Source organism: Magallana gigas, chromosome 1, assembly GCF_963853765.1.
Source record: "Magallana gigas chromosome 1, xbMagGiga1.1, whole genome shotgun sequence".
NCBI lineage: Eukaryota > Metazoa > Mollusca > Bivalvia > Ostreida > Ostreidae > Magallana > Magallana gigas.
This window is the reverse complement of record NC_088853.1, coordinates 19,703,339-19,830,433: the sequence shown is the minus strand read 5'-3', so window position 1 is coordinate 19,830,433 and position 127,095 is coordinate 19,703,339. Positions and strand designations below refer to the sequence as shown.

Here is a 127,095-nt window from a genome sequence, read left to right as displayed (position 1 = left end):
TTTCTATATAGTAGACATAATCAACGGTGTATTGGGGTCCATTTTGCAGACTTTCAGAGCACTAGCGCAATTATTTCTTTGGCATTTTCATCGTTTGAAGGAATGTTGGCATATCAAAAAGGTACAAGTGTCTTTTTATTGTTTTTTAAAACTACCTTTAGTGTGTGGCTAAATGGAACTTTCTTTGTTTCTTCATCAAAGGTAAATAGAAAAACAAATTCATTTTTATATGAGATTAAGTGTAAGAACCTGAATTTTATTTTATATACCTCATAAAGTTTTATGTTGCATTCTTTGTGGTTGAATGCAATTCTGTGATATAATAAATATTTGGGTTTTTATTTGATTTACGATTTTAATGCGAAATGTTTTAAAATAATTGTTGCATTGATTTTACTTACTGATTATATACTTTTAATTAAATACCCGCTATAAGACAAGAAAATTCAAAAAATTCTTTGAAATAGATGTTGTAAATGACAGAACAATAGTACAAACATTGTTGACTGCTGTGAAGATAGCTGAACGTTTTTTTTTTAAATGTATAAATACTACACTTTAACCCATGCGTGCACGGGTTGACATTGCATATGATACCGGATGTTTACAAAAAAGATACATCGACACACCGTATTGTTGACATTTACAGAACCAAGCTTTCAGCCTACAATAATGCAATTAATTTCACTACACTCTGCTTAGTTAGAATAATCTAACTGTGTCTCAGAGCAGGCCTTCACAACAGTTAAAATGCCTCCCTGGTCTCATATACCCGTAATGTAGCGAAAATTGCTGAATCGCTCCGAAACGATTTTTGAAAAAATAATGAAGCTGCATTGAAAATAGCAGTTAAATTATTCATAACAAACCATTTTGAGGCTGTAAATACCTTTCATTTAAAACTTTAATTCATATTAATGAAGAATTAACTTTTTTTTACCAACGTTTTTTACTTGCTTCGAATTTACACACCATGCTGCCTTTCGGAACTCTCGGGATTTTTGATATCAAACTCATCGAGTTAGAGTTCTCTCCCGTATTTCCTTTGATGAACAGAATATATGACAAATTTTAACTAGATTTACACGTATTTGTATTATCGTTTCTGAGTTTATCCATGCAAATGTGATATTGTGGAAACATAAACTAAAGAGTCTCCCGTGATTTAGGGTAAATGAAATGTACATGCGCAAGATTGTAAAATCCAAAAAATTCAGATTATTTCGGAGTTTTTAAAAGGAATTTTCGTTGATTATTAATTAGCGAAGCTTGATTGAGAAAAAAAAACCACAAAACAAAACAAATTGGTAATCTTCAAGTACCATTTATGTTTAAAATATATTAAACAAAAGACAGTACTCTTCCCATTTCTCTCTATGCAAGCCAAAAATTTCGAGTCTATTATTCTAATATAGCAATTTAGATTTAGGTACGTGTCGATCGATGAATTAAGGAATGAGTTTGCATAATCGTTACCTAAATCATGTCTCAAATTTCTGAAATTCTGATTAAATAGCTAAAACTGATAATTTTGGGGAAAATTAATTGAAAAGTTGGTCGCAGTTAGTTATTTTTCTTTTATTTCCTGTATTTTTCAAAAAAAAAAAAAATTGGTAAAGTATCTCATATAAGTATTATAAAAAGAATTTTTTAAATCAACAAACAAAAAATGGATGTAGAGGGTTGTGTGATGGCAATAATTTTGAAAGTATTAATCTAGTGTAATTACAAAGTGTCATATTGAAATTTTTACACCAACCAAGTCAGGATTTACGGTAATACAAATTTATATAGAGCTTTGTTTGTATTCGACGATAAGAGAGATTATTAATATAAATAATTAAACATTCATCATTAACTACGAATGTATCGTTAACAGTGAACCAATATAGTTCTTAAGTTTAAAATGCACGTAATTGTTCAGAATGAATATCGATTATGTTGACGGGCGATCATGCCGCTGATCCGAATTGATGGAATTATTTGAAAATGAATTAAACATTAGGTAATGATTGCTCAATTATCTTTAGGTGCATATCTCAGGTTAAAAAAAAAAACCCTGAACAGTTCTTTCTTTGGAGATAGTACAAGAGGGTTTATAAGAAGGACTTGCATATATCTAATTGTAAATAAATTCAAATATGTAATTGGTACTGAAACAATTACAAGTATAAGCAAAAGCATGTTCAACATTCATAATGACAACACAGCTAGACTGTTTATAAACAACGAATGAATTAGCATAGTTTAAAAAGCATAATTTAACATTATTACATCATTTTTCTTGTATTGATATAGCCACTTAAAAATTGCTGCTGGAACATTTTATATCATTTTCAACTGATAATAAAAATAATAAGATGATAATAATGATGATGATGATATAATCAAAAAATAGATATTAAAAAGGAAAGAAAACTTCAAAACGCGAATGACCAATTTAGTGTTTAATATATGCAAATATAAAATCCTTCTTTTTCCAGGATGTGAAAATGGTTGGTTAAAGTTTAATGGTCATTGCTACAAGAAAAGCTCATCAAAGGCCACGTGGGCTAATGCAAAGGTACATGTGTATATTACGCTTTTAAAATTGATTTTTTTTTCGTTTCACAATAACACTATTTTTTGATCGTGAATCCTCGATAATACGATTTAATAATTGAACGCATATAGTTTTTTTTTTTTAAATCCAATTGATTGTAATGTTACCCTGTAGCCCCCCCCCCCAAATAAAAAAAGTCAGAAATAAGCAATATACAAGATAAAAACTAATTCGTTCTATATCCTAAAGCTTCACTTTAACTCACGATTGAATATTAAATCTGATGTACTTTTTTTCTTTTTGAAAACCAATTCAGTTGGAATGTCACAAAATGTGTTCATACTTGGTGGAAATTGAAAGTAAAGAGGAATCTGATTGGCTGGCTACAACATTTCTGAATAATGGTGTAACTATATGTTAAAGAAATACTGCACTTGAGAAGCAATGCACTATTTCTTTTTTATTTTAAATTTGGTTTTAGGTCAACAGATTAAAAAAACATTGTTGAAATATTGAATATAATTCCATTTTAAAAATACCCTTGGAATTGTTAACTCTTTTCAAATTCTTAATAAGATTGACAGAAGTTTTATTAAGGAATATTTACCAATCATGACATAAAACAAATGGAATGTATAATCCGTTGTTTTTGCCTCTTTTTAACAAATTTGAATCACTAATTGAAAAGTAAATAGTGATACTAAAATCAAAATTTAATTACTCGTACGATTCTTATTAATTCTGTTTTTTTAAAGCAAACTGTAAGTCTGACCCATTTTTTGATTGCACGGCATGGACGGGCGGAAATGACCTAGATGTTGAAGGCCAGTATAAATGGGACCATTCGAGCACACTTGTGAATTTTACTAATTGGCATTACCACGAGCCAAGCCTTGGTGACCCAAACCAAGCACTTAGCAAGGATTGCATCGATATGCTGAGAGATGGAGTATGGAATGATCGACCATGTTCTTATTTGAACTCTGTGATATGTGAGAAATCTTTCAATGATTAATTTAATGAACTTGTGTTTTGCAGTGATTTGAGAAGTTTCGAAAGCGGGTTTTTAGATGATAATTAACTAAAATAAAATCGATTGCTGTATTAGAATTAAATGTTGCCATTTCTATGTATCAGCGATAGTAAGTATGTTTTGTTTTTAGTAATGTTTAAAAAAGTCCATAATTGGAAATCGATTATTAGATACGGAAGGTGAATATAACAAATGTTTTATTTTTTTATATAGATATTATCATTAAGTAAAGATCAGTGGTCTCAATCTTTGCACACTTTTTAAATGATCAGAGATTTCACACTGCTATAAACATACTTTTCCTTTAAATCACTTTTTGCATTGACATTATCAGCTATCTCATTTTTTATTTCATTTTCAGTAGCTAACAATGAAAATAGAAAAGGCAAAAACAACCCCCAAAAAGGGTAAAACAACCCCACAAAATATCATGAGATGTCCCTGATCCTAGTCATATATATAATCGAAAATCGCAACACACGCAGCTAGGTTAAGGCCTCCCATAGATTTCAGCTCATGACTATCACGTGACCTTTCATGACGTTAGCTCCGACCATTATTCATCGATTTTCTTATTTCGATTTAGTTAAGCAATCGCTGTTGAAATTTATCGATTGATTGATTGATTGCTCTAAATAATTATTTTGAGTTTTATTTTAAACAATATTGAATCGAAAATCTGTGATTAAAGGCGTTTATTTCTTAAAATTGTCACACATTGCTGTCACTCGCCTTGTTTTGGTCGCGAAAAGCTGACAGCGGTGTCTCAACATTTTCATAAGATGCATGGCCTGCAAGACGTCGAGAGTAAAAAATGCAGCTCAACTATCGTTTGAAAGATTATAAAGGTATGTTTCAATACAGGATATGTCTTGTTGACCTTTTCTTTTCAAAGCATTTACTCTTTTTAGTCAAGTGTTATGAGCGTATCTACACGTGTTTATTTTGCACATCACCGCTGTTTTTAATTTTTACTTCTTATTAGGCTTTACATGTATTTCTTTTTGTGTATTGAACTACACGCCATACACTTTAAAAAGTGCATTTGGAAGAGGTTGGGTTTTCAGGGCACACAATTGTAGAATGCTGTAATCAAAGTGCATGCATGTTTGCATGATGATTACATGTGAAAGATATGTTTTGCACATCAGTAACATCAGAACTTAGATGATATAATTCTTTTTGCTGGCTCTGTGCTTACACTAGATATCTAGAACACTGTTTGGAATTCCTATTTCTTGTTTTGCTGTACGTATATATACATGCATGTCTTATTGTGTATTGAACTATTCTATACACACCATTGTGGCATACACTGGAAACATTGCATTTGAAAGGTGTGGGGTCCAATGGTACAAAGGTGTAGAATGATGTATGTTACCGCCGATACTGCAATTAGTCATATCTATGCTGGTTCTGCAATTAGTCATATCTATGCTGTGATGTCATCAGTTTTTGAGCTCAATCATTTTTCATTGGAGATTTCAAGGTAATTATTAATGATATATTGATAAAGCTAAATGGAGGTAGTTATATGTACTTATGAAGCTTGTGTGCAACTTTGTTGGCAACTTCGCTGGATTATGTTAGGTTTATAATTGATATATTACGGGAGGTAACTCCATTTGCAACCTGCATAATATCATTTGTGCCTCTTTGTTTCCATTTGTCGGTCGCCAAACTTTACTAGAGCATTTCAGATTTATATAATAGATGCCTACATGTATCTTATTACTATTAATTGAATTAGGTTACACTCATATATCTGATAGTCATACATTTCATCATTGGTAACATATATTTGCTAGGATGAATTAGTGCGTGTTTTTGAATTAGTTTATTTACAATATTTTTTCTCCATTTTTTGTAGTAAATCGTCTATCGCCTTACGTCTATCGTCTTATACCTTACATCTATCAACCATATATTAATTGGTCATCAATCATGTTTTGTTTCCCACCAAAATAAAGACGCTTTACAAGAGTACACTACAGTTTCATTTTTCACTGTCCAGTACAATGTAATTAAGGTGCATGTTTGCATCAGGGATTTTTTGCCTTTTTGCAATAAAAAAATTGTGTACCATATTGCCTTTCACAGCTTTATCTATATATTCAAAAAATTCAGAAAGATGTGTACTTGTTTGTATGTTCATTAAAATTCGATGATTAATATATTTGATGTGTCAAATATTGTGCAGCTTGGCTTTAAAATAATTAACACCAACCAGTAAAATAAAACATATGTAGTTGTTAGACTCGGTCGCTTGATACTAGATAGCATAGTGGCTAGATAATATTCAGGGGCACAGGCTTGAAACTGACCTGGTTTGTTACTATTATTCACTACTTGATCAATATGTACATGCATACAATAACATATACATTTTCTCAGTAGCAGATTACTTTTTTAATTAACCAATGTAAAACTGATATGCTATTGTACAATTTATTTAAGTATGTCTTAAAAGAAGATTTTAAGCTAAAAAATGATAATAACTTCATATTACATCAAGGTAAGAATTTTAGTGTAATGTTCCCTCCCTGATATTCATAAAACAGTCTTCTCAGGATTTAACTGTTTTTTAAATTTTTTTTTTACAGAATCATTGTTATTTGTTTGAGATATAGCTTATATTTGACATAAGATTATGGACATCTGCTTGATAAAAATATTATGAAACTCACTGAATTATTTAAGGAATGAATTCAATATTTATTTGTTTTATACGATATAAAATGGTTTGAGGCAGTTTACGCTTTATAAACCGCGAATTTTGGTAGAGGTCTTCATGTACATCATAACCATGCAACCAGTTTTTTCCTCACATGTGTTGGAGTAGAGAAGAAGATTTTTGAAAATTTAGCTTTTTTGCATATTTGGCCCCACTTGTGGCGTCCCGGGGGTTGGTAGAGCCACGTATTTCACAATTTAGATTCCTCTTACCATAGAGCAAAGAGATGCCTCAAACCAAAAATGGTAACAATCAGCCTTGTTACAGATGTAAATTGTTAACGCACGACGCACGTCGCACGACGACGGACGAAAACGGATAACAATAGGTCATTGTGAATTGTGAAGTTCATGACCCCTGGGTTAGGGGTTCAGGCTCTAGGGTGGGGTCAATATAGCCATATAGTTAAAATGAATTAAATCTTAGAAAATCTTCTTTTCTACTCCCATATATATTTATAAAACTAAATGCCTGGTTATGATGTCCATGAGGCCCTCTACCAAAATTGTGAAATTCATGACCTCTGGATCAGGGGTTCAGGCTCTAAGGTGGGGCCAATATGGCCATATAGTAAAAATGTATTAAATCTTAGAAAATCTTCTTCTCTATTCCCATATATATTTTTTAAGAACTAAATGCATGATATTGATGTTCATGAGGCCCTCTACTAAAATTGTGAAATTCATGAGACCTTTATTAGGTGTTCAGGCTCTAGGGTGGGACAAGTATGGCCATATAGTAAAAATGTTTTAAATCTTTAAAAATCTTCTTCTCTACTTCCACACATGTGGGCAAAAAACTGAATACATGGTTATGATGTTCACTAACTCCTCTACCTAAATTGTGAAATTCATGGCCCCTGGGTCAGGGATTCAGGACATGGGGGGGGGGGCAAATTTGGTAATATAGTGTTAATGTATATAATGTTTAAAAATTTGAAATCTCACACATCTGTATAAAAACTGACATATAATTATGTTTACCAGGAAGTCATCTACTTAACTTTTAATTTCTATGTCCCCTCAACGATGGGTTTTGACTCTAGGGCAGGGCCAAAATGGATGTATAGGTGTCAATGCATATAATGTTAAAAAAGTATCTTCTTTACTCCCACACACCTGAAAAGAAATCTGAATTCATGATTTTGTAGACCAGATTTTTCAGTTTTTCGCAAAAATTATAGGTTTTATAGATCTTTTTGAACGATTTCAGGGAGGTGGTCGTCTTTACAAATTTTTAGTTTTTCTACTCCAGTATGAAACCTCATTAACTAGATGCATATATGAGACTCCACGACAAGTTTGTGAATGGGTTATATGCTACTCAGGTGACCGTTAAGGATAATGGGCCTCTTGTATACTTTGAGATATGTTACTCGATAGAACATTTAAAGCACATACATTTATAATATACCTATTTCTTGTCCTGCCAGTGTCTCCGGTACAATGTGACTTTAAGATTGCCCAGGTTCTTGGAAGGCCTGGTTATTATCTGGAGAAAGGGACCTGGCTGTCACGCACAGCCAGGGATCGTCCGTACTCCGTTCTTTTCCTTATAGATAGTGTGATTCATGTTGGCCCGCTTGTTTTCTTTCTTAGCTTACATATCTGGCTCATAAAGAGATTTTTAAATATTTGATAATTTTCGAAAACTTTCTTATTTTGTTAAACTGTTTTTAAAAAAATACTGTCATATGCTGGAATGAATTATAAAATAAATGTGTATAATTTGAACCAGCCATCATTGTCCACAAGTTATTTTACATACGCAGCACAGTTAAGGCTGTCAATAAATTCCTTCAGACAAAAAGTACGGGAATGTGCATTATGACATCACAGTATATTACAAACTTCAAAAGTACTTATTAATTTATTTATTAGCAAATTAATTTATGCTAATCTTTTAATTGAAAGCAACAAATGCTATTACTTACAATTTTGATGTCCGTTATATCGTACACACTGAAAAAATCTCGCTGTACTACAAAATATGGCGTCATATGCTTCAAAAAGACACATTAAGTTAAGTCAATGAAGGCTATTGTGCAGTTTTAGCGAAGAAAAAAAATGTCATAGATTAACGTAGCTGCAGATCTGTAGCTCTCTGGTTGAAAAAATTCGGATAGACAAACCAGAGAGCTACAGTTCCAAGCGTTGTAAAAACCTCCGATTTACGCCGCCGTTTTTTTGTCGCTCGCTTCGGGAATTATATCCGACTTTAAAAGCATTCCACCGCCTAAATAATTGGATTTATTAATTAAACATATATTTTACCCCAACTCTGGTCACTTTGTTTTCCTTTCAATGGTTCCGAACGGCCATCCTTCGCCTTGGAATGTCATCGTTTTAAAAAACTCGCCTTATGACAGCCATGTTTACCTAGTAGCGAGATCTCGTTATTTGGTCACGTGATAAAGGGGCATAACTCTAACTCGCGTTTCACGTGTTTACCTTCACAACAACCGGCATTTGATTTGATTTCGGCCTGTATCTTAACAAATAAACACTGACAACTATTTTTATGAGTTTACCTATTTAGTTAGACATTTATCGATGATGCAGGCGTTTAATCACGCATACTTTCTCTCAACTTTATGGTTCTTTGCTCGTCTGAAAATATACACCCTTAAACTGTCTCACGTGAAAGCAGAATTTATGACGTAATGCACAAATTTCACACAGTAAATAATTATGGCTGCATTGAATGTTAAGAAGATATTCGAAGAGGTTAGACCACTTTATAATTTTGAATTCGATCTTAAAGACGAACAGATATCTGTGATAGAGAGTATTTTGGAAAAAAAGCATACTGTGGGTGTTTTCCCTACCGGGTTTGGCAAAAGTGTATGTTTTTTATTGCCCCCTTTGATTCTTGATCAACAGAAGTCAGACGTTAGACATGTTTGCATTGTCATATCTCCCTTAAAGAGTCTTATGATAGATCAGTGCAAGCAGAATTTTGATCATGGCATTCCTGCTGCCGTCATGAAAGGCATGGATGAGATGAGTCATGAGGTTATTGAAGGTATGATATAATTTTGTGTTTATCTTTGAATAAATTGTACAGCTTGCTTGCAAAAAAAAAAAATTAACACTGGTTAGTTGAACTAAAAGGGTATATATTAATATTTATATAGGCATAAAGACAGGTGAATATTCAATTCTATATATGTCACCAGAGACACTTCTAAATTTCGAGTCATGGGGAAACATAATACTCAATTCCAGTTTGTATCGTGACAGAGTTGCACTGATTGCCATAGATGAGGCACACATTTTGGAGTCCTGGTAAGAGTTTTAATTTAATTTTGAGGTAATTTAAAGGTGTTCTGATTCTTGTTAATTATATATGTACATTGTATGTTCATATGAAGTGACATACATAGTGACTTCTTTATATTTGTTAATCCTTCTCTATATTTTCCCATTACATATCTAATGTCAACAATATAACAAACTCTTATGGTTCTAGAATATACATATATCTGATGAGAGCACATTTGATTAAATGTTAAAGGGGTGATACTTTTCGTCCAACCTTTGCAAGACTCGGAGAACTTCGCTCCCATTTTCCAAGAACTCCATTCCTTATGCTTACTGCAACCTGCACACAGCAGATTCTGAAGCACATCACAAGCGGAATTCACCTACCTGGTCTAAAAATGTTCACTGCATCTCCTGACAGGTAACTTTTGTGTAATGAAGGATCAGTACACATGTGTAATGAATGACCACAACTGAAAATTCATAGCCAAAATATTCTTGTACTCTCAATGTGTTTTTAAATCTTTTGTTATGATATGTTTTAATTTTTAAACTCAACAGACCTAACATTTACCTGGAATACAAGAGGTCAAAAGATATTTTTGAAGAACTTGGGTGGCTGTTTAATGATATTAAAGAAAATAGTATCAAAACCAGGAAGACTTTAGTATATGTTAGGTAAATTGTTAATGAATCTATAAAAAGCTATTGTTTGCAGGATAAAAAAAAAATTGGGGTTCATACTTCAATTTATATTTTAAAGTATTTACCGGGTATACTCTTCAAAATTGTAGGAGCTTGAGTCAAGGTGGCCGCCTTTACCGGGATATATTGGGCCATTTAAAAGAAGGTGCCTATTTTGAACAAAAAAAGGTTCAGCGCAACAGCCACATTGCTTTGTATCATGCTGGAATGGCTACCAAAGATCTTGAGTACATACTGCATGCGATTTCAAAGCCAGACAGTGTGATACGACTTGCAGTCTGCACAATAGCCTTTGGTATGGGGATCAACATTCCAGACATTGACCTTGTCATTCACTGGGGTGCATGTAGCTCTGTAATGGACTATTGGCAGGAGGTTGGTAGGGCAGGGCGAGATGGACGCAAGGCAAAGGCCATGTACTTTGTAACCCCTGGATCAATACTTCATGCTTCAGATGAAATGAAGGAGTTATGTAGTTCATTGGACAAGTGCAGGACAAAGTGTTTTAGGGACTCTATTCTCTCTTATTTCATTGGATACTCCTCTATATCACAATCTCTTTGTAAACTAAACTGTATTGAATGTGAGTGTTCTCAGTGCAGTTGTTGTTATCTATGTCAAGAAGCTTGTCCGTGCAGGATGAAGGCCAAAAACAAGAATTAAGAAACATTAGGAAAGACAGGTATACATTCATATTTTTAATATTTTATTAATTATAAAGGAATTCTTCATTTTCCAACACTTTAACATATTTATTTAACCTGGCATTTAATTTCTCTGGATTTTTTACTGAAATGTTATGTCTGAAATCATTAAATCCACTGTGATGTCTTTCATCTCCTTTGTCAACAAACAAATCTTCCATTCCATACTCCTCAATAAATTTCTTTAACTTTGCTTTTGAAGAGCCATCTGATGATGGCGAGCGTGGAATATAATCTTGGATGACATTAACCTGGAGGATCTCCTCAATGGCTTTCCCTACACTCCCAACAATTTTACTACATCTTGAGACCTGTGTTTCTGTGTATTGCCCATGAGAGTTTTTCAGGTTAGCTGTAAGTATGAAATATATACCGGTAAAAGGTGCACTGTAAAAGATCTTTCAAAGATTTAATTCATATAATGAACAGAATTACTTCTTTATTAAAGGACGCCTACCCTTAAACTCATTATTCAGGAACTCATTAACCAGATCCAAAGCAATATTATGGCCTGGTTTTCCCAATAGATTCGCTGTGCTGTTCCACACAACTTCACTCCGAATTCTCGCAGGCAACAATCCATTGATACCTGACAGATATTTTGCAAGTATGAGACACATATTTTAACTTTCTTCCTAAAAATGCTTTCTTTCATGGTAACTTACAGATTTATTTCATTAATTCAGTACCTGCTAAGAGTCTGTGTCCAAGAATAAGATACTTATTGTGGTTGTTATTCCAGAAATCCACCATGTCTAGCCTCCAGTCTGATATGAGCTGCTCCCCATTGTTGTAACGTTCTGCATTTGTTTGTACCATGTGCAGAAGACCACGCCACAGCATGCAACAACTATACTGAAACACAGAATCACCACTGTTTTGGTCTACTACTTCAGGTAAATCTAAAATCAGAAGTAAAGACATTTTCAGACACAGCTAATATATGCACAAATTTTAAATTTTTAATTATCAAAAACATAAATATGCAAATACAGTTGAACTTCAATATCTCGAAAACCCATATCTCGAATACAATGGATATGTCGAAGTGATTTGTACCTAAGTCCCAACCACTTTTACTTTAAGTAATTTACATTTGATATCTCAAATACTTGGGTATCTAGACTTTTTAACCATGCAGTTTCATCTATTTCGAGATCTTGAGGTTTGACTGTAAATCAATAGTTTTCATGTCATGTTTAATTCATACCAAACTCATCATCAGAATCTTCATAGTAGGGCCAAGTCTCCTCCAACTCATCTTGTGTCTGATCATTCCAGTAGAGGATGGTGTCATCAAGGTATTGAGGGTCATCATCAGAGTCTGAGTCTTGTACTACATCACCCTCTGCAGCCTGCTGTATAGACTTCATATCTATCTTGGGCCAAACGAGTTGAACCACTCTTTTACAGATGTCTTCGAACATTTCCTGTCTTTCAGTGCCATCCTCAGGTATGACATCAGAGTTCACATCAATGTTATCAATGTTCAAAATATTACAGACAATCATGCAAACACTTCCTTCTGTAACAAAATTGAAGAAATCCACAGCAGAGTTAACACAGTCAGAGATTTTTTTCTTCACTGTACGGAAGCCAAATCTGTTCTTGATATGAAACAGAGAACCCTTATCTCCCACTGTGCTCCCACTAAACAACATGTTCATTGAATCTTGAAGTATTATGCATCTTTTATGAAATCCTTGTGGTCTTGGAATAAGTCCAGTAAGCTGATCTGTTTCATCCTCACTAAAGGCCATTGACAGCTTTGCTTCTACCATTCTTTCAACACTTAGCTGGTCTCCATGACAAAGGATTGGATATGGATGTCCATTCTGTCCAATTGGTACATACTTATGGAGATACTTTAATATTTCAAGTGTTCCACGAGCGGAGGATGGATTCTCTTGAATAACTCCAAGATTTACCTATCCAAATAGTTACTTATTGTAATCAAGAAAGCCTGCAATTATATATATATATATATATATATATATATATATATATATATATATATATATATATATATAAATATATATATATATATATATATATATATATAAATTTTCAATAATAATAATTTTTTGTTTTTATTTCCTATAGCATAATCTGTGTCAAATTAAAACCATGCAGATACATAAGTAAACTCACAATTTCTGACTTTGTTTCAGAAATATCAGAGTACTGATGCTGGATAGTTGCCACATGAGCTTCACTGAACTGAGGGAAGTTTTTCTGAACTATATTCTGGACAACACATTCCATTCGTTTCTGAAGATTTCTCCAATCCTGGATGGATGGTAGGTAATTCAAAAAAAAAACATGTACATGCAGTAATAATTAAATTTATGTACAGCATAAATTTGTACAACAGCTAATTAGTTAATTTACACACGTAATAATTATACATTGTATGTTCATCACTTACCTTCAGTTGTATGTCACTTATAGAACACTTGTCGTCAACATCATCCAGATGACGGAAGGATATCCTGTTCTTGGCTGCAAAGCACAGGGCCCACAACATCATTTTGTTGTCTTGTCGAAGATGATGCCGTGTCACGCTCAACTTCTGGACATTATCCCAGCACACATATAACCTGGATCTGTTAAAGGCAAGTCAATAAACTCAAGTTATGATTAGATATTTAAAGAGACACAAATGTAAACAAAATCACATTTATACCTTTTGTTAAAAGTTGTGGCAATGGACATTTATCACTATGACACTAAAGAAAAAATGTTTGTAAAATTGAATTACAAATTTTTATCACATACTCTGATTTCCATTCTCAATTTGATCATTTAGGAAAGAATTGTCTTGTGGAAGAGGAATGGCATCTACTTCATCTTCACTACTAACTTCCACATCAGATGAGTCTTGGTTCTCTGAACTCTCTGAAATGATGGAGTTGACTGAGTCATCAGAGCTGTACGAGTCCGAGTCCGAGTCCTCTACTGATGACTGATGCTCATCAGGTTGGGGTCCTTGCAGTTCTACCTGGACATATGAAATGTGATGATTTATCAAAATGTGTAAATTTAATAAATAACACATTATTATTCAATATGAAAACTAATTTTGATTCTGGTTGGTCCATTATAAAACAGATTAACTCATGTCAATATTCAGAAAAAAATATTCACCTGAATAGCATTCTTCCAGGAGTTAATGCTGTCATCAAACTCTGTGCACAATTTATCGACTGCTGTTCTTGTTCCCTTAACACCCTTACACCATCCCAGCTTTTGGAACCACCTAAAAATCTGTAATTGGAATGTTGATATGATGTAAAAACAGTTGCTATGTATATTTAATTTTTTTAGGGGGGGGAGGGAGGTTAATTTCATTAATTTTTTTCTTCAAAATTTCATAATGGTACAACAATGATTATATTGTAATACCTTTTGGTTGCATCCTGATCTGTACATTTCAACAGATATAATAGTCTGGAGAAGATTGTACTTCTTGGGATTGTGGAAATGCAAAATGGTACCCATAAGAAATCCTAGGGCTGGCACAAGTGAACCAACATTACCTTTGTCATCTCTGTAATATTTTAAGTATAGAGGTAAAGAACACACATGAATTGTATTATAATGCTCCACAAGTATAATCAGAGAGGAATAGAAATATGCAAATGCCATTTTTCCTATATTATAAAAATATACTATATACTTTTCATCTTTAATTTATGCACAATTGTCAAATTATATTCACATAGTTGTAAAATAAATCCCTAGTTTTAACTTTCAAACCTGCAAGTACCGGTACTAGTGCAACAGGTACTAACTTTTTCTTCAATGTTCCAATTAAATTTATTACAAGGGTCCAGTATTTAACAAAAAACCCTGTGTTTATCAATTTTTATATAAACTTTTCTTTCACAGGTGTTTTTTAAAGTGCAATTTAGGTATTAGCAAAATAACAGCAGTCATGCTGTACTCCTTTATTTTGGTTTATGCATCATGTACAGATTAATTTTTTAACTTACATGTCAGCATTTTTGTTCCAACGACATGACAATGATCCCTGCAAAAGTCCTGTCAAGAGAGGAATACTATGACTTGCCTCTTGGATTACTCGTTGCCATTGAAAATCCTGTAAAGACTTTACAGTTGATGGAATTTTGAGGGATGGAATGTTAGCATTTTTCACCTCCTTCTTAATCATGCGCCTTAGAACATTCATCACAGCATCTCTTGCGCACTTGCTTTTCTTCATCATAATTCTCAAGGCATAGTCATAGTATGAATCTTTGATGTACCTGCACACTTTGTCTTTGAACCCTTCTTTCTTAAATGTTTTTAATTTAATAGATTTTACTGGGGTTGAAGTCAGATGTTTAGGGGTAGATGTCAGGCATTTTCTTTTGACAAGTTTCACAGGAGTAAAGCTGAATTTTCTTTTTACATTCAATTTTTCTGGTTTAATGAAACTAGAGTTCTTTTTTGTGTCATGTTTATAAATTTTAAGAGTCAACTAGACACGATCTCGTTGCAAGCAACGAGGAGGTCTTCCGTCCGATTTTTAGAACAGGAAATGACCTTGCCTTTTATCTTCATCAACGAAACATATCAGGAAATGCAGATGTGATCTAAAAGAGCGATGGATGAAGGATTATCCACCCTGTAGGATCCTTAATTTTAAGGACCAGTCCCATTTTATTTCATATTAAATAAGAGGTCTTTTGACTTAATAACAGGTCTAATAACCTGTAATAAAAAGAAACCGAAGAAAAAAAGAGAGCCTTCCTTTGTAAACGGAAGACCCTAATAACAATAAGAATAGAAGGGTCTTCCGCTGAAGACGGAAGACCCTAATAATAAAAGACTGTTTTTGTCTAAATCTTAATTGAAGAGAGTTTTTCAACTTGTACTACAGTCCAACAACCCTTTTATGTTGATTATTTTAGTTAGAAAATTAAATAAAAAGGAGAGAAAGAAATAAAGAACAAATCTTGGCTCCGGCGAGATCAGAACACACAGCCTTTACAGGTGTCTCAAAACATGGCTGACGCGAAATAATTCCCGAATTTGTGTTTGAATTTGGGGCGTTTCCGCCCGGGAGAAGAGCTGAGTTTTTGTATGAGATGAAAAACAAAGTGTAAGATGTCTGACTATTTAGGTTTGGTAACAGTGCGAGGTCATTTGAAATATTGACGCGTGTTTTTGTCTGGAGGGGGGGTGAAAAGACCCGAGCTTGATTTTCGTCGTAAATAAATCGAAAATAGAATTTTGAGGTGTGGATCTCGGATTCGAAACGATACCCAAGTGTTATGTCTAAATGACCAATGTTAAGCATTCAGTTGATAATAAAAATCGTTTTTTTTAAATCCCAGACAGTCAATAGATTTGTTATTAAATCATTGAACAGTGAATTTCAAAAAACAACATCCGTAGACAAAATCCCGTAACTAGAAAAAAATACGTATTTACTTTTTTGACGTCAAATGTACATTAGCCTCTAGCCTCATTACTCCATGTTACCTGTAGTAGATCTTTTAGAGAGAGAGAGAGAGAGAGAGAGAGAGAGAGAGAGAGAGAGAGAGATTGATTTTAGTGTTCAGGAATTCAATATAAACGCAACATTTGTCAATAAACGCATGTATACATGCATACATGTACATATCTAAATGTTTGAATAAATACAAAACAACCTTTCTTTTTAAGCCATGTGAAATACTAAAACGTTGGTGCATTGCTAAATGTTGTGTGTATACAATCATTGACATGGCGGCATTTCTTTGATACCGGCAAAGCGATCCAGTGAACTCTAATGCGGTCGAACTGCAGGGGTGCTTCGGCGGCATGTCTTTGATGCCGGCAATGCGACAATCGTCCGAATTTAGCGAGCAGTTGACAGAAAAGAGCTCTATATTTGTACTGAAAAAAGCCGCTATTATTTTTATTTATGACAAAAAGAAAACGTAAACATTCAAATCCATCATTATAAAGATAAAATCGTTAAACAAAACACAGTTAAGCAAGAAAAAATAATCGGCACTCGGGGACTGAACCCGGGTCGCCTGGACACAAGTCCACCACTCTAACGACTGAGCTACGCGGACTCTCGCTTCAGAACTTTGGAGCCCAAAATCTCGAAAATGCATGGATCGATTTTAAAACAGATTTCATATTCAGAGGTTTCTAGAGTGTCTCTATCGAATAGTAGCATAAAAAAAATTCAAGTTCAAAAAATTGAAAAATTAAGGTTTTTCATTTCCTTCCGCTGACGACCGGAAGTGACGGCGGACGTTCGGATATGCGTAGTACACTGCGGCCGTTCACACTCTACGATCTCTGAACATTTGAAAGTTCTATCTTAAATACTTTTGGAGAAAACTCGTGAACAAGCAAAAACATAAAATCTTTAATATCTCGGGACCGGAAGTGACGACCAAAAAAATCCCACGTACTTTTCTTACAAATGTTGTCATTAACCAGATCTGAAAGTTTTATTAAAATCGGCTGAAGCGTTTTCGAGAAAACGTGGGAGAAAAAAAAAATAATAATAATAATAGAGGAAAAGAAACAAAGCAAAAACAATAAGGTCTTCCGTTTCCAACGGAAGACCTTAATGATGCACAGTCATTACACAAAAACTTCTGGGTTGGTGTTAAAGGAAGAGTTATTTTTTTGTCTAAAATGTCATTGAGCCTGATTAAGGGAATGGCCAGTTTTGAAATTGATTTTCTTTTAAAACCCTTCTTCTTAATTTGAAATGGTTGCTCACAATTTAGGCACTTATTTAGATCCATGGCGACATGCTCATTCAATTATTGTGCATTACGTCATGGTAGTATGTTTATCACATGGACAGCATCCTTGTGCAAAAAGATGGTGTGTATATTTTCAGACGAGCAAAGAACCATAAAGTTGAGAGAAAGTATGCGTGATTAAACGCCTGCATCATCGATAAATGTCTAAACTAAATAGGTAAACTCATAAAAATAGTTGTCAGTGTTTATTTGTTAAGATACAGGCCGAAATCAAATCAAATGCCGGTTGTTGTGAAGGTAAACACGTGAAACGCGAGTTAGAGTTATGCCCCTTTATCACGTGACCAAATAACGAGATCTCGCTACTAGGTAAACATGGCTGTCATAAGGCGAGTTTTTTAAAACGATGACATTCCAAGGCGAAGGATGGCCGTTCGGAACCATTGAAAGGAAAACAAAGTGACCAGAGTTGGGGTAAAATATATGTTTAATTAATAAATCCAATTATTTAGGCGGTGGAATGCTTTTAAAGTCGGATATAATTCCCGAAGCGAGCGACAAAAAAACGGCGGCGTAAATCGGAGGTTTTTACAACGCTTGGAACTGTAGCTCTCTGGTTTGTCTATCCGAATTTTTTCAACCAGAGAGCTACAGATCTGCAGCTAAGATTAACGGAAAATTATTAGTGAATTTTTTGTTTAACATTATCATTAGTAGAATGCTACCTATATAGTCTTATTTTCATTTTGTTATACGTATGCATCGTATAAAGAGGCAACCTCGGTTTTGTATTTAAACGTAACTGTTAAATCTTAAAGCTAGGTACCTCAATAAATCACTTAATTGCAAGGGCATACACTTAACTGATCCTGACAAACTTTTACATGTGAATTTGAAATATGTTATGCAACTTAAAAACTTCTACGATCCTTGTAAAATCCTACATGTTTATTATTTTTTTTTTAATGAAATTAACCTTGTGACCTTCAAATTATTCAACATATGCATTATAAATTACGGTTTCTACTAACAAATAATCTTATATTAGAAAATTCGCACCGTTTTTCAAAATTTACGATATAACATCAAGTTATTTTATACTTCAGTTGTGAATTTTGACATGATTATGCCCTTGCAATATTGAATTTTTTAAATGACCTCAAAACCACAAATACATCTGCTTGTACCATGCGACTGTCATATCACGTGACCACAATGGACATAAAATATAGTACTGTTATATATATATTTTAGAAATATATTGCATTTGATTGACTGTTATTGACTTTAAAAAGGACATGCCAGTTGAACTAGAATGTACATGTTTTCATCACAAAAATTTGCCGATATTTTATTGGCCGCCTTAACTGTACTGCGTACCACAATTTCATTAAAATGGATGGAAATAAGCCTTTGTAGAGGTGTTAAACTTTTATCGTTTGACAGATGCAAAAAGTGATTTTATTATTTTTTTTGGATCATTTATTTATTGACGAGAACAAACAAAGTTTACAATAACTTCAAACACAAAAATCTAATAAGCTATCTACAAGGCAGCACATTGTCTTACCTAAAATACTATGGTTATTATTTTCGTCATCTAATGTTATATTGCTTATGAAAAAAAAAACACCGACTTTAAAAGTATTTAGAGTTGTACAGATTCCACAGATAATGTTTGCGTGTAGTACACATGTATATACAAATAACATAGGTGCATAAAACTAGTTTAAAACATGGTACAAAAAGGCTATATTAGCAATGTATAGAGATTTAAATCAATGTACAAGTAATATCTTGGCTAACCCGGTAGACAACCTTATAAATCACATAGTCTTTGGGTGTAGAGATACACAGGCAGACCCTATGTATCCATGGTATATAAAAGTCTACTATATTACAATTGTTCACTGTAGTTGTATATATTATTAAGTTATATAAATCAAGGGAAAAAGCGCTTGCTTCCTTAATTAGGAGGATATTATTATTATTAATACATTCTTTTTTGAAAAAAAAAATGAACATCTTTTCTTTTTTAGACGGTGGCTATAAATAGCCACGGTCTATTGCTACCGTCCTGACCGGAAGAGTATTTCTCACAGGGACCCTAGCGGATAAGGAACGATAACTCTGTTACAGACAATGTTTTATCTATGTGTCGATTTCAGTATGAGAACTAATTTTAATCTTATCAGATATTTTAAGCATTATAGCTGCTAATTATTTTGTACATATGTTTAAATAATATTTATGAAATTGTGTTTTATTTTAAATTGGCCGTTACCCTGTCTGCTTACGCGGTATCGATAATTTATGCACCAACTGCCAGTTGTGACGTTAAACTCTGTATCAGGGCTGCATAAACTATATCACTGCGATAATTTGCTAAGAGATTTCACAATAATCGCTTCTTGTTTTTTATGATGTAAACAATTGTCAGAAACACACTATTTAAACAAGCAATTTTTCAACGCATTAATTTTAGTTGAGGCAGAATATTTATTTTGTTGTAGCTAAATATTCCAAAGAATTCACAATAGATACTGACAATAAATATTACATAAATTACATTTTATTGAACTTCAACCGATCAATGGCACACTTTCTTCTACAAGTGTGCATGTGTTTTCAAACATACAAAAAACTTGAAATTTACGATACAAATGTGTTTAATTTTGGACTGACCTGTGATTTACATGAACCTTATTTTGTAACCCACTCAGTCTGTAGGAACATCAATTTTATTACAGGAACCTCAATATTCATCAGACAATATTTACTACTGAATTTGACGCTTTACTTGCTACTGACTTTTTCTCAAACACGCTAATCGATCGACCTCGGATTGTAAAATTCACGTGCAAATCGAGTCGCCATTTTACAATTTTACATATATAAACAAACCACATTTTACGATGTTTCAAAGATTTTCAGTTCAGATTTTTTGTAAGCAAATAAGGGATTGAAGACATATGCTGTAAAACCAGGCATGTAGCATCAGGGGGGGCCAGGGGGGCCTGCCCCCCCCCCACTTTTTTTCGCAGCAACAAGTTTTTAAAAATTTACATATAAAAAATGGAATAATCATGGAGTTGCCCCCCCCCCCCCCCACTTGTTTGTGGGAGTATGTAAAAAATTGATATGAAAATAAGGAAATGAGTAGTGAAAATGAAGTTATATAGTCCCCCCCCCCCCCACACGGATTAGGATTTTGAAGATTTTGGGAAACTTAAAAGCTTCCGTTTTTTGGGGGGGTTTTTTTTTTTTGCTTGTCAAGATTTTTTGGATGAGTCTGCCCCCCCCCCCCCCCCACACACACACACACACACTTTCAAAAACGATGCTACGTGCCTGAAAACGTCTTATGGATTTCACGGTGTGTCAGCTCGTGTATCTCTAAATAATTTGCAGCAAACGCTAGCTTTTTTTGTGAGAAAAAACAATCGGTTCAACTCATGCAATATTCCATATACATTTATTGTACATTGTGAACAGTAATGTAAGAGATAATAGTTTTGTTCACTAACCAGTTTCTGACGAATTTTTTCGCAATAAACTGAATAACGCAATTTGATGAGCGAAGTACAATCTCATTCTGTGACTTTAATCCATATGCGCCCGTCGACGTCTCTGCTATTAGAGAACCTTTTCTTTGGTTTTGGGGTTTTTTTTGTACTAACAGATAACATTATTACACATGTACGTAAATATCGCCCCTTTTGTTCTCAAATAATTTTTATCTCGCGAGTACAACTCTATTATGAGCTTTCTTCGACATTTGTTTCCATAATAGGCAGGCCTTATATATAAATGCGCCAGTTTGTTGCGACTCGCAATCGAAATACACAACGGTTAGAAAGTGTCATCACTCAACGAAATGCTACATCAGCCATAGCGCATACATCCATGCTATATTTGCGATAAATAATGAAACATGAAGGCAAAAAATGTGCTTCATAGATGACTGTTGTTTTCCGCTGAGCTACAGAACTATAGCTTACCGGAAATATTGCTGGGATTTGCGAACCCTAGATATAGTGTACATGTATATAGTACATGCAAAGAATAAAATGATATTTATATACACAGCTGTACGGTCAGAAAAACATGCGCTCAACTTGGATTTTGTTTGTTTGGTTTTTTTGAAAACTAATTTTGAATAATTAATCAATATTTGTTGTAAGTTTACTAGAAGAGTTTAATGTAGCAAGTAAATTATGCGAGTTAAAGTGTACTGAGAAGCGATAAAATATACATGTGACTTTCCCAAATCCATTCAAATGGTTTGAATGAATCTATAGCTAAATACAATTAATGATTAATAAAACTGCCGCGACTGTTTATTGTATGATATTTTTTTTCAAATTTTTATTCACTTTCGCTGTGAACAAATGAGAAGCGATAAAATATGGGTATAGTCCACTAATGCATTTTCCATAGGCGGTAATGTTAACGTTATGGTTCATAACTCCGGCCCTAATTTTCGTTCAGCAACGAGGGACCTCTTGAATGAAAGCTCATCAAATTGTCTCTTTCCTGTTAAAATTTCGTGGTTTGAAGTCAGATTCGTTTTCCGGCAAAATGCGTCTGTATTGAAAAACTCTGAAAATGAAAGTAAAAGTAGGGAATTTCTCAGTTTTGGAAAGAGTGTACATCAAACAATTTCAATTCTTTTCTTCAAATGATAATTCAATTTTGACACTTGTTTTAAAAATTGCAAATCCTCTTTTCTGACATGTGTCAAGCATTATGATCTAAAATGTCCCAATAAATGTATATACACTCTGCAAGTATAGGGACTATTTTGCTTAAAGACACTTCTTTGTTGTCCTACCGATTCTAAAAATAGTTAGAGGGATATACCCATATACATGTGACTTTCCCAAATCCATTCAAATGGTTTGAATGAATCTATAGCTAAATACAATTAATCATTAATGAAACTGCCGCGACTGTCTATTGTATGATATTTTTTTTGAATTTTTATTCACTTTCGCTGTGAACAAATGAGAAGCGATAAAATATACATGTGACTTTCCCGAATCCATTCAAATGGTTTGAATGAATCTATAGCTAAATACAATTAATGATTAATAAAACTGCCGCGACTGTCTATTGTATGATATTTTTTTTGAATTTTTATTCACTTTCGCTGTGAACAAATGAGAAGCGATAAAATATACATGTGACTTTCCCAAATCCATTCAAATGGTTTGAATGAATCTTATAGCTAAATACAATTAATGATTAATAAAACTGCCGCGACTGTCTATTGTATGATATTTTTTTTTCAATTTTTTATTTGCTTTCGCTGTGAGCAAATGGATCCACTAAAGTCGAAGATAAAATATTGATTGACTCTTCTGTTTCATGATGACAAGCAATACCAGTTTTATCAAACAGGTTCTTGTAAACTATTCTGTTTTCTTTACACCTAAATGTATCAACTGACTATGAAGACAAAAGCAAGTTGATGGTTCACAAAACTGCAACTGTTTCCCCGTGAAGAAATTAACGGAAAATGCTGTCGAGAGGGACAATAAACATACTACATGTCTACCAAATAATCAGTAAAAACCTGATAAGTATTTTATCCATTAATTATATCCAATGCACACTTTTCAAAAGTTGTTCCCCTTTACGGGGTCAACCCAAATGTCAAAAGGGAAACCCCCCCCCCCCCAAAAATCCCCTTCTTTATACAATCAAATATTTGGGCGTACTGTGATGAAATCGCTTTGGATTTGATTTTAATTATTCATTCAATATGTGGTGGCAACCCACATATTTAATGAGTCATTCTGGGGCAATCAAAATACAAACATGTAGTACATGTATTACCTAAAACGGAGTTTTAATGTCAACTGATATAGATACAAACATAAAGATACAAACTTCTATACTACAAAGGCTACTGTGATAAATCTATGGGTTTTTCCCCAAAAGATGACGATAAAGAGAGACGACAACATTTGTAAAGTGTGGATTGTGATCACAACTACAATTTCCACAGAATTATTCATGTAGAAAACTCACGACCAGTTGTGCGAGTAAGCGTTAAGTATTAGTACATGTATGGGATAGTGGCTTTGGATTTTCGACAACAATAATTACTAAATATCATACATGTAATATGCCACTTTCAAACGGCGCCACCGTCTAACAGTACTATCAGTACTTTGATTCTCGATGTTTCCAGGTCTGAATAAAAATTTGAAAGAACGAATCGAACTTCCGATAAGTTGGAAGGAACCCTAACCGAACCCGACTTAATTTTGATTTGCATACAAGATATAGCAATTCACGTAAAATAAAAAGCATCTATTTTCTATTGAAGAAAATAAATGCTAACATTTATCATATAACACTCCTTTAAAAATTATAATAATTTGGAAGTTAATTGTAAATAAAAAATAACTATCTTAAATTCAGGTCTGACATTGAGCGTCTAAATGGTAATAGTTGTATCATGCTCGCACGAAATATGATTCGAACATTTTATTAATAAATATGGTTAATCATGCGATGCTCCTGTCGCACAAACAGGCAAAACGAAAGAAAAAAAACCCTTGCTAGTTCAAATCAAACGAACATTAGTGGTCATGCTTGTCAATTTTCTAATAAATATTTTGTTTTAAATGGATGCTGTGATTAAATATTTAAGACAAAATAACATACATCAATACAAAATATAATAATCATTACACACATCATTAAACTATCTGCGCTCGGCACGTACACAACTTAGTAACTACATACTGATTGACTTGATTATGCACACCAAACATGTAGTGGCTGTATTATTTGATTCACTTATTGCTTGAATTAAATCCCTTTAAAGATGTTTTTCTAAAGTCTACCATTGAGTATTTTTCAGAGTGAAAGTTAGTTAATACAAGTAATAGCTTTCCAAAAAGCTTGCCTGACTAAACAAAATTATTCTATGGAAGCATGCATGTATCAATTAGGCTAACTTATCAGAAATGAATTTTAATTTTCGCTGCTGATCATAAATTTATAAATGGAACGTGCAAATTTAAGACGAAATGTTAGTCTTTTCTTCGATCTAGAACATGTTATTAATTCAATTTTTTTAGGAATGCACACATATCATATAGGTGCATGTAAGCTTGAAAGCTGGAGATTAAATAGTCGGGTTTTTTTCAAATTGTATTTGTTATATTAATTGCAAAATCAACTGAAAGGCATTTTTTAAAACTTCCAACCTTATGAAATATGAGAGGGTATACAAACACGTATTGTTTTTGAATGTGTGTGGGCAGCTTCATCAAAATCATCTTGACAAGCAATTAAAAAAGGGTGAATTCTCAAATTCACAGAAAAACCCTAACTGTAACTTTAATTCAATTAGAACTCCTTATTTGCAGTTTCATTATTGCATGCTCCTACAAAAGTGGAGGTGGGGGGGGGGCAAATCCATGATATTTCCATTTATCCTATAAAGTTAAGAAAAGTGCCAGCTGTCAAAAAGAGGGGAGGGGGAAACAGCCTCCCTCACTCCAACCCCCGATGCTACGTGCCTGTGATGTAAACACACTGTGTGCTCTGGGGTATCTGCATGATCCCAACGGACTCGTCAACTAATCGGCGCGCAAAAACTATGAATGGGACATTTAGGCGCGAAATCCTGCTTTACCGTTCACGCAACGAATGAACTCATCCACTGGCAGAGATCCATGGGGGGGGGGGGTTAGATGCATTTTTGACATTTGTTTTGTAACAGCTACATACATGTATATTTTACTTTGGATCGGATGTTTTGGAAGAAATCTATCTAATTAAGAAACACACTTGATTAGTAATTGTTAAATGTTGTAATGTACATTTAGAAAGACACGCGAGTTATGTTCCCTTTTCAAGATAAATGAAATCGCCCAGCTGATCGAAAATCGGGTCACACCCCGCTTTGGCGATTTAGTTCCTCCAGTAAACATTCCAGCTGAATAAATATATATTTGTTTTAATCCAAACTGATGACTCTCTTGTAATAATGATAATCAAACACCAATTATTACTTACATTGTACCGTATAAGACAATATGTTACAACTTGTTGCGATGACCCCTCCCCCTTTTTCACCGTTCAAATATGGTGGAATGCTGATCTATTTTTAAATCAGGATTACACACGTGCTCTGCATGGTGACCGTCCCTTTTACTTGAAAACTCTTGCTCGCTGTTGTTATTACATGCCATAAAACATTTTCATCAATTATGAACGTAAATGCTGACTTCTTAAACATGCATCGGTTAATCTTTTTTGTGAAATACCATGATATTGCTTGTCCCATTGTCTGCACTGTTTCGGAGATTGCAACTTTTAAACCTTAGATATGCCTGACGTCATGACGTCAGGCAAAAACAAACAAAGCAAAACTCAACATTCACAGACCAACCCTTGACCTCATAATCGAGACGTTGTTTTTTTTTTTAAAAAAAGTAATAAGCATTTATTACATTTTTCTCATGTTCTTGTTTTAATAAGTACTTTAAAAAAGTGCATTTATGACGGGTATTTAATAAATACATAACTTAAACAAATAATATGTTAACTGTAGACAAGTATTTCACTATTTAACATATTATTTAACAATTAACAAATTACTGATGTACATTAGTTGGTCATGATAACATTTGCAGAATGGTGTCGATAAAATATACGTCTAGAGTAATTCTGACGAGTGTCCAAGACCCAAGTGAGCTCGAGAAAGGAAAACTACCTGCCGGGTATCTGTAATGCTTTTGAGGGTGCATATCATATCATGGCTTTGGAAAACTTTAAATCAACTTGGAAAACAAGTTAACGGCATCATGAAAACCATATTCTTAGTAAGCAGTTGTTACGAAAATTCTTGAACCATAATCTGGCACTGATTAGGGAGAGCTGATAGTTTCCCTTAAGACTCCATGGGTTAACAGACCTTGCTTGTTTTTTTGTTGTTGTTATGTTTCTTCTATACTGTATTTAATTTACTTCACAAACAGTATTTATGAATTGGAAATAAATTCACAAAAAATTGCACTGTTTTCAGTTGTTTTCTAGGTAATTAACAACTAGACAAAGCATGTGCTCAAATGGAATGGATCAAGTTAAAATGGAATGTGTTGCACCTGTCAGTGAAGTAGAAGTGAAATCGATGTAAGGGAAAACAATCAAAATTTCTTCTTTGACATTTAATCTTTTTTTACCCGTAGGAATTAACGGAAACGAATTTCTTACAGATATTTATAATTGGACGTATATCTCTTCTACATTCGGAAATATTTGAAAGGTCCCATACGGATAATGATCTAAATGTGAACACTATTTCTCTCACAAATAAACGAATTTAAAAACCAGCAGTGTCTGTCGTTCCATTTTCCATTACGTAAAATATCAATGCAGTCACTCCAATTACCAAAGCTTGGTTCGGATGGATTCCAGTTAGTAAAATTAAGAGGCGTTTTCGAATGAACCCACATGTATTGGCCTTCAATGGAACGATCGTGTCCTCCTGTCCAAGCTGTACAATTCTCGTACATGTTAGGAGAACAATCGTCTGAAATTAAACCAACTGTATTTTATTTATGCAAAACAAAGTTGACACGTCTAATGACATGGGACTACAGTGTATTTAATATTGGGACCAACTAAATGCACTTTCTGTTTTTATCTACGCACTGATATATTCGATATTAACTAGCTTGTAAAACTAAATTTGCAGGTTTTTGTCAAAATAATTTATATTTTGAACAATTTTAGATAAGACAAAAAATTATTTTAACCCTACTTAGCTTAAGTATAATAGTACGTAAACACAACCAAAAAAATAGGATTGCTAGATAATTTGATGGTCAGTTTCTTGATAAGAGTTCCCATATAAGCTAGTATTGATATAGAGTTTACACAATTAAAACCACTTGAGGTATTTTAATTAACAAGATAGAAATAAACAGCATCGCTCAGCCATAATATGTTCTTTGAGCTTAATTTTAGCTTGCAAATATATATGCATCATGTTTTTATTTATCAAAGAACGATTTTTTAAAATTCAAAACATTGGTCTATGCCATAAGCAAAAAATGGTTTAATTTATAGAGATAATGTTTTATCATATTCAGGTATTTCAATTTGCGTTAATATAATAACCTTTTGGACAAATATGATGGCATAATCTATAAGGTTTTGTGTTTTGTTTTTATATCTTTATTATCAATGAAAATAGACATGCCTTATTGCTTATTTTGTATATGATAGTGCTCAAAAGACTATACAATGCAACTCTTTTGCTATTACAGTAACACGATTTAGATATGTATTTGGTCTGAAAATAAAATGTGGGTTAATGTTTATGTTTAGAACTGTGCAAAGTTTGAAACATACTAAGAGTAAAATTGTAGTTTTGGGATGGTTTTTTAATATCATTTTCTTAAATTTCGAATTTATCTGTATTTATACGATCTGCGGTTTAATATGTAATATGTGTGGTATGAAGGGTCGACTGCTTTTCTTGTAATCAATCAAACTTACTAATAGTTTGACTGTATCTTTGGGTGCCCCCCACCCCCCAATTCTCAATGTATAGTGTACAGATAACCATACTGTCAACTAATTTTAAAGATATATTTTCAAAGCGTGTTGTATTGGTCCAAAAAATATTTTTTTCAAAATGTGTGATATTTACAAAGTGTGTTGCCACCAACCTCTCATGATAAATTCAGACGCTAGCCAATCAGATTCTTCTTTGCCTTCAATTTCCACCAAGTGTGCACCCATTTTCTTGCATTCCAACTATAAAGTACATGTAAATTATATGACATTTTCATTAAAAAACATTACTCTGTCTATCAGCAATGGCAAATATCTGATCACGATATAGTTGGAATTATTTTCTTCGAATTTAAATCAAAAGTCATCTTAATAGAACGCAATATGACATTGTACATATTTTAATAACTTAAAATTATTTTGATTGATTTGTCAATTAGACATTGACATATATTGTTATGATATTTTCTTTAATAAAATACTCAATAGACATACAAAAATTCTTTAAAACGAGAAAATAGGTCGCACTACAATGTTTTACACGTTTGGCACAATTTCCCCTCAGCGCTCACATTTAAAAAGTGCCAATGGGTTTCCATATATGTTCATTTTATTGATGTCTCAGCCATTTTTAATTACAGGATCTTTGCTCTTCTGTTATTTTGGAAAGTCGAATCTTCATGTTTAAGGTATCCGACCCATATTAGGTCCTAATGTTTCGAACTTTGAATATCCATCGTGTATATAATGCTTTAATATTAATTTCAAGAATTTTAGAGTAGAACAAGATTTACCGAGAGAAATTTTCAAAAATATTACTAACTAAGCAGTAATTCATTAATGAAGATCGCATTATGGTATATGGGATCAAGGATATTTTTCAAAATAAGAAAGTAAATACTAGGAATATCAATAAATACTTTGGTGGAAAGATGTATTTTATCATAAGGAATACAAAAATTATTGAAAATAAATGTATTACCATGCAATGTTTTTTTTAAATTCATTTTTATAGAAAAAATGCTAAGGGGGCAACTCTACAAGAAAAGGAAAAGATCATTAATTAGGACACATTCTACTCTTAAATATTGATACCTAAACATGAAAAGTATGTCCAAGTATACTGAGTATTAAGCCCAAACATATATGTAATGCACTCATATTCATTGAATCTGGGGCTATTATGGATCGGATACCTAAATATCGTTCAAGTAAACTATACATGTCAGTTAATCGAGTAAGTTCTGCCAATTGAATAATAATGGTTTGACTGATTTAATTTTATTAATATTGCTAAAAGGTACCTAACTATAGCACCACCGAAATTGGTGTTTCCCCTTCACACATCTTTTAAGTGTCTGCAGGTGAAAATGTGATAAAGCGTGGCGATCGTCCACGCTGGCAATACATGATTCATTAATTTCTTGCTTTGATTGGTTGATATAAAATTAAACTAGAACTCTATGAGTTTTTATGAAATATTTAAACGAACAAACTGTTGTTCATTGAAGACAATGTTTACATGCTATTTGAGTTTAGGAATTCCTCTAGTTTCATTACAGTCGCAATAAGATCAACGTCTGATAACTCAAACTTATTCATCGACAACAAAGCATCGCCGACAAAAGACGTGAATTAGAAGTCAAAGCCTATGTGTTTATATCTAAAAATATTTTGTTTCTCTTAAAATGGTGTGTTGGCAAAATTAATTCTCGCGAATGTATAAGCACATGCGTGTGCACTTAAATACGTATGAGTCATTTTTTTCGTTTTACAGTATCTCATTTACAGTCATTTTATAAATCACTTTGTGTGGACATTATAAGACTTCCGTTTTGAAAATACTCTTTGCATATCGTAAGATAGATAAACGACGTTACCTGTAAGGAAATTGAATATAGAGAAAAACAAAGTTTTAAACTTTTACGTTGACATTCGAATGACCGAAGAACATAAATCAATCCTGTAATGTTAATAATATTCATACGTTACCTTTGCCTTTGGCCATTTGAGTTTATTGTCTTTTCCTCCATAGTAATACATGTGTCCAGAATGCTCTATCCAGTTAAACTCTGTAATAAATGAATCTGCGATATTGACTTGGATCAATTAGATTGCGCCATGCTTTTTTTCCTATTTTTTTTTTTTTACATCCATATCGCAACTTTCTTTTACTTTCAACTATATACCCTTTATCGCAGGTGCGAAATACCAATAAACGAAGAGAATGCTAAAAATCAGTGTGCGAGAAAAAAAACCAAGTTTATAACCTTCAGATTTTTCACGAATCACAAAGATAAAAAATGGAAGCCTCATAACATTTTTTTTTCAAACATCCGTAGTGCTATGATAAAAAAAAGATTAACCAATGATGTCCCAAAATAGAAAGAGCACAAAACGTAAATTCCACTTGACTTCTATGTTTAATTTAATGTTTAATGACCCTTTGGAAAATATAACATAAAAGTCCAAATCTATACTTTATTTGTTATTTAAAAATTAGTAATTTGTAACAACAGGTTTTGCCAGTCGGCGAAATGTGCGACGTCGAAAATTTTCAGTCTTGACGTTGTTGCTTAACACTCCATATCGTTTACGATCACGACATTCATGGTTTTTTTTTTCTCGAAAATGTCATTGGAAAAAATTCTTTAAACATGTAGTCTTAGTGCACATTTAATATACATTTCTAGTTTTGTTTTTTCGGATATTTTCTAACTATAAACGTTCTATTGACTCTGAACTTACCCTGTGTCATTTGTTGTCTAACGTCCGTCTTACGAAAATGTGTCGTTCAGCATTTTGACTTCCATTTCGATCGGTCGGGTGTTTTTTACTCGTCGGAATAGTTTCAATGCTGTTAGACTACTAATTCACAAAATGCATTTCTAAGCGATTTTGTCAATTTCATTTACTTTAAAACCGCTTAGGATTTTTCCAGGTCCCAGGATTAATAAACTTAAACGCCTTGTGGCACAAGTTTCGTGTACGTTTACACGAATACACATTTCAACTGCTTGTGGAGAAACGTAAGCATAGCAACAAAAAATGTTGATGTTTGACGTCGCAGAGTACTTGCATTATATTTCAGCAATAAATGTAAAAGTGGACCACGTATCTTTACTAAGTGGAACGAACAAATATTTTAATATCTCGGTTTAAACTCCAAACTTCGCTGATTAGTTTATGTTTTTACGATGTATTCTCTGATAATGAGAGTAGTATGTAATTGTAAGTTTAATGTTTTACTGTCATATCGATCCAACAGTGGAAGCTAATTAAACAAGAGGCCCAGGGGCCACATCACTAACCGGAGCAACAATTGCCTTAACTCTGATCAAATTAAATTTTAATGATTATCAAAAGTTAGAGGGCTGTCTCTTGTTGAAATTAATATGCAATATGTAGGCCCCATATGTTAGGTACATGAGAATCAGAAGTAAAATGCGAAACATGCTTCTATGACTGTTGTGTTGACTTAACACAGTGAAATTGCAAGGGATCAGGGACTACGATTTGAACAAACTTGAATCTAAAGTATTTGAGGATGCTACTACACCAATTTGAGCTTTCCCCGCCTAAAAGTTTTGAAAAGAAGATTTTTTAAACATTTTCTCTATATATTCCTATGGAAAAATTTACCCCTTATTGTGGCCCAGCCCTTCCCCGAGGGGCCATGATTTTAACAAACTTAAATTTACACTATCTGAGGATCCTTTCACTCAAATTTGAGCTTTCTTGGCCTCATTATTTTTGAGAAGAAGATTTTTAAAGATTTTCTCTATAAATTCGTATGTAAAAATCCATTTCCCCATTGGGACCCCGCCCTACCCCTGGGGACCATATTTTGAACAAACTTGATTAAACACTACCTGACAATGCTTCCACTCAAATTGGAGCTTTCTTGGCCTCATTGCTTTTTTGAATAAGATTTTTAAAGAATTTCTCTATATATTCCTTGGAAAAAACATTCCCCCATTGTAGCCCCGCCCTTTCCCTGGGGACCATGGTTTGAACAAATTTGAATTTACACTACCTGACGATGTTTCCACTCAAATTTAGGATTTCCTGGCCAATTAGTTTTTGAGAAGAAGATTTTAAAAGATTTTCTCTATACATTCCTATGTAAAATACAATTCCCCCATTGTGGCCCCACCCAATCCCCGGGGTCGTGATTTGAACAAACTTGAATCTACACTACCTTAGGATGCCTCCACACAAGTTTAAGCTTTTCTGGCCTAATAGTTTTTGAGAAGATCTGAATATATTCTTAATTAAAAACCCATTCCCCCATTGTGGCCCTGCCCTACCCCTGGGGGCCATGATTTGAACACAATTGAATCTACACTACCTGAGGATACTTCCATACAAGTTACAGCTTTTCAGGCTTGACAGTTTTAGAGAAGATTTTTGAAAAATACCCACAAATTTTCAATTATTCTCAATTATCTCCCCTTTAAAGAGGGTGTGACCCTTCATTTGAACAAACTTGAATCACTTTCACCCAGTGATGCTTTGTGCCAAGTTTGGTTGAAATTTGCCCAGTGGTTCTGGAGAAGAAGATGACAATATGAACACTTTACAACAACGCCGCCAAAGCCAACGCCAACGTCAGACAACGGACACATTTTGATTAGAAAAGCTCACTTGCGCTTTCAGCTCAGGTAAGCTAAAAAAAATTAAAATTTTAGCCATTCTGTTTGTATAGGAGGGCTACGTAATTTTAATCTCCATTACTGGAATGCGTTACGGTACGCTGATTTTACTAGACCTCTGAGGCATTGATTGCTGCTGAAGAAAAAAACAACGACTAAATAAGAACTTTTGGAAAAAGTAACAGTCGCATGATGGTAAATCTGAAAAGTATGGTAAGAGTTGCAAAACGGTAACCTTCTCCGACCTCAAAAATTGCTTTCACGCGGGTAGGTTTAGGCAACTCATAGTTTAATGACCGTCAAAATTATGATCAATTTAAATAATGTTTATTTTTATGAAAACAGCGCTGGATATTAATACCAAGTGAAAGAGTTCACCAAGATATTAATTTTCTACTTCGGAATCGACTCAATCTTTGAAGCTGCCGTGCCATGGTATCACGTGACAGTTAAAAATAGATCACTTTTTTACCTTAACAAAAAATCAAAAAGTGTAACACTACCCCGAAGTTCATTTGTATGGTTTCTACAATAATTCGATTGGAAATTAGTTCATGTTTATTAGTATTACTGCTAATATCCTATTGTACATCGCATAAAATAAATGTTGTAAACATTTATCGGAAACCCTCTCAACTTCTAAAATTTCATTGAAAATACTACGTATTTTTCGTTTAAAACAACAAAGCACAGAATTCTAGCAGCACTTTTCATGTAGCTTGGGTCATATACCGTTGATATTTACCAAAATCATTTTTCCTAATATCCAGGGTAGTGTTACACTTTTGCCATTTTTTGTACACACTGACAGAGGAAAGGCTGGTCAAGCCATATACATATCGATCCGCTTACCTTATAACACTCGCTGATTTAACAAAATATCCATGCCTGAATTATCCTGATTATATTCGAACTGACACCCATCTAAATCTTGGGTATCTGTATAAAATAAGTCTTATTTCGGCATTGTTTACACTGCATTCCGATAATTTGGCTCCCGACATGATCTTCTCTTTTAAACATGCTTGTGACGTCATCAATGATAATTATACGTAATAGAGAGAAATCGAAGATATATTCAGTTAGAAGAGTTTCTAGTGATATTTTATGTCTGTAATTTTTATAATATAAACCAGAGATAAAGTTAAAGTCATACATACATGTAAATCTAGCAACCTCATATATTACATAAATATCCATAATCACACATACTTTTACAACCTGATATTTTACATTTATGTTGAAAATTTGTACTCTAACAAGCCATGTTAAAATAATATTGTTAAAGTTATAAGTTAAAGTCGACATGTTTCTGAGTAAAATATGACATCATGCTGCATATTGTGACGTCATATCGATCATAGGAATTTGATTGCTGTGAGTTGCCTTATCATACCCGCGCAAAGCTCAGATGCATGTAATAATGCATAATCATGAAGTAGACGAACATGCCTAAATCCTTACACAGGGCGTGCTAAATTGTATAACATATCGGTAATACCGATCTATAACACTTTTCGGCACCGGAATTTGTACGGTTGCACCATCATATGAGTAGACTATGCAATAAAGAACCTTTTTGTGTTTATGGTTCTTTTTGTAAAAATAGGCCTTCTATTGTGTTTTGTAAGCCATTTTTTGTTACCAAATGTTGTTTTTTGTTCAAAATAATGATTCCATATTTCTCACTAGTAACGATATTTAGTAATTGTCTTTGGGAGACCTTTTAAGCAATTGATTAGCGGTTTGTACTCGTATCTATCTTTAGTCTTGTCAACTTTCAAAGTACAATTCGAAGTAAAATGCGCTCGCAGTAACAATATACCAATAGCTTTGGCAATGTCATGAATCGTGATCACCATTATTTTTACATTTTTCTAACTTTTAAGACGTTTGCCTTTCTTGTTACAGTCACAGGTTGGCCAGATTTTGCTGAATCTTTGACGGACTGTGTGCCAGTCAAAAATTTCTTTCCACCATCTAACTGTTTCATAAGGTACTTTATTAAACCCATTAACTTCCCAATTTAGTAAACATATGTATAACCGAATGACCGAGCTTTGTGCAAACTTCTATATAAGGTCTATATAAATTCATTCCCCCACCAACAATTTTAACAACAGTGACCAGCGACAGGTTCTATTAAACTGAAAGATGATAAGCTTAAAACTATGTGGAGTTGAAGTTCAAGTATATACCGTTTGAAAAGTATTGAATAAAGATAGTCAAGAGCATATTCGTTCACGAAATTGTTCAACGCGTAGGCGTTTTGGGGGCTGTATTAAAATACACGACATATCAAACAACCCTCGAATGCATTAAAGTAAAAGAGGAAAATAAAAAATTGGAATAGATTAACACCCACCTATAAAGGGAATCCCATGTCATCAAAGCATATTCCGCATACAAAAACTTAAAACAATTAAAACAAAATTTAATTACCGGTTGAAAACATTAAAACCCAGAAAAAAACAAGACATAATGGCACCAAACGATTTTTCTTTTTTTTATATATAGATTTTACAGATTAAATTCTCTTAAATAGTAAAGGATTGTATACATGTATGTGTATACATGTATGTGTAAGTTTGTGTATGTGTATATGTTGGTGTAAGTAGTGATTTAAGAAACCACAAACTTGTCATAAAAAGATAGACAAATCATTTTAGATTATTAGATTAATTTATTGATTGTTAGACTATGATGTGCTTCCAGCGTTCAGGAAAGTAAGTATGAAGTATAACAAGCCAATTATGTGATTTTAAGTAATAAGCAATTAATAAAGTTTCTTTGATGTTTGTAATTAATTTTATTGATTAGACAAAAATGATATCGTATTACTTTCAAGTTTTGTAAAACATTATCCCTCCCTTTCTTACGGAAATTATTGTAATTCATAACTCCATGACTAGAGGGAAATCCAAATCACGACCTAAAAGAATATGAGATAATTCGCGGTTATCTGTACAAAGGTATTAAATTACATTAAAAGTGTCTTACGCGTGCAACTTTGTAGTCAAAGTCCAAAAACGTTAAATATAAGCAACAGAATGAACATCACGCACTTGTCGATGGGATGTCACATTCATTTGCAAATTTAAATTTTGACGCATGCTATGTGAAGAGAGAGGCGGGTCAATCATTTTTTTAACATGAGAGAATGCATTTTATCAATAAACAAAGCAATATCTACAAATAAGTATCATTCCATTGAATAGATTCAGTATGCTTGTATTGATCCAGCAAATTATTTCTTTTAAAGAATGTGTACTAGTCTATTTTTTTTCTGTAAAGTGTTTAATGTACAAGTTCGATGTTTTTCACATTGGGAACTACTAGTATCTAAATCGTTTATTAAAGATAAGATCATTAACACATTTTGAATAAAGATAATGTTTCGATTATTAAAAAGTGCTGATGTTTTAAAGAAATCTATATAATGAATGTATAAATACGTATAATATTAACCGAAGGACATACAAGTTTCAACCAGAGATTATTTCCTTGATGTTTATTCTAATACCAGAGGAACTCTATACAAAACTTCATTGTTTTTCTACTAGATAGTGTAATTTATTTATCATTCATTATTTGAATTTTTGAGCCACATATCTAGTGAAACGTGAATGTCAATTTAGAGGACCACACAAATTGGAATATACATATGCTGTTTACTTTAGTGGACTTTATGTGGTTTATACACTCTCGCCCCATATGGAATTCACCAACCACGTATAAACCTGATTAGGTCTGCTGCAAACCATGTATCAATCATATCTTACCGTCTACCTTTGTATAAATGGCAAATAATGAATATAAAATTATAAAGAATTAGAAAGTAATTATAATTTAAACAAAACCATCATATTGCTAAAGTGTCCCTATTTAAGAAAAAAGACTACCGTATAATGGCATCTAGAATTTATTTTGCTGATTAATTTTATCGAATCTAAGTCATTAAGTTATAGATTAATTTTCAAATGTTAAATTTTTGCGAATTTTCATCGGCGCTAAAATTAAAAAGCACTCAAATATTCAATGTCACAAATATTGACAAACACAATGTTAGGTAACCTCGGATTATCGTATACTACCGCCGCCTCTAGAAATACTGCAACAAGATAATCAAATTGATCTCGAGCCTATTGGTCGGATTTTGATTTTAACCAACAAATCTAACGATTGTGGTGATACTACTTTTGTGAATAGACTGATATCCATTTTGAGATGGTAGCAATAACTTTCAGAACTTACTTACGCCCCCCCCCCCTTTTTTGGCTTTAATCGGTTTATAAATGTAAAAATAAACGTCTAAACGGGTTTAAAAAGTCATGATCTTTCTATTTTATATAAACAAAAATGATTTAAGATGGACATAATGCTGTCGGTCAATCAAAGATATCGATTGTTTGTTAAGCTCTTCTCCCCACGCAGGCTACAGTGGGTAATTACCTAGTAATATAAACAGGGTTTTCAAATGAGTACTATTAACGGAACGTGTTAATATAAGAAAGAGTAGAGATCAGCCTTCGGCAAAATTTTTATTAACATTTTTTTTCTACTGTTGATTAATTTTTATTAAAAAAATGCAAATGCAGAGCATGCGCAAATTTGCTGAAAATTTGACTACGATAAAAACTTCCAGATTATGGTATTCAAATCAAATACCATGCACCTAAATTACAATTTACCTCTTTTAAAGTGTAGCATTCGGGTAGAAAGCGGGACAACATTCTCGTAAGAGTAGTTTCTCTTTTTAACATAATGAAGTCCAATGCACTGTCCACTTGTTTCGCTGTAAAGGAACTCCATGCAGTAGTCGTCCTCAAAACACAGTTCTGCACAATGGGAAAAATGCTCTTCTGCACCATAGAGCACAGATAAAGAGTAGTCGGTCACCTCGTCCACCAGTCTAGAATACAGAACTTGTCTCTGTTGCTGACCATAGACCGCAGACAACAGAACAACGAGAAAACAGAATGTTGTTTGCAACATTTTCTTCACCGTGTGTCTATGTTTCTGATAATGGTAAGACTAAACATACAAAACGAAAATAATTCTAGATATATCACAAGGTAACAGAAAAATCAATGCGAGTGAAATCAAGATTTTCCTTTTAAGCTTCTATATTATGTTGTAACATCTGAAAGAATTCATAAGATCATAATTACCCTGTCAATGACAAAAATGTAGTCTATCTAATTATTGTTACACACTTTAATTTTTTTGTTAATGACAACATAACAAATTTCCATTTTTTTTCCCCACAAAACAATCATTGAGAGGAGGTTCGAAATGAAATCTTCGTTATTAATGCGATATAAACTGAGTTTTGACATGAGCGATGTTGCGTAAAAAAATCACGGAAAATTTCTATTAATCATCACTTTTTGTAACCATATAACAATTGGGGCAAATATGAACCTGGTACAAAAATGGATAGAAGAAATATTTATCACTTGTTTAGCATTTATTTATCATCAATGGATGGCAGACGTTTAGTGATGTTCTGAATACAGGATATATAGTTCTTCACAGATTAGGATGTTTTGGGGTCTAGTTCGTAACAAGGAAACCTTTTTGAAAAATGTACGTTCGCTATCTGTGAATTTAGCAAATCATTCAGTTCATGTCTGGCCGGGTGTTCATACAAACCCTGAACAAAAACAACGATAGCAATGCCAAGAACAATTTGTTTGTGATGCATTCACAATCCGTGTATATCGAATGTCAACTCTAGTTCATTTTGCCTTTATGTCCGTTTCGCTCCAACAGCAAATAAAAAAACCGTATCTCTAGTATCACAGTTTTAGAAATAGAACAACGCCTGCTTAATAATGGTTCTTGTAACTGCAATACAATTTCATTGATAAATTACTATGTAAATTTGTTTCAATCACTTTTAAACTGACTTTAACAACAGTACCGATCAGACCCAACCTCCCCAACTAAACCCCGGGTTTACATTAACAAATAGACCCAACCTAACACCAGAGTAAACCCCAAGTAAACCTTATGTTTACTTTTGGGGTTTACTTGGGGTTTACTCTGGGTTTACTTTTTGAAAATTGGGGTCCACTCGGAGATTACTTTGGGTTTATTCGGGGTTTACTTTGGGTTTCTTTTTCTTACCGTCCCACTGCCTGTAATTCGTGCCCGCTGTATATTCCGAATACACAGTTATTGTCTGCTTTCAGGGGTATACTTCTGACTGGGTTTACTCTCTGTGTCCACTCTGGGTTTACTTTGGGTGTACTCTGGGTCCACTTTAGTAAACCCAGGGTAAACCCAGGGTTAAGTTGGGGTTTACTTTCTGTTAGGTTGAGTGTGATCGGTACTGTATAACGGAAAGAGTGATAAATCTTCAAACCTCTATTTTTTTTTCGGTAAACTTTGAATTTAAATCATTTCATTTTTTCGTTCAATTTAAACTGATAATTTGTCTTCATATGTAAATTAAAATGATCCTTGAAACATTGTGGAAGTTTTATTTTGTAACGTCCAATTAAATGAGGCGGCTTTCTAGTGCAGCATATGAGTAATGCAATGCACATATTTTTTTGTTTTAACTTAACACAAATGTAAATGTAGAAATCAAGTATCCTTTTGTTTTATATTAAGATTTTAATACGGGTGCTATACTATTGTAGCATTAAGTCCTCTGGACATTAACATACTTGATCACTGACCAATCACTATTCATATCCTCATATACATATCAAAATCATATTTCTTAAAAAAAGTTTTATTTTGATGATATACATAGTTTACGTTTTTATAAAAAAAAATTGCATTATTCCCATCCATAACTATTGAAGATTGTTTCCTTGAGAATTTATGATATTCCTTATTCTAGATTATTTGTAAATTCATCTCGCAATGTATCTTTAAAATATCGGAACGCAATGATTAAACCAAGCAAAAGTAAATGAAATGGGATATAATATTGTTCTGCTACTAATTTTAGGTTAAGTTGACATGTTTCCTAGTACTCACTCATTAAGCAACATTAAATTCAAAGTTGAACTTTTCTTTAAACTTTTTATAGTTTAGTTTTTGAGAAACCTCTGATAAAAAACCCACATTTTGTTACTTTGTTTTTGTACGGCTATTAACTATCGTTTGTAAAATGCCAATTTGCTGTGAATAATTTATGAACTCTGCAAGGTGACTTGTTTGGAAAACAGCCGGCCGTAAATTTATAGAGCCTTCGATATACCTCTGAAGCCACTGAAAAATGCTTAAAACAAAATAATTTGATGACTGCAGTTAAGCTTTAATACAAAATTCAAGCAGTTTAACAACATACGATAAATACGAATACTTTTTTTAAATTACGAATATACATTGTAACGTCAATGTAGAGAGCTGTGAAAGCATGTTTTCAAATTACTCAGGTAATTTTTCACAAATCCATTGGTCGAAATAAGGGGCATGATTTAAAACATGATACATAAATCTATGTTGGGCTTATATCTAGTCCATTAGAGAAGCACATTGTTCTGTATGAGCGGTTCCACGCGCCATTTTACCTAATATTGCCGAATACTTTTCTCACAAATAAATGCGTTTAAAAACGAGCATGGTCTGTCGTTCCATTCACCATTCCTCAGAATGTCGACGCAGTCCCGTGCATCACCCTTGCTTGGCTCGAACTTGTACCAGTTGGTAAAGACCATGGACGTATTCGAATGGTCCCACACGTAGTGACCTTCAAGGTGACGATCGTTTAGTCCAGTCCAAGCTGTACATGTTTTAAAAATATAACTGCAATCTTCTAGAAAAGAAAAAAAATGATTTCAATTAATGTATAATCAATATTGGACACAACAATATGTGTAAAATAAAGAAAGTTTTAATACAGTATAAAGCCAACCACAATTAAATCATATACGCTTACAGTGTCATAATCAATTTTTCTGGCCACAAGGTACTATTAAATTAATTCAGTGTTTAAGGATAAAATTTTCCTAGATTTTTTTCAGAGAATTGTGGATATTTTATTTTATTACTTTACGAAGAAGTGTAGGGAATGAATGAGAAAAAAGAATCCTTTTTAATAATTTCTTGGTGATATTCAGCTCCCTCAGAAACGTTCATGATTAAACGTTGATTAGAATAATCTCCGTTTGATAGAGAAAGACAGAGGATTTGTAGTTGATATAAAATTATTTAGACTTGCTGGTCATACATTTTTACAGTACGTTAAATTCGAATTGTTGAAGTATTCAATACTGAGTTAGGATCAATTCTTACCAATTACCATTTTCGCCAGTGCACTGTAACGTCATTATATTATTTATTATTTTCTGTGCTGATAAAGTGACGTAACACTGCACTGGCGAAAATGGTACTTCGGAAGAATTGGTTAAAAACGAGTTGTTCTATCTACTGAAAATGCTTACATATGATATTCAACCCTATAATGATATTACAGTCTACACTGTATTTAAGTATTAACTAAACGAAATATGTTCTATGTAACACGAAGACAATTTACCTTTCAAAAGAAATTTAGTCATAAGCCAATCGGATTTCTCTTTCGTTTCAATTTCAACCAAGTGTGCACATTTTTTCTGGCATTCCAGCTGTTTGTAAATAAAAAAAAGATTAAAAAAGAGTTACTTTTCCTGATTTACGAAATTCATGTTTTGATATTATCATTAATATTTAGAGGGATGGATGTTAGTTGTCATTTTTGTACTTTAAAAAGTGAACGTCACTGCGCTTTCCTAGCATTTAACAAAACTGTATGAAATATGATTTATATTGAGTTCACTTTCTTAAACTATCGTTGTTTACAAATATTTTGATATAGACTATTTAAAAGTTTGACTTCTGTCTCTTACAAACTTCGATTGGTATCGTAATGTTAACAAACTATAATTTAGATATTTGAATCAGATTGTCCGTTTATAAATGTACATGTAAATATTCTTTCTTCTATTTAAAAGAGGCTTTCACGTAGCGGTTTATAAAGCCTAAACTTTCCAAAGTTCAAATAGCATACGATTAAATTTATTTACGTCTTTTTTGTATTGGTCTATATTTTGACGTTAAGAGCGCGTGTGATACATCAAGATATATCAATACTTTCGGTACAATTAAAGATCAAGGACTTAAAAAAGGTTGTAAACGGGCTTCTCAGCACCGAGTGTACCTTAACATGTATGGACTCATTAACCTTAAATACATGTAACATGCTGATCGACATAGACGCTAATTTTCTTTTTTCTACTGTTATTGTACATGTACCATTAACGAAACTTAAGAACAATCATAGAAGGCTGTAAATATGAACAATGAAAGCTTATCATAATTCATACGGACTATTAAAATAGCGATCATTGCAGAAAACTATTTAAAGTTAAGAGCTAATCTAATTTTGACCCCGTGCATACTATTGAGTTTTTCATTTGTCTTTAAAATGAGTATAAACGAAAGCAATTGAACATTTACTTTTTTTTCAGTTAACAAATTATCATACCGCCCTTACACGCGATATTCTATTTGTCTGCAACTCTTGGTGTGTTACAGGACATATAAAAAAAACATTCAATGCTTAACTAAGGATGATACCTTGGCGTCTTCCCATGTGAATTTCTCCTCTCCATAGAAATAATAGTGACCCAAATACTCTACCAAGTTAAACTCTGTAAGAAACAATGTCATTAAAATAGTTAAAACAGACTAAATGTAATCTAATATATAGAACTATGAAGAAAATAAAAAAACGAATTAAATCTTAGGACATTAATCTTATTTTTTTTCAAGTGCACTGAAAAAAGACTGAAAAGCACTCAAAAGATTGTCGTGTTCACTTTATCCAAAAATTTGCAATGATTAATATTTTTTCCTTTGTTGATATAAGGTTATGCATTTTAATTTTTATGGTGTCTTTTACATAGATTCATACAGTACTGATCAGACCCACCCTAACAGAAAGTAAACCAGAGCCAGGAATTACAGGCAGTAAGCTGTTAAGATAAAAGAGAGGTCTTCTTCACACCTCAGTGCGTATAGTTGACCTCAAAAGCAATGTCCAAGTAAACCCAAAGTAAACAACGAGTAAATCCAAAGTAAACTCAGAGTGGACCCAAATATTCAAAAGAAAAATCCATAGTAAACTCCAAATAAACCTCAAAAAGTAAACACTGAGTTTATTTGGGGTTTACTCTTTGTTAGGTTTGGTCTGATGGTACTGTAACACTAGTAGTACTTAACAAAAGAATGCTAATTGCATCAAATATAATGTTAGACTTACTTTATTTTAGTCTTACTTAAAAGAAATATTAAACATAGCACAAATACGACAATAATCGATTCTTGAATGTTTTAGTATCTATCCTTTGCTATAATTCTCATATTGTCTTTCATATAAATTACAAACACCACAAACATATGAAAAAATATCTAAAGTGAAATTTACATTAAACTGGAATTACTGAAAACAAGACCTGTGACAAAATTCGAAAATAAATATTGACATTACTCTTCAAATTAAAAATTAAAATAGATAGTCTGTTTAATTTTTCAAAAGAATATTTAATACTTATAGCGTACCTAAAACTTGAATTTGAAAACAATAATTCTGAATGTTTTACAGGATATTTTCGGTTGAAGCTAACGGTCCTGTGTGTGGTTACGTATCTAAAAAAAAACAAAACCCCACTAAAATAATAGGTTATCATCTGACTGTGTTTTTATTCAAACAAGACAAGTTACCTTTCTCATAACGTAACATGTGTGAAGATTCCGGGCCCATATACTGATACAAATAATTGTCCTTCTTTACACAGTGAAGTCCAATACAGTGTCTACTTATTTCGCTGTAAAGGAACTCCATACAATAGTCGTCTCCAGAACAAAGTCCTGCACAATGAACAAGACTGCAATCATCTCCATAAAGGATGGCTAGGGATGAGTTGGTCACTTCTTTGTACAATCTGGAATACCAAAACTGTCTTTGCAGACAAGGGACTGAAAATAGGAGAGCAGCAAAAAACCACGACAATGTTCTAAACATGGTCCTTACTGTGCATACACTTCAATATTTGAAATGAAATAACCGTGCATATTTTCTATATTTAAGCATTCAGCAAATTGATAAAAGTATTGATTGCTTTCTCATGAAAGGGGACCATAAAAAAGATAACGTTCGATTTCATACATATAATGCATAAGGTAAAATTTCAGCGGTATTTCTTTTCATTCTAACATGAAGCATGTTTTATTCTTATTTTGAGTTGGACTCTATTAAAACAAATTATTTATTTACTTTGGCATTCAGACATCAATAATGAAAACTCAAACATGACGCAACACTCGTAGAAATAATATAGTTTACATTTAACTATTTTTATGTTTTGGTGAAATATTATTGAAAATATTAAAAAGAAAATGCATTTTTTTCTAATCATTTCATTCCAACAACCAAAACACATTAAGCCGAAATGGTTAAGTTCTAAAAAAATTAGTTTTAAATTTTGGAAAATGGTCTTTATATCAATTTGTTAGATATGTTAGGAATTAGGAGGAATTTATCCTACAAAATCCGAATAATATAAAAACATGGATTGCAAACTGATTGTATTTTTTTTTTAACATAAGACACTCTATTTGAAGTAGAGTAGAATAGAAAAAAATCATTGATTTTTGTTTGTCTAAGGACACAATTCTTTAAAAAATATCTAAGGGCAGTATTTGTCTCACATAAAAATATCTATAATAATAAATATAAGAAGTAAAATGACAAAACAAAAAAAAAGTAGAAAAAAAAAGGTTAAGTTTATATATTATCGATAAAACATCACTCCTTTTACAATCAGCGTTGCAGTTTTATTCCCCTAATTCTTTCGCAGTCTGCTTTGTTTTGTTTTACCTGCCAAAACTGCTGATCACTGCCTTATAGTCAAGAGAATATCAAATAATTTATATGCAAAACACAACTTAATGAAAGCGTCAAAAGAACAAGTGTAAAAGCAATACTTTGTTTTAAAATGAAATGTGTGTAATATCCGTGGATTTGAAATGAACAAAATCGCCTTCCTTTAGTTTCATGAATACTCGTAAACAGACATGTTCGTATTTTTATCAACAATTACAGTTTCGAGGATATTTTGATTTAAAGTTTTAGTCTTTCATGGAGTGAAAATGTATCTGTCACCTTGCAGTCAATTTTAAGTTAATGTATTGCCTTTAAAAATCTATAAACGTTTTGGCTTGAAAATTTCTTTGCTATACACAAAAAATTGTAGTATTACTTTTTTTTCGATTTTACACCAGACAAAAAATGTTGATTTCTGAGAACTTAGATTGTTATCGAATTCATCATTACAAGCGATACAGTTTGTAATTATGATAGGAAACAGTCACTCATACAGGTAACTCCTGATGGCTCGAACTTCGGTCTCTCGGAGTGAGTATCCAGTCCAAAATTCTTTCGCAATAAAAGTAACGCTTGCTTTCTTTGACTCTTAATCTCTCAATACCCTTGATCTCTCGAAGTCATACTGCTGTCCTGGTTATTATTAATTTCTCTCGATACTCCAAAGTGGCAATATATATGCAAGCATTACCTAATTAATAGCCATACTTGGTCTTTTAAATGGCTTAACGCGTAAAACGCATGACTCGTTTAACAGGGTGTTTATTCAGGCGGCACGTGTCTTGTGTAGTGATACTTGATCGATGCTTGATTGTTCTCAGCATTACCTAATCAATTATTAATATTTATTATGAGACGAGACGACAATTTTAAGTCATTAGTACTTATTTAGTGCATTAGTACTCAGCAATTTAGTCATGTTGTGATGAATAGGGAAAACAATATAACTTTTAACAATTATTGTGTTTTTATTTAAACCACCCAGATCAGTAAATTTCATTTATCATTGAAATATTTCGGTATTAAGATATTTCCGGTAATACTAAATTAAAAACACCCGTCGGTCAACCCGGTAAATTCCAAACTCTTGAAAACTCAAAATCTTTATCCCTCGTGCCTATTTCTCGGTTTTGTGGACTTCAAGCTATCGAGAAATGTATCTGGATATCACAAAATACGACAGATCTTAAGCTAATCATAAGATATTACCGTTTTGAGAAACAGCTATTGTAATATCTTTCAACAAATTCTGGTCTTTAGATAGATCTAAGTCAAAAGATACATGCAGTTCTCTCTGTGAAAAGGATCCTTTGCTTAAAAATGCTGCAAAATGAACCATAATATTGTTTGTTTTATCCATAAAGTCTATTAAAACTGAGTTAAAATGTTATATATAGGTAAAGGTTTTTCAACACATTATTATCCACAGAAATGATGGAAACAAAAACGGACAAGAATATTGGCCTAGATAATTGGTACCAGTTAATATCGTGATGGAATTTTAAATACTATTTTGTCGTGCAAAAGACTGTTAACGTTTACTGCATATGAATAATAGAAAAATGATAAATGCATATAAAAAACAAAACGTAATTTTACTCATACAAAAAGATAAAGCACAAATAAAATTAAGCATTAATTTTTTTGAATGTCTGACATTTTGTTATTATGACGACTGCATAAGTTATATAGTTTAATCACACCCCAGTATAACGTCAGTCTATCAAATCATGCATTGCAGCATTGAACCTAATAGATTCATTTATGCATTAACCGTTCTCTATGAACCATAATATTTAAAATTTAATCTTTAACAAATTTGCAAGTGAAATCATTTCAAATGTACTCCATTTTGGGCCATTTTATGACAAACGCACAAATTGATTTCGGCATCATCTTACCCAACTGGCCTTAAATTGTCATAGAATTTATATGGTGAAACACAAAACTCTGAAAAGATCTTTTTAAATCGAATTTAAATTGGAATTTACACTCGAGGAAACAATGTATAAATCATCGTTCAGTTATGTAACAAAGAATAATGATAAGAATTGAAAAGTGAAAGTCCCAGTTTTAAAATGTTAATTCTCTCATACGCCGACGTGAATGAAATTTTTTCAATGTTTATTTGTACGATTACATTATATATTTTTATGAGAACTATGAGTTCTGTATCATATGGTGACTTTTTCCTTATGGATGGAACAGGCAAGTCGGGCTAGCTAATCTTTTGGACACACATGCATGATAGACTCCCATATTTTTAAGGGCATGGTTTTCATTTGAAGGTTAAGAAAGACAGCTTTTACTGTTCTTAACTGTTCGAATCTTAATACGTACCTAAAAGGAAAAAGTTTACTTGTTTTCAAGTATACTAGAACAAAGTACTAAAAAGGTATATAGTTTGAATGTAATTTCAATAACCGCCATCACCTCCACTTTCCTTTGATAGATATGTGCAGTAATTTGCATTTTTCGCCCTCAAAATTTAAGTATTTTTTAACGAGCTTTAAAAATAAGGTGGCAGATAGTTGAAATCATATTGAAAATAAGTGTGTAAAATGTTACGTCACGTCATAATGTAGAAATGACATCATGAATTTTTTTTAGTATGATGTGTATAATTATGGGAAGAAAAACATACGTTAAAATCCTACTTAAGCAAACCTGCGCTCTATACTTCCAAATGCAAAATATATAGAAAAAATGATATTATTTTTATTTTTATTTGGTTGCAAAATGACGGGAATTGTGTCATTTATGTGACGTAATAGAATAATGATGAGTAAAATCAAGATTAAAGTGTTAGGCATTCTCTGTACAATGATTTATGGATATTTGATTTTTATACGACACTCTTTAAAAATTTGTTAAAATTGGGGGCAGATATTTATACATACCAAATATTGTTTTTTTTAATGTTTGTCACCTTTTTGATATACCCTTCTCATATGACAATAAAATACTGGTCGTTAACTTTTCTTATTAGGCAAGCCGACAAAATCTCATTCTGAGAGGTCAGGATATTCCCATATCAGCAGCAAGCAAAATTAATTTCGATTGAAACGCGCTTTCTGATTGGCTCAGAAACTATAAAAAAAAATCTTATGAATAATGTTGTCTTTGTTGCAGTAAGACTTATCAAAAAGACGCAACGATTCGCATGACGTTACGTTTGAGGTTTGTACTATTTGACCTAATTGGAAAGGTCTTTCTGGGTTTTTTCTACAATAATGGCAAAAATTATAATTTTTAATAATTCAATGTTTGTCACTTTTTTGATATACACTTCTCATATGTCAATAAAATACTGGTCGTTAACTTTTCTTATTAGGCAAGTCGACAAAATCTTATTCTGAGAGGTAAGGATATTCCCATATCAGCAGCAAGAAAAATTAATTTCGATTGTAACGCGCTTTCTGATTGGCTAAGAAACTATAAAAAAAATCTTATGAATAATGTTGTCTTTGTTGCAGTAAGACCAATCAAAAAGACGCAACGATTCGCATGACGTTACGTTTGAGGTTTGAACATTTTGACGTTATTTGAAAGGTCTTTCTGGGTTTTTTCTACAATTAATAGCAAAAATCATAATTTTTCAACAATGATTTCAATTTTTTTTTAATTTTTATACAAAAAATGGTTTACGATTGTTTACGCTTTTATAAAGCGTCGCTGTCAAAAACAATTTTTGTCGGATAAAACGTATGACCATTGAATTCATTTCTAAAAGAAATAAGCAACTGTTATTTTTTTTACTCTGGTTGTATTTTCAAAACAAATGTTTGTCATGTCAGACAAAACAATTGCCATACGCGTACATATGCTTAATTTTGATATGATTCTCAAAATCTATTGGAAGCTCTATCATCTACTTCTATATAATTGGATTATCTTCCTTGAGAATTTCATTTTTTTTTCGGAAATAATGAATCACTCCAGTGATGGTAGCAAATTTGATTGATACACTTTTGTTAATTTAATTGGTTCAGAGACTTTTAAAGCAGAATTGTACTCTATTGTCATTCTATATCAAAATCTGGTTTTTAATTAATAGTTTAATATAACGAGTTTATGATGTCTTTGAAAATGAACGTCTAAATTAGGTCCATCATTAGAAAAATGTTGAGTTTCAGTATATCATTCTCACAATAAAAAAACCCCGATGATCCGTATTAGTTTTCTGTATGAATAGTGTTTCTACAGTTCTGTTAGCAAAGAATGTGCGTGAAAAGTACACATGTCCCGTCGTAAAGTCTTTATTATTTACCCAGTAGATTTAAAATTAAGGATATGGCAATTGTCACAAGAGCTTTAAAAAGGACTGGTAAGATAGATTATAAGAATGAACAGTTTAATAGCAATTAAGTAGAACTAATTAAACAAGACCTTGGACTCAGCTATCTATTTCTTGCGTCAAAACATCTTAGGAAGACGCAGTCTCAAGCGAAATATGCACCGATTGCGTAGTCTTAGCTTAAAAGCCAGACAAATCTTGTTGACTTCAAAGAGCCATGGCTGAGTGGTCAGCAGTGAAATAGACAGGCCTACGTCACATTGTTGTTTGACACACCTACCCAAAGTCCAAGCTTTTGTTTAAATGGTTCTATTATAAAGTGCAGAGTTATTGATAAAGCAAAGTAGTTCTAATGTTTCGAAAAAAACGTTGATTAGTCAGAATGGACATCGATTTTGTTGCAGGAGGCGGAGTTTACTCCATTTAATGAATTTTATCTAAATTATCGAGAACGGGTTAGGCAAAAGGTTATTATAATTAAATTATCTTTAGAAGTGCATTTTCCAGGTTAAGAATGTCAATCAAATTAAATTGAGATGGTTCATATTAATAATGCTGATGGAACAGCCAAACGTTTGTTTATTTACAAATTTAAATTATATATATATTGATAGGCACGTAGGGATTTACGTGCTTGGCAAATGGCCATTAAACATTTTATTAATAAACAATTAACGACATTATCAAAGATGAACAAATAGTTTTAAAACTCATATTTACATTTCTACAGAAAATGATTTTGGGGACAATTTTTTTGTTTTTTTTTGTTGTTGTTTACTTTCAATGTAGGGAGATAAAAGCATACGGTAATAGAAATAATTTTTGTTAAATGTTTAGTGTTTATATGCCGCACTGCTGACACATATCTCCACATGATTAATCATATTTCAAAGTTTCGTCAAAAATATTACAAAATATTGACTGGGGTAAATGGCAACATTGGTTATATAAGTCTTCAAGAGACAAAACATTGCCCGACGCAAAGCGGATAATTTTTTCAACTCAACATAGAATTCACGAATTCAATTTTGCGCAAAGTTCATTTCTTAAATATCCTCGGCATCAAACGGTCACTGGTGATATTTCGCCACCCGTAAGATGTTTTAACTGATTCTACTTCACAGTAATTCGCCGTTACCTTGTTTTAGAGTCGCGAAGAGTTATTTATGCCATTGTTTACGAGTCAACAAATTAGAAGATATTGATTGAAATGGAGGGAATATTCTCTAGATATTATTCGTAGTCGGTCAATATTAAAACAATATTGACCGGTGATTTTTTTGGACGAGCTTATATTACAATTATTGACTATTCGTCTTTATAAAGTTATTTAGTGAGAATATACTACTAGATATAACGAAATTAAATAATAGATCTAAAAAAGGATATAAAAACTTTTTAAAAAGCACGAATTAAATACAAATTGAACCTTCTGTTTCCTGGATGTGAAAATAGTTGGTTAAAGTTTAATGGTCATTGTATAATGGGAATGTAATCAAAGGCCACGTGGGTGGATACAAAATTTAATGTGGTATCATTTCTATATTACGTTTTCAATTTTTTTCTTTTTCACGGTAATGCCTTTATAGTGTGAAACTTCAAAAAAGCATACGATTAAACAATAAAACTCATGCATTTTGTAATTTTTTTTATTGTAATTAAAGAATGTAAACGAAAATAACTAAATATGGAAGACTAACTGCACAGCTGTTAAATATCAGAAAAAAAATTATTGAACAGAATATAGATTATGCATACAAAAAGACAGAACAAAAGCAAACCTCGTTTTTTTTTTTTTTTGATTGGACTTTAAATTAGGAGAATATTTCTAAAATTTGTCATTATATACGTTTTCCTAAAATGTGTAATATCCGTGTTTTTTGTTTCATGAACAATAAGTGCACTAAGAGAGCATAATTTTAATTGTGTTATGTGTTCTAGTAAACATTGCACTTCATCTCTACTCCGTATATATAATAGTTACTACAATATAATGACTAATAAAATTTAGGAATGATAGAGAAGTTTTGACAATAACGTATTTGTTGTTTTATATACCACATAGGTTTTATGTGGTATATATAGGGTTTATTTGTATGTAGTTAAGGAAACAAGCATAACAAGTTTCTCGAGAAAAAAAAAAGAAACACCTCTGCTACCATTTCAAAGAACCTTTTTGAACCTCATTAAATAGAAATGACTGTAAACTTTATGCATTCAGGTATCTCTTTCACTTTCCACTTTCCACTCTGAAATGAAGTTCCTGAATTTGAATTCCTTTTATGTTGGTAACGGCACGTGGTATGTTTAATGACTAAGCAGACTTAATTAACCATATAATAACAAGCTGTATCTAAATTCAGAGAAAAAAATATTCTGAAGGAATGGTAACATTAATGATTTACATCTTTAAAATGTCAAAGAGGAATATAAATCATATTACAATGCGAAAGATGGTAACATTAAAATCAGATAAATCGTATTTCAAATGATACTTTTATTCACCAAGCTAATACTCCCAAGCGACCCACAGCTCGTGACTATATCTCAGTTTAATGAGGAAATACACAAAACCAATGCAACAGTAAAGCAATTAACAAACATAATTTATTGTCTCCGTGACTTAATTTTAGCTTTTGACAAATTTAAGAGCCACAAACTGAATAACTGTAAATGAAAGGCACTTAAAAAATTTGATAACATCCTTATTTCTAAAATAAAGGGTTTCCAAACACCAATTTTTTGTATTTTCCTTGTCAACACCCAATTCGTAGAAGTTGACCTTCTTTGGCATAAAAAGAGAGCCTCTGATATATAAGAAATCAAGAAAATATTAATACAAGAACACCGAAAAGAATAACATCCCCCTCGTAATATGAGACATTGTGGTGTCGGGGATTCATCATGTAATTGAGATCACAAAGACTGTTGTCATGTTGTAAATTTTATATTTACTGCCAACCGGCAAATTCAAAACTTACAACACGGCATTATTCCCACGCTCTAGGGTGTATATAAGGAGGGGGCAGATGCATTTACATGGTTGTGCAATTCCCTCGATTCTTCGCGAAAAGACACAGCATTTGTGTTATAGTTTGCTCATTTAATTTTTTTTGTTTAATTCAGTGATTTACATTTGGCATTCAGACGATTAATAAATGCAGAAATACAAATATGATTCATAATGAATAGAAGCGTAGTTTAAGATCTAGCAATCTGTAGTCTGCTGTCTAGGAAAACTCGAGTTAGCATTTCGTTACTTTAATCCCATTTTTAAAACAATGGCAAATCTTAAGAAGAAGAGATCTTAAGATTTCCTCATTGAAACTTCCCTTCTAGCTTGTAGGATTCAATACCCGGCTTGAGAAAAAATATACGGGAATTTGTCTATGCAGAAGAGATGAAAGTATCCGGATGTTATGGTTTAAAAACTGTACAATGGATTCAAAGTGACTTCCAAATAGAAAAAAAAATGTAAACATTTCTCATCAAAATTTAAGTAAGAAAACGGCTTCCATTCTTGTGAATTTTCCTGGGTTAAGTGATAATGTTTTAATGGAGATATCTTGGTAATTGTCCTCTTCATCAATTTTATTTGCACTTTTTTCACTTGTATGTGTAATTGTATTAAAATTTATGTGCGGCATGAATATCTTGGGATGGACTTTAGGATTTTGAATTATTACAGGTGTGGTCACGCACGGGAAACTTGTCTCTTTTGTTAGACATTTTAGTTTAAAATTGATCAGTTTGAAATTGATCATATAATAGAATTGAATCAATATCAAACCAAGTCAATGCGCAAAACCTCATCGAACAATGCAAAAGCTATCACTTGTACCTGTAATGAAACTGAAATGATGAAACGGATATGGATTCAAACTTCCCCTTGATAGAAGTTGATCGTGTGAAACCGACGATGAAAGTATTGATAATTCGCAGGTCGCTTTTTACATCTATATTACTATATTAAAATAATAGACTCGAACTTTTGGGCTTTCATACAGAGAAATCGGAAGAGTACTTATATTCAAAACATCATTGGTACTTGAAAATTATTTTTTCTCAATCAAGCTTCACCAATTAATTATCAACGAAAATTATTTTTAAAAATCCTGATATCATCTGGATTTTTTGGATTTTACAATCTTGCGCTAAATCACTGGAGGCTCTTTAGTTTATGTTTCCACAATTTCACATTTGCATGAATTAACTCAGAAACGATGATACAAATACGTGTACGTTTTTATTGAAAATTTGCTATATTTTCTATTCATAAAAAAAATACTGGAGATAGCTCTAAATCAGAGCATTTAATATGAAAAATCCCGAAAGTTCCGAATGTCAACGTGCCGTGTAAATTTTAAGCGAGTAAGGAACGAATGCGTTCCGTGTATTGTCTCTGTAGCAAAGAAAATACGTTTACTTTGGTGAAAAAATGTCGAATTCTTCTTTAATATGAATTGAATTTTAGATGAAAGGTATTTACAGCCTCAAAATGGTTTGTTATGAATAATTTGACGGTTATTTTAATGCAGCTTCATTAATTTTCCTCAAAATCGTTTTTGAGCTATTCTATATTTTTTTGCTACATTACGGGTATATGGGAGGCATTTTAACTGTAGTGCAGGCCTGTTCCGAGACAAAGTTAGATTATTGTAACTAAGCAGAGTGTAGTGAAATTAATAGCATTATTGTAGGCTTAAAGCTTGCTTATGTAAATGTCAACAAAACGTGTATCGATGTATCTATTTCGTAAATGTCCGATATCATATCTAATGTCAATCCGTGCATGGGTCAAAGTCTAGTATATTTGAAAAAATACACTCGTAAACTCAAGAAACTATTTGAATTTTGTGTTTCTCTAATATTTCTTTGCAAAACTAAATTAAAGAAAATGTACAAGTAAAACGAAGAACCATATGCATTTTCAATTTTCTTTCACCTTGTTTACAAGTTATACAAACACTACATTTCTAATTCAAGCCAGTCAAGTTGGTGAAAAAATACTTTTCTGTAAGCAATTAAACCATTTTGTTATGTTTTTTATGCGTTTTGTGATATCAACAAAATTCAAAAATAAGCAGCAACATTTGTTCATAACAGCAATTTACCCTTAACTGTACTGAATGCTCAAAGTGCACCGATAAAATCTATAATTTAGAAAACTAGACAGTTATTGACCGTGTATCATATTAACCTATTACACCTGATTCGCATACCGTCTTGATGGCTCGAACTTCGGTCTCTCGGAGTGAGTATCCAGTCCCGAATTCTTTCCCTATAAAACTAACGCTTGCTTTCTTGGACTCTTAATCTCTCAATACCCTTGATCTTTCGAAGTCATACTGAAGTCCTCTTTATTATTAATAAATGTGAATTTCCTCTAGGGAGGATTTTTTTATTTTTTCAAAATTTATTTCCGGTCATTCGTTTCCTGTCCCGCGACGAAAAAGCTTGTCATCTCGAGATCTCAAAAATGGTAAAGACTTGAACAACCAAACTTCGTACGATGATAGTCCTCTGTATGTAGATGTGTTTAAACTATTTTGTTTTGTTCGTCGTAACTTCCGGTCGTCACCGGAAGCACTTCAAAAATAGTTATTTTACGCATTTAATTCATTTTCCATAAAATAAGAGTATATGTATAAATCTATACATAAGTTATCTATGCAATGTTACATCAACAAAAAAATTCTACTTCCGGTGAGATATCTCAGTCATCTCAGGTAGCTTTTTTAAAACACACTTTGTAACCGCGAGATCTCAGAAACTTTAAGTGATCAAGACACGAAACTTTTATGGATGATAGACATCGGATTGAAGATGTGTTTATTTGGTTTCATGTTTTCTGCCGTCACTTCCGGTCCACACAAGAAGAGTTCAAACAAATTGAGTATTTATCAGTTAAACTGTTTTCCGTTGATATTTTTAGTTAGATAAATGAAAAATAATGTACAAAAGGCAAGTATACAAAAAGTATTCAATACAATTTACATTGAACGCTTCCGTTTGTCCGTTTCCTGTCCCGAGAGCAAAAACCTTATTTCGACGAGATCTCGAAACGGTAACGACTTGAACAACCAAACTTTGTAAGATAATAGATCTATGTATGTACATGTGTTAACACTATTTTGTTTTATCCGGCATAACTTCCGGTCGTCATAGGAAGTACACCCAATTTTGATTTTTTTTAAATATTCTAGTTATTTAGCATTGAAGTAACATTTTAGCTACAGAAATACAAAAGGTCATCTACATGTACACATGGTAAAAAAAAAGTTCTACTTCTGGTGAGACAACTCAAATATCTCAGGTAGCCTTCATTTTAACTATTATAACTGACAAAAACTTGAACATCCAAACTTTGAGGAAAGACAACATTAATACATTATATCCATTTTCCGTTTACAAGATAACTGGCTTTTTTGTGCAGATTAATACATGAGGAACGGAAGACCTTTTTTTTTGCTATAGCAACAAAACTCTAGTTAAGGTCTTCCGTTTCCAACGGAAGACCTTATAGTTATTGTAATGTTTCTTTTTATTAAGGTCTTCCGTTTCCAACGGAAGACCTTATAGGGATTGTAATGTTTTTTATTATTTTTTTTCCCCTTATTTTGTCCACAAGATTTCTCAGAGATGGCTGGACAAATTTTTGTGAAATTTTGTGGAATGAAAGATAATGACAATATCTCTAGGCGTTTTTTTCATTTTGATAAAAATCATTTCCTGTTGTCCGTTTCCTGTACCGCGTTGAAAAAGCTTGTCACCTCGAGATCTCAGAATCGATAAAGACTTGAGCATCCAAACTTTAAGGGATGATAGACCTATATCTGTAGATGTGTTTAACTATTTTGTTTTGTTCGTCATAACTTCTGGTTGTCACCGGAAGCACTTAAAAAATAACAACTTTTACGCATTAAATTTCTTTTCCATAGAATAAATATATAAGTATAAATCTATACATAGGTTGTGTATGCGATGTTATATTAACAAAAAAATTCTACTTCCGGTGAGATATCTCAAGTATCTCAGGAAGCTTTTTGGAAACACATTTTGTAGCCACGAGATCTCGAAAACTATTAATGATCAAGCCCAAAAACTTTCATGGATGGTAGACATTTGATTGAAGATGTGTTTAACCGGTTTCATTTTTTCTTCCGTCACTTCCGGTCCACACAGGAAGAGTTCAAACAAATTGAGCTGTTTATCAGTTTATCTGTTTTCCTTTGATATTTGTAATGAAGTTGATGAATAAATAAGTAGAAAGGGAAGTACAAAAAAAAATTAGATAAAATTTACATTGAGCACTTCCGTTTGTCTGTTTCCTGTCCCGAGACAAAAAACCTTGATTCCCAGAGATCTCAAAAATGGTGACGATTGGAACAATCAAACTTTGTGAGATGATAGACTTATGTATGTACATGTGTTTACACTATTTTGTTTTGTTCGGCGTAACTTCCGGTCGTCACCGGAAGCACTTCAAAAATTTGTTTTTTTCATATTTTATTCATTTTACATAAAATGAAAATATCAGTATACAATTTTACATATGTTATCTATATAATGTTAAATTAGCAAACAAATTTTACTTCCGTTGAGATATCTCAAATATCTCTATGTAGTTTTTTTTTTTTTTTTTTACAAATTTGATGTCCGCGAGATTTTTGTCACTGTAAGTGATTTAGACACGAAGCTTTCATGATTTATAGAAATTTGATTGGCAATGTGTTTAACGGGTTTTATTTTGTCAAAATTCCTCCGTTTCCGGTCCCCAGACAAAAAATATTGTTTCAAAGAGATCTCAGATTTGGCAGAGACGTGAACAACCAAACTTTGAGGAAAGATTGACTGATGATTGTACAAATGGTTAACATGATTTGTTTAGTTCGGCGTTTCTTCCGGTTGTCACAGAAAGTACTTCAACAATTGATTTCTATTTCATTCTCGTTGTTTTACTTTTAAGTAACGTCTGGATATATCATTCAAAATAATTATCATATCCACTATTTTTTCTATGTGAGAGAAGCAACGTCTTACAGTTAAATTGATACATTTATATCAAAACGGAAGAACTTTTTGTTGCTTTTGCAACAAGAGTCTAGTTAAGGTCTTCCGTTTCCAACGGAAGACCTTATTGTTTTCGTTCGGTTTCTTTTTCCCTATTATTATTATTTTTCTTTTTTTTTCTTACAAATTTTGTGCACGCGATTTCTCAGAAACAACTTGACCGATTTTCATGAAACTTTCAGATATAATAGATAGTCATCAGAACCTTATAGGTTTTTCATTATATTGATGACGTCACTTCCGTTTTTGAGATATTAACGTTTTAGCGATTTTTAAAGGGGTGGCTTGTTCCTCTAACTTCTCCTAAACTATAAAAGATATCGAGTTCAAACTTTCAGGGATAGTAGACAAAAGATTGTAGATTTGCAATTTTATTTTCATTTTGATCTAGCTTAAAAGGCGTTGAAGCTCGCCTGGACCCGAAAAATGTCGTATTTTTTCTGGTTTTCTTTGTTTATCTCTTTTCTAAAAAATATTTTGTTAAGACATGTAATGTAAAAAAGGATTATATTTACCGGACCTTTCATTCGATATCAAGAAAAAGGGGTTAGCCCCTTAAATTAGGGGACCAAAGGGCTCTAAAGTCTTTTATCTGTAGCCCTTTACTGCGAGATATTTTGTGAAAGGTTATAGAAGCAAATGTGTTTATCTTACAGTTATGTATCTAGGTTATGTAATGATTTTATCATGTGTCACGTGATTAAGGGTTTTTTGGGGCCAAAAGTCCAAACTTTTGATCACCCATATCTCAGAAGGGAAAAATATTTTGAAATGCAGTACAGAAGAAAAGTTGTTCAAAAAGATGTTCTTAACCAGATGCTATCTTCAAATTTGCGCCAAACGGCCACCATAAGGAGATAAGGGATCAGCCCCTTAAACCTTCTTTCTCATATATCTCCAGAACGGTAACGAATTTTTAAACACTTGTTGACAAAATGTTTTCAGAAATAAATGTCCTTTTATTTGATTTCAAGAAAAAGGGGCTGGCCCCTTAAATTAAGGGATCAAAGGGCTCTAAAGTATTTCATCTATAGCCCTTTAATGAAAGCCATTTTGTGAAAGGTTATTAATGCTAGATTAGGTATAATACGTTTATATATTCTAACAATAAAATGATTTTCTCTTGTGTTACCCAATTTGAGTTTTTAGAAACCAGATGTAAACAAAAATAATCTTTTCAATCTTAATTGGAGGAAATGCAAGCATTTAAAAAAGGGATGTAATAGAACTTATAAAAAGCGATGCAATAAAGCATTAGTACTTCACTCCATTTTCCATATCATGTTTTGTTGTCGAAAATCAAAGTCGATGATGTCATATTTTCTTCTAAAAATTGGACGGAATACCTCCTCGTTGCTCGCCACGAGATCGAGTCTAGTTATTATTATTATTCTTAATTTTTTTCCCCGATTTTCTCAGAATTTTGTCTTAAATGTAAGATTCAGACTTAGTTAAGATTGCTTACTTAAGTGGATCGCAAAATGATCTAAGAAAAAACTTAGCTAAGATTTGTCATAGTAACTCACGCGAGTTTTCGACCGAATTCGTTAAAAGTGGAACTCTTCTTCGTTTGGAGATTACTATCGGCTGTATCGTAAACATTATTATTTATCACAAAGTTAAAAAAAATATATTTAAAAGATGCTTCACACAAATATTAGCACAGTTTCTTACTGGATAACATGTCAGTCATTATAGAGACGTGTTAACACACTTTCACTTTAACAAAGGGAAATAAATTCAATAGCAAGTCCATGAAAGGAAAAACCTAAACTATAAAAAGAGAACCCGAGGACGAGGGAGCCGCCTTCTTTGCTGAGCATTTCTTCTAAAAAATTCAACGAGTGTCACCATTTTGAACTTACTTAGTAACAATCTATATACTAAGGTCTGCCTAACAGCAGTCTTAAGATTTAAGATAATATTTCAGACTTAACCCTAAGTCATTTTTTTGTGATCCACTTTAAGAACAATCTTAAAATTTAAGTGCAAATTTATTGACTTTAGTTTGACCTAAGATTTAAGACAGTTTCATGATCCTGGAGCCAGATTTAAGTTAAAGTTTTCTTAATAATGTTTATAGTCAAGCTATTTTCAAACAAAATTATAAGACGTCGTCTTATCTATATGGAACCCCAAAACAAGTTTGATGTAAAAGTGACCGCGATTTATTTTAATGAATGTTTACTACAGCAGTCTCTTATTTTATTTATTAATGACAGTATAGCCCTTCTTTCATGCTGAGTTTTTTTTAGTTCTTTTTCACGGTCATTGCTGATTCGAAAATCAAACTCTTTAAAGCTCAAGACAAAAAAAACCCCCAAAAAACAACAAACAAACAAACAAACATAACAAAACGAAAGAAAACACCCGAGAAATAGAATTTCAAAACAATACGAAAAGCCGGCTCCAATGTGCGAGTTCTTGCGCTTTGCTAATAATCCTCGTTGTTACAGAAAATCATAGATGATAAGAAAAAAATCTCGCCGTATATTGTGACCAATGATGTAATTTGCATACAACATATGTATATTCTAGGTTGATGCGCTAGAAAATCATTATTCCTCGCATGACGCTTTTTATTTCACAGACCTTTATCCTAATGCACGTTATTTCAACACGTCGCACCAAGTGGGATTCTTTTGATATTGTAGAGTAGTCAGCTATCAATGTACCGGTGTCTTGTAGTGAGACTTTCCCATACTTAGATGTCACTGGGGATAAGCAATATCGTGAGAGCAAACCTCTCCCAACCCCCTTCCCCCGCGTAGAATTTACATCAATTAGGAATAATAGGATTTTTGTTTGATATTCTTAATAATCAGTCTTCTTGCAAATTGCAATGTGTACACTCAAGTCTCAAGTGAGTGTCATGTTATGTTCGTGCCGTCATCTAACTAATCAGATTACGCGAGTCTATAAAAACTTTTTATTTTAATTTCACCATTTATATTTACTTTTATTTTCAAAAAACGCATTTGGAAACTTGAAATGATAAAAAATTATTTATTCTGATAATGCAATACAGAATACATTACTGTGAGCAAGGAAAATGTTAAACAGAGAACCATATTCATCAATATGAATGTTTAATTTGTAAAGAATGCCTGAGTGTTTCACCCTGCATAGAAACCAGAAACAGTTGAGTAATGTCTTATGTTAAAGAACGTTATAAATATTACTGTTGTCCTTTGATCTTTCGGTAATTTGAGTAATTTCATTTTGATTATAAATTATTCATTTATTTTTTTTAATTGTTTAATTTTTAATTGTTTTTGTCTTTCATCGTTTTCTTCTTTTGATTGTGTTTCATATTGTAAGCAAAGTCCATCCTACGCGTGATCTATCACATGGTCTATATTATTTAGTATGTCATTATTTCATTCGATCCTAGGTCTATTTTTTTAAGAATGGCAATAAAACGAGACACATTAATTATTATACAATGTGCAAGAAATCAATAAACGGAATTCGTAACTAAAATATATTGGTTTCGATTTATAAAGACATCATCAGTCAATGCTAAAATGTTATTAAAAATAAATCGTCAAAATACACTTAATTACACCTTTTGCTTGGGATTGCGTCATACTACAGAACAAATAATTATAATGTTCCGTTACCAATGCCTTAGTAGAAAGTCCTACAAATACATGAGATTTTTTAATAAATTAAAATGATTTGATCATGAAAAAAATGCAAATATAATTATGATACATTTACGTAAAACACTACATCATATGAGTTTGCTGTACAAAAGAAGTAAAAAAGAGGGGAAAAATGCTTTGCAGTTCATTCAATTAGCTAATGTCGATGATTTAATATGTACAGTAATTAAGTAAAAATCAGAACGGCCATACCCCTCCCAACACAGGTAAAAACGGTCTACACTTATCAAATCACTTTTTTGACTGTTACGTAAGAAGTCAATCTTCAAACTTGAGTGCAAGTGCAATAAATTAACACTGTAACTACTATCGAATCGTTGAATTATTTATATCATCATTCTTATTACTTAATTGCTAATGTTTGTTTCTCTTAAAAAAAGATATTTTCATTGAAAAAAAAATATGTTAGACAATTGAGAAAAAAAAACACCTATCTGTAAATAATTTCGAAAAACCAAGCCATTGTTTGAGGAAGTTCAAATAAATTCCAGAACGTATATCAAGTGACAATGAACAATATGAAAACAAATTCATTTTACAATAAAATAAATCAATGCGTACTAATAAATGTGATTATTTAGAACTAACTAATTTTATTATACTTGATGCAAATTCATTTTTATAAAATGCCAATAATCTTGAAATTCATAGAGTTGTAAGATTACGAACGAAAGGAAACGGGATCTTTTCAGAGGAATGCCATTTCAAATAACTGCAAACATTGCTAAATTAGTCCAAAATTTAAATTAATAAGTCCAAAAATCTTGGGCAACACTTAGTGCGCAAGATGTATGCAGAGTTTTTGTCCGTCAAACCGGAACTCTGGCATGGTTACAGTTCTGCAGATATCTCAAAACAAGTTGATGGTGTAGATAACCATAACAACTATGTTTTTTGCAAGTAGGAGTTATATCAAGATTAAACTATTAAACTATTTAATTAAACCATATACTTTTTTACTTTTATTTTCGAAAAAAAAAAACAAAAACAAAAAAAAAAACGCATAAAAAATCGAAGTAATTGAAAACTATTTATTCTAATAATAGAATACAAAGTACATTACCATTATCAGAAAAATGTGAAACAGAGAAAGTTTATTTTTTTAGAATGTCTGAATGATACACCTTGCTTGCATATTCTATTCTTCAATTTTTAAAAAGTCTTACAAATATATGACACGACAGTTTATCACTTATTGATCATACAAACAATAAAAATCAAAGGTATATTTAGTCCAAACACTACTTTGTTACATACATACTAGGAAGTTCCAAGCCTGTGTTGGTGTAAATTCATATCCTATTAATATAACCCAAAACCTCTCAATTATGAGAATATGAAAAAAATAACATGATTAAGATAAAATGAATCAATGGTCACCAAAATTGCGATAATTTAGAACAAACTAGACATTTATTGATCGTCTATCAATTGTTTTCTGTTATACAATGTACCTGATTTGTATGCCGTGTGATGTACGCGCACCTCTTTGTTACGAAATAATGTTCTTATAGTTGGTGCAAATTCATTTAAATCAAATGTCAATAAACTTGTATTTCACAGAGTTGTAATACTAAATCTGTTGATGTAGTTTGCAGATAGTAATTTCCAAAAGTGACCAAATTTCCTACAATGCTACTCGAAAACGAATTTAATATCTTAAAAATACACACCTATAAATCAGTTCTTGAAGGCTTTTTCACATATTACCAAATTAAGATAAGAGCATGGTCGGTCATTCCACAGACCATTACTCAACATATCGATACAGTCCCTTTCTGCTGCATGGCTTGGGAACACTAAACTTGGTTCTTCGGGATGCCAGTTAGTGAAACTCAGGGATGTGTTCAAATGGTCCCACCTATATTGACCTTCAATAAGTAGGTCATTCAAACCCGTCCATGCTGTACAAACAAACGGATTGGAGCCACAGTTTGCTGAAAATTAGAGAGAATCAATAAACAAAAACTCAAAAGTTGATATCAAATTTTAAAAAAAGATGACTGACAAAGTAATCAACATTCTTGATTCACATTAAGCTATGCTTTAGGGTGTTTGTTCAGAAAGAAAGATGACACATCTATCATATACAAAGGATTGGCGCAATACACGAATATACAAACTAAATCCGTAGCACACTTTCACTAACGATTGATTTACCTTTATCAATAAATGTTTTAGCGATCCATTCAGCTTCGACAGCACTCTCGATTTCCACCATGTATGAACACATTTTCCGACATTTCAACTGTGTAATGAAATAAACAATCATTCAGAAATTTGTTCTTCTTGATGAATAAGATACATTTTTGCATTGATCATTAAAATTCTGTTACAGCTTTCCTAAACCAACTGACCTCTGTGAATTGTTGATACACACAATTTTTTTTTTAGAGTAACGAGTTCAAATACTGTATCGACCTTAACGATATCGATAGCAGGGATGGGGTAATGTTTCATGTACTTATTGAATCATAAATGATTATTCTACAATAAAAAAAAATGTTCTTTATGATTACAAAGTTGTCTGCAACCCATTGTCCACACACTAACATGTTTATGTTGTTTAAACTATTATATCATTCTTATGAATTGACCGTTAAGATAACTAAGGATATGGCATTTATTATGGTTTTTATTCTTTGTTTGCCATTTATTTGTTCACAGGTTGGGTTAGTTGTTATAAACAAGTACAAATAAGAGCCCTAGGTTCATATACAGGTAGACCTAAAACTCTTCAGTTAACTTTGATAAATATTTTTGAATTATTTTTTTTAATCAAAAATATTTGTGTATGGTAGTTTACACAAACTGCTAATATGGCAAGTTTAAATGTTTTAGAGCATTTGATAAACCTCAAAATTCTGAAAAAGGACAATTTAAGGCCAAATGCATCCACTGTTTAATAAAAATATGATGAAGTTTGAAGTGAGATCAAATTTTGTAACACATAAGAAAGTATGTATGTATACATGTATCATTTACTTATTTCTCCAAAAAATCTCATCACTTCCCTTAAATAATGCAAATAAACCACAAAGTAATTTATTCTTAATTCTAAAATGCAGGGGGGTCAGATTCTCATGTGAGAAAGGAAAAAGATAAAAAATGTCTGAATTTGTAACGAAGAAGGAGAATGTTCAAACTTCAAATATATAACAAACACCGTAAAAACTAAAAATGGGTTCATGACATACTGTACATTTTCATACATGCTTACGTTTGTTTGCGTATAATTAAAAAATGTTGTAACTGATTAATGGGTTCTAGACAGATTTGTAGATTGCTATACATGTTTATGCTTTGTTTGAATTTCAATAAATGTATTTTTCAAATGTAATTTGTAATTAAATTCATTATTTGCAAATTAATAGTAATCTAAATACATTGTAATTACATTTGAAAATTCCTGTAATAGTCATGGTTATATTATTGAAGGTTTTGAGCAAGTAGTTGTAGTTTAATTAATTACTTCCCAATGTTATTGACTCTTTCCCTGGTCAATAAAGAGACAATAAAATTTAAAAAAATATATATCTAACAAGGATATTTACACGCTTGATATGATATCAAGATATCTTTTTATTTAATTAGGCAGACTCTTGATATGATGGTAAAAATTGAGAATGTAAAACGTAAAAGAAAATAATTATAGTTTTAATACCTCATAAAATATGTTATAAATGATATTAAAAGGGTTAGACTAGCTGTATATATTTTCCACCAACTCTAACTTATTGAGTCATATTTTAGGAGGTGTAAGTTTTCTTAATCCATATTTTTTTAACGTACAATGCAATATTTCGACTACACTTAGACAGGTATATACAAGAGGTGATCATATACATGCACCACAATAATATTAATAGAATTATCTTATCTTTCCATTGACACTGTTTTTATACCCGTGCTTCAGCCCAGGTGGATTTTGTTTCAAGTAGAAGATAACAATGACCGCCGAACTCCACCCAGTCATTCTCGCATCCTACGATATAAGTTTATATGATGCTTTAAAAAGTCGCAATGTATAGTGGTTTCACACCTTCAAAACATATAAGTTAATATATCTATCAATTTTTCACGCTAAAATGTTGATGCCCTTAAATAGTAATTATGATGGTAACATTGTTTGTTTCAAGTATTAAACAAGCATAAACATTTAATGACCATCGCCATTTTTTTTTGGGGGGGGGATGTTGGGTCTACTCTTGTTCTATTTACAATACATACAATTAACTACGATCTACTCGTTTATTCATTTATTCTCGCTTTGCGTAAACATTTATCTTGGATGAGTTTGTCTTTAGCTAATTTAAAACTCAGCTGAATGCTAACCGTGAAACAATATTTGATCTTTAAAGTACTATTATTTTATAGTTAACATTTCACTATATTAAGAGACTTGACAATGCTGAAGGTACTTCACTACACCTAGACTTTTACTTTTTAAGGCACCACGTCACATGAATGCAATTTAAATGTTTTGTAAAATTATTTGTATCAGCTGTTCGTCTTCATAGCTCAGTGATTAGAGTATCGGGCTTTTAAGCCGCAGATCACGGGTTTGAATCCGCCTGGGGCTTTTGTACAATTTTTTTAATGCTAAATTGTTTCAAATCCGAAATTGCAATTTTCCCCCTATTTGACAAGTATAACTGATATCCATAATGCTATTTATCTCAAAGATTAATTTATTTTCTGCTGATTTGAGACACTATGTCAAGCTGTAGTGAGCAACATTAAAAACACTCTTAAATTATACCTTAACATATAAAGTATTCCCGATAATCCAAGTAAATTGACTATTAAGAAAGAAAAAATGTCGCTGAACTATACCTTTTTGATATGCCACATTTCCTTCATATATTGGAATAGTCATTAAATTCGAACTGCTATCAAAGTCTGGAAAATGAAGTCCAATACACTGACGACTCTTGGACTTATATATGAATTCCTTACAACAATTGTACATTGAATAACACTTACACGCTGAAGTTCAAACAATGCAACACTGTAATTTGTTAACTGAGTGGAGTTATTTGGGGAGAAGAAAATGTCCCTTAACGGAACCTGGATCTGGGCAGTTAATACCGATAGCATAATTAGAATATTAAAGAAAAAACTAAACATTATTTAAAAAAAAAAACTCCTGGTTATTATTTGAAAACCGTTTTTATACGACAGTCGACGATGTAATGAAGCTGTTGTCGTTGTGTAGGCAGTATTTAGAAATATAAAGAAAAAACTAGACACGATCTCGTTGCGAGCAACGAGGAGGTCTTCCGTCTGATTTTAGAAATTGAGATTGATGTTCGATCTTGCTATTTAACAGCTATACATGATTTAAAACAGGAAAAGAGGGTCTACATTTTAAGGGCCAGGTACTATTTTGTTTCAGGTGTAAGAGCTTTGTTCAACAAGTGTTTAGAAATTCGTCACCGTTCTTGAGATATCTGTGAAAAACGTTTAAGGGGTCGGTACCTTATCTCCTAATTGTGGCCGCTAAACCAAATTTTTTAGGTTGCATGTTGTTAAGTACATCATTTTGAGCATCTTTTCTTTTATACTGCATTTCAAAATATTTTTCCTTTTTTAGATATAGGTGATTAAAGTTTTGGACTTTTGACCCCTAAAAATCTCTAATTACGTAACCCATGAGAAAATCATTATATTGTTAAGCTACATAACTGTTAGATAAACATATTTGCTTCTATAATTTATTACGAAATATCCCTCGGTAAAGAACTATAGGAAACAGACTTTAGAGCCTTCTAGGTCCCTAATTTGAGGGGCCAGCCCCTTTTTCTTGGTATCAGATAAAAGGTCATTGGATTATAAAGACATTTTGTTCAACAAGTGTTCAGAAATTCGTTACCATTCTTGAGATATCTGAGAAAGAATGTTCTAGGGGCCAGTCCCTTATCTCCTTTTTGGGGCCGCTGAACCAAATTTTTCAGGTTGCATGTTGTTAAGTACATCATTTTGAGCATCTTTTCTTTTAAACTGCATTTCAAAATATTTTTCCTTTTTGAGATATAGGTGATCAATGTTTTGGACTTTTGACCCCTAAAAATCCCTAATTACGTAACATATGAGAAAATCGTTATACTGCTTGGCTTTATTATTACAGATATTTATGTGAATATCGCCGATATTTTGTTGAAATTGGTAGTGTAATGCATTTAATTCTCAGCAGCAAAATGTCACAAACGGACACAAGTGAATTTATTTACATTTCAAATCGTACGACTGTAAAACGTATTATATTCATTGGTGGCAGCTTTTTCCTTTATTATACGAACTATGATTTAAATCAATGGTTTGATGCATCGTTAACCAATATAATTGGAAATGAAAATAATAACGAATCAATGAGCATTGGAATGTGTGATAACGTATAAACACGAGAAGCATGTGTCCTACAGCGAATCGGTTGTCCACTAGCGCGGCATCTCCTCGGCCCGTGTTATGAAATTGTACACTCAACGTGGTGGGTTTGAAATGTTTGCAGTTTGATAACTGAATTTTATTTTCCAACAAAAAAACCATTTCATGACATAGACAAGATCACAAAGAACGCCCTATTTTCAATGACAGTCATACTATCTATTTTTCTTTTTTGAATTACGACAGCAAAACAGCAATACTTCGTAGGTAATGGTATAATCCTTTTTCATTTACTCTTTTATATCGTTAAAATCTGATGTCTTTGTGTTTGCAGCTACATAAATAAACCCGTGTGTGCATTACAGCAAGGCGCATATCTTGTGTATTGGATAAAGGTAGACCGCTCGCTAGTCCAGCCGCGACCCATTTCCTCAGCCGCTGGCAAGGATCGGATACGTATAATTGTTTACATACATGAAGTTCGGAATACAGCTAGCTAGATTTTAAATGCGACTCAAATACATTGCATAGAAGCAATTCTTTTACCCATAATGTGTTTCTCTAGAAGAGAATTAAACTGTTTAAACACTTTCCGAACGCAAGCTATTGTACATGTACACTTGCCTATGGTAGTAGGTAAAGGTATAATCTTTTTTATTTACTATTAAAATCATTAAAATCGGAGTTTTTGAGTTTGCAGCTACATAAATAAAACCCATTTGTGCATTACAGAAAGACGCAAATCTTGTGTATTAGATAACGGCAGACCGCTCGCTAGTCCAGCCGCGGCCTATTTCCTCGGCCGCGGGCAAGGGATCGGATACGTAATTGTTCACATACACAGCTCGGAATTCAGCTAGATTTTAAATGCGACTCAAATGCATTGCATAGAAGCAGTTCTTTTATCCATAATGTGTTTCACTATAAAATAACTAAAATGTTTATACACTTTCCGTATGTAAACTGGTATCCTTTATGCCAGTTATACGCACAAATGCCCCGTTTATTTGCCAAATAAAACACAAACACATGGTAACAAGTTTAGCTTTTTGCACTCACATTACGCAATACACAAACAAAATATTATTGTTACGACATTAATAAGATCATAATGAACATATTTTGCAGCGACAGCTATATTGAAATCTTAACCGCTTTTGAGTTATAGAGCTAATACTTTCAAGAACTCTAGGTCCCTAATTTGAGGGGCCAGCCCCTTTTTCTTGATGTCAAATGAAAGATTTTTTAAACATAAATATTTTTTGTTCTACATGTCTTAAGTAAATATTTCCGGAAAAAAAGATAAATTAAGAAAACCATGCAAAATCACAACGCTTTTTTATCTCATTTTTGGAGCCCCACCAAACTTCGGCGCTTTTTGCACTGAAAAATTATAAATGCCTTATTGCAAATCTACATTCTTTGGACTATCATTCCTGAAATTTTGAACTCAATATCTTTTTTAGTTTATGAGAACCTTCGTGGACAAGCCGACCCTATAAAAATCGTTGAATTGTTAATATCTCAAAACCGGAAGTGACGTCACCATTAAAAAAAATTTCCAATAAGGTTCAGAGTAATATCTATCAGATCTGAAAGTTTCATGTTAATCGACCAGGTAGTTTCTGAGAAATCGCCTGCACAAAATATGTAAGAAAAAAAAAGAATAGGGAAAAAGAAACCGAACGAAAACAATAAGGTCTTCCGTTAGAAACGGAAGACCTTAATAACATCTAACGCATGCGCTCTCAGCATGCAATGCCTACACGATGCTGCGACGAAAAAAAAAGGGGCAATGTCAATATCGGTTTTAGTAACGTTGAAATTGTAAGCTATAAATTATTCCTATTGAATGTTAATCGAAGTTTAATTTAATATTAAATTTTAATACTAACGATTTTGTTTACTATCGTTATATATATTTTCTAAAATATGTACATAGAACATTTTTTAAGTCAAACAAATCACATTGTAGGTGTTAGATTATTATTTACGCTATTACATTTAGCAGATACTGACTTTTCAACAAATAAATCAACAAATTACAAACGCTAAATGCTACTTGGTCCGATTTTTGTAGTAGTTCAATTATAGTACAAACTAATTTTGAAAAGAAACTAATCATCTTTTAAAATTTAGACATGTTATTGATAACCTATTTTCAGGAGCAGAATCTGTATCTATTCAAAAATTGAAATATTTAAAGTAAGTAAAAAAAAGATATTTATAGGAACAAAGATATAAGAACAAAGCCATTGCAATATGGGTGTGTTATAGAAGGGGTAACGTTTGGTTACATATCCGATTGCTTGAGATTGTTTTTCCCGCATCTGATGTAGATTGTAAACACAATAAACTTAAGAAAGATTATTTATTTAAAGATTACATATGTTTATGTCTAGTTTGCCATATATTTAGAAAAAACAAAAAACTAAAATCCATTATCTATAGATTACGCCAAAATCTTGGTACAATCATACCGGCTTCGGAATCGATGGCGTATCTTTATAAGGAGCAGACAATAAGTTACTCTTTTATGTTAAGGATGTTTTGTTAAAAAAAAAAAACGAATGTCGTTTTCCCATCCCAATATTGGTTGTATGTAAATGACTGCGAAAATGACTTTAATGCATATTATATTTACGTGTTTCCACCTAATGAATAAAGCCATCGTTTTAAATTGTGTATTAAATTTGATATAGAGTTGGAACCAACAGCCTTTTATAGAATGCAAGGCTGAATGTAATGCGCTTACCAAAATATACGTTTATTTTAATTTGTCGCGAAATAACTATGTATGTGAGGAAAAGATGAAAACAAACTTCTGCATGATAAACGGCGTTGTAAACTGATTATGTCCCCAGTCATTCTCAGGTAAATACTTTTAAATCAATTTCTCCTACACCGTAACAACAGCTTTATAAACGATTTTCTCGATGGAAAGAAACTGAATATTTGGACTTTCCCTTTTCATAGCCAGATTGCCCTCACAGAAAGGCTATTATATATGATAAATTCCCCTTCATGTTCCTGGCTGACTATTCGTGGCCATTCGTCGACATATATCATAAACGTTAACGTTATCAAACCATAATAAATGTTTACATGAATATAATCTCAAAACTACTAGATCTTTACGATAAGTCTAGATCTGGAGATGTGCAAACCAAACTTTCATAGGTCCGAACACGTGCATATCCAAACTTTTTGTTTGGTCTATAAGATCTTGATAAATTTCATTCTTGTTATTGCGTGCCATTCCCATACAATATTTCTATTCAGAAAGAAAATTTAAAAATGTGAATAATTTATGCTTTAAATAATAAATCTAATGCTATCTCTAAGTTTTGAACATAACACGGTTCGTTACTTTACAAAACTCTAAGTGGTTTTCAAATACTTGTATTAACCCGGAAGAGACAGTTCGGGGTTTATAATGAATACATGTACCAATTGTACAGTTGTCAATATATAGCCCATCTATGTATCATACTGACTTTGTATAATGCTGTATTTAATATTTTGGTTTTATTTTTTTTTAAACTAGACATCTGGCGTTGACCTTCTCAAAGTGTAAACATATATTTTCCTCACCCTGGCGAGTCAGCCTGTTTCCCGGTATAAACATTGGAGGCAAAACGAATACTGTTATTGCTTATTAAAATATGTTAAAACTTTTTGGGGGGTGTTCTCCAATTATACAATACAGATTATTGATTTCGTATCACATTCTTATATCAGTAATATAAACCTCAACAACGCGCCACAAAAATCGAGAAATCAATCTTTTAAATTTTAATTGTTTTCTTGTTTGGATGGAAGCCTTTATTGTTGTGTATTGAATAACAAAATCTTATGGACACATACAAAATGTTCACTCCTGTAGATATTTTTTATTCTAAAGCACAATCCTCAATGTACAAGAAACATACGGCTATTTATTTGAAATTCCGAGAATTGTTTCATTGACGTCATTTGCATCAATAGTGATTTATTTGATTCATTTTTACGGAGCGATACATTTTAAATGAATATTTTATACAGAAAACACATTTTCGTTTTACTTAAAACACAAATTTTTCCTTTATTGCATTCCCCTCTGGTGATTTCATTGATTTACAGATATTTTTAATGCAATAAACTGCGCTATTTTGATTGATGTACACGGATTGCGCTAATTTCTATGATGTAAAGATATTTTTATTCCATTTCTCTGCACTGATTTGATCGGTGTACAGGGAATGGTACAATATTTCAAACAAAAAAATGTATTACTAATAAATCAGAAAATTCCCGTACTGCAATCCCCAATTGTAATTGGATTGGTTTACAGATTTTTTTCCCCCTGCACTATTTGTTTGATGTACATGGACTGGTCCATTTTTTAAACAATATTTTTTGCAGAAACATTTGCTTTACTTAAAAGTCAGAGAATTCCTTTATTGCAATCCCCTGCGCTAAAATGAATGCTTTACAGGAAATGGTAGGTGATGAAATATATTTCATACTGACAAAACTGTTCGTTTAGACGTACAATTCCAAGAATTACTTTCGTTGCAGATTTTGAAGAAGCAACACTTGATGAGCATTTAACCATCAGTATCGCTAGTTTCGTTTCTAAACCCCCTTTACCATTCATGCGACTTTAAAACACTATAAATGTCCACCAGATTTTAGCGTAAAAACATTCCTATCTGATACTTTTAGTTTAATTTACGAACACAGTTAACCTTTAATTAGATATGTGGCCGCCATTCTTTCAGATTCCTCTTTAGTGTTACTCTCCACCAAATGTGCACATGTTTTTGACATTTCAGCTTTTTTTATAAAGCATTTTTGATAAGTTGATATAGAAAAACAGTTTTAAAGAACAGGGTAATGGAATAATGGTTTAGCTATGAGAAGTACAAACTAAACACAACAAAGGTATGAGCATTGTGTTTTTCACATGATAGAATAACCAGGTATAGTTTTATCAGGCATCGAGTTGGTTATAATTTAGAGTAAAAGTTTATTTTCATGATACTGGAGTTCATTAATATTAGTAAAGGTTAGCCTTAAAAGACGATGTGCATTATGTAAAAGTCGGGATATATGCCATTGACAAAATTTCCCTTAGAGTACATTTTCCTTTTTACAAATCAATCAGATTGGTTAGGTGACCGTTTTTATTCATACATTTGTATGACAGAACTCGCTTTGTTTTATCATATTATTTGTTTGTCCTATAACATTATTTCAACTAAATGTGTTCGGCGCTTTTGTTCATGTCCCTTTAACATGTTCCTGAATTTTGCTTTGTTGCTAGCATTGTGCTTATTCTGTCTGCATATTTACAAGGTTGTTGCATAACTGGTATAATTTTGAAATGTAAATTGCCGCGTGTCAAGACCGATTACTTTATCACGAGAATTTCGACGTTTAAGGTTACATCAATTTATCAAAGTAAACAAACCATATTTGTTATTTGAGCTTTAATGACTTTGCGCGCAAAAATAAGTCAGAACATCATGAATTACTGACGTCATTATAGTACGAATTTACAACATCAGTCAAAACAGAAGATTTTAACGTTAAGCACGGTTAATTTCCAGTGTATATATATTTCTCTAAAATTATTACCCCTTAGGGAAAATGAATTCAAAAATCTTATTGGAGCTATATTTGTATTCATTATTAAATTATTGTTACTGCTGGTCCGATTTTACATCAAACTTAGTCTACGCTAGTCATTTTGATATATTTAATGAAAGACACGATAGGGTACAGCGTTATGTTCGCCAAAACGTCATATTAAAATTTGCCCTGACGTGGAGACGACTTTAGCATTCCTATAAATAAAGGCCAATTTTTTTTTGGAAAATCACAAATTTATAAACATTTTGTTAACCAATATTTATAGAAATTTGTTTTGTTGTCGATGCGCAGAATGTTTGTAAATGTGTTTGGTTATGATTGGGGTTGTCTATGCTGTGCATCAACATTTTTAAGTTCGCGTGATACTATAATAGTTTTATGTACATTTGATTGGGTGATTGCTCATTATAACTGATTGGTATCTTAAATTTATAATTTTGAGAAAAGAAATGGTGAAGAGAAAAACAGAGCGGCGAGAGCCAACCCTATCAACCTCGGAAACGATCAGTGAAGCAACCGCCTCTCCTAGAGCCTCCTTCAGTCCCTTCGACTACGGATCCTTCCGAAGTTCAGATGAATCTGGCACCTGAACTGTCCCAATCGATCCCTGGTCCTTCTTACACTTACAGTGCACAGGAAATTTACCTCGTGGAGCCGCAACCTCCTCACCAATTGCGAGATCTGGCGGATCGGCTATCTGTCATCTTAAAAGACAGAGGGGGTCTTCAGTATCAGGAAGAAGGTACATCTCAGTCTGGTTTTGAACTTTTGAATGCACGAGTAGCCAATAACGATAATGAATAAGCCATAATGCACCCAACAATATCAAAATTAAAATCTTTAAAAGGGGAATATGTACATTTGGCATCTTTAATGAACAATAGAACCGAAACTGACCCAAATGATGATATAAAGTATTTCCAACTTCACATTGACAGTTTGGCTCTATCTGCTAAATCCAAATAAAGGCCTATCACTGATATTCAGGTCTTGACGGATGCTTTCCTTGTTTGTGCATCACCGCACAGCCCTGTTTAATTTGTTCACACAATACGGCTTGGGGCAAGTTGGGTCAATGGTTTAGGGTGGCGCGATTACAATATCTAATTCCGACTTTAAAAAGAGTACAATCTTTCAATTTCAGTTGCTATAGTGGATCAGGAGCTATGGCTGCTTTACGTGTACAACAGTGCACCTTCCTCACAGCATTTGGTACACCAACCCCAGCCTCTTAAAGCTTTAATTTCAATTACAGGGGCTCATGTGCTAGGCAAAATTGTCATTAAAGCCATTTGTGTATATTATTCTCACAGCCCCACCCATACACTGTCTGTAGAAACTCTACTTGAATTTTAGATCTGGAAACTTCCAATCAACCTGGCCTCCTCAGTCAACAGTCAAACTAGCCAAAACAGTAACAAAGCCCCCTTCCCTTGCATGCTAGAAGTCAGTAACGTTGCTTACACTCAAACGAATCCCCAGCAATATTAAAATATTTTGCATAATAGCCTAACAGGGAAAATGCCTTAGAATTAGTAGAGGGGTTTCAATTTGGTTTTAAATTATGTTATGAAAGTCCTAGACGGCCACATAGCTGTAACAACTTAAAGTTTCTAAAGTTACTCACTACAGAAGCCATACAATTGATTAACAAAGAAATAAATATGGACAGGGCTGCTAGCTTTTTTCCTTCCTCCCCACTTCATAACCTTAGACTTTCCACGATAGCTATGGTGTCAAAGAAGGATGATACTTTCCGCCTAATTCATTATTTGTATTACTAGTACCCAGTTATATATTGATCACAAATATTGTTTAGTTAGATAAACCCCCATTTGACAAAGCCCTGAAAATGTTAGAAAAGATAGGCTCAGGTGCTTTGGACGTCAAGAGTGCGTTTCGCTTACTTCTGGTTCATCCATCTTATTTTCAGATACTGGGTTACTATGATAATGACTAAATTTAAACGGACAAGTGTATTCCATTCGGGTGCCCAGTAAGTTGTGCTAAATTTGAAAAAATTGCTTCTTTTTTGAAATGAGTAATAAAAACCCTGTGTCAATCTTATAATAATGTAGTGTACTACCCAGTTGATGATTTTCTACTAGCTCTTTTGGGGACTCAAGAATTCTATTATCTAGTGTCAAAATTAACTGTTTTTGATGAATTAAGAGTTCCATTAGCCCAGTACAGAACTTTTGGTCCTACAACAAAAATAGTGTTTTTAGGTCTCGATATCGATACAGTTGTAGAGACGGTTAGTTTTCCCTCAGACAAATTGGGTCCGTCACGTCATCAACTTAACAATTTTCTATAGCGTAAAAAGGTGACCCTTAGTAAAATTCAATCACTAACTGGTCTATTTAATTTCTGCATTAGAGCTATTCCAGCAAGCCAAGCATTCGTAAGGCGCTTGTATGATGCCACTGCTGGGCTTAGCAAGCCTTATCACAAACGTAGAGTTTCCATCAAAACGAAGCAAGATATACAAATGTGGCTTGTTTTCCTTGAGTCATTTTATGGTATAAATTCTTATAAGCAGATAGACTTGGCCAGTTAACCAACTATCATGAAGCTTCCATCATGTGTATTCGGTTGAGATTAAACTTGACTATATATGTTTCCATTAAAATTATTGAATATATAGAGGATATCTATATTGTATGATTTTATATTTGCTTTATCCAACAAGTTGAAATGATGTATATATTCGCGAGGCTTGCCGAGCGATATAACCATTTCAACGAGTCATTATAGATATTCTATTTGTCTCATACAATATGATTTATATCATGAAGCTTTTCAGACAGACCCTTTATAAATAGTTTTTTTTTCTCCAAAGATTAAAGGATGATGCAACGTTGTGTTATGCTGTTAATGTGCATATGACCTTGCAGAGAACAATATAGTACGTCATTTTTGATAAATCTAACTGTTTTAATGTAACATTTTACTTAAATAAACCTTGAAATATTTTTTGTACCTTTGAATAATTTTTTTTTAGAGCTAAACCAAATATTTTTTAATGAAATGGAACTACTGATCATACGAATTGAATAATCAAATTTGTTGACATACACAAAGTTGTGAATGCTCGTTAGTTTAAATTGACTCAAGCGAGAAACAGTTGTTGATGTTTTATAAAACAAACACCAGCCTAATGATTTGAAGTTGAAAATATTAAAAAAGGGATGCTTAATTATGGAAAAAAAAAGTCTTGGGAGACACTATTTCGGTAAGTTCTTGTATAGATACACAACCAAAGTGCTCTGTTTTCATTGCGTCGTTAGGACGAATTCATACTATGATTTACAGTAGTTATGTGTTTTTCCTTAGATTTGTAATTTAAATCTTCGACAATAATGCGATAATTTAGAACAAACCTGACATTTATAGATACCCTCTATCAAATATATCTGTTATACTAATGCTATCTCTAAGTTTTGAACATAACACGGTTCGTTACTTTACAAAACTCAAAGTGGTTTTCAAAAGTAAGCGTTACGTGTATTTGTATTAACCCGGAAGAGACAGTTCGGGGTTTTTAATAAATACATGTACCAATTGTACAGTTGTCAATATATAGCCCATCTATGTATCATACTGACTTTGTATAATGCTGTATTTAATATTTTGGTTTTATTTTTTTTTTAAACTAGACATCTGGCGTTGACCTTCTCAAAGTGTAAACATATCTTTTCCTCACCCTGGCGAGTCAGCCTGTTTCCCGGTATAAACATTGGAGGAAAACAATTACTGTTATTGCTTATTAAAACGTGTTAAAACTTTTTTGGGGGTGTTCTCCAATTACACAATACAGATTATTGATTTCGTATCACATTCTTATATCAGTAATATAAACCTCAACAACGCGCCACAAAAATCGAGAAATCAATCTTTTAAATTTTAATTGTTTTCTTGTTTGGATGGAAGCCTTTATTGTTGTGTATTGAATAACAAAATCTTATGGACACATGCAAAATGTTCACTCCTGTAGATATTTTTATTCTAAAGCATAATCCTTAATGTACAAGAATCATACGGCTATTTATTTGAAATTCCGAGAGTTATTTCATTGACGTCATTTGCATCAATAGTGATTTATTTGATTCATTTTCACGAAGCGATACATTTTAAATGAATATTTTATACAGAAAACACATTTTCGTTTTACTTAAAACACAAATTATTCCTTAATTGCATTCCCCTCTGGTGATTTAATTGATTTACAGATATTTTTAATGCAATAAACTGCGCTATTTTGATTGATGTACACGGATTGCGCTAATTTCTATGATGTAAAGATATTTTTATTCCATTTCTCTGCACTGATTTGATTGATGTACAGGGAATGGTACAATATTTCAAACAAAAAAATGTATTACTTATAAATCAGAAAATTCCCTTACTGCAATCCCCAATTGTAATTGGATTGATTTACAGATTTTTTTCCCTGCACTATTTGTTTGATGTACATAGACTGGTCCATTTTTTTAACAATATTTTTTGCAGAAATATTTGCTTTACTTAAAATTCAGAGAATTCCTTTATTGCAATCCCCTGCGCTAAAATGAATGATTTATAGGAAATGGTAAGTGATGAAATATATTTCATACAGACAAAACTGTTCGTTTAGACGTACAATTCCAGGAATTACTTTCGTTGCAGATATCTCCATTATTCGTAATTTATCATGATTGATCTACACCGACTGGTCATGTACAAACTGTCTGAAATCAAACAAATGTGCTACTTAAATAATATAATTTGATTTATATTATCTAAATCGAAAGCCAGTATCAAGGAAAGCCTGATGCTGGTATTCTTACTACGCAAAGATTTTGAAAAAGCAACACTTGATGAGCATTAAACCATCAATATCGCTAGTTTCGTTTCTAAACCCCCTTTACCATTCATGTGACTTTAAAACACTATAAATGTCCACCAGATTTTAGCGTAGAAACATTCCTATCTGATACTTTTAGTTTAATTTTCGAACACAGTTAACCTTTAATTAGATATGTGGCCGCCATTCTTTCAGATTCCTCTTTAGTGTTACTCTCCACCAAATGTGCACATATTTTTGACATTTCAGCTTTTTCTAATAAAGCATGTTTTATCAGTTGATATAGAAAAACGGTTTTAAAGAACAGGGTAATGGAATAATGGTTTAGATATGAGAAGTACAAACTAAACACAACAAAGGTATGAGCATTGTGTTTTTCACATGATAGAATAACCAGGTATAGTTTTATCCGGCATCGAGTTGGTTAAAGTAAAAGTTTATTTTCATGATACTGGAGTTCATTAATATTAGTAAAGGTAAGCCTTAAAAGACGATGTGCATTATGTCAAAGTCGGGATATATGCCATTGACAAAATTTCCCTTAGAGTACATTTTCCTTTTTACAAATCAATCAGATTGGTTAGGTGACCGTTTTTATTCATATGACAGAACTCGCTTTGTTTTATCATATTATTTGTTTGTCCTATAACATTATTTCAACTAAATGTGTTCGGCGCTTTTGTTCATGTCCCTTTAACATGTTCCTGAATTTGCTTTGTTGCTAGCATTGTGCTTATTCTGTCTGCATATTTACAAGGTTGTTGCATAACTGGTATAATTTTGAAATGTAAATTGCCGCGTGTCAAGACCGATTACTTTATCACGAGAATTTCGACGTTTAAGGTTACATCAATTTATCAAAGTAAACAAACCATATTTGTTATTTGAGCTTTAATGACTTTGCGCGCAAAAATAAGTCAGAACATCATGAATTACTGACGTCATTATAGTACGCATTTACAACATCAGTCAAAACAGAAGATTTTAACGTTAAGCACGGTTAATTTACAGTGTATAGATATTTCTCTAAAAATTATTATCCCTTAGGGAAAATGAATTCAAAAATCTTATTGGAGCTATATTTTTATTCATTATTAAATTATTGTTACTGCTGGTCCGATTTTACATCAAACTTAGTCTACGCTAGTCGTTTTGATATATTTAATGAAAGACACGACAGGGTACAGCGTAATTTTCGCCAAAACGTCATATTAAAATTCGCCCTGACGTGGAGACGACTTTAGCATTCCTATAAATAAAGGCCAATTTTTTTTTTGAAAATCACAAATTTATTAACGTTTTGTTAACCAATATTTCTAGAAATTTGTTTTGTTGTCGATGCGCAGAATGTTTGTGAATGTGTTTGGTTATGATTGGGGTTGTCTATGCTGTGCACCAACATTTTTAAGTTCGCGTGATACTATAATAGTTTTATGTACATTTGATTGGGTGATTGCTCATTATAACTGAATGGTATCCTAAATTTATAATTTTGAGAAAAGAAATGCTGAAGAGAAAAACAGAGCGGCGAGAGCCAACCCTATTAACATCGGAAACGATCAGGGAAGCAACCGCCTCTCCTAGAGCCTCCTTCAGCCCCTTCGACTACGGATCCTTCCGAAGTTCAGATGAATCTGGCACCTGAACTGTCCCAATCCATCCCTGGTCCTTCTTACACATACAGTGCACAGGAAATTTACCCCGTGGATCCGCAACCTCCCCACCAATTGCAAGATCTGGCGGATCGGATATCTGTCATTTAAAAGATAGAAGGAGTCCTCAGTATCAGGAAAAAGGTACATCTCAGTCTGGTTTTGAACTTTTGAATGCACGAGTATCCAGTAACGATAATGAATAAGACATAATGCACCAAACAATATCAAAATTAAAATCTTTAAAGGGGAATATGTAAATTTGGCATCTTTAATGAACAATAGAACCGAAACTGACCCAAATGTTGATATAAAGTATTTCCCACTTCACATTGACAGCTTGGCTCTATCTGCTAAATCCAAATAAAGGCCTATCACTGATATTCAGGTCTTGACGGATGCTTTCCTTGTTTGTGCATCACCGCACAACCCTGTTTAATTTGTTCACACAATACGGCTTGGGGCAAGTTGGGTCAATGGTTTAGGGTGGCGCGATTACAATATCCAATTCCGACTTTAAAAAAGAGTACAATCTTTCAATATCAGTTGCTATAGTGGATCAGGAGCTATGGCTGCTTTACGTGTACAACAGTGCAAATTCCTCACAGCGTTTGGTACACCAACCCCAGCCTCTTAAAGCTTTAATTTCAATTACAGGGGCTCATGTGCTAGGCAAAATTGTCATTAAAGCCATTTGTGTATATTATTCTCACAGCCCCACCAATACACTGTGTGTAGAAACTCTACTTGAATTTTAGATCTGGAAACTTCCAATCAACCTGGCCTCCTCAGTCAACAGTCAAACTAGCCAAAACAGTAACAAAGCCCCCTTCCTTTGCATGCTAGAAGTCAGTAACGTTGCTTGCACTCAAACAAATCCCCAGCAATATGAAAATATTTGTCAAAATAGCCTAATAGGGAAAATGCCCTAGAATTAGTAGAGGGGTTTCAATTTGGTTTTAAATTATGTTATGAAAGTCCTAGACGGCCATACAGCTGTAACAACCTAAAGTATCTAAAGTTACTCACTACAGAAGCCATACAACTGATTAACAAAGAAATAAATATGGACAGGGCTGCTAGCTTTGGTTTTTTCCTTACTCCCCACTTCATAACTTTAGACTTTCCACGATAGCTATGGTGTCAAAGAAGGATGATACTTTCCGCCTAATTCATTATTAGTATTACTAGTACCAAGTTATATATTGATCACAAATATTGTTTAGTTAGATAAACCCCCATTTGACAAAGCCCTGAAAATTTTAGAAAAGATAGGCTCAGGTGCTTTGGACGTCAAGAGTGCGTTTCGCTTACTTCTGGTTCATCCATCTTATTTTCAGATACTGGGTTACTATGATAATGACTAAATTTAAACTGACAAGTGTTTTCCATTCGGGTGCCCAGTAAATTGTGCTAAATTTGAAAAAAATGCTTCTTTTTTGGAATGAGTATTAAAAACCCTGTGTCAATCTTAAAATAATGTAGTGTACTACCCAGTTGATGATTTTCTACTAGCTCTTTTTGGGACTCAAGAATTCTATTATCTAGTGTCAAAATTAACTGTTTTTGATGAATTAAGAGTTCCATTAGCCCAGTACAGAACTTTGGGTCCTACAACAAAATTAGTGTTTTTAGGTCTCGATATCGATACAGTTGTAGAGACGGTTAGTTTTTCCTCAGACAAATTGGGTCCGTCACGTCATCAACTTAACAATTTTCTATAGCGTAAAAAGGTGACCCTTAGTGAAATTCAATTACTAACTGGCCTATTTAATTTCTGCATTAGAGCTATTCCAGCAAGCCAAGCATTCGTAAGGCGCTTGTATGATGCCACTGCTGGGCTTAGCAAGCCTTATCACAAACGTAGAGTTTCCATCAAAATGAAGCAAGATATACAAATGTGGCTTGTTTTCCTTGAGTCATTTTATGGTATAAATTCTTTTAAGCAGGTAGACTTGGCCAGTTAACCAACTATCATGAAGCTTCCATCCTGTGTATTCGGTTGAGATTAAACTCGACTATGTATGTTTCCATTAAAATTATTGAATATATAGAGGAAATCTATATTGTATGATTTTATATTTGCTTTATCCAACAAGTTGAAATGATGTATATATTCTCGAGGCTTGCCGAGCGATATAACCGTTTCAACGAGTCATTATAGATATTCTATTTATCTCATACAATATGATTTATATTATGAAGCTTTTCAGACAGACCCTTTATAAATAGGTTTTTTTTCCAAAGATTAAAGGATGATGCAACGTTGTGTTATGCTGTTAATGTGCATATGACCTTGCGGAGAACAATATAGTACGTCATTTTTGATAAATCCAACTGTTTTAATGTAACATTTTACTTAAATAAACCTTGAAATATTTTTTGTACCTTTGAATAATTTTTTTTAGCTGAACCAAATATTTTTTAATGAAATGGAACTACTGATCAGACGAATTGAATAATCAAATTTGTTGACATACACAAAGTTGTGAATGCTCGTTAGTTTAAATTGACTCAAGCGAGAAACAGTTGTTGATGTTTTATAAAACAAACACCAGCCTAATGATTTGAAGTTGAAAATATTAAAATAGGGATGCTTAATTATGGTAAAAAAAAGTCTTGGGAGACACTATTTCGGTAAGTTCTTGTATAGATACACAACCAAAGTGTTCTGTTTTCATTGCGTCGTTAGGACGTATTCATACTATGATTTACAGTAGTTATGTGTTTTTCCTTAGATTTGTAATTTAAATCTTCGACAAAACCCATTTATAATCAATTGTTTGGTTGTAGATATACTTATGCAGAAAATACTAGGACATTTTCGAAAATAGGTCACTGAAGCGTTGAAGCGAAGGGCTGTGTCAAAAATAGTTAGGACCGGAAGTATTTGATAAAGCATTACTTGTTTAATAAAGCAAATGTTTATCACATGGGTAGTATACACCACACGTATGCGATAAAGATAAGTAAATTTTATTAAATTACATCTGGCACTCCGATATTAGTGAAATTTATAACTTAATATTATAACATAATTAATTTCTAGGATATTCGTTTGATATCCTTCAAAATCAGTCTACTTCATGTTAATTGCAATATATGCACTCAAGACTCAAGTGAGTGGTATTTTCGGTCAGGTTATGTTCGTGCCGTCATTTAACCAATCAGATTACCCGTGTCACTCTTTTATGATAATTTGTAAAATTTTCTGAATATTTTTTTTTCAGACCAAAAGAAATTTGTTTGACCTTAATACCTAATCATTATTTCTATTTCAGTTTTTTTTTAATAAAGCCAATTAATTATATGTACATTTGAACATAATAATAAACTACTATTCAAATGTTAATAGTATTACCTCATGTAAAAAAACACATAATTGTTACGTAATTCGATTGATTTGCAATAATATTGTATACTGTGTTACAATGTTGTGTAACGATTTAAGTCACACTGACGGTAAAGAGCAATACAATCAGGGTCCAGGATCATAAAAAAAATTAAGACTCAGGTCAACATGTCAATGAATAATCAAATACTTTTTTCTTACAAATTGCAATTCTAAATTATAAAATATAACTATACCATGAATCGGATTAAAATTGCAGCTTGAACTGAACACCCTTACCAACCTTGGAAAAAGAGAAATTGTTAAATTCACGTCGGGTTCAAGAGTCGCCTTCTTTACCTGTATTCAATACAAACCATATCAGATTTTTGGTCTTAAAGATATACAATTGCAAGGAAAGTAATGACTCAAAAAAATAAATAAAATGGCATTGGTAGCATTAACATTTTGACACAAAATATTCCTAAATTTGGTTTATAAGTCCAAAACCATGCGCAACATGTTGTGCTCAATAAGTATACATATTTTGTATGGATAGAACTGTAGCTATACAGTCCGTCAACACGGAACTCTGGTATAACTACAGTTCTGCAGATATCTCAAAGCAAGTCGATACTCCAATAACCCTGACTTGTACCTTTTTTTTCAAGTAGGAGCCATATCAAAATTAAACTATTAAACTTTGCCCAAAATAAAGCATTGATGTTTTACTTACATAAAAAAAACGTACAAAAAAATCGAAATTATCGAAAACTCTTTATTCTTATAATAATATACAAAACACATTCATAAGCAAAGAACCTGTGCAATGGAGAAATTTTTTTAAAAGAATTTCCGAATGTTTAACCTTGCTTGTAAAATTTATACTTATCTAATTTTGGTCTCAAATATTATCAAAACATAAACTATTGAATTACCGAAGCAGCTAAGAAATGTTTAATTCAAAGAATGTTATAAAAAGACATTAACCCTTTGATCATTAGGTGTATTTTCCTTTCTTTTAATTTTAAATCATTCAATACTTTCATCTGTTTTTCTTTTGCCTGTGTTCTATATTGTAAGAAAAGTCAATCCTTCCCAATTAGGCAATAAACGAAAAACACTAATTAATCTACAATGTGCAAGAAACCAATGAACGAAATCCGTGGCCGAGGTGATTTAGTATCGCGCTGTAGTGGAACTAATTAGTTAACGTTGACAAGCTATTAAAAATCATAGTCTAATTATATAAACTCTTTTTTACACCATTTGCGTGGTATCGCTTCATCATGCGCGACAAGTAACTATAATGTCCCGTTACGAATGTCTTAGTACAAAGTCCTACAAATATATGACACGGCAGAGTTTATCACTTATTGATCATACAAACAATAAAAATCTAGGTTATATTTACGGGCAAACACCGCACCGTTACATACATACTAGGAGGTCCTTGAAGTAAAACATATAGCATTTACAAAAAATGCTATTCAGCTCAGTCAATCAACTACATGTAGCAAAGATTCTAAAATGTCGACGATTTAATCTATACAGTAATTAAGTTATAAACAATGCCCCCCCCCCCGGTAAAAAAAATCGCCCCTAACCAAACCGTTCCGCTTTGTTTTACTAAAAAAAATCTACTAGTCAACCAACAGAAAAAGTCAATCTTCAAACTTGTCTGGAAATGCTGTAAACAAAATAATGATAACTAATATGGAACCATTCAATTCTTAGTATCGTTTTTTTTATTGCGTTACTCATTATGTTTCTGACTTTTCAAAAGAAATCATGTTCAGTGAAAATTAATTATTTATGACAATTGAGATGAAAGAAAATATCTCTGTAAATGATACCCAAAACCAAGTCTCTGTTCAATTAAATTCGTATCCTTATTTGATTTAAAACCTATCGTTAATGACAATTGACATAATAAAAAATTACATTTTATTGGAATAAATCAATTCGCACCAATAATGCGATAATTTAGAACAAACCTGATATTTATAGATCCTCTCTCAAATATATATGTTATACCTTATTTGTATGCCATATGATGTACACACACCTTCTCGTTACAAAATGATTTTTATATAGTTGGTGCAAATTCATTTGAATACAATACCAATGAACTTGTAATTCCAGTGGACTTGTTATTCATAGAGTTTTAAGAGCTCGAACAAAAGAACACGGATTATTTTAATAAGAAAGCTATTTTATTTTTAATACGTTCTTGAAGTCAACAGACAATAGTTTTCACGAGTGATCATTTCCTACAATGGAACTCGAATTTTATATCATAAAATATGCATTCATCAATCAGTTTTTGAAGGATTTTTCACATATGACTGAATTAAGATAAGAACATGGTCGGTCATTCCAAAGACCATTACTCAACATATCGATGCAATCCCTTTCTGCTGCATGGCTTGGGAACACTAAACTTGGTTCTTCGGGATGCCAGTTAGCGAGACTCAGGGATGTGTTCAAATGGTCCCATCTGTATTGTCCTTCAATATGTTGGTCATTCAAACCCGTCCACGCTGAACACACATAAAGGTCTGATCCACAGTTTGCTGAAAATTAAAGTGAATCAATGATCACACAGATTCAACGATGCATATCATGTTAAATAAATGTGTTTGCAGCACAGGCACGTTAATGACATTAAAATACCAGTTGATGTAACTATTGCAATTTTCATGTTTGTTTTTTTTGTCAATGCAATTCTTATATATTTCTACTAAAGCAACATTCGTACTATACCATGCCGTCTATTTTAACTCCATTGGGGTTAAAACCAAAGGCGTACAGAACCCTCCTTCCAACAAAAATCGGTACATAGGCAATAATTAATAAATTAAACACCGTTCTGATCTTGGATTATAGAAAGTTTTACTATAAGAAAGAAAGACAAAACAGTATGCTGTACAACTGATTGACGCTATGTATGTATATACAAGAAAATCCGTTGCACACATTCGCATACGAATGATTTACCTTGATCAATAAATGTTTTAGAGATCCATTCAGCTTCCATCGTACTCTCAATTTCCACCAAGTATGAACACAATTTTTGACATTCCATCTGTGTAATAAGCGGTATTTTTATTAAAGAGTTTGTTCTAATCAATAAAATATGGTATTTATTAAATTAGTCGGTATTGGCGTAAACGATATAGAAACAACAAATCAAAGCAAATAATTTAACAAAGACATTTACTCACATAATATGATATATGCATACGTTTTTGCTTTCTTTTTAATTAAACATAATTTTCATATGAGAGTTAAAATTGATGATTAAAAAAGTAAACAAAAATTGAATTTCAATAGCTCATTATATTGCTATAAACAATATTAGAAGGCTTAAACTTGATGGGTATTATTTTTTTACAATTCTAAGTCATATTTCAGGTTATTTTATTTTTGATTAATTCCAGACATTTGATCATGTTTTTGTTGACTGCCCTTGGACAGGAACATACAACACGCGACATATATGGATGTGCCACGATAATTAAAACAAATAATCTAATTTACAAATGACATTTTTTTTTACCCGTGCTTCAGCCCAAGTGGACTTCTTTTCAAGTAGAATGTAACAATGTCCACCAAACTCTAACCAGTCATTTTCACATTCTAAAAAAAGTTAAGTTCATGTGATGCATTAAAAAGTCACAATGCATAATACATGTAGTTTTACACAAACATCATCATTGTTTTGAATCATATAGGTTAGCATATATATCAATATTTTCACACTTAATGCTGATGCCCTTTTGGCAGTATAAACCAGGGTATCATTTTGTGTATTAGATCTGCCTATAAGCCTATTCATTAAACGACCATCGCATGTTTTATGACTTCTGCTTTTTTCCTCTTTACAATAAATGCAGTTATCTACAATTTCCTTATCTATTCATTCATTTTCCTTTTGACGAGATTATCATTAGCTAAATTGATCCACATCTACATGCATATTCAAACCATGGACAAATGATCTTTGATCTTTAAAGAACTGCTATATCATGTTTAATATTTCACAATTTTAAGAGCAAAATGTTAATGCTAGAGGTACTTCACTACATCTAGAATTTTACTTTTTAAGATACTACGTAACACGATTGCGATTTAAATGTTTTGTTAAATTGTTTATATTAACCATTTTGCTTGTATATTGTCAGAGTTCATTGATAGAAATGTCGGACTTGTGAACCACAGAGGAGTTCGAATTCGCCTGGGAATTTGATTTATATTCACTGGATTGAATATTTGAACAAATGATGTTTAATTCAAAATTGCAAATTATTATATTTTTTTGCATATTTGAAATGTATACGTTTAATCCATAATATTATCTATTATAACCAAGTAATTTTCTTCTAATTTGAGAAACTTTTTTAATGTGTAGTGAGCAACCTGAAAACATTCTCAAAATCAATTTTGACTTTACATCAAAAACAAAATGTTCTCTAAGTAAATAAAACATTTATTGAAATAATGTTGCTGAAATTTACCTTTTTTATATGTCACATATCCTTCATATAATGGAAAAGTAATCAAATTAATGTTGCTGTCAAAGTCTGGGAAATGGAGGCCAATACACTGATGACTCGCGGTGTTAAACATGAACTCCTTACAACAAGTGTTGCGAAAACAGAGGGCTGCACATTGTATAACACTTATATGCTGAAGTTCAAACAATGCAACATCATTATTTATCAAGAAATTTGTGTTGTTTTGGGAGAAGAAAATGTCCTTCACCTGAGCCTGGATCTGGGCAATCGGTACTGATAGTATCATGAGAATATTAACGAAAAAACTAAACATTGTTAAAAAAATCACTCCGGGTTGTTATTATTCCAAAACTGTTGTTTCTATAAATGTCGACAAAGTAATGAGGCAGTTGTCTTTGTGTACGAAGTATTAAGAAATATGAAGAAAATATATATATATATTACGCATGCGCTCTCAACAAGTGCTACGAAATGCTGCGGCGGAACAAAATAGAGTAGTTAAAATATCGGTTTTAGTTACATTGTAAGCTATAAATTATCCCTATTAAATATTAATCCCAGTTTCAAGAAATATTGAATCTCAGCACGGATTTATTTTTCCTGTCGTTAGTTTTTTTTAATTTGTACATTGAACTTTCCGAACACACAAACTCGCATTAACACATGTATATTAAAGTGAGAAAAACTTACAAAAATCTGTCCTATCTTGGTACCACTTACTTCAGATGATAATCTGTAACAAAAATGCATCGCATGCTTTTATTGTTTGTTCAACTTAACATCAGCAGAGTTTCGTTCTTTCAAACCTATATACATTAACAATAGCTGAATTACAACTAATTCCAAATTGTGCCTGTATTTATCATAGATACAATAGCATGGTCACTGAGTCACGAAGCTTGAACAAAAGGTGTACCAATATATTTGGTATCAGGAAGGAACCGTTGTTAGATATGTTTAACATGCACTAAGACCATATAGGCTGTATCCGGGTATGTAACCGTGGCAGTTGTTTCGTTTCCTGCTGCTTGGTACCTAAGAAAATATTACTACAAAATTACAAACTGTCATCAGTGCTCTAGTTGGGTCACATAATCAGTTATATGGTTCAAGAAACGTATAACTAGTGACCTCTTTTTTTGCTTGCAATAAGAATATTACCAACTCTTTCAGTATCTCTCGCTATTGTTAAACAAATGGTAAAGGCTTAAAAATGTATTTCGAGTTACCATTATAACAGTCAAAATAAAAATAAGTCTTTTCAATTTTTAACTTTTTTAAAATTTATTCAAATCAAATATTTTTTTTTACAAGTGGTGTCCATTTGTTATTATCGAGGAACGGATATGTAAATAAAATTTATAAACACAATCATCTCTTAATCTCTCTCTCTATGTATATATATCTGTCTCTCTCTCATCTCTCTCTCTCGTTTAAAAAAAATTAAAGTAGCAGACTCAGTTTAAAATATTTAAGTATAAAGTTAAGTTACCAGTAGCTGATAATATGCAAATTTTAACCTCTCTGCATCGAAGAATAAACATGACTTACATGTAAAAAAAAAAAAAAAAAAAAGAAGAAAAAAACAAAAAAAAAAACAAAAAAAAAACAAAAAAAAACCTACACCAAAAAAACAACAAATAAACTTCAATCCACCCCTCCCAAAAATTCAATCAATCAATAGGCATGTTATCAACACATATCAAACAATGACAAGTACTCTTGGATAAAAATACCGTAGAATCTAGAGTCAGTCAGGCATTTCTTTAACAACATACACCTTAGCATAGCGACGCATTTACATCTTACACCATACCATTAAAAATTCATAGCATTGGTATCTCATAGAATATCATCAAATTCTCATTCCTTATGGTATGCTATAGTATTCATACAGCATATAGTTTAAACTCGGTTTTAATTGAGCTAATTAAAAAAAGATAACATTGCAGTGTGGTAGACTTTATTTATTATTTTTTTAGTTCGAAACACTTCTGTATGCAAAATGGTATTTTTTTTACAAAACTCATAGCATAGCATACTATAGCATTCCATACCATTTGGCCTTTATTTATTGTTCATAGCAAAACATGCAAATCTCATAGCATTCTATAAAAATCTCATAGCATATCATTATAATTGCTTACCATAATAGCGTAAAATTGTAAAAAGATATGCATGAAATTACGGTAACTGTAGCATTACAATGATTTTTCACAAATAAATGGGTTTAAATAAGTACATCGTCTGTCATTCCATTTCCCATCTCGATACAGGTCAACACAGTCACGAGTAGGAGCCTGGTCGGGGAAATCAATGCTAGGATTACCTGGGGACCAGTTAGAAAAGCCGATCGTTGCGTTTGATTTGTCCCAGACGAATTGACCTTCAGTGTCAATGTCATTACCACCTATCCAAGCAGTACAGGTTCGGGAAAGGCTAGTACAACTATCTGAAATTAAACATTTCTTTTTCAATCGTAAAGTGAGATTTATTCAATTTGAAACCAAAACCAATATAAGAGTAAGGTCAAGGTATTGATGTTAAAGAAGCAACAGAATGAAACATTAATATTCAATCATCAATGTAGCTAGTAGCGTTTCTAAAATATCAAAATGAACACTTCTTAGTTTGTTGAACATTTAAAACGTCCATTCAATGATTGTAGCATAAAATTTCCCTTTCTGATATTTTAGTTTAATGAATTTCTTGGACAGTTTACCTTTCATGAGAAATGTAGCCGCCAGCCATTCAGATTCCTCTTTAGTTTCAACCTCCGCCAAATGTGCACACATCTTTTGGCATTCCAGCTATTTTTTTATAAAGCATGTTTTATTTGGTTGAAATAGAAAGAAAACGATTTTATAGAACAATGTTATCGTTTAGCGGAACAAAGTACAAACTAAACAAAATCAATGTATGAAAGTATGTTTCTCATGAGATGAAATAACCTTAAAAAGATATAACTGTCACCTAGTTGATTATAATTCAGAGTAAGAGTTGTTTTTCCTGCTATAAGAGTTAATTCATATTTGAAAAAAATATAGCCTTAAGTACGATGTGTAGTATTATTAAACTTGAAGTTATCAAAATGAGGCAATGTCTGTGTTTTATTAGAATTAATTATATCAAAGTCAACATACATCATATCATTGATGTTTGTCATGTTCTGTGACATAAAATCCAGTAATGCATTCGACGCGTTTATACATATCACTTTAACATTGCATTTCCTTATTACGTCTGTATATTTTACAAATTTGTTGGATAACTGGTTCAGATTTGAAACAAGCATTGCCGCGTGTCAAGACCGATAATGTCAATCTCTTGAAATAGAAATCACTCTTTTTAACGAAACGCCCTTGCATTTACTGACAAGAATCAAATCAGGTTGTAATTTGCTATTTTATGCTTTAAAATGCATGGATAGAAGTGTGATTCTATTGAATTGAACCAATTGATAATATAAAAACTGCAGAAAGTTATTGGTAAATTATTTTCCTCTAAATTAGAAAAATTTGATTCATGATATCTTAAAACACAATTTCTTGCAGAATACAAAATGCATGAAACATTGTTTTTTAAAATTCATTTATATTTGATTTTTTCCATTTGGCAGAAAAAAATCCATGTAATTGAAAAAAAGTATCAAGTAAATATATCCTTTTTTCTGCTTTATTAAATATTCATATTTGACGTATCAATAAAGAAAAATAAAGTAACGTTTTATCGAATTAAAACATTAATAATGACAGTAATAAAACGATTTTGATCTAATGTGTGAAAATAGGTTTTAAATCGTTAACCTAGAATGGAATTTAAAAAAACCGAAATAAGTGAAATTCAGAATTTGTGATATCATTCCCTACTTAACAAAGCGTTGTAGTTACCAGAGTTAAATTTTAAATCTTATTAAGAAAATATATAGAGTTTGATTACATATAAGTTTAAAAAAAAGAAAAGAAATAAAACAAAAAGATTTTTGTTTTTAGTACCTTGGCGTCTGTCCATGTAACGTTTTCTGCTCCATAAAAGTAATAGTGACCAGAATATTCTACCCAGTTGAACTCTGATAAAAGATTCACCAATCTTAATGAATTATATATCATATGATTTGAATGATTTTATACAATTTAAAAAAAAATTACCTTTTCCAAAATAAAGCATTTGAGGAAATGACGGGACGACGTACTGATACGAATGGCTTTCCTTGTTTACACAGTGAAGTCCAATACACTGTCTACTAATCTCGCTGTAAATTAACTCCATGCAATAGTCGTCCCAGGCACAGAGTCCAGCACAATGGACAAAACTAGCAACCTCTCCATAAAGCACTCCTAGAGAAGAGTTGGTCGCTTCTTTGTGCAGTCTGGAATACCAAGTATCTCTTTGTAGACAATGGACATAGAAGAAGACACCAATTAGACACCAAAGCGATATCTTAAGCATAGTTTGATATGTGTTATAGTTCAATGTACAAACTAAAATAGTCATATTTTGTTATAATTTAAACATTTTATAATTTTGCGTCGAATCAATCGATTGTGGCATTGATTGACGTATTGATTGACATGCTTCTAGTTTGAAATGGGACCACCAAACATATTATTACACTTCATTCTACACATAATTTAATTTCAACAAAACGCTTTGGCTCTGCCATTACTAATAAAACATGTTCTTATTTTTCTTCCAGTTGTTCTTCAATTACACAAAACTAATTATTGATTTGCCTTCACACTCTAAAATCAGTAATAAAAGCTCAAACATCACGATACACAAATTGATCTACCAATGTTTAAAATTTTATACTGTCTCATTGTTTTGATAAAATACCGTTACAAAACGTTTCCGTGTGTCCAGGAAGGATAAAATTGATAATGTTACGTTATATACATTGGTTACAAACCACACAATTGATCTACCAATGTTTAAAATTTCATATTTTCTTATTGTTTGGATTAAATACCGTTACAAAACGTTTCCGTGTGTCCAGGAAGGATAAAATTGATAATGTTACGTTATATACATTGATTACAAACCACACAAAGACGTTAAATTCAAATTTATTAATTTTGAATATAAAATTCAAATTTCAGGAAAAGAAGTAGATATCAATTCCATTTTAACTTATATAATATATTATCTAGAAAATGTAAAAAAAAAATAAACACGAATTAGCAACTGTTTCTACCGGTTGGGCAATCAATGTACAAATGCATGCATCTTAAAAGAGCAAAAAAATATTAATAAAATTATAAGATTCTAATTAGAAACACTTGTATGTAAAGTGACTAGAAACGTATGATGATACTCAGTTTGGAAATGGTGTATGTGTGGGTTTTTTTTAAAGATAGTCATTTTAAACAAATAAATAATATAAAGAACGTGTCATAAACATTTTTACTTGGCTAAATCGGCTCTTTTATTAACAATCATTACAATACACCATTGAAATGCAGTAAATATATCACTTTACAAGTAGACTTAGGCTAATGAATATAAGAGTTATATAATCAAAGTAAAATCTGCAGGATTAAATGCGCCCTATCTTAGAGGGATGTACATCAGTCCCCTTTATATTCTATTTGTCCTTTAAGTAAGTTAACAAGTTCAGAATATATTTCTTTTAGAATTTAAAAAAAAAACTAAATTGAGGAGTAAGACACCTTAACTGATTTGAATCTTGGCTTTCCAGTGTGCTGTTAAGGAATTTGAGACGCTCTTTATATTTGATTTGTATACCCTTGCTAGGTACCAGTTTACAGATACATCTAAGTCGTAGAAGAAATCAACTTCTTCGACATATCAATGCAATAATTTACCGTTATTTAAGCAAAAAAAATTATTTTCATTTTTAAAACATAAAAGAGAAACCCTCATCTGTATTTAAAAAGGATACACACATACACACATGATATTCTAATCATAAATTTAACATTGTTGATAAATATTGTTAACATAAATAGGTGAATACATGTGAACATAAACATTAGTATTGTTAAACTAATCTTTTTTATCTACACTACGCTTCGAAACAGTGCGCGGAGAGAGAGAGAGAGAGAGAGAGAGAGAGAGAGAGAGAGAGAGAGAGAGAGAGAGAGAGAGAGAGAGAGAGAGGGGGGTTTCCAAACCATTAATTTGCATGTCTAGTTTTCTTGTAACGTGTTAACTCATAATAATTTTTTATCTGAAATCCTTTAATTTAAAAAAAAAATCTCCCGATAAAAGAAAGACACCTAGCGTATAATTCTTTGCCAAACACATTTATATATAAAAAAAAATTGCCAGCCATCTTTTTTAATTAGGGACTTTAAATCCCACATATACATAGAAGATCAATAAATGTGTGTACATATAAGTAATCTTAGATTTTAGGCTGCCAACAATCATTATCTTTATGTCTGTTAAAAAATTTCCCATGCATTGCAAGAGTGCCGTTTCATCAATGCTTCATGAATATTGAAGGAATACTAACTTTCGTAAATTTCTTTGTTGAGTTGACAGACTAAATTAAATGCTCATTAAAGAGCAACATCTAAAATTTAAGTATCATTGTTTGTAAATAATGAATAATATTAATGTGTCAGAAGAACCAGAAACAATGAGTAGATGTTGTTATTTGTGTTTGTCATGAAAAATAAATCACGTCATCTTTGTAGACATTGATTCCATTGGGTAAGTGCTGACACTGATATCACATAACCAAATATAACAATAACAATATTTACAACATTAAAAAATTATCACAGACGACAACTCGATAAGCTAAAAAATTGAAAATCAATATATAGAAATACTATTTTAAAGAAGTTAAAATTCTTTTCAAAATTCCAATATTGTCAATCATGCAATGCTTGCAAAATATTAAATAGGAATAATACTATCAGTTTAATTCTTTAGTTTTTAACTGGTGACGTTTTGTAAGTCGCTGATTATCAACTAATACACGGACTTTGTGGTTTGTCAATTGGTATTTAGAACGAATCGATTAATTCACTTGATAAACCTCATAACATAGCATGTAAAACGATTTGTTTTGAATTGATTATCGTGTCATGTTAGTCGTTTTAAATCTCCCTTTATGCTAATGTAATTCTTTTTTTGGTATGATTGTATCTTTACTCATGCAGGGTTTAAAATGTAATAGTTTTTACTATTGCCATTTAGGAAAAAGGTGTTTAGGAAGACATAAGATGCAGAAAATGTGATTTTTTAGTATAACTATTTACACTCTGCTCTCAAAGACTTTGACAAGGGAGTTTCGGAACGTGTAAGATGTCTGGTGTGAACTGTCAGGTTTCTTAGCGCTATTGTTCTCGCATATGGACTTGAGTCAAACTGTTTTTCTAGTGTTATTTAAACAATTGAATGCTTTCTTTGGTGATTCATTCGGGAAATGATGGCAGCGACTTTGCAGGAAAAATACATAACCCGCGTTTTCCTGCAATGATCGCTACCTTCATAACCCGCATGAATCATCAAAGAAAGCATTTTTTTTTCTTTAACTAATTAATAAGTTGATTATGAAAAGTTAGTAAAATTCACTAAATTGCTGTTAATGTACATTAGTACCTTAGCTAAAAGAAACAGCCAAATCGTTTCTTGTGAGACTTTGAGTCTGTCATCATCATGATTATTTCGTGCAGTCCGTGAGTTTACTTAGGTCGCTGTAGATTCAGACCAATCGATAAACAGGGCGTGTCAATTTCAGTCCTGTCACTTCCAGCTGCTGTAGATTTCGACCAATCGATAAATGGGGCGTGTAAATTTCAGTTTGGCTGTTTCTATAGAGCTATGAATTGACTATATTTTTCCGTAAGAAAAAGAGAAAATTATACATGGTAGATGTAAATATAAAGCTGTGTTTTATTTGTTTCTGTCTTTCTTGTGTAATTGTATAATTAGTTTAACGTATATCATATCAATTCGATTTGCTTGTCTAATACAAATCAATAATCATGATGAAGATAATTAAAAGTACTGTTTCTTTAAACCCAACCATATTAAATTTCGACAGATGCAAAAGTACTAGGGATAAATGAATGTCACAAGAAGGGAATGAAATCATTTTGAAAGAATCAAGGGTTTTATACAAACTGACTAGTAACTGACATGCAACAGGCTCCCGTTTTTGGGAGTTGATCTTAATCAACTCTCCTATGCACTTACTCAGACAAACGGAAGTGAAACAGTGTTTGGACCTCAACACAAATCATCGCTGCTGACAAGACTTAGTTCTTGAAAATAATTGATAAATTCAATGTAATGTATGCTTAAGCATTGTTTTTCAGGGAAACTTATTTATAAATACATTGAAAATAGTCAGATTTTAAATGGTACGAACAATTTAGATATTTTCTGTAGTCGTATGTATGCCTACGCCAGAGTTCAATATAGTCTTGTTCAACTCGACGCTCGGTTGTCTCCGTAAATCTCCGACAAACAGAGAGTCCCACTTGCTTGTCGGAGATACATAGTTTGATTGAATTAATTTTATCTTTAAATTTTATTTAACATGATTCATATGGGGGTTTCTCGACATTCTTGTCGAAAAAGTCCAAAAATTCATATTATAAAAATGTGCGTAATTCAAATACAAACTAGAAACTATATGTACTTGTCATGCAAAATAACACATCATTGATTTTAAAATAAATAAACATCGACAAAATAAACTCCCGTCAGTTCTTCAGTACTTTGATTATGATAAAGTTTCCCCAATAGTATCAAAACAAAACGAGGTATAAATGATAAGCTTCTGCGCAGAAACATGTAACACGTGTGCCACCTGATCAACGTTTCCTTTGCTGTAAATTTAATTTTTTTGTATTAGATTGGCGTACTAGCAGCATGTTCGTCCATCCAATTATTTTTTTCCAGAACGAAAGATACAGTCCTGCAGCTAAGGACTTACACAAATTAAAGATTTGCAGATACTTCCCTTATTTAGGTGATCCATTTTGGAAAATAGCGCAAAAAATGGCCGTGTTATGATATTTTAAACAGTAATCAAAGTTGCCAATCTTAGTTGTTGTTTTTTTTAATTGGCGGGATATTTAAAAAAACAAGGATTTATGTATATTGACATGACATCATTTATCAGTTTTCGCTTTTAACAATCAATTCAAGATAAAACAATTTCATTTTTATCACTCGACGTTTCACATCCCTTGATTCATTTATTTGCATACTACGATATTAATTCTCGATTTTGGTTTCGGTTACTCAAAACTGTAAAACGAGAAAATATATATTTTATTTCATTTCTTATTAGTATCTATCATTACCTTCATCAAATTGGATTTCTCCCCGTGTCACTTCCTTCGTCTTGAGTTGAAAATGGGATCAAGTGTGGCGTTTGTCCACTCTGACAAAATCTAGCTCTCTGCTTAGCGGCTATGAAAATGAAAAGACGATACTCCTCTTTGCTTTATTTTAATGAAAAATTACTGTGCAAAATGTGGTGATCGAAACTCAAAGAGAGCATGCTATTACCATCACCTTTTGTATTCAAACTTGTTTCCGAACAAAACATTACCCACCATCGCCAAAAAAAAAATTGTTATACTTATCTACTGACAATTTTGACATGTGTAATGCTCTCAACAACAGTTTACCGTGTATACGTTTATGGAATTAATGCCTGCTTAAGCACAGAATTAAATTTGGGCGTTGCCAAAACAACATATTTCATTTATTCTAAAGTTTTCAAAAAAAGATGCTTGGGCTAAAATGTAACTGCGCCAACGTTTTGGCACCTTCGTTTGCGCTTGAAAATATTCGCCATATTTTTTTCGTTTTGAAGTACGTTCATCGCTCCACAACTCTTAACAAAAGCAGTATCAATCCTCTTCTAGATTTAGAAATTTCATCTCCTACACAGATAACATTATACTCATAGATTTACAGAAACGCGTTTTGAAGAAAAAATGATCACTGCCCACTGTTTTGGTAAAGTTGAATTAAAACACCATACAAAACAAATTAAAATCCAGACCGACATTTGATATTCAAAACACACACTTCCCTTGAGCAGGACTTAACAGACTTCTTACATGCGAAGAATATATTCTCTCGATCGTTCATAGACATAATTAACTTCAAAGAAAAAGATCTTTTTGAAGGTGTGAAAAATAATCACAATTTGTTATTTAGGTTATGTATTTTAATATGCTATTTATTATTTTCAATAAAATATTAGTGACAACAATGTGATACACTTAAAGTTATTCTGAACACATGTTCGATATACAAGAAAGACTTTAAATATTAACTGCATTTTTTTCTAATTTTAATATTTAAAAGTATAGTTCTTGCAGAAGTCCGATTAAAATGGATGTCCCAGTAAGAAAGCAAGTGACCAAACAGAAATGTTTAAATACCCCTGTAAACGTTAAGAACGATAAAAAGTAATATGGCGACACAATATTTTAAAGTCCCAAGGCAGCGTTAAAATCAGACAGGGGCTAATGAACAAAACACATATTAAATCAAAATCATTTTTATTTGGAGTAAAACTCTGTAAAGACAGCAGTATTTGAATTGGAATACTTGGGTTCTAACATATATGTAAGGTTAATGCCAAACTTTTAAGCATGTAGATGCTGTCACGATCTAGGCGGAACTTGGTTAGGTTAATCCATAGTGAGCTCACTAAAAGATCCATAATTGAGTTGCTCAATACTTCTTGTCACATCATGTTAGATAATAGTTCTCTCACAAATGAACGCAGTTGACATCAAGCAAGATTTGTCATTCCATTTACCATTCCTAAGAATGTCAATACAGTCACGAACGGCGGCCAATGACGGATTACCAATGCTCGGCTCGGTAACGTACCAGTTGGTAAAGACCATGGACGTGTTCGAGTGGCCCCACACGAATTGACCTTCAATGTCAAGGTCGTTACCTCCCGTCCATGCTGTGCAATAAAAGTAAATATCCGACAAACAATCGTCTGTAAATAAACAAATCATTTTGAAATATGGAAAATAAATATAAAAAGAAAATCTTTTGTCATGAACATGTATAATATGAAAGAAGTTTTGATATACATTTACAGCCAATTAAACAAGTTAAATATATTGAGTGCCGTCATATCAAATTCATGATACCAGAAACTACTGTTGAACTATTTAATAACATGGTTGAGAAAGTTTAATTGATTGACATTTGAGAAGAATCGCTGAGGATTTTTTTGTGAGTTTACTTGAAAGTAATTAAAATAAAAAAAAACACAACACCCTTTTTCGGATATTGATTTATGGTTGCATGTAGAGCAACGTTCAGCATTGCAAATAAATTTAATGTTGAGCCCCTTAATAAATGTTTATGATTTTCATGCGTTTCATTAGACCTCCCTTGACAAGTAACAGAAAATAGACAGTTATCTGAAATCGCCGTAAAATAACATAGTCTCGCTGCACATGTATTTTACACTAATTTGAAATTACAATAATCATATCCTAGCAATCAATATAGTCTGTATCATTATGATAAAATATATCAAAGATAACATTTCAACCTTACAAACAACAGTTTTATAACACTTTTTATCAATTTAAAAAGCAGATTTTGTATTTAGCTCAAAACAAAATTACCATTAAGAAACGTAGCCGCCAGCCAATCAGATTCCTCTTTTGTTTCAATTTGTACCAAATGGGCACATTTTTTCTGACATTCCAGCTTTTTTGCATGAACAAAATATGAAATAAAGGATGTACTAAATGAATGTGTAATGAAGTGTGGTATTTCAGATGACGTAAAAAATGACGTAAAAACAACACCCACAACTGAAATGTGTGTTTCCTAATTAAAACTAAATAAAAACATACTAGATATTGGGATGCAATATAAAAAAATCTAGTTTATATTTGAAGTTTGTGAGGTTTAACAACCCCCCCCCCCAATCACTTTATTTATAATATTACATGTAATACTTGATTCCAGGTCAGAAGGAGATATGTTAATCTTTCGAGTCGTGTCCAACTTGTTTGCCGACGGCCTTTGGGTGTGTGTGTGGTATGGAAAGAGGTTTGTAAAACAAGACAACTGTAAAAACTTGGAGCTGATGGTACGACGAATCAGTGTCTTTGTGTTTCTTTGGTCTAACATAATCCAACACCGAGTTAGTACGGGAAAAACTAAATGGTAGAAATTAAGAGTGACCTAATATATCCTGACTAACGAAAGTTATATATTACATTATTTTTTTAGTATTTAGAGGTCTGTCTGACAGTGGTCGTTCTTTCCGTTTTCACATGCTGATCGCCGTGCCAAATTCAAGTGAATATATTCGACACGTATATATCACTTGCATTTAAGATTTGTTATTTATTTTTCCTGCATTTTTATTTTTTGAAGGTGAACATGTATCTAATTACCAACTTTTAAAAACACTAATGTAACGATTCAAAGCCACCTATTAAATTGTTTGCTAGGATATTCTCTGTTGTAATGAAACCTAATTGTTCTTATTACTTTTCATCTTTTACGAAGTGCTCAAATAAAAAAAATCGCAACACAAAACTTAACTTAGATCCATTTAAATAATAAAAAGTCACTTTTTTAAATAAAAAAACAATAGCATTTAGAGCGTTTTTGTTTACAAAACTTATTGTATAAAAAGGACCGCTGTCAAACTTTTTAAAATACCTTATATTGATCCCGATTATATTATTTTCAAAACTAAGTATAAACGAATGGAAATTAAAAGTCAGCAGCTAGTGCGTTGTGTGTATTTGTTTACTTGTGTGTTTTATTTTCATATTCATTAAGGAAAATGTACATTGTGTGCTATTTTTCTTTTCAGATGCATAAAATATTGCAATACTTGTATGAAATTGTTAATCTATATTGTGATCCGAAAAATACACATTCCCTGAAATAAAAGTTATAATTATAAATAAACTTATCAGACTCAAAGTTATGAAAACATTTATACATTAATAAGTGAACCAAAGAATACCTTGGCGTCTTCCCATGTGAGTTTTTCTTCTCCATAGAGATAAAGGTGACCAGAATACTCCACCCAGTTCAGCTCTATCAAAAAGAATGACATTAGAATTAGTATCCAGATCGTTTTATTAAAAAAAAAGCTTCGTTTGCACGCAGGTCAAATAATGTTTATGAGTTAAAACAGTTTTTATTTTTCCTACATCTTAGATTTGATAAAATGGCTTATTATATGGCTCTTAAATTACTGATTGTTTTAATTTTAGAAATTTCTCGGCTAAAAAATATATATTTAAAACGAAAAGTAAATAGTAAAATTAAATCATTTTTTTCTCTACTAAAACAATATTTAATCAAAGAGGTAATGAAAGTTCATTACAATCGGTAAATTCATCCTACAAAACCCATAGAGGTCAACTCTGGTTTAGACACCAACATTGCTTCACAATCACTTTGCTTATATTTCTTAACATATGAGTAATTTGAAAATCAAAACAAGGGTAGTCAAGTTAAAAAAGATACCAAAAGAATATTGCCGCTGACCAGGAAATGAATTAATTATCAAGGGAAACAATATTCTAAGACTAAATAGATTCTGACAAATAGAATTACGAAGAAATTAAAAATAGAAATTTATATCTTAATATAATTCAGGGTATACTGTGTATCTCTTTTAAAGTGCATTGAATAAAAGTTTGTCATTTTAACTATGTCACAAAAAACTGCTTATGTTTACTTTTTCTTTATTAGACTTGGGTTTACCATGTCTTTTTTATCTGTATCGTTATACAAATATTATTAACAGTAGTGAGAATTGTTTTTAACGTTACGTGATCGCATTTAAGGATTTGCAACAACCGATGTTTCTATACTCTTCATATACTTAAATTTTAAAATGATAGTGCATAAAAGTGATAGGTGATGTATACATTACACTAGATAGAAATGAATCTGATGACATCAATTACAATGTGATTGCGGGACTACTTAAATATTCCGAGGGGGAAAACAACGTTAACAAACAATTTAAATTATTATGCTTGATTTTTCGTTAAAAAAATGAGGAATAAAACGTATCTACAATTTGCACTCGATATAATTATACTGAATATTTTATACTATTTGTAAGTTCTTGGTTCAGAATCCTGGGGTTTTGTATCTCAAATAGTTGCCATACTTTTTCATCATTTGAATAATTTTAATTAGTTGACAAATCAGTTTAGATGGTTGATAGTATAGGCATAGCATTTGGGCAGAACTGCACCGAAACACAATCCAAAATATCATGCCTGACATACGGAGAAATTATTTAAGTGAATTGAACATTAACTGAAAATGCCAGAAACACGACATTGGGACATTCGTCAAATTTAAATATCGACACTTCTTCAGATAAAAATCAAATGGACAATCTGAAATAGTCTGTTTCATTATAAGAAATACAATTCAAAACATTCTTTGCAAGACACACTCAATACTCTGGATGTTTTATACATGTGTCATACGTACGGTTCATGCGTAAGGTCTTGTAAATTTGAGTCTTAAACTAACTGTCATGATAGATTATCATATAAATAATTGTTAGATCAGACAAGTCAATTACCTTTTTCATAGTGAAGCATTTGTGTAGATCCAAGGACGAAATACTGGTACGAATAGCTTTCCTTCTTTACACAGTGAAGTCCAATACATTGTCTATTAATATCACTGTAAAGGAACTCCATACAGTAGTCGTCTTCAGAACAGAGTTCTGCACAATAAACAATACTAGAAACTTCTTCATGGAGTACTGCTAGGGATGAGGTGGTCATTTCTTTGTCCAATCTGGAATACCAATTTTTTCTTTGCAGACAATAGACAGAAAATAGGAAAGCAAAAAAAATTCTGGATGATAATCTAAACATATTCTAAACTGTGTTATGCAGGTAGTTCAGTATTAGAACTAAAAAGTCATACGTCACATATACATTTTATATTCTAACGTCGAATTAATCGATACAAGTATTGATTTCGATTTCTTTTTATATTGGAAATACGTTTTACATTATTATGTGTTTTTTTGTAAACTGCCGGTCACAGCACTTCATAAGCATAGGAAATGAATATTTCTCTTACTAGCCAGGTTACTTTTTATTTCTTTTTTTATGACAGTCCCTTCTTCGAATTAATCGGGTCCTTAATTCAACAGAGAGAGAGAGAGAGAGAGAGAGAGAGAGAGAGAGAGAGAGAGAGAGAGAGAGAGAGAGAGAGAGAGAACAAAACTAATCAGGAATCGTTTGTGTTAAGAAAATTATATTTTTTCTGTTTTTGTTTTATCGATTTTTTTCTTTTTATCTTAATTTTTGACTCACTGTGAATTTTTAAAAATATGAAGTGAAGTGAAATAACATGCATTTTACTGATTGTACAAAATATATATTTTCTTAAGTATTTAAAACTCCATTTTTTAAAGCTTAAATAGACGTAAATATGAATAAATATATATACTTGTATGGGGGATACAATTTTAAGTCATTGATGTAATATTTGTATCAATATTATACAAATATATAAATCAAAATATATACTAAAATTTACATATATACACACATATATAAAAAAAGGAAAACAAAATTAATACAATCATAGTTTGTCTGTTAGGGTTTTCAAAATTGTGTAACTTGGTTTGACACTTTTTGCACCCTTTACAATAAAGTAATAATAATAAAGAATTGATTTTAGAGTAGATAAAAGCGCATTCTCTTTTTGATCTGTTGTCTACACTTCATCTTATATTTACATGTTTTGTATTCTACAAATGATATGACACTATTGAAAAGAAAAATGTTGTGTCTATGAACATGTGAACAAATTATCGGTTTTTGCGGGGATTTTGAAATATAAATTTATATTTGAAACCTGATTTTTCAAGTTCTGGTTGTGTTACTTTTCCGCCAAATGAGTTAGCATTGTTTACATGAGAACAATATACATTCATCTTTTTAACAACAATTGATTTTTTTTTTCAATTTAAAAATATTTATAGAATAAATTCAATAGGGTTGGCCAACAGGCATAGTCTACGTATTTCCTTTCTTTGTATAATACGTCAGGTATGTTAGATATTTTTGTTGAAAATTATATAGTATAATATTCAAATCAACTATAGGTATAGTTATCAACTTTTTAATAGCAAATATTGATGATAAGATATTCACTCAAATAATTTTCCTTTGATTCATATTTTCTGCTATGTCATTTAAATCTATTTTACCACTTATTGTAAACATATCTTTTTCTATGAGCTGTTTTTGAGATACATTTGGGAGTTAACATCTTATTAGAACTGCAAATGATTTTTTTTTTAAAATGTAGGGAATTAAAAAAAATAGAGCATTTTGTTTTACAATATTGCTTGTCAACAAATATGTAAATTCTCAATATGTCTTTTATATATATTCTAAGAGAATTTTTTTATTATTTGATCATTTGATCCATCCTGCGTTAACCCTTTTTAGTTTGCACTTTACACTATGAAGCCAAAACGAATTTCAATTATTGATCTTACAAGAAAGTGACTTACAAGAATTCGCGTTTTCATTTTTTTAAATGAAAAGAAAACCTAAAGTCATATGCATGTGCGCATGCGTGAACAAAGGTGGTCACGAAATTTGAGCTCTTGAAAAAACAGATGAAGTTTGTGAAATATTTGTAAAATAGCAGTAATAGTGTTGTGAAAACTGTATTGTGTGGGTTTTCTTCGGCGTATGTGTTATTCTAAGGATTCAACATGTCCGAGCCGGAGAGGAGAAGACTTTCGTCTGATGGCCAAACACCCAAGCCACCGAGCAAAATGTTCAAAATGGCCGACTTTTTTTGCATCAAACGGTGAGTCCGAAAGGTTTGAAATTAAAATGATCGACTAAATGACTATAATTGCAAAAGAAATAGAAAACCTTCAAGATGGACAGAATTAGTTAAAATCAGCGTTTAACAGCAAACAAGACAAGTTTTGAAACGAGTTCATGTCGTCCATTGACGAAAAACTGAAAGCCATCCGTACTGACCTTGACCTTGAAATAGGAAAACAACAATCGCAAAGTGAGTCATTGTCACAGTCTGTTGCGTCCATACTCGAAAGGCTACAGGTGGTTGAAAATGGAAAACACCTACATTCAATATACAGGTCACCAGGCGAATCGAACACGATCTTGGAAAACAAAAGGAACCCTCTAAAGAACGCGGATATAACAATCATTGCTTCAAACATCCCACAGGAACCTGAAGTAAGCATACTGGAAATATCTAAGGAACTTATCAACACCTTAAACGAATCTGTGGATGTGGTTGCTGCCGCTAGATTGGGAAATCGGAAATTTGGAAAGCCAGCTTTAGTTAAAATTAGTTTTGCGTCAGTGCAGGATAAAATAAAGATTCTGAGAGAGAAAAAACAACTGAAAATGGTAGGAAAATACAAAAATGTGTTTTTGCGTGGAAGTAAAACTCACCCGGAAAGATTGTTGGAGCTAAATGCGCGTACTCTGCAGAATGAATTGCCGCATGGAAAAGACTTTCGCATTACGGCAAACGGGCGGATTGTAAAGAAAACACTAGAGAGACCACAGTCGGAGCATTGCGACAACAGTGATGGATAGGACTCGCGCCGGTTCATTGAACATTCACAATCCTTTTGTCATTTGAATGTAGGTGGATGGACTATAAACAATCACGATCTTAGGCGTGAGTTGATCAGATATATGCGGGCAGATATTGTAAGTGTTTGCGAGACGCACTTGTCAGGAGTTATGGGACTTGATTTAACCGAACACACATTCACAAAGACGCCCCCAAAGCGTCTGGGGGTATGGGTTTTCTTATCAGAACTGATATAATGAAGCAGTATGTTGTGAACATAATGGAAAAATGCATTGATGGTATATTGGGAATTCAGTTTTACGACAAATTCACAGATTTTAAATGTATTGCATTTGTTTGTAATCTACCACCAGACTACTCACCATGGGGTAGAGATGCACTTGCTTTCACAAATCTATCTCAACAGTAAATCAAATGCAATACTCTTGCTAGGTGATTTCAATTCTCGTCTGGGCTCACTGAGATATTTTTGTGTTGATATTGACAACATCAGATCATGGGACATAATTGACCATACGCAAAATCTACATGGACAATCATTTTCAGAATTTTTATTGGACTCTAAATTTGTGTTTTGAATGGGCGATATGGGGAAAACTCAAATAAATTCACTTCCGTTTCTGTGAAAGGAAAGGCTGTTGTCGATTACGTTTGTGTTCCACATGATCAGCTGGGAAATTGTTATAACTTCAGAATAAAACCTTACAGTGATGTGATAAAGTTAGGGAAATTGCAAAACCTTCTTGGATCAAGATGTCGTATTCCAGACCATGATATTTTGATGTTTGACTACAAATGCAAAATTGAATACCCAGAGGAAAATCAGGAAACTCACACAGATACAAAGAAAAACTCTTATGTACCCCCTAGAAAAAAGTTCAAGTTTAAGCAAATACCGACAAATTTCATGTGTTCTGATACCGTTAAAAAAGCGTTGAGTGAAATTATAAGACAAATTGAATTATGCAGGGAAAAACAAAGTGAAATTGATACAATCTATGACAAACTTTGCAATGTAATAACTACTGAAATGGAAGACGTTATACCTTTCTATGATGCATCCAAAAATACTCGAAAACGTATGAAGTACACAAACCCTACTGGAATCAAGAACTCTCAGACCTATGGATGAAGTTGCACAAAACCGAAAAACATTTCCGTAAAGTTGTAGGCCGAACTGGCAGACAAGAAGCACGAATACAATTTCTAGCTACACAGAGACATTTTGATAAACAGCTTAGATTTTATGAGAGGAAATACAGACGTGATTTAGCCTTAAACATTGAAACATTGAACACAGAGAATCCAAGCGCCTTCTGGAAGTAACTGCAGAAACTAGGACCGAGACGAAACGTTAACATTCCTATGGAGTATGAAGATGATGACGGAAATATTATTTACGATGAAGATAAAATTTTACAGCATTGGGAGTCTGCTTTCAAGAATTTGTATACCACTCCAAATGGATATTTTGATGACATTTTCTATAATCAAACTATCCTTCATAAGAAAATCCTGGAAAATAATTCAATGGATCCTTTATTTATACCAAACGATACGTTAAACAAATCTATTTCCATAGAAGAGGTGCGTAAAGTTATCTCCAATTTAAAGAACGGAAAGAGCCCCGGAATCGACCTTATATATAACGAAGTCCTAAGAAATAACCCTGTTATTGAAGTTCTACATGTGTTTTGTTTTGAAACAGGAAACATTCCTACCATATGGAGGAAAGCCTTAATTTGTCCAATTCCAAAAGGTGCTACAATTGACACAAGAATACCTTTAAATTACAGAGGAATCAGCTTGTTATCTGTCGTTGCAAAATGTTATAGTTCTGTTTTGAATAATAGAGTTCAACAATACCTGGAAGAAAATGAAATACTCTCCGATGCACAGAATGGATTCCGACGCGATAGATCATGTGATGACCATATATTCACCCTCACTTACTCAAAATCGCAAGTCTACATTTGTTGCATTTTTTGATCTCCAAAAAGCCTTTGATCTTGTTAACAGAGACCTTTTACGTTACAAACTTCAACTTAATGGAATCAATGGTCCAATATATGATGCCATCTCCAGTTTTTATGAAGAAACATTCTCGTATGTATGTGTAAACGACCTCCGTACTAATTGTTTTTTTTGTTCAAATGGTGTACGCCAAGGAGACAACTTATCTCCTACCTTATTTTCTTTATTAATCAATGATTTAGCATCTGAAATTTCACAACTAAATGTTGGAATTCTTATTGATGACGAAAAAATTGGTCTTCTATTATATGCCGAAGACATTGCCATTCTTAGTGAAAATGAACTTGAAATGCAAAGATGTCTCGATATTCTTACAGATTGGTGTATGCGATGGAGGTTAAATGTTATCTGTGCCAAATCAAATATAATGCATTTTAGAAAACGAAACATTCCCCGAAGTAAATTCAATTTTAGAATAGGAAATGTAGAGTTACAGTACATTTACCAGTATCGATATCTTGGTGTTATTTTCCACGAGAAGATGGACTTCAATACAGCGGTGGAGGTTTTAGGTAAATCCGGAGGGCGAGCATTAGGGGCGATGATTTCTAAAATTCTAAACTATAAAGATGTTGGATTTAATACCTATGAAAAACTATTTCATTCTTGTGTTGTACCCATTTTAGATTATTGTTCAGGAGTTTGGGGATTCAAAACATACCACTCCATAGAAATTGTTCAAAACTGTGCTATCCGATACTTCTTAGATTTACACAGATACGCATTGACAATTACATTAAATAGTGAAGTAGGATGGTTAGCACCGACACAGAGGCGCTGGATATGCATGTTAAAGAGATGGAACAGAAACATCCAAATAAATGATGACCGTCTTACCAAAAAAGTTTTCCTGTGGAGTTATCGTAACAACAGCACATGGTGCTCACAAGTGAAAGAAATTCTATATAAATTAGATTTCCTATTTTGATTTTATCCGTATTTGTGATATAAACGAAGTGAAATCTAAATTATTTAAATACTATGAAGACGAATGGAAATTGAAAACAAGGTCTCTACCGAAACTTAGGACATGTGTAACGTTTAAACAAAACGTCCAATTAGAACCCTATGTAACGCTGAACATAACCAAACATGAACAGTCTTTGATGGCACAATTTAGATGTGGAATTCTTTCTCTCAGAGTCGAAACTGGTCGTTTTCGAAATGAACCTCTTCAAGAACGTAATTGTGTTCTTTGTAAAAGCAATTCGATCGAAGATGAAAAACATTTTATTTTTCAATGCAAATTTTATGAAAATAATAAAATCTCTTTCTTTCATAGTATAAACTTAGATAAAAATCTAGATGAAACTGTCATCTTAAATATCATTATGAAAAAAAATCAAAGACAAACTGCCAAATATCTTAATTTGATTTATTCAGTTAGACAAAGTTCTCTGTACAAAACAAAGTACACTCATGCGCTCAAATCAAATGTATATACTATATTTGTATATTATAAGATTTCAAAGTGACATATAGGTCCAATGGGCCGGGTGTAATTTGATAATGTATTATATTGTATTGTACTATACTCATGACATACACATGCCACTATAATAAAATATTTACTTACTTACTTACTTACTTACTTACATATGCGTGTTTCACCTATGCGTGTTTATTTATTTGTCCTAAATTAAATTCCTGTATACTTTCAGATGCATAAATCTTTATTATCAAAATGTCTATAACACAGAAAAATAGCAGAGCAGGCTAACATTGTCTTATGCCTTGTGACATTTGACACCTAGTCAGCAAACATTATTTTACATAAAAATTTAGGTTTGTACGTAAAAATTTTATCCACTTTAAAAAATCACTTCCGAAGTTTGATATTTAAGTGTTTTAAACAAAAATTAAAACAGTAAAAGTTAGAATTCCTTCTTCATTTTTTTCTTTACAAAAATGTATAATTTCTACAACCAACCTGACATTTTCACCTATAATTCTTTCTTTGATATAACTAGTTTGATTCTTATTTTTTAGTTTATCCATAATGATTTGAACATTCGAATACAAAAGGTAGAATTTTATAATAACAAATTGTAAGACTTATTCGACGATAATTGTCAAGATTTAATAGAATCCCCCTTTTGTCTATCAGCAATGTTACAAACGCTGAGAAGACGATAAGTTTCCCCATTTCAAAATACCTTAAGAGACTTTCATATAGATAAAGTTTTATACGTTTCCAAAAGATTAGATAGAATTCTACAGAAATTCCATCAAAACCTTGTTATTATTTTAATTTCATGTTGTATAGAGTTTCCACTCAGTCATTGATAGGGGGAATCTTATCACAAATGTCTTTGTCTTCATAACGAGATATGATCAAACGTGTACAACTGTTCATAATAAGAACTTAATGCATTTAGAATTTCAATGGTTTCATTAAAGCTGCTTCCTTCCATTGACAATGTATCTTTTACATTGAATGTGCGATTGATGATTTTTTTCTAATCCTTGAAATTATCTATCCAATGAGCTCTAGCTCATTTCTTAGTTATGTCGCTCAGAATCCAATCTCATGGTCACAACCAAATCTTTCAAGTAATCGATACATAACGTTTTAAACTGGTATTTAACGATTTCCATTCTTACCCATTTTTCTTACTTATTCTTTCTGGTATGTTGTCAAAGAATTATTGATGATATTACAAAAATTCATGTACTGTAGTATCGACGTATCAATTTTTACAATCCATTATTTGTTGATACTCTACAGTTAATGAATGAAGGTCATGTGGTTACTCATTTTACAAGTTGAAACATCTGGGTGGGTTATCTAAGAAATATTTGTTTCTATATATCATGACAGCACATGACGAAATAAAATTTCCTACACAACAATTTTTTTCTTCTTTTAAACAATACTTAGACATCCGTTATGCAAATTGCTTTAATATACATCGTTCACCTTGTACATTTGATGCATTAATATTAACTTGTATAACTGTATTTTGTTCATAATGGATTTAAATTAACAATATTCTTCCATTATCTGATTCATGAACACTATGTATTATAAGAGATATTTCTTTGAAACAAAAAAAGGACACCTCTACTTTGCGCCGAGGTGGAAAAAAATTACAGCCTGAACCTCGCTATTAAGAATTGTAACTATTTTCTTAACGGGCATTGTAAATATTTTCTTTCGTTTGTATAATGAGTTTCTTGTAAAAATACAATTTGACAATTAATATATCTAAGCCAGTCATATAAAGTATGCCTTTTACAGTAATTATTAAGTCCGCGTGCGTTAAGCGACAGTAACTATAAAGTTGACATTCAAAAATGTTTAAAGAAATATGTATAAAAAAAAGATAAATAAAATCGAACCCAATAAAAAATTCGGAGAGGGTTACAATCTATTCTAAGTGCGTTACCAATTGATTAATGTAGACATGTCTATAGACCGGGGAAATTTAACACAGCGTTGTAAGATTTCAGGGTATTCATGTTTTATTCCAAAAAAAAATGTTTAAAAATATGCCTCTATGAAACTAAAATCGGAAATATCAGTTTTCACGAAATTCTCTAACTTTAAACATTGAAATTAAGTGAATTTTGTTTCAAGGAGGCAGTTTTCACAATTATGAGAATTCCCCAATTATAAATTGTGAAATCTGCCACGTTTTTCTGCGTCACCAGTTTCAAATTTATTTATCCATAGTTAATAATGGTCAAAACTGACAATTCCTGCATATAACAATATTCCACGCATATTCCTATAGAATAAGTAATCTTCATCTGCTCGAAATTGAACTACCTGAGCCATTCATCTTTATAGATTAAAATATCACAAAACAAATATGTATAATGCACTCTGCCACTTTTGTGACTTTATTATTTAACAAACGTTGGTTTTGAAATAATCAGGGAAACGATGATTATGTAACAATACGTTCTATTTTAAAGTTAGCTTTCACATCATGAATATTTGATTCTTTTTGCCATCAATATTTACAACTAAAATACTCAATAACTCCAATTAATCATACAATCAATGATGTGATTGATAAGATAATGTATCCAAACCATAATCCTTGTGGTCTTGAAGGACCATGCTAAATCCAAAAATAACAGTACTGATTTTGTTTTATATATGTACATTAAAAAAGGTGGAGAAGTGGATGTGTTTAAAGATCGTTCTGAAAATTTTAAATGCTTAGCTATTGGCGTCTTAAACGAAAGTGAGAACTTAAGCTATTGAAATAACGCTACCGCAATTTTACCGCAAATCAAATCCATTGGTTACATCCTGCGACGTCGTTTTTGTGTCCATATTTGAAGCCGTTGTATAACTTTAACTTTAACTTTACTTTAACCGCAGGAAAATTAACTCTCGCGAACTAAACAGAAAAAAAAATCAATATGCATTAAATATCTTAAAATCTAAAAATTCCTCTACCCATAACTGACAATGTCTAAAATAGACAATTTTTGCATATAACATTGTTGCACGCACTTGCCTATGAAATAATAAACTCCATCTGCTCGAAACTGAACTACCTGAGCCCTTCATATTTATGAAGTAACACATCTCAAAACAAATCTCTGCCACTTTTGTGACTTAATTATTTAACTTAATTTGTTTGCAATAATCAGGAAAATGACAATAGATGATGATGTAAGAATAAGCATATGATACTAATTATCAACATATGAATATTTGAATCTTGATGCCATCACTATTTGACAACTAAAATAATCAATATATCCCCTTACTCTTGTGATCAATAATGTGACCAATTTGATGATTTATCCTAAATTTAATTCTTGTGGTCAGAAAGCGCCATTTACTTGATTAGTTGTAATTATTGTAAATTCCTTAGATTACGCAAGTACTTATCCCCCCCCCCTTTTGTATCAGAATATAAAAGCGGGAACGCGGATTTTTTATCCTTATTTCTTATAGTTTTCAACTCTCAAAAAATAATGGCGAGATTTTAAAATCCGCGAAGTGTGCTCCTCGCGATTTTACGCGGATATATATTCCTCGCGTTTGCATAGAAATCAAGAGTAATGAGGTTCAGACGCCAAATTAAAGGAGAGAGAAAGAAAAGTTTTAGGTGGAAAGTGGGTTCCTATACCTTTAAAAGTGGAATAATATTTACCAGGATTTACATATGCCTAACACACATAAGTCCTATATAAATGTAAAAACATACGAATATTATTAATGTAAGCAGCCATGGCCAATATCGCCAATACAATTATTATGAGGTAATGTTTGTATCGATTTTTTATTATTCCTACACATATGCATCTTTAAATTAATTATAATGACAATACATTTTTTGCATTAAAAACATTAGGGTGATTTCTTTTTGATACACATCAAAATGTGCCACATACGTTTCACATACGTTAAACATGTGTGATACGTATGTGACTTCACGTACGTTTAACGTGATTTAAGTACCACGTGTGTTTAATGTACGTTAATGAACATATGTGAAACGTATGTTACACGTGTGTAAGACATACGTGATACATTCCATACGTTTTACGTATGTGGATCCAACGTACGTTTTTCACATGAATTACATACATATCACATGTAAATGGCTTAAAATTTAATTACTTGAATATTTTTAATTTTTCAGGTCATTCTTGATATACTTCATCTAGCTGCTTGATTCACTTCAATTGATTACTCAGTAACTTCAGTGGATCTTTGGAAACATTCATTTTGCATTTCCACTTACTTGTTAATCTATCATTAGAGTAACAGAAAAAAGACAGTTTCGAGATTAAAAATGAATTTAATTCCTTGAATGATTATATTTAGATTTATATTGTTGTCATTCTTCTGTGCTTTAATAGTTTCTGAAAAAAAACAAAGAATTTTACATTAAATTTCATTTTATGATAAAGTAAAATTTACAAATGCCTCGGTTGCTTTTTTATTCAACAATATTGTTAAAGAATAACAGGATCCATTTAGATTTTATTGCAAATACATCATGAAGAAAGTTTACAATTGTTAATAATTTTTTCTTTTATTTGCAAGCAAGAGAGGGGGAGGGGGCAAAATAGAAGGTCAATCACAAGTATTAATTTGACAAAATAATTTTTTAACTTTAATGTATTCATCCTAATTTTTGTCCACCTCCAACTTCTTCCTTTTTAATGTTTTCCCATGACAATGCTTGTTTGAACTTCTTTCTAAAACATTAATACAAACTTAAGTACATACAATCATTAGAGTTTATAAATACACGATAAAAAATATAATTAATACATTTAAGCGGAAAACAACGTATACAGGTAAATATTTTTTTTATGCAAATAAGCTTGAATCAGTTGGGTGAAATGCTATTCTAAAGTACACTTACACATACATGTAAGTTCACATAGTCCCCAGAAAAGTGTGTGTCTGTGTGCATGCATTGGGGGGGGGGCAACTCCTTGATAATTCACTTTTTATATGAAAATTTAAGAAAAATCTTTGCTGCAACAAAAAAAAAATAGGGGGTTATGGGGTTGGGGGGGGGGGGGGGTGACTGGATACATGTCTGTATTAATCCTTATCCTTATCTAAATTGAATTACCTTAATCTGTCACTAAATTAGCAACCACATTGCAAATGTCTTTGAACTCCGCAAAGAACTTTTGGATCCTGGATCATTCATTACAAAATCTTCAGGCTACATCAAAACAGATCTTTGAATCTTCTGTATTATATCCATTTGCTATATAATACATGCATTAGATAAATACAAATATCAAAATTTTACACTTACTTACTAAGAAATACAAATGTACATGTAGGTGCCATGCAACAGATTATCAATAATGATCCTGAACACCCAGTGACTTCTACTTTTAATGAAGTATGTCATAGAAATCCATACCTTTGAGTTATGTGTTAGGTTGGGTTTGTATGGAAACAATTTCCCAGCCTTAAAAAAATGTTTAAATTGTGAAATGCAATGGTATGTGTACTTACATTATGATTTTATCAATTCAAAGGACATCTGTCATTGACTGTGTTAGCTAGTCGATGTCCTCTTTGAGGGATATGTCAAGCAGCCAATGCATGCCTATAAAAAAATTTCAATTACCATGCGATAAGAATACAACTTAATAGAGGCAATTCAATAATCATTTCACTTAGTTGCAATGGAAGACCTACTCGTTACTTTGCATAGGCTTTGCTCTAGTTTTTCTCTACTTTCAGATATTTCAGTTTTCAAATGCGTCTTATCCAAGATCGTTTTAAGAAGTAAATTAACAAAACCAAATAGCTGTTTAGTTGTAGCTCTCTGGGGAAACATCATTTTTATCGTCATTAATTCAACCGGAATTTTCCCGGAGAACACAGTTACAGCTCCGTGCTACATGTTTACTCTTTTGACATCGGCAATTGTACGATATAATTTTCAAATGCAAGTAAATAAAAACAAATGCTTGACAATCATTACCTCTGCTAAATTCATCCTGCAGTTCGATCTTCTGCCTCCGTGACGTAAAAATGTGACGTATATTTTGTCATCGACAAAACTAAAACCGATTTCGTATTAATTCCGGATTCGTTATCGAATTAATTTTAAGAAGACGCGTGGCTTCTGTTAATGAAACAACAATATTTATGCATAACTACATATAAAGTTTAAACCAATAAGCATGCACAGTAGCAAGGCTTTTCTTCACACATGTTCACGTGCATTCATTTTAGAGACATGAGTGATAATTACAGCAACATCCGACTTGTACATGCTGATCATGCGCGGATCCAGAATTTTTTCCGGAGGGGGGGGGGGGTCCTAAGGATAATTTTCATTTTCCGGGGGGGGGGGGGGGGTTGGGATCCCTCCGACCCCCGCCCCCTTAGACCCGCGCTTGCAGATAATTTCAATGTAAAGTTATTCAAACGCATGCCTTCACACATATGTAAAACATATATATTATTAACGCACGTGTAACATATGGTTTTTAGAACTCATGTTAACCATGTGTTTATTAACATATGTGTAACATGTGGTTGAGATCTACATATGTAAAACATATGGTTCACATATGTTTAACATATGTAAAATCTAACTTATGTTAAACATATGTGATGTTGAACGTATGTTAACACACGTATGTTAACCATGCGTTTCTCAACATATGTGTAACGTACGGTTTGACTTCACATGTGTGTAACGTATGTTTAACGTATGTTGTACGTGTGTTAAGTTCAAACATATGTGAAACGTATGTGGCACAATTAGCTGTGTAGGATAGCCAAATATTAAAAGGATGTCACGGACGAAGAAAGATTTAGATAAGTACGATGTGTAGTAAAAAAAAAAACCAGTTTAAATACGAACATTGCAAGGGCTTTGGTTTTTCCCCAATGGTAGTTTGGCAAAGTTTAAATGTTATTAAGTACAACTACTGTACATGTAAATTGCAAAAAAGGGTGCAATTAATAGGAAGCTTGTTCTGGAAATTTTCTTTTTTTGTTTTGAGTTGTCCTCATGCTTTATTTATTTCAATCAGTATTGTTTGATTTTATCTATGCTACAATAGAGAAGCCCTATTGGTATCATAATGTTGAAAATTTCATATCACTTTACTTTATTCATTTCAAACTATTCTATTTAGAATTTTTGTGAGGTGTATATGACGATAATTTCAGTTTCTGACGTAATCTAGTGTGTATGCAAATTGCTGCATCTCCCGAAATACCTCTTCTCTTGTGCTTATAATTTAAAGATAAATGAAACAGCGTTGGCAATAACTCTCTTTCACATTTATGTATTGTAAACTCAAAAAGAATATTAGACAGTTTTATAATGACTTTTTTGTCTTTGTTTCCTTTCCTTTCACCAGTCATTCACACATGTACACACATTAACATCAGTAAATGGTATGCTTTAAAGAAAGTGGGCTCTTTAGATGCATTTTCGGAAGGAATCTGGGTGCACACGAAGAATAGAAATTTTATCCATTTATTTTGCAATACAATGTTATGTAAGCCTTCTGTCTTACGGATCCAAATGAGGGTCAGCTCAAACTTAGTGATGACAAGTCCAGTATTTCTTTCTCAAGCGGTTATATTAGGCGTGATCGTATAGTTACAATTACATCAGCTAATAGCAATAATAATTACATGGGTATATATAACATTTTACTTATGATGGACAGTTCTGACTAGTTCGGCCCATTTACGACGATCATGAGTGAACATTTAGTGTTCAAAATTAAGATTAATAGTTTATTCCTAAATAAAGTAACAAAACCGTCAAAACTGCCAATCAAAGAGTCTGGATGCAGGATTTGAGTCTCCGAGTCCTGGGTCTCGGAGTCCCCCACCTAGTATGAGGCATCACTTACTCATAATACGTTCATTCATACACGGCATAAAAGGTTACAAAGGTTAATATAAAGAATACACAATACATGAGTCAATATAGAGTACTAGAGCTATCGCTGCAGACACAGAATCGCCAAATTTGACACTTGTTTTTAAACTCTCAATTTGGATATTATTATGCCCGTATTAATCACCTAGTTTAATAACATCATTTAAGAATACTACGCATTGCTACAAAAGTCACAGAGTTCATTCTGTTAATTATCATTAACACCATTCAGTGCGCAGTATCGAGGTACACATAAATAGCATAGTGACCATTATGTAATACTAGCAATTCAAGGTCATAGCATGGCTATCTGTTTACAGTTATCAAAACTTTAAAAAATATTTTAGTATTCAAACACCTCAACACAATTCTGAAAAAAAACTAACTTACTGTGTTTTAAGATTCAAGAACCATTTAAAACCATGCTTGATCAATTAAATCTTTAACGCTTATGCTCGAATTTACAAGTTTTTTTTATGGAAATAATTCAAAACTACTTTGGTTTAACTTGAAATTTTATGACAAAGATTTAGATACATGTATACAGTATGTGAATAGTAACCCATTCAAAATGACAAAAACGATGAATACCAACATGGCGTTTGTCCAGGGATTTTATTGACAACCCTATTATTCATCTATTTTAAAAAACACCAGTAGAAACTGTATGGTCCTGCATTTAAAGTAAATATTATACTGCCATTTTTATCATATAAAGCATAATCAGCAGCTTTAATCTTTGAATAAACCTTTATGAAGATAATAATATAATATTCAAGAAATGATTTATATGTACATTATGTTATTATATTATAGTTTATTTAAGATTATATGGTTCATATGTGGAAAAAATGCTAAGGGAATTACAGCCAAAAATTAATAAATAATAGGTTTGACATGATGGACAAATCAAAACAAGTAAGAATCGATAACAGATAAGTTTTTTTTCACACATACGCAATTGTACAAAATTGTTTTTATCATTTACATAACCCAACATATGGCAATTATTGGATTTTCAAAATTGAAAAATACGACTGTCGATATGTTTATCTTTTACGAATTATGAATAATATGTAGTTACAAAACTATCTCTTTTGAACATATTCAAATGGTAATATAATACACATGTTAAGTATAAATACATTTTTAAATAGGTTCACATATCAACGTTTTGTCGACTTAATAACTGTATATACCCAACGTGTTGTCACGCCCACATCCGACCCACAAAAAAGTTGTTTTAGCATCATAACTCAAGCCCCATGGTTCCAAAATATCATCTGATCTTGTTTGAAGATGTATAAGAAAGCACCCATCTTTATCTAGCATATGTATCGTATGAGTTTCAAAATCACTAACCAGAATGTGTGACAGCACGTCAGTACAAACCCCTCTTGGCGTTAGCTTAGGTCCTGATGGAGGTCCCGTGTAAGAAAATCGATGTTTACCTCCATACTCTGTCACAATAATAGCATTATGCCCAAGGTCGGACACAACAACATCCCTATTAGTGTTTTCTGTTATACAATATGGTTTTTTAAACAGTTCATGTCCTGAACTGTTATGTTGTTTTGTTTGTATTAGTTCTCCTGAAGGATTATAACGAGCTACTTTTCCCGTCCATGAATTTTTCTCCTTTTCGTACTTCCACATCCCAGTCAGAAGGTCACCAGATAAAGGGGACCAGAAAACACACCGTGGATGCCATATATCATTTTTTCCTGATATCAATCTGACTGTTGTTTTCATATCACTCGAAAGCTTGTAAATGTCCTTAGTCATGTTTACATAGATCAGTTCATTTTCACCGTTTACTGTATGTGAGCCATATCCACTTAACATAATCGGTATATCTAGGCCTCTTGGAATTGATGTAAATTTCACTTGGAACAAAGTGCTTCCAAGTGGGTCAGTTAAGTTAGCGTTGTTCATATCACTTACCCATACCACGTTTGATGACTTGAAGGATATATGCATACCGCAATACACACCGTCAACATTAAAATGGTGTTGTAACACAGGTGTAGACATTACCTTTAACAGATCTTCGTTCGTGGCGTTTCGTTTTTTACCTTCTTTTATGTGAACTCCACTAAGTATCTCAGTAACATCCTTTTTGTTTATTGATTCGGTTATGGAGACCTGCTGGTGCTTTCCAAAATGCGGCTTGTCTAAGATCCTGGTAAAACGTTTGTTATGCAAATACGAAAGAAACTTAACTGGTTTTGTAGCTAACTGTTCAAAAGTATGTTCATACCATTGTATATGGGCAATATATTTTTTTATCTTTACGTTTCGTTTATAATATTTCTTTACAATCAAGTTGTTGTAGCAGCAGGACATTATGTCAATGATACATTTCAGTCTCACGGCTCTACTCATTAAATCCGAATTTAATAATGAATTTATTTGTTGACTCGCTTCATAATCAGTCTTTATCTTCAAAAACAGAATCTTTCTGTTAAAGAGAACATCACTTTTCAACATGGAACTAAAATGTCTGCATATACGTCGCTTAGCTTTGTATACCTCTTTAATATCTATAATGTCATGTGTTTCATCATTTGAACATTCGTTTATCACAGGGAATTCACAGATTTTGCAATAATATTTATGTTGTTTACCACACGTATATTTATTTCCTCTGATAAAAGAAGATATTTCGCGATAAATCACAACTTGGTGGTCTTTTGTAAGGAGATCAGTATTATGTCTTTCCTTGCACTGGAGGCACAAATCGAGAAAACAAAACATTTGCAAACAGAAATAAATGCTGTTTTCTGTGCATTTGGAACATTGCCGTACTCTACATTTGGGAGTTGATTTATTCATGGCGTAGATGATTAATTCCCTGTGTGATAAAAAGAGAATATGAATTTATAACATTGGTTTTCATTTCATTTTGTAGCCATATGCATATGTATGCATTGGGTTTTTATTACTGAATCATTTCAAGCCTGTTTTTTAACAAAACTCTGACTTTTTTATGTACATTTAGAACATTGTCGTACTCTATATTTGACGATTATGTTCTTTATGGCGTGGATGGTAATATTTTAGTGATTTGAAGAAAAACAAAACAAGGACTCTTAAATCAATACTACTGGTTTTGTTATCTGTAGTCTAGCACAGGGCGAAAAACCTTCTTTAAGCAAGTCCTTAAAGGTGGCAAAAAGGAGGCGTAAAGGTGTCTTAAATGATATACGATATTTAAGTTACTTTTAAGTCACCTATAAGCATCTTTAAGTGGCATTTACGCTCCCTTTAAGTTCCTTTTACATTGTCTTTAAGTTTCTTTTAAGTCAACTTTGATCAAGCTGAACAGATCCATATTAAATACATTACATTAAATGCAGGAACTCATTTTACGGAAGGAAGAGGGTGATCATAGAGATGATATAGTTTCCAAGGAAAAGGGTGTTCAAGGCTGTTTTAATTGTGAAGTTTGGGGTTCCCACAAGGGACAAGCTATTGAAAAGGTCCACCTTGAGTTTTTACGCTTTCTGCCTGGTGTCTGTAAAAATACTAATACAACTATGTTATATTTCGAGACTGGGCGTCTACCCTTATATCTTATTCGTATATATCGAATGTTTAAGTTCTGGTTTAAATTGTTACAGACAGAAAATTGTATATTAAGAGCTACGTATGGCTGGTCATATTGTATTTGTGAAAACTAAAAGCAAAATTATCAAAGCTGGGCAAAATTTATTAAGGACCAATTATATAATCTGGGACTTGGCTACATGGGGAATGGTCAAGGTAATTTAAACAGTCGTATTTGTTTACCAACTATTCAGAAAAGACTTAAAGACAACTTTATTCAAACGCTGCATGGCAAGATGCAAATAGAAACAAAATGTTTTATTTACAAGCACTTAGTTGATAATTTTTGCTTACAATACTATTTAGAAAATCAATACCAAGGTTGTATAAAAAATGTAATTCCAAAATGAGGTTGTCCTCATATAATCTGCTTATTGAAACAGGACGACATAGAAATATACCAAGAGACAAAAGATTTTGTAAAACTTGTATAACAGACATTGAATACGAATATCATTTTATACTTGTATGTCCAATGTACTTAGCATTACGATCAAAGTTTATAAAAAAGTATTACTGTTGTAAACCATCCATGTACAAATTAATACAGTTACTAAGTGTATACAATATCAAAGAATTGTGTAATTTAGGAAAATTCATTTACAATTGAAGCCCCACACTCAGAATGGTTTGACTATATCAAGTGCCATTTGCTGATTTCAATTGTTATTACTATCAATATATATATATTTATGTAATATTGTTGATCTGTCTAGGATTGATAGAAAAATATAAAACATGGTTGTGTGTATGTACTGCCATTTATTTTTGCTAATAAGAAAAATTAGGCAATAATGGGAGGTCTTCAAACAGTCATAATACCAATTACCAGACTATAAAAGGTGAGCAAATGACCTCCCCCATATTAAAAAAAGATGTATACATTATCAACATGTACCAAATATACATGCAACAAAATTATTGTTTAACAAAAACAGCCACCAAAAGCAAACAGCAGGTTTGCACAAAAGGACCCCACACAAAGTAAAATAGCCAGATCATGGTAGTCAACAATATGAAAGATGGCAGTACATACAACACATATGGCAATGACCAACCCCTGCCTTTTATGGAGATATAAATATTAATATATCATGAAGGCACAGATTATCTATAACCAAACCAGTTAAAAATTTGAATACCACTAGGAACATCTTATTTTTAACCTTGCAAGTATAAACACATCAGTTGACTTCTGCCCTGTGTTAATATAACAGCTGCCTAATATACATGTTTAAAGTTTGTTATACTATCAAACAAGTTTTAAAGACAGATATACATGTAATCAAACATTTTCAGATGAACCAGTAGGCACATGTTACTCAAATGACAAAATCAAACAACAGAAACAATTGTTAAAAAACTATACAGCACATAAACACATCAGTTTACTTCTGACATGTGTTATATGTTATGTGTAACCACATCATGCACATAGTATAAGTAAATGTTATACATGAATCACACTTTGAATAATGTCCAATATAAGACAGATGATAGGGAATTGTGATGAAAACTGAATTTTGACATACAACTAATCTATACATTGAATTAAAAACACAAACAATGCATATCAGATACAATTATAATACACAGCAGTTAACTTCTGAACTGTGAAAATCTTCCAAGAAAAGAATATATACATAACATTTGCTATACATATTTAAAATGTAAAGCTTGACAAACGTATGTATCTGCGAATAGCATCAGATTTTCATCTTCCCATTTATTGAATGCAGTTTTCAGAATATTAACCCAAATGTGCTGCATGAGTGTCTGCCCCTATCCTGAAGCTGTGACCCTTGTATAGAGCAGGGTTCAAACCAACAAAGTCAATAATACTAGTAAGATTTTTCACTGCAAATGTTGGACATAGCAATACATTTACCTCTTAATTCTTCAATAGGTTTTTGCCAATCTACAGCCAAAGACTCCCTTAGCTTTCTGAAAGATTCGTCATATGTTCTCCAAGCAACATCCCCATGCAGTCTTTGCATTTCTCTAATAAAGCTCATGTATTTTAATAAATGGGGAGTTTCTGATGGGTGTTTCTGAATTCTAATGTTAATAAAGATAAGAAAGGCATCAGTCCACTGACTGATGAACATGGGGGTTTTTGATTTTAAACTTTGCTGCACATTAATGACCCCTGGAGTAATGCACAACCTAAGAGGTTCTTCATCTTGGTGCGACAATAATACTTTTACATCAAAAAATTCATTCGACCAAATTTTTGCCTTTATCTTTTGTGGTAATGTCGCACAAAGAGGAATACCTTCTGTTACAGAGATAAGATTATCAGAATTGAAGAAACCTTTGTTTGTGCCTACTGGCTCACCTGTGTTTTTTAAAAGTTGAGATACTACTGATAATATAGGGTTATCTTGCATAGACGAAGAAGCAGTCGTTGGTGCAGGTAACTCATTGACAGTGTTTGCATATGTAGCAGATGCAGCATTTTCTAGAGGTACCACTGTGCTGCTTGATGCATCAGAGTTGGGTTTTTGCAATTTAACAATTTCTTGCGCAAGTCTTTGGTAATCGATTGGTTCAGCCTGAGGTTTATGTTTTGATCTAGTACCTTCACTTGTCTCCAAAGGATGTTTGCGTTTCGGCATGGTAACGCCTACAAGATATTTTAAAACTGTTAAAATCAATTTTCTAAATGTACTCAATATACAATTAATGCAACTTTTGAGTGTACAAATTTGCACTCAAATCATGCGGATATAGGTCCAAACAAGCTAATTGATATTTGATTAATTGCAATTTTTGACACACAAACATTAAATAGGAAAATGCAATTATCAAGACTTGCGTCAAAACAGTGTATATCTTTAGATTCACATGTAAACTTACATACATGTAACAATACACATACAGCATGTGTGAATGAATCTGCATGAGCATATGAAAATGGTAATAGTCCACATGACCATGAGTGAGAAACAGAAAAAATAGTCCACACGACTCTGCATGCTGACCAGAAAAATAGTGCACATGACTCTGCACGTGAACCAGAAAAAAATATTGCACACGACTCTGCATGTGAATCAAAATTAGTACACACGACTCTGCATGTGAATCAAAATTAGTACACACGACTCTGCATGTGAATCAAAATTAGTACACATGACTCTGCATGTGAATCAAAATTAGTACACACGACTCTGCATGTGAATCAAAATTAGTACACACGACTCTGCATGTGAACCAGAAATATACTGTAGTACACATGACTCTGCATATGAACCAGACAAATAGTACACACGACTCTGCATGTGAACCAGAAAAATAAACCACATGACTCTGCATGTGAATCAATTACACAGGACTCTGCATGTGAACAGGAAAAAATAGTACATATGAACAATTCTTTATACACCTACCAGCTAATTGTGAATTTTATGCATATGCCTGTGATTATATTGAACACTATGAATGCAAGCTCAAAGAATAATGAAAATATGTCAGACTGCTTATCTTGAATGTTGAAGGACAGCTATTCTAATGTTGTGAAGGTATTACTTCATGTGGCGAGAACCAGATTCAATGTTGACCCCATCTCTCCCCAGGTAGGTCAGGTCCGCCCAGAAACCACGATGAGACCAAAAATGAATTCCATGAAGCTGTTCAGTCTCTGACTTGAGCTGCTTGTTCACAGTCATGACATCATTGAAGGATGTCCGAGAGGCCCATGGGTGACGTCTAAGTAGTTGTCCTACAATAACTGTAAGGATATCAACCCCCTCATTGAGGTATTCCGCATATGACAAAATGTCAGTAGTCACTTTTCGTGGATCTGCATGGCACAAGTCATTTTCACGGATGAAACACACAGTGTGAGGTTTGAGGAAATTCAGAAATTCCGTAGATCGTGAGAGTCGTTCGAACAGCGAATGAACGAATGTCCGATTATACAAACATATATCGCCATTGTCTGGACGGAGCCTGCTTCGGGGAAATGAAATAACCACTAGAGATATTATTACCTCAAACAAAAACTTGACTGCGGTATTTACAACTTTGTTGACAGCTGACAGTTAAAGTGACGTAGTCAAAACATCGCGCGACTAAATGCCGCACTCTGATTGGCTAATGTAGACAAAAAGGAAGATCAGCTAAATACTCAAAAGTACTCAAAGATTAGAATTACAATTATATTATGACTAGACTACTATTATTGGTACTAGCAAAAAATAACATATCACAATTTACATAAATGCTATTATTTACAATAATGCTGTAATATATATATATATATATATATATATATATATATATATATATATATATATATATATATATATATATATATATATAAATATATATATATATATATATATATATATATATGTGTGTGTGTGTTATTTCATTCTCCAAATACAAATTATTCTTTAAACATAGGAGTTTGTGCGCACGAGTCAAGATTTGTAAGGACTGACCGTCCATTATTGCCTATATATATTCATGTATTGTTCACCATTATAAGTGCTATGAGACGTATGTCTTTTGCAATAAATATATTGAATTGAATTGAATTGTCGACACACACAGTGCAGAAGCAGGTATTTACAAGCACGTTTTGCTTGTGTAAACACAAAGTCGCTCTATTGAACACAAATCGAAATTATCAATACCGCTCGAATGAACACAAATCGCCGTTACAGAATTATTTTTTTTTAAATGTTGTAACAGCGAGCACAGTCCCTGTTTGCGCATGAAATTATATTAAAGCATGTTTGTTTACTATTATAGAATAATCTGTGAAATCTCTCTCTCTCTCTCTCTCTCTCTCTCTCTCTCTCTCTCTCTCTCAGACCAAGTAATTCTTGGTCGAAAACAATTATTTGTTTGACTGTTGGGACATGATGTTAATTTAATAATTTTCGTTTGAACCGGATTAAAAATTTATTAATACAAATTTACAACAATTCGTTTTTTCTTTAGAGTGCATTTTCTTGAAAGAAAACGCATTTATACAAACAAACTAAGACAATAGTTTTTTATATTTTCTTTTTCATGTTCATCAGGTTATTAAACAAAATAAAAAATGAATGAATAAAGCTTTATATAATATAATAATCAGTTTATGAAATGTATTGTTTTTTCATTTCAATTATTTCTAGATCTAATTCTAAATCTGTTGGATACATATTAGAGATAAAAGACTTTCAACTGTCTTTGATATATTGGACGGAATATTGTTGCTTTGTTTGTCTAGACATGGTTTTATCCGTTTGTGTATATCTAATTAAAGTATATTTTTAGTTCAACTTGAGAAAACCCGTGGAACTAACACAGAATGTACAAGATATACAGAGCAGGTGTTTATTGTGCCCAGGTGCATGTTAAGGTTCCTAACGGTGTTGAAATCTTAGTATGTACGTGTATACGATAAGTCCATTGAATGAAAGTTTTATTTACATTTGTTATTTATCACCTTGGGTTTAAAAAAAAATGTTACGTCTGCAAATCAGATACATGTATGCAAGACTAAAATCTAGAGATTAATTAATTACAATAAGAAATGGAGTTAATAAATATATATTCATATTGGGTGATATAATATGTTACATACCAGGCCCGTTATACATCATCTACAGTACATGCATACATCATTTGCAATTGCAACATGCAGTAAATATGTCGCCGTCGCTGGTAATTTGTAATATTGTTTGTTATAGAATTGATAGTTTAAAATGATGTATATAATTATACATTTAAACATATATCATTCAATACGTAAATCTAGATCTGTTGTAAATGTATGATAATCAATATTATTACATGTATAATTTTGTAGTGCTGGAAGGGCGCCGTGATAATAAAAACTGGTAAATTGGGTAGAACTATTACCATTGCATTTTTTATAAAAATGGTTATATTTTCTTCCTTGCATTTCATAGTTATTAATTAGGTAAACATATATCTAACCGGTTTAAATTTATGAACTAAGTATTAGTTAGCCTAACATTTTCCAATCAGGTTTGATATATTGTTTTCACTGGAGACTAAGTACCGTAATTATTTTTAAATACATGTACATGCATGCGTGTAATAACATAAAATCAACGAAATAAGCAAAACAGGCCTCTCTGAGTAAACAAAATCAAAAGGATAAAAAATCAAAACCAGGTTGAGCTATCTAAATACAATTTGATAACACAAACATTTTGCTGATACTTACGGTAAAGAAGCCTGATTTCTGTAACTAAAAAGGTAACTGCATTCAAATAAAATCGTTTGTTATAAATAAATGATCAGCGTTGAGAACCATTACACCTCGTTACCTCTTCGAACAAGGAAGATTAAAAAGCATCGCAAAACTAATCATTCTATCGATTTTTCCTTATCTGTATACCTCGGTGTGTATGTTTATCTTAAACTGCGGTTTTGGACGTCACCCCAAAAAAATGAATATTTTATTTGAATAAAAACCAATTTCTTATGCAAGCTTTGTTTTTTTATGATCTTGTATGTGTATTTTCAAAATTTATTAAATAGGAGTAGTTTGACATTTAAGGAATGCTTTGTTAACGTTTCACACCTATGCACAGGGGCATCGTATCCGCTCTACACTCTATGACACATATAAATAATACAAAAGGGAAGAATCGAAAGTAGGAGACGATTTGTAAATAATGTCAAAAAACAACTTACTTGACAAAAGCTACGCAAATCCTCCCACACACTGTTGCAATGTTGTCAAAGAACACGTTCACATTGAAATATTCCTAATACACTCCTTAAAAAGCGTTTTTTACGAAAGCCGAGAAGGATCATTCGAGATTCGAGATTCGAAATACGAGATTCGAAATACGAGATTCGAGATTCGAAATTCGAGATTCAATATCTAAATTAACCAATCAAATCATGGATCTGAAACCTGTATCCTAGCGACATCAAACTGTTCTTAATAAAGATCATTCGTACATGTTCTTTCCTACAAATAAATGTCTTAATAGCTCTTATATAGTGGTTATAAAATGGTAAATTAACATTGATGAATTAACCCCACACAGTATAAACAATTAAATTAGAAATAACACTGTTGGCTTTGCGAATCTAAGTGGTTTTGTTTGCCCTGTATGTGTTTCCCCCCGAACAATTTTAACCCGAAGTGTATTCGCCCCAACTGTGTAAAAATCGGCTCGCGAAGAAAGATCTGTTTAATCTAAATGTTTTAGCTATGAAACGAAACTCAAAAAAATAATCGACATGTCAAAATATAGGTTATGATAAAGTTTTAAACCATAGAAGATATAATGATTTACAACCTCAAAGACAAAAA

General features: G+C 32.3%; 5 protein-coding genes and 4 long non-coding RNA genes across 10 annotated transcripts; 1 reads left to right on the top strand and 8 right to left on the bottom strand.

Moving 5' to 3' along the window:
• The first annotated feature begins 9,346 nt into the window (after positions 1-9,346).
• Positions 9,347-11,321, top strand: LOC136276276 (uncharacterized). The gene is made up of 4 exons (XM_066087844.1): positions 9,347-9,596; positions 9,826-9,993; positions 10,367-10,959; positions 11,184-11,321. Exons 1-3 carry the CDS (start codon positions 9,478-9,480, stop codon positions 10,938-10,940), a joined length of 861 nt encoding a protein of 286 aa, XP_065943916.1. The 5' UTR covers positions 9,347-9,477; the 3' UTR covers positions 10,941-10,959; positions 11,184-11,321.
• On the bottom strand, positions 10,966-13,511 carry LOC136275694 (uncharacterized). The gene is made up of 6 exons (XM_066085428.1): positions 13,410-13,511; positions 13,133-13,270; positions 12,192-12,909; positions 11,671-11,883; positions 11,439-11,570; positions 10,966-11,333 (listed from the first exon to the last, which is right to left on the bottom strand). The coding sequence occupies exons 1-6, from the start codon at positions 13,509-13,511 to the stop codon at positions 10,987-10,989; spliced, it is 1,650 nt and encodes a 549-aa protein (XP_065941500.1). The 3' UTR covers positions 10,966-10,986.
• A 76-nt stretch (positions 13,512-13,587) lies between these two features.
• Positions 13,588-15,458, bottom strand: LOC136276273 (uncharacterized). The gene is made up of 4 exons (XM_066087840.1): positions 14,977-15,458; positions 14,387-14,531; positions 14,129-14,248; positions 13,588-13,982 (listed from the first exon to the last, which is right to left on the bottom strand). The coding sequence occupies exons 1-4, from the start codon at positions 15,207-15,209 to the stop codon at positions 13,752-13,754; spliced, it is 729 nt and encodes a 242-aa protein (XP_065943912.1). The 5' UTR covers positions 15,210-15,458; the 3' UTR covers positions 13,588-13,751.
• A 24,700-nt stretch (positions 15,459-40,158) lies between these two features.
• On the bottom strand, positions 40,159-54,424 carry LOC105348295 (lectin BRA-3). Of its 2 annotated transcripts, XM_066077694.1 has the most exons (5): positions 54,291-54,424; positions 43,632-43,852; positions 42,486-42,559; positions 41,407-41,494; positions 40,159-40,683 (listed from the first exon to the last, which is right to left on the bottom strand). In XM_066077694.1, exons 1-5 carry the CDS (start codon positions 54,308-54,310, stop codon positions 40,439-40,441), a joined length of 648 nt encoding a protein of 215 aa, XP_065933766.1. In that variant the 5' UTR covers positions 54,311-54,424; the 3' UTR covers positions 40,159-40,438. The 2 variants fall into 2 exon arrangements, with proteins under 2 accessions (XP_065933766.1, XP_011455950.4); XM_011457648.4 differs by lacking the exon at positions 54,291-54,424 and having other exon boundaries at positions 43,632-44,179.
• Positions 54,425-62,230: 7,806 nt separating this feature from the next.
• LOC136273282 (uncharacterized) lies at positions 62,231-64,872 on the bottom strand. The gene is made up of 3 exons (XR_010711478.1): positions 64,737-64,872; positions 62,992-63,079; positions 62,231-62,768 (listed from the first exon to the last, which is right to left on the bottom strand). It is a non-coding gene; the product is annotated as an uncharacterized lncRNA (long non-coding RNA).
• Positions 64,873-85,000: 20,128 nt separating this feature from the next.
• On the bottom strand, positions 85,001-86,427 carry LOC136273278 (uncharacterized). Its single transcript, XR_010711477.1, has 3 exons — positions 86,247-86,427; positions 85,685-85,772; positions 85,001-85,260 (listed from the first exon to the last, which is right to left on the bottom strand). It is a non-coding gene; the product is annotated as an uncharacterized lncRNA (long non-coding RNA).
• An 11,306-nt stretch (positions 86,428-97,733) lies between these two features.
• LOC105348299 (lectin BRA-3-like) lies at positions 97,734-102,031 on the bottom strand. The gene is made up of 4 exons (XM_020075327.3): positions 101,765-102,031; positions 100,175-100,248; positions 98,808-98,892; positions 97,734-98,164 (listed from the first exon to the last, which is right to left on the bottom strand). The coding sequence occupies exons 1-4, from the start codon at positions 101,970-101,972 to the stop codon at positions 97,908-97,910; spliced, it is 624 nt and encodes a 207-aa protein (XP_019930886.3). The 5' UTR covers positions 101,973-102,031; the 3' UTR covers positions 97,734-97,907.
• Positions 102,032-112,872: 10,841 nt separating this feature from the next.
• Positions 112,873-113,884, bottom strand: LOC117688837 (uncharacterized). The gene is made up of 3 exons (XR_010711475.1): positions 113,789-113,884; positions 113,391-113,531; positions 112,873-113,004 (listed from the first exon to the last, which is right to left on the bottom strand). It is a non-coding gene; the product is annotated as an uncharacterized lncRNA (long non-coding RNA).
• Positions 113,885-118,553: 4,669 nt separating this feature from the next.
• LOC136273263 (uncharacterized) lies at positions 118,554-126,565 on the bottom strand. The gene is made up of 3 exons (XR_010711474.1): positions 126,465-126,565; positions 125,992-126,015; positions 118,554-119,046 (listed from the first exon to the last, which is right to left on the bottom strand). It is a non-coding gene; the product is annotated as an uncharacterized lncRNA (long non-coding RNA).
• Positions 126,566-127,095: the final 530 nt, after the last annotated feature.

Coding starts and splice junctions, on each gene's coding strand:
- LOC136276276 (XM_066087844.1), top strand. CDS start 9,478: ATGTCACCAGAGACACTTCTAAATTTCGAGTCATGGGGAAACATAATA. Junction 9,597..9,825: donor GCACACATTTTGGAGTCCTG/GTAAGAGTTTTA, acceptor TAAATGTTAAAG/GGGTGATACTTTTCGTCCAA. Junction 9,994..10,366: donor TTCACTGCATCTCCTGACAG/GTAACTTTTGTG, acceptor TCAAAATTGTAG/GAGCTTGAGTCAAGGTGGCC.
- LOC136275694 (XM_066085428.1), bottom strand. CDS start 13,511: ATGATGTTGTGGGCCCTGTGCTTTGCAGCCAAGAACAGGATATCCTTC. Junction 13,271..13,409: donor TAAGTGACATACAACTGAAG/GTAAGTGATGAA, acceptor CCATCCATCCAG/GATTGGAGAAATCTTCAGAA. Junction 11,884..12,191: donor AGATTCTGATGATGAGTTTG/GTATGAATTAAA, acceptor TTCTGATTTTAG/ATTTACCTGAAGTAGTAGAC.
- LOC136276273 (XM_066087840.1), bottom strand. CDS start 15,209: ATGATGAAGAAAAGCAAGTGCGCAAGAGATGCTGTGATGAATGTTCTA. Junction 14,532..14,976: donor TGGAACAAAAATGCTGACAT/GTAAGTTAAAAA, acceptor AAAATATTACAG/AGATGACAAAGGTAATGTTG. Junction 13,983..14,128: donor CCTGGAAGAATGCTATTCAG/GTGAATATTTTT, acceptor TCATATGTCCAG/GTAGAACTGCAAGGACCCCA.
- LOC105348295 (XM_011457648.4), bottom strand. CDS start 43,932: ATGTTTAGAACATTGTCGTGGTTTTTTGCTGCTCTCCTATTTTCAGTC. Junction 42,560..43,631: donor CATGTTACGTTATGAGAAAG/GTAACTTGTCTT, acceptor TGTTTCTTACAG/AGTTTAACTTGGTAGAGTAT. Junction 41,495..42,485: donor TCACATGGGAAGACGCCAAG/GTATCATCCTTA, acceptor ATTTACAAACAG/CTGGAATGCCAGAAAAAATG.
- LOC105348299 (XM_020075327.3), bottom strand. CDS start 101,972: ATGACCACCTCATCCCTAGCAGTACTCCATGAAGAAGTTTCTAGTATT. Junction 100,249..101,764: donor AATGCTTCACTATGAAAAAG/GTAATTGACTTG, acceptor TCTTTTTGATAG/AGCTGAACTGGGTGGAGTAT. Junction 98,893..100,174: donor TCACATGGGAAGACGCCAAG/GTATTCTTTGGT, acceptor CATGCAAAAAAG/CTGGAATGTCAGAAAAAATG.